The sequence below is a fragment of the Pipistrellus kuhlii genome, unplaced genomic scaffold, assembly GCF_014108245.1.
Source record: "Pipistrellus kuhlii isolate mPipKuh1 unplaced genomic scaffold, mPipKuh1.p scaffold_m20_p_4, whole genome shotgun sequence".
Lineage (NCBI taxonomy): Eukaryota > Metazoa > Chordata > Mammalia > Chiroptera > Vespertilionidae > Pipistrellus > Pipistrellus kuhlii.
The window spans coordinates 60921046-61065224 of record NW_023425540.1 but is presented as its reverse complement, the minus strand read 5'-3'; the positions used below and the strand labels follow the sequence as shown (position 1 = coordinate 61065224).

The window sequence follows — 144179 nt, the reverse complement described above, 5'->3', positions numbered from 1 at the left end:
ATGCTTGTGTTCCTAACCCTGTCACCACCTTCTGATATTAGTCCACTGATCCTACACCTTCACATCTTTATAAAGACACAAAAGAGATAGATACTATATATATATATATTCTTCTCCTTTTATACCCACTTGCTTCCTTTTCTGCTTGGTTCACATTACAATTACTGTTTTGTGAGCTCTCTTTTCTTGCCTTTTCCCTTTCATCAGCTTCATCTGGTGAAAACATGTGGATTTAGCTATAAGTCTATATCCACATATTTTGTGATTAGTCCTGAGATCTTCAAAGGTGTGGTAGATGCTGCAAAGGTACTGGAGGTTTACCTTAAACCCATCGCTGTACATCCCAAATAGGAACCCAGCACGCTTGGCAGGTTTATGATACTTTCCGAATGTGCTCACTTTTACACTCTGTGACCCCACCCCCTTAAATTTTATACATGGCCGTCTTAGCCTGAGTTCCCTAAAAGCTGTGCTTACCTGCAGGTAGTTTATATGGGATGTGATCCCAGGGGTCCAGAGAGAGAACCCGAGGAGTGAAATGGGAAAAGTGGGAAAGGCAAAGATGCATGACTGTGTTGGCTGCTCCTATGAGCAACGGGGGGTCAATCCCACGGGATCTTCTAAGGAATTTGGTGGGATGCTGCTCAGAGTTTTCTGCCCCAGGAATGAAACGGGTGGGCATTTATCCATAGATTTCTGTCTTCCATTGGTCAAGGGTAGCGCCTGGTGCTAACTCCCTTACACCTCCAGGCTGTGTCCCTGGAGGGACCCATGGGTTCTGAGGGCATCTGCACACTGGCTCAGGGAGGCCCTGGGCAGGCACTGGGATGTTATTGCTGAGCAGGGCTGTTTTGAAGCCTGTACTGAATGGGTTCCTGCAACAGCCATAAAGTAGGGAGTGAGGCTGAGAGGGCCCTTGTGCCTTCCTATCTGTCATGGACCCGTTAAGTCCAACTGAATTTTTATTCAATGCTGCAACCTCTGCCAGGATTTAAGCAAGAGAGTGAATGAAACAAGCTCAGGTCCCCCTGCCCAGGAGACCTGGAGGCCATAATTGATATTCATCATCTGTTTCTATCACCCAGTCTCCATTTTCCTCCCCCTCAGTCAGCACTTAGCTGGTGTAAGTTGATTGCTTTATGCAGCGACAAAGACATTTATTCCCCAAGAGGTCTGATCCTTAATGTCTTGCCCTTATTAGGTCATGGTTGCTAAATTGCCCATTTAGCAGAGTCATTGGAAAAGAAATTTCACTATAGATCCCCTGGGTTCAGACACAGACCCCTGCCCTCAAGGCCATGGAGGCCTCGCACAGTCCAGTCCTCATTTGATGGGGGCCTGGCATAGCATGGGGTATGAGGACATTGGCCTGAGTGGATGGTAAGAGATAAAAAGATTAAAGAGCTTAGAAGGTAAGAAGTCTCAAAAGTTTTAATAGGATTGAGAGGAGATGTAAAAGACTTTCTCCACCAACTTCATGAGAAGGGCCTGTCTTTTCTTAAGTACCTACTCTGTGTGGGCAGTTTAGTGACTTGATTTCATGTAAGAATGGCATTGTTACAAAAACATTCCCTGTTCTCATAAGGAGAAACTGAAGCTCAGATCAGGGAACTAACTTGCTGAGCCAGAGCACACCCCAGGACTGACTGCAAAGCCCCTCCTATCAGCAGACACCTCCACTCTGAGAGGTGACACCTAAGAACATTCCTTTCACAGCCGGCTGCCTGGAGACTCAACCTGATTAGGCCTGATTGGACATGTGTAACAGCAAACTCCCTGAGGCCTCTCTCCCCCAGCCTTCCTCCACTGTGGCTTTTGGCTTCTTTCTCACTCTTCTTTCAGAGTGGGGTCTGCTGGGAAGAGCAATAATGTGATTTCTCCAAATCCATCTACTAAATGCCTCTTTCTCCTTCCTCAAGTCACTCTCTTCCCACGAGCTTCCCTGTCCTCAACAGCCACGTGTGTCACCCTCAGCTGGTTGGATGAAGTCCTTGGGGTGATCAGCGAGTGCTGTGCCTCCTTCTGTGAGGAGCCCGGGTCTGTGCTGGGAGCAGCAACACCGCAGTGATGACAGCTGACAGCGTGTGGCTAGGAGCGGGCGGCGTGCAGGCCGGACCCAAACTAGAGACTCTCTCTCTCTCCAAGGAGAGGCAGAGACTGCAGCCAAGTCCAGAGTGTGCCAGTCCCACTCAAAAGTGCTGGGTGCCAGGGAGCAAGCAATCAGTGGGGGAATCCCTAACCCTGGGATGAGTGGGGAGACAGCAGCACAGCGCAGGGCAGGCAGGCAGGTCTGACCACTGTTCACTGGTCAGAACTCAGCCAGTCAGAGCTCAGCGCCTAGGTTTCCAGAGCGCCTGGGAGGGAAGCTGTGGTCTGAGAGAAGCATCCTGGAGCAGGTGGGCTGACCTCAGCGCCCTTCAGGGTCCCCACTGACCTTGCTTGTCCTGCCTGACCAGCGCCTCTCCTCACGTGTCACTGCTGCACTGTGCTGGCCCCCACGTGCTGGCAGCCAGAACACACCCTGAGTGGCTCGGACAGCCGGGAGGTATGGGAGTAAAGGCTCGGGCTCCACGTGTGCCTTTTCCGGCCAGGTGTGGGCCAGAAGCCCCCTTGTTTCACAAGGGGCTGGAGAGCACAGCCTCGGTGTGCCACCCTTTGTGGATCCCCTGCCTGGAGGCTTGGCTCTGCCACCTTTCCCACTTCCTGGCTGTGAGACAAGTCATTTAGCATCTCTCTGCCTCAGTTTCCTCCTCCACAAAAAGGGGGTGTGAGGGTGAGGGTGATATGACCTTCCTCCCAGGGTTGTGTGGATTAAAAGAGCAATATGTGTGGAGTTTCTCGAGAGTTGCAGAGCAGGTGAGTTTTGATTCATTCATTTACTCTTCAGAACAATGCGACTTGTCACATTTTACAGATGGGAAAATTGAGGCTCTTACTGGATGACATGCACAAAGCAGGAGCTACAATTTGAAACCCAAACGTTGTGACTCGAAAGCCTGTAGTCCTTTTGGTCTCCGCCAGAGGCACAGACAGGCAGGCAGGTAAACAGGCAAAGGGAACCCCAGTCATGGCTGGGCTGGCCCTGGGCCCTGGCCAGAAATGGGGATTCCAAGTGGTGCTACTTGGTTTTTACTTCTCCTCTGCCTCCTGGAAGCAGACCAGGGTGCAGAGCCAAGATTCCTCTGCAGAGTGACAGGCCTGCCTCCAAACCAGACGAGTGAGTGCAGGAACAGAGGTAAGGTGATCTCTCCAGCCCCACCCCCCCTCCTGCAGGCAGGGCCTGTGGTGCCCTGGCCACCTGCCAACCAGCCCTGGGCTCCTGAAAGGAAGGTGGGCTTCTGTGGAGCCTCCACTGAGGCAGGAATCAGTCTGGTTCAGAATCCCATCGAAGCCCTTCCCTTGGCCTTCTCGGGGCTCTGTTTCTGGACAGAAACCAAGTGAGAGGATGGAAGCCGTGGAGGATGTGCTCTGGGCAAAGTCTCCAACCAACCCCATTCTCCAAGCTCTCCCAGTCCTCGCCTTTCTCCTCAGTTTACTTCTGGCAGCCCCGTGCCAAGCATTCAATTAACCACGCTGCTTCTGCCTCCTTCCCAGCCAAATGGGTACCAGATGCATCGTGAGGACCTTGGACAAAGTGGGAAAGAAAAACTTTCCTCAGACAAACCAGCAGAGAAAACACAATTAGGTAAAGCAAACAGCGCTGAAGAGGCGGCAGGCCAGCCGAGCGTCCGGGAGCCCACCTGCAGCACATTCCCAGGGCCCTCCAGAGCCATCCCCCCGTTAATGCGGGCCACATGGATGCCTCTGCCGGGCGCAGGGAGGATCTGAGCACAGCAAATCAGACAGCCGCCCTGCCAGGGGCTGCGGGGTGGGACGAGGTGAGTTTGCTTGTGCTCCACCCTCTAGTCTCCAGGAAGGATGTAGGGTCTGTGGCTGCTGTAAAAACATGAGAGTGCGGTGCCAAGAAGTGACCAGAACATTGGCTCAGCTCCTTCCTTATACTGCAATCTAGACCGCCAGCCAGAGCCAGGAGTTGCAATCACTGGAAAAGGAGGGGTAAAGGGCCTTTCTCTGGGAGGCCTGCCCCAATCACTGAGGTAGAAATAGCAGCTGCCTCCCTCGGGGGCCAGGCGGGGGGGGGGGGGGGGGGCGCTCCCTGAGGTCTTGCCTGGAGCATCAGGCAGGCCTGGAGGGGCTTCTGCCTACAGCGCATGCCAGGAGCAACAGATCCCATGGCCCTGCCACTGAACGCAGTGCTCATCACCCTCTGCCAACGTCAGACTCTAAAGTGAGAGGTGAAGAGACGCCTCGTATACCTCACGGAGCACAGCCTTTCTGATCAGACAGGCATCGCCTCGATTCTCAGTTCTGCCGCTTACAAGAAACTGTACAACTTTTAGCAAGTTCCGGACCTCTCTGGGCTTGCTTTTCCTCTTGTAAAGTGGAGGTGTACGCCTCAAGTTACTAGGCAGATTAAGTGAGATATGTGCATCCACGGTGCTGACCACATACCTGGCACACAGCGGCACCCCATAAATGGCAACAGCTTGGTGCTGAGCTCATGAGGAGGACCTGCACACCTACAGGAACAGGAGGTGGGAGAGAGAAGAGGGGATATGAAGAAGAGATCTGGCGGAGAGGTGTGAGGAGATGAAAGAGCTACAGCTGAAAACACACAGAAAGTGTTGATGGAACTGCATCACCCACACCCTCTTGTAAAAAGAGGAGCCGACTCTGCCAGCTTATTAGCAGAGAAAGTGTTCTATTTTAAAAACCACCCCACCCCAAGCAGACATCAACTGCCCTGCCTCAAACATGGTGGGAATTATCACCAGCTCTGTGTCTTTTCCATCCACAACCTTGCGTGAGGCCGGAGCTGGCTCCCCACCCCTTTCCCAAGCCTCTCACCCCCAGAACGCCCTTTCCCCCTCCCTCCCTTTGTTACAGAAATGACACCAGATGTGAGTGGTGGATTCCACCTGGAAAGGAAAGTTCCCAGGGTCCTGCAGCGGCTCGGTGTCATGGCTCAGTCCCAGGAGCTGGTCTTGACAACACAGAGGTCTGGCTGACCTCCACGGCCACAGCCTCTGTCACGGGTCTGACAGCCCCAGACCCCTGGAGTGCAGCTGGCTTCTGCTGGGAACCCTTCCTTGGAGCTGACCAGGGCTGAGGACCGCAGAGCGCTCAGGGAGAGCTGGAGGGGCATGTGGCTGAAACCTGGGCACACCAGGCCACGAGCTGTCACTCACGGAGCTTGTGTTTTGTATCACTCACCCTAAGTGACTGCAGAAAGCATCGTGGGCTGCATTTTGGGCTGGCACGTCCTTAAGTTATGCCATTGCTCAAGGCAGAATGCTGCCAAACCTCTTATAAAGTCTGCCACCTGTTTCAGAACAATAGCTGATGAAGACAAGCTCCGTGATTTAATTCAACAATATAACAATGATCTTCATTCTGTCGCTCCTCACCAGTCTCCGTGCAGCTATAGGGTCCTGTGGGGGTCCCTGGGCAAGGGAATGAGTGGGCTGGCTAGGTGATGGACACCAGAGAGCAGCCTCTGAAGGGAAGAAAGGCAGCAAGAAGTCCAGCCTTTGTCCTCTGTGTCCAAGGACACATCTCTGGCCCGTTTTGAACGGCCTGTGAGCAGGGCCCTTCTCCACGGAGAACCAGCAAGCCTGAGTCTGGATTTGAGGCTAGCAGTGCTCTGTGTGGCCACAGGAATGGGATTTAATCTCTTTGACCTGTTCCCCACAGCTCAAGTAGCAGGGTTTCTGTGAGGATTACGTGCTATAAACTAAGTATATACAGGGTCTGGCTAGCAAATTCCCCTTCCCTTTGGTTTGGGTTCACAGAAGAAGCTTGCTGAGTCTGGCCAGACTTACTGGGCTGTACCTTCATCTCCCATGCCCCCATGCTCACAGACAGCCCCTGACTGCCCCATCCCCACCCCACACAGCCCCTGCTTCTGCCTGAAAATGCCTGTCTCCTGCTCCTCAGTCTCCACAGCAATGGGATGCCCAAACCACAATCCGGTGTTCAGTCTGACAGCATTTTTTTCTTCTTCATCTCATCTTGACTCACCCCAAAGCAGCTACTCAGGAGTTAGGATCAAAAGAATGTCGTCTGGGCAGCAGCAGAAAGGTCAGAGCTAAACTCTTTTCCTGTGAGAAACTGGGCAGGACAGTATGAAGGGGGAGCATGTCTGTTTTTCAGGACACACAGAGGATCAAAGTGCTCTGAGACCCAATTTGACGTCAGATTTACTGGACGGCAGCTTGGATTCACGGCGGGGGGGCCAGGGGGGAAGGATGATGATTAGATAAATCTGCAAGGAAATATAAGCTGGCTTTTCTAATGGACAATAACCCTGAAGCTCATACTTGTTTTCTACTTTTGCATGTCCCTCCCTGAGGCCGCGGCGAGCTCTCACCCTCCCAGGCGGAAGAGCCCTGCGTCGGGCACGCGCTGGGCCAGGATGACACTCAGATCCCAGAGCACTTCGGCCTCTGATCCCATGTCACTCGCCCGAGCCCGGATGAAGCACAGTCACATTTGTATTTGGGGCTGGCACCTCCTTCTAAGTCCCTATGTTACTCCAGTGCTCAAGGCAGAATTCTGCCAAACCTCTCGCAAAGCCTGCCGCCTGCCCCAGAAAACAGCCGAGGAAGCCGAGCGCCATGGCGGCAGGGAACTGTCTCGGCCGGGATTATTTCTCCAGCATCTGCCCCAATGCCTGGCACCTACTAGGTGCCCAGGGAGACTGAGCTCCTCTGGCCTGCTGTGGACCTGACTGTGAGTCACACAGCTCCAAGAAAAGAGATCTGCATCACAGGCAGACGTTTCCAACCCGGTCTTGTGGGGCCTCGAGCGCAGAGCTGTGCACAGGAAGGAATGGGAGACAGGGAATTGATGGAGTGTAAGGTGCAACGAGTGGAGAGGGGGAGGGAGGTCACTTGTTTAGGAAAGGAGAGACTCCTGGAAGCTTTAGAAAAACAAAAATAGTCATGCTTCAGCCCTGCTGGCGTGGCTGTGGTTGAGCTCCACCTATGAACCAGGAGGTCACAATTCAATGCTCAGTCAGGACACATGTCCTGGTTGTGGGGTCGACCCCCTCCCCCGAGTAGGGGACATGCAGGAGGCAGCCAAGCAATGATTCTTATCATTGGTGTTTCTGTCTCTCTCCCCCTCTCCCTTCCTCTCTGAAATCAATTAAAAAAAAATAGTCAAGCTTCAGACAATGGGTATTAGTTTTCCCCCCAGATATGACAGAGAGAGACAGAGAGAGAGAGGGAGGGAAGGATGAAAGAGTGATTTCAAATTTTGGAATTTGTAGTAAAATTACTTCTCAACCTCGCCTATCCCTGCCATTCTAATCCAGAAGCTAACAACAAAGAACAGCTGCTTGCCACCCCAATATTGCCCAGATGTACCCGCTTGGCACCAGCAAGGCAGGATACCAGACACTCCCATCCCACGGGGTGTGCGGCTTCCCTGCCCCTGTGGCAGAGATAAAGCTGAACTCCGAGGCCTGAGGCCAGGCTCACAGCCAGCTTCCCAACGAATTCTCTGCTGAACCCAAGTTAGCTGGGCTACCTACCTCTTAGTGAGAATTACCTGCACTAGGACATGCTTCAGGGAAATGCACCCCAACTAAACCTGATTGGAAGGCGAAATTCTTTGCTCTTGAAAGCTACAAAATGATAGCCAATTGGCTTGGGAGATCAACGCTTCCCAGTGATACCAACAACAAGAAAGGCTTAACAACAAGACTGCCCACCCATCCCACAAAGGGCTACACCAAGACTGTCCACCTCAGGTAACTGGGAGGCTGACTCACTGAACCATATAGGACACCTTAGCACACAAAGCCACCCTACCAACTCAGGGAAGCTGTGAAAATGCCAAGACAAGGAATTAGATCACAAACAAAAGAAATGGAGGAAAAGAAGAGACTGGATATAGAGTTCAAAAACACGCTTATAAGGTTTTTTAAGAATTTCCTAGAAAAGGTCGATAAGACCTATGAGGAGATGAAAAGGGATCAACAAGAACTAGTAAGGGATCAACAAGAACTAATAAGGGATCAACAAGAACTAATGAGGGATCAACAAGAAATAAAAAATACATTGTCTGAATTAAAAAATATTATACAGAGTCCTAAAAACAAAATGGAAGATTGCAAGAATCAAGTCAAAGATTTGGAACATAAAGAGCCATAAGATACTCCTCCACAGAAGCAAGAAGTCAAGAGAATCCAGAAAGTTGAAGATGATTTAAGAAACCTCTGGGATAACTTCAAGCGAACTAACATCAGAATTATGGGGGTCCCAGAAGATGAGAGAGAGCAAGATATCAAAAACATACTGAAAGAAATAGTGACAGAAAACTTCCCCCACCTGGTGAAAGAATTAGACTTACAAGTCCAGGAAGCGCACAGAACTCCAAACAAAAGGAATCCAAAGAAGACCACACCAAGACACATTACAATTAAAATTCCAAGAGCAAAAGACAAAGAGAGAATATTAAAAGCAGCAAGAGCAAAGCAGGTAGTTACCTATAAAGGAGCACCCATATGATTGTCAGCTGATTTCTCAACAGAAACCATGCAGGCCAGATGAGAATGGCAAGAAATATTCAAGTTAATGAATAGCAAGAACCTACAGCCAAAAATGATCTACCCAGCAAAGCTATCACTCAGAATCGAAGGCCAGATAAAGAGCTTCACTAATAAAAAAAAGCTAAAGGAATTCATCACCACCAAACCAGAATTATATGAATTGCTGAAGGGGGTTCTTTTAGAAGAGAAAGTAAATAAAGATAAAAACTATGAACAACAAATATGTAACTATCAACACGTGAATCTAAAAACCAAGGGAATTAAAAAAAAACCTTATGAACAATATTAACTGGTGAATATAATAGAATCAGAGGTATAGAAGGGGAGTGGACTGACGATTCTTGGGGAAAGGGGTGAGGGGGGTATAGGAAGAGACTGAACATAAACTGTGCACCTATGGATGAGGACAATGGGGGGGTGGGGAAAGGGCAGAGGGTGGGGTGGGAACCTGGTGGAGGGGGGAAAATGAACTTTTGTAATAATATGAACAATAAAGATTTATTAAAAAAAAAAAGAAAGAAAGCTACAAAATATCACCACCTGAACTTGAAAAGTAAAAGCAGAGGGCAGGTGATGAGGGAAGAAGCACTTAGGTGTCAAAAGCCAAGACATGAAGACCATATTTTGGCAATAAATGCTACAGGAAAAGTCCCTATCAAATCCCCCACATTCCTGCAGAGTGCACAGCTGCCCCCATGGGGCTAAAATGCAATTTATCGCACCCTTACTCCAACAGCGTGACATTTTCTATACATACCTTTTTCTAACCAGTGTAACAGCATACATTAGTGCTAATTTTAATCGTTAAGAAGTGAGTGAACATGGATACCTGTTGAGATTTTAGTAATAACTCATTGGTACAAATAAATGCTTTCTGACTAACATAAACTGCTCTTAACTCCTATTTTCCCTATCATTTCAGAAAACCTTTATTTTAAAACCCAGGTCTCTTGTTTCTCCATAGTCATCCACAGTAACTTGTGGCTTCGGTATTGAAAGTTCTATGTAGCTGTGGTTCAGCCGCTCCGCGACGACCCCCCCCCCCCCCCCCCCCCCGCAGTGAGTGTCACCTGCTCCCATTCCCTGGCTTCTGATCTGTTTGTGCAGCTTAGTTTTAATCGCCAACCTTCCCCTCAGACATGGTGCTCTCGTTTGCTTTTCAGTTTATAAAAGTGCCTCTCCATTGGCATCCTTTTAAGCACTGACTTTTGTCAATATTTTCCTTCTTTGATGCTCTGAGCATTGAAAAACAGGCATCTCATTATTATTATTTCTTTTCAAGCTGTGCTTATTGAGCTGTTGCTGTCTAATGAGCTGTGTGTGTGGACTCCTCTGTTCAGCGTGGCTTTGATCCTGCCTTTCTCTTCGTCAGTCTGTCCCATGGAAAGTTCAGCTTTTTGGTTGTGTGTCCCTTTCAGGGGAAAAAGCAGTCTTAGGATGCCGGAGCACTCAGTCCCCCCTAAACTGTGTTTTCTGATTAGGATGCAGTTACCTGCGTGACTGAGATACTAATTTCAGAGCTGCTATTCTTTTCCCTCTTTATGCTCCCGAATCTGTTCAACTTCCTCTCTTTATAACCAAAGAGGCTGAGTGATTGGCAGGATCCCAGCAGTTTTTTCCAAGCCCGTACAGTCTTCCACTTATGCTGCATGGGTTTTTAAACCTGTTATACTATTGAAGGTGACTCACATGGTCCATTTAAGAGCTGTTATGATCAAAGAACTACAGTCTAGCAACCAAAGCAGAATTTTCAAAATAACTCACTGTCCCTGCTTTCTTTCCTTCCTTTCTCAAACATTTCTTTCTCTACCGCTTCTTGAACATCTCGAAGACAATACACATTCGCAGGAACAATTCTTAAAATTCCACTTTCTCTTCCTTCGATTTCTCTCAGATATTCTATTTTCCCTTCTCCTTGAATTAAGCTTCCCAAATTCCACCCTATGGCTCACCTGCCTCTTCTAAAGCTCAGAGAATACCTCAAAAAATAGCAGAGACTTCCTCGGAGGACAAGGGAGAAGAAAATGGGGCAGAGGAAACTAAAAAGGTGCTCCGCAGTACCTTTCCTTCTACTCTGCTGGTGGGCAGGAGTGATAATGTGCAGTAGACCCTGCTGCTGGGCTGCAGGTGATGTAGCTGTGATGTAACCACAGCTACATAGAACTTTCAATACCGAAGCCACAAGTTACTGTGGATGACTATGGAGAAACAAGAGACCTGGGTTTTAAAATAAAGGTTTTCTGAAATGATAGGGAAAATAGGAGTTAAGAGCAGTTTATGTTAGTCAGAAAGCATTTATTTGTACCAATGAGTTATTACTAAAATCTCAAAAAACCAGGTTCCTCTTTGAAAGGAAATGGAAATGTTGGGAAATAGAAAAAAATAAATGCAAAGTATTTCTCAAGCTGTGCGTATTGAGCTGCTGCTGTCTAACGAGCTATGCGGACTCCTACTTGCTGCTGTTCCTCTGCTCAGCTTGGCTTTTGTCTTGTCACAAACCCAAGTGCACAGGGTTTTAATATGGTCAAGGTGCTCCGCAGTACCTTTCCTTCTACTCTGCTGGTGGGCAGGAGTGATAATGTGCAGTAGACCTGCTGCTGGGGCTGCAGGTGATGAGGACAATGAAGGGATCCAGTGTATTTTGTTGGCCTGGGCTCATCATGTTTTAAATTATACTCTTTGGAACACTGGACAACCTTCAAAGCCAGGGTTGCTGCTGATGTGAGAGCCAGGGCATGAATTTTGTGCATCAGACCTCTAATATTATATTTGGGGGCGGAGGGGAGGGGTGGGTGGGTGAGGAAGAGAAAGAAACTGTATGTTAAATAATTTTCTTTACTGCAGGATCACTCAGAAACTTTAATATAGTAACATAATTTACATATCCCTAAGAGGAAGAGACCATAAAATGTTTCTTTAATGTATTTGATCATGGAACTCTTCTCTTTCTGGAACCCATATTTTGTACATCTATACTAATAAAAGGATAATTGCTAATTAGACTGGGAGACCTTCCAGACAAAGCCATGGTGGCAGGGCTGAGGCAGAGGTGGTTAGAAGCGATCAGGCCAGGAGGGGAGGGCAGTTGGGGGTGATCAGGCTGGTGGGGGGAGGCAGTTCGGGGCAAGCAGGCTGACAGGGGGGGGCCAGTTGGGGGCGACCAGGCCCACAGGGGGCAGCAGTTGGAGGCAATCAGGCTGACAGGCGGGGCAGTTTGGGGTGATCAGGCTGGCAAAGGGGGGCAGTTAGGGGCAAGCAGGCTGGCTGGGGAGTAGTTGGGGGCAAGCAGGCCGGCAAGGGGAGGCAGTTGGGGGTGAGAAGGCCAGTGGGGGGTGACAGTTGGGGCAAGCAGACTGGCAGGCAGAGTAGTTAGGGGTGATCAGGCAGGCAGGCAGGCAGATGAGTGGTTTGGAGCCAACGGTCATGGATTGTGAGAGGGATGTCCTGAGGATACAGGCTGGGCTGCGGGACAACCCCCCATGTACAAATTTTGTGCACTGGGCCACTAGTAATTTAATAAGAGTGAATATATTTATATTTTTGCCTTTATTTTTCTAGAGGTTTTGCAGCTCCACATGTTTTATTTGGTAACAATGTATAGTGTGGTTTTGAGGAAACTACAATAGGATGCAAGGTATTTCTTTATGTTTAAGACTACACTACAGGCTTGGTGCACGAAATTTGTGCATGGGGGTAGAGGATCCCTTGGCCTGGCTTGCACCCACTCGCAATCTGGGACCCCTCAGGGGATGTCCAACTGCCAGTCCCCTCAGGGATGTCCCACAGGGATTAGGCCTAAACCGGCAGTTGGACATCCCTCTTGCAATCTGGGACTGCTGGCTCCTAACCGCTTGCCTGCCTGATGCCCCTAACTACTTGCCTACCTGCCCGATCACTGCTAACCACTCAGCCTCTCCCTGATCGCCATTAACTGCCTCTGTCTCAGCCCCCACTGCTGCAGCTTCGTCCAGAAGGTTGTTCGGCTGTCTTGTCTGATTAGCATATTACACTTTTATTATAGATATCGTCAACATTAGAATTCAATTTTTCTAAATAATCTTAAAGCTGACTTAAAAAAATACATGCTCATTATAGAAAATTTGTAAAATATATGTAATGATCAAGAAGATACTGACAGCCTGGTTGGTATAGCACAGTGATTGAGCATTAATTATAAATCAAGAGGTCACAGTTCAATTCCTGGTCAGAGCATATTCCCCAGGTTGCAGGCTTGGTCTCCAGTGTGGGGAGTGCAGGAGACAGCCAATCAATGATTCTCTCTCATCATTCATTTCTAGCTTTCTCTCCCTCTCCCTTCTCTCTGAAATCAATAAAAATATATATTTTTTAAAAAGAGTAGAACTATTTAGAGATTCTCTTTAGATATCACCAAATTGCTTTCAAGGAAGATTATTCTGATTGTATCATCAGAATTGTATAAAATAGCCTATCTCACAACAGATTGGTATGAATTTTCATGACATTTAAATTAAATTTAATTTATTTATTAAGCACTACTGTAGGTAATGCAAAATTTAAAAACATTTAAATGCAGTGAAATTTCTTTCACCCCTATCTTCCAGGGACACCCCCTCTCCCCAGAGGCAACCAATACTTGTGAATACTTTAAAGACATTTTGTGTACATGGTAGCAAATATATGTAAATATATTCTCTTTTTCACAATCCTGCTTACTTCAGTTGAAAATATTACATGGATTCATTCCCTGTTAGGACATAAAAGATGTCCTCATCTATTTTAACAGTTGGTTGGCATCCCATTGTATAAAATGTGTAATTTTTAAACCAATTCTCTATTAACAGACATTGTAATATTGCCAGAAAAAAATACATACTATTTCACATGTATGCAAAAAATATCTAGGCCATCTTCCTAGAAGTAGAATCGTTGCTTTACAAAGTGTGTGAGTCAGTAGCCTGGCTAGATATTAACAAGTGCTCTGTGGAGTCTGTGCTGCTTTATATTCAAAGCACTACTGTGAGGGGCCTGCCTCTGCACACTCTCGCCTGTCTGTGTACTGGCAAATGATTAACCAGCTTTCAGGGGAGTGAAAAACTTGATTTGTAGTGTTTGCCAATTTTCATGATATAAACACTTTCATCATGTCTGATTTCAAGCTATCAACATGAAGTCACTTTATTTGGTGTTGGGAATAGATGTCCACAATTGACTCTTACACTGCCCACACAGATTGCTGGGCATTTTAATCGTCACCTGACTGAAAAACGAAGTGCCCAAGATTGAGTATACTTTTCTCTATTTAAGAACATTTCTTTTCCCAGGCGCTGTTTATGTCCCTTGTTCATTTTCTATTGCGGTAGGGGTCCTTTTCTTATTTGTAGAGCACTTGGTTATCTGTTTCTTATATGATTGAAATAACAAATATTTTCCTTGGTTTATTTATATTTTTAATCTGCTTATGAAAGTTTTGCCATGAAGAAAATTTTTACTTTTATAATTGTATTCATCATTCTTTAAGCTACTTGAGTCACATATTATTTAGGTCTCTCTTTTCAAAGATTAAAAACATAATTCTCATGTGGTTTTTTTTCTCATACTTTTAAATTTTTATTTTTTTATACCCAATTTGGGGAACTGTTATTTACCCCGGGACCTCACTTCTCTGACAGATCTAAAAACTTGTTCATTCAATTTGTTCAATTTGTTGTTGTTGTTTGTTTGTTTTTAAATTATATTTAGGACTGAAAGATGATTCCCAAGCTCCATACATCTCTTTATCACTGGTTTGCAGCAATTTGATTATGATGTGTTATGGTGTGGTTTGGGGGATGTTTCTTCTGCTTGAAGTTTATTGAGCTTCTTGGAACTGTGGGGTTTAATATTTCTGTTAAATTTGAGAAAATTTTGGCCATTTCTTAATTTTTGTCTGCTTCACCCCACTCTTCCTCTGGGATTCCAATTATATGTGTGTTTGCCTGCTTCATATTGCCCCACAGCTCACAGATGCTCTGTTCATTATTTTAAAGTCTGTTTTCTCTGTTTCATTTTTGGGTTTTTCTACATTTGGATTTATATTTCTATAACTTATAGTGACTGATTTTTTTTTTCTTTTGCAGTGCCTAATCTGCTTTTAAACTTACTCAGTATATTTTTTATTTCAGATACTGTATTTCTCATTATCTGAAATTCTATTTAATACAGATTTCTTCCATTTCCCTCTTCATTACGTCCATGTTTTTTTAATTATTTTAACAAACAGAATATATTTATAGTAGCTGTTTTTAAAACACTGTTAATTTCATCATCTCACTTGCAGCATTATTTTTATTGATGTTTTTTCTCCCTGTTATGAATTTCATTTTTCTGATTCTTTGTAAAGGTAATAATTTTTACTGGTTACCCAGACATTGTTTAACATTGTTGGGTATTCAATTTTATTGCATTCTTTTAAATAGTGTTAAACATTTTCTGGAAGGTAGTGAAATTGCTTTCAACATTAATTTGAACCTTTTAAAATATTCTTTAAAGTTCTTTTTAGGAAGGCCTCGAGGAGCTCTTGGTCAGAACTATTTTGCCCCACTTTCAAGACTTGGCTCTTCTGAGATCTCTACCGAATGTCCTTCAACTTAACAAAATCTCTTCACTCATTCAAAGCAATTTCCAGTCCTTTATGAGGTGTGGAAATTATTTATTTTACAGTTTCCCTATAATTATTTTGCTTTGGAAGTTGTTTTTGCCCAACTTTGCAGGATGTTTTTCCATTGCTCTACTCCTTATGTTCATGCCTCCATTGAATTCTTTGAACAGAGCATGCACAGATTGGTAACCAATCAGAGACTCAAGGACCACCCATGCACACGTCTGTAGCAGTTAATCCCTTGCAGACAGAAGCAGAAGCAGCTCTATTTATGTTTAATGGAGATGGAAGGAGATGCAAAAATGTTGTATCATGTTCTTTACATTTCCCAAAACCAGCACATTTGTCTTAAAGATTTAGAACTTGTTCTTAAAAATAAGGCATGTGGGACCATATCTAAATTGCTTTATACCCAACATAAGTTTTCTGTCCTTTGCTTTATGTAAAGCAGGGAATACATGGTGCATGGGGTTAGTACTTGAGCACAATAAATGGCCCAGCTTCTTAAACTGATGTAAAACCCAATGTGCACTCTATGCCTTTGTAAATAGAGCTTAGACTTAAATCACTATAAGGCAGTTGGGACAGTTCCCACTAATCAATGACACTGAAAAAATTTAGAGGTAACAAAACAACACAAGAATATATTACTACAAAGACCTCAGACCGTATCTCCAAATGCTGCCAGCGTTATCCAATGCTTCTTATGTCAACAACCCAACACTCTTCTCTGACTTGTGAACAGCTCTGGTTAGGGCACTCTTCTCTCTCTCTCTCTCTCTCTCTCTCTCTCTCTCTCTCTCTCTCTCTCTCTCTCTCTCTCTCTTTTGAAAGAGAATCCACTGCGACTTACGCAGCAATTCTTACAGTTCTTTCCTCCAAAAAAACAGCACAGAGCTGAATCCTGATAGCATACCTGGTCCTGATTTCCTTTCTGCTGAAGATACGAAAATTGGGAAAACAGCATTTTCTGAGATGAAATGGTGGAAAGGAAATAGATTATACATAATCACTTTAAATGTTGGTATCAGCAGAGCTGGAAAAATCCCCGGGCTAAATCCCACCGTGAAAAGCCACTAATTTTGAGGGGATTAAGTCAACTGAATGATTTTGGATGGGCAGATAATAGAAGTAACTATTCTGACAGTTAAACTGCTCCAGGGAAGGAAACTTAATGTTTAAGTCTATGGCAATAATTGCAAATAGAACTTGGTATTTTTTAAGCTACACAATTGGAACTGTTTCTTCTGATACAATTTACATTTCCATAATCTTTGCATGCCAGTAGTGTTAACATTTTATTCAGATACAAATTCACAGTTCAACTATTACTGTCTGAATGCCATTAGATAGTAATCTCCCTATTTACCTTATCAAAAAAGGACCCAGGCATGATTGGACCTGGATGGTATAATAATTCCTACAAAAGATTTCCTTTCCCATTTTCAAAACAGTGGCCAATCTCTCAGAATGATACTGCGTTTAGCAGTGGCCTGTCATGTCAGTTTCAGGCTATGAGAAGCACAAAACTTTCTCATTTCTCTTGCTTACAACTTCCTGCCTGGTTGGCGTAAAGTTGGCAGAAGACACAGACAGGAAGGAGAAACAAAAGACCTCTCAGTGAACACATCACTAAAACTCTTCCCTTACAAAATGCCTGTGAGGTCCTCAAAAATGTGGAAGAAGCTGTGGTGGGAGGTTGGGAGCTCCTCTGGGACAGAGCTGTGTGCTCCATTTTATTCCTATGTCCTCAGGGCCTAACGTCCTGCTGGACTGAGCAGAAGCTCAACACGTGATACATGCCAGTGGGAGAGCCCAGGGGTCCCGTTCTGAGAAGGAATGTGCCTCTTACCCGGTACTTGCTGATGTGGGGGAGCAAAGGAAATGGACCAGATGGAGCTCACGCCTCCTCTTCTTGAAGACATGTGTTCCCTGATGGACTCATCCTTTATCTTTATGGCCAAAATGTGAAGTCTTATTGTGTTTCCCTATTCTGGTGTCTTGTTTGAGAATAAGGGTATTTCCAGCAGAGGGAATAGTAAGGAGGCATAAGATTGAATAGTGTGTTTAGAAATGGTTCGCTCTCCGTGTTTTTTTTTCTTTCTTCCTTAAGCTGTCCAGAGTGAGTTCAGAGGTTAGAGTGGATCATGTTCCTTTATCCATGGCATATTATCATAATGGGTCTGCTCAGGTTTCTTTGTTTTATTTACACATCTATTACTTTTTCTCATAGCTTGTATCCCACTAAGGTTCCCACTGATAACAGATAGCATAAATTTTTCTTTATAAAAAAAAATCCTTTATATGAAGACATCTGAGGGGATAACAAAGGCTGAGATTCTGGAGAGAGTTAAGAGAAGTGAACTCACCCTCTGTAGCTGTGTCTTCTCTGCAGGCATTTGTTATTTTGCCCAAAGTGCAAAAACCTGAGAATCAGGCATTCTGTCTGAGCACAGCAAAAGAAACCAGAAGATGTTTCTGGCAGTCTCACAGGGACGGAAACCTGATTGGCCACAATGCATCTCATTTTCCCCAGAGACACCTGTCCATTTCTGGAGCTATAAAAATTGTAAAAAGATATGTAGAAAGCTGTTGAAAAGCAGAAAGGCCTTTGGAGTAGTCTCAGAAATGATGAAACAAAGAATAGAGTTCAGGGCTTACCATGATGGGGGACCCAAGGACCATGCCAGGAAGATTTGGAAGACAATCCCCTAAGAGGAGGAATGAATGTAAACTTAGCCCAAGTCTATAACTGATCCAGAGGTAGACTGGACTTAACATGTGTACCAGTTAATAATGGTGGATTTTGTAATAAAAGAAAACACGATAATTTCAAGAGAGACATCAAAAGTGCTTTATTCAAAGTAATGTCCATCGCTAGCTACACAGTTCCCCCATCTTTCAGGTAATTTGTGGATACTGTCCCTATAGAACTTTTCTTGTTTTGAGGCAAACCATTCAGAGACCCAATATCCCACTTCTTCATATGTTTTGAAGTGCTGCTCAGAAGGTGCGTGTGCCATCGATCAGAACAAGTGGTTATCTGAAGAAGCAAGGTCTGGTGAATATGGCGGGAGGGTTAATACTTCCCAGGCAAGATCTTTTAATGTGTCTTTAACTGGGTTTAAAGTGTGTGATGATGCGTTATCATGAAGCAAAATTACTTTGCGCGTGTCTTTTGGCACATTCTGGTAATTTCACGATCAAACCATGGTTCAAATTGATTACTTGTTGTTGGTAGCCATCAGTATTAATGGTTTCACCTGGTTTTAGAAGTTCATAATACACCACACCTTCCTGATCCCATCAAATGCAGAGCATTGTCTTCTTTCTGAAGCAATTTGGCATTGCAGTCAATCTTGATGGTTGACCTGAATCAACCCATGATTTTGTGCATATGGGATTCTCAAAATAAATCCACTTTTCATCAACAGTCACAATTCAGTGTAAATAAGACTTTCACGCCATTGAAGCAAAATTTTACTGATGACTTTTCAGTTTTCCATTTGTCTTTTGTTCAGTTGATGTGGCACCTATTTTTCTTCCTTTAAAATCTTTCCTATTGCTTGTAAACGATCGAAAATTGTTTGCTGAGCAACATTTAATCTTTCTGCAAGTTACTTTTTAGTTTGACATGCATCTTCATCCAATAATGTTTGTAATTGTTGGTCTTCAAACTTTTTCGGTTGACCTGGACGTTCTTTGCCTTTCACATGGAAATCATCATTTTTAAAGTGTTTAAGCCAGCATTTACAAGTATCTTGAGATGGAGCATGTTCACCATAAGCTTCCCGAAGTAAACAATAACTTTTTCTTCAAAATAAAGTAATGAATTAAAACTTTCTGCAAATGCTCTTTTTTTGGCATGAAATTCGAGATTTTTAAGCATAAAAATATCTATGATGTTATCACCTTGACCAAATTTGACATGAAGTTTTGAAACTTGCTATCAATACAACAAAATAGCATAAATATCAAATCACAAATATATCAACATATATGTAATTCCATCTATTGAAAAAAAAATCTGCATTATCAACTGGTCACCTAGTACAAAAGTGACATATAAGCATTTTCTTAGCCCAGATCCTGATTGGATTAAGCAATCAGCTCCTACTCTGTAAGCCTGATAAAGAAAATGGTGAATCAATTCTAGTGAAAGATAACATCTTTAAAATTTTTAAATCTACAATGTTTAGCATATAATAAAACAAAACTAGAGTTAAGAAACAGGAAAGTGACTGATAATCAAGAGATAAAATGGTTAATAGAAATGGATGAGAAACGAACTATATGCTCAGGTTTACAGGTAAGCATTTCAAAATAAATAAGATTAATATACAAATAAAAGAAAAGAAACTACTGAAAAAAAATGAAACATTATAACAAATAACTTGAATATACATATAGATAGTTGTTAATCCTCAACCAAGGGGCATTTTTCCCATTGATTATTTTTTTAGAGAGAGTGGAAAGGAGTGGAGAGAGAGAGTGAGAGAGAGAGAGAGACATTGATGTGAGAGAGACACATGGATTGGTTGCCTCCCGTACAACTCTGGCTGGGGTTGGAGATGAAACCTGAAACCCAGATAAGTGCTCTTGACTGGGAATCAAATCCATGACGCTTCAGTGTATGGGCCAACTCTCTAACCACTGAGAAATACTAGCCAGGGCTTGAATTCATATTTTAAAGAGTCATATTGATATTCTAAAAATTGTGACATAAGTATCACAGAGGCTCTATCTTCAGTTTTAGAAGGACTAATGAACATATTCTTCAAATAATAGCTATAAACCCTGAAAAAATACAAAACAAAGGGGGAAAAATCTATCTGAAGATTCTGGAAACTGAAAAACACAGCTGGTTATAGAAAGAAATTGAAACTTAGAAAAATGATCAGCACAAAATAAATTCCCTGTTCTTGTCCTTTACCCCAAGGTAAATAAATGTGGTGGCAACAATGTAAAGTTCCTAAAACTCCAATAAGAAAACCCATTAACTTATTGTCCAGAGTTAGCAGGGACAGGAGCATGGGACAACCCTGGAAAGGAGTGAGCCAGAAAGAATTGTACCCTAATTCTGCATGTAAACATAGCCCAGGTTTATAACTGATCAATGCATCATGCATTCTGGGTAGAATTAGAATGAACTTGAAGCTAAAATAGAGAACTAAATTGAGAACCAAGCTGCCACCCACCTCAGGCATGACAGTATGCAGTCTGAGTAATTATTAATATAAAAATCTAATATGCTAATTGTCCCTCAGACCATTCAACCAGTCACTATGATATGCACTGACCACCAGGGGGCAGACACTCCGACTAGTAGTTAGTTTGCTGCTGGGGTAACCTGATCAGGACTGGGATGAGCTGGACATGGCCTGGAGCCCTCCCTCAGTCCTTCCCCAGCCAGGGTGGGGTCCCAGATTGCAAGAGGGCGCAGGCCTGCCCGAGGGACCCCACTAGTGCATGAATCTGGGCCTCTAGTTATTAATAGGTATGATCCTGCATGTCCCAGCTTTTGAGGACAGAATGGGCTCAAATATATTTTTAGTTGTTAAATCATCTATCATTTCCCAAACCCCTCCTACGTTTCACAACAATCTGGTTCTCTGTCCTTACCAACATGCCAGTCACTTACCTTAGCAGTTTATACATATGCTGGCCTGGGGTCCTAGAGAAAACTATTTGCATTCTAGTTTCTGGACTGTGGCGGTGATATCCCAGAGTCTTGGGACAGGCACCAAGCTTCGTGTGCTGCCATGTTCTCAGTAGCTAGCACAGTGCCTGGCCCAAAGTAAGTGGTTGCTTAATAAATATTTGTTGAACTGAGTTAAATTTATTTGAAGCCTTTGGAGAAAAATTCAGTAATGTTACGCCAATCCTCCAAAAACATACTTTTCCTGCGACCTATCACCTGTAATGGGTAAAACCTGTCATTACTGGTTGGCAGTCCTGCAGGCTTATGTAGATGGACAGTGACTATGTGGCTAAAGGGCCTTTATATACTTTACACATGTAAAGTAGGAGCTCTAATTGTTTTTAATCCTTGTGCAAGATTTAAATTCCCACTGGAATCATTATACAATGTATTTCTGGAATCATCATACACCATAACCACTGCTGAACAAATACTTTCCCTACAACTCATTAGTTTCTAGGCATTTTCACAAGAGAAATGAAAGCATGTGCCCTCCCAAAGACATATACAATTGTTCACAGTAGTTTTACTCTTAATTGCCCCAAAGTGAAAATAAACCAAAATCATATCAACAGATAAACATTTTGTGGCACATCCATACAATGGAATACTCTTCAGCAATAAAAAGGATCAAACTTTGAATAGATATAACAAAATAGATAGAAAAAAATATGCTAAACAAAGGAAGCCAGACACAAAAGAATACATATCATATACTTTTCATTTACATGAAATTCTATGGTTAGGCAAAACTAACCTGTAATGGCAGAAAACAAATCAGGGATAGAAGAAATTGGCTGCCAATGAGTAAATGGGAGCTTTTGGGATGACGAAACTTTTCTATATCCTTTTTTAAAATGTATTTTTATTGATTTCAGAGAGGAAGGGAGGAGAGAGATAGAAACATCAATGAGGAGAGAAAATCATTGATCTGCAGCCTCCTGCACCCAGGAGCTTGCAACCCAGGCATGTGCCCTTGATGGAAATCTAACTGGGGACCCTTCAGTCCACATTCTATCCATTGAGCCAAACAGAAAGGGCAATGTTCTATATCGTGACTGCAATGGAGATTTTTATGGATCTGTGTATACATCTGTGAAAACGTATTAAATTGCAAAATTAAAATGAGTACATTTTATTGTATGCAAATTGAATCTCAACAAAATTGACAAAAAAAAATAATTTCTAGTGTTTACATTTAGTTTTCAGACTGTCAGCTGATCTCAAGTCCAGGATGATGTACCACAGTGGAGCAAGCTATGCCATTCTAAGGCCTGAGCTGTTGCCAGTGGCTGGACTAGAGCCTTGGAACTGACTTCCTCTTGAACTCAATGACATCCCAGGACTAAAAGTCCACTATTCTGAATGTTTCTATTTACAAAATTCTCTCCTAGATGTTAGGAGACAATGGTGAGGTCTTGGCTAACAAAGAAGTCCCGTGAAGACCTGTTGAATTCCCAGAGTTTGGCACAGTGTCCTTTGAATGAATGAATAAGACAAAAGTAAAAGAAGAGTATCCCCAGAGGAAACCTTAGATCTCTAGAATACCACATATGCAAGGACTGAGAGAGTCCGGGTGGAGAGGGAGAAAAGCAGTGGCTGTGAAGAAAACCATCAGGCCAGGAAGTGCCTCAGTACTGGCTCTCAGAGCAAGCCCAGGGTATGAAGTGCATTTGCAAATCCTGGCAGCGTCATTCCTCACTGATTTCAGTGGGCCAGGTGAATAGAGCAGCTTTCCTACTGAGGGAAATCTTACTTCCCATGTACCTGCACCTCCCGAAAGATGCACCTTCAGCCAGGGCCAGCCTGTGAAGTGTAACTCTGATTTCACTAACATTCCTTGTGGAGCATCTGGCCTCTCCCAGGATGTTCTCGGGCAGTCTCTTTTCTCTGGACCCATGTGTCTCTTGCTTCCCACCACAGAGGTGTGTGCACATCCTGAGTCAATTAATCAGCATGAGTTCCTTCTCAATGACAGCCAACAAAGGCATTCTAAACATGGTCTGACGTAGCTAGCGCAGCCTTTGGCTCATATGCCTCCCATCTGTTGATGAAAAGTAATGACACACTGTATGTCACATATGCCCATATGTTCATTGTAGAATGCAAACTAGAAGTCATGCTTTGGGGAAGCTTCAGAAGAGTGTGTGGAGCAGGCTCTGTTGGCTCTCCCCTCTTAAAAGGTTCCATGCTTTTGGCTCCCAGGAAAAACATCTGATCGGACATCACAAAATGTCCTACCAAGTAAACCTACATAATAAAGGAAATTCATTAGTATGATTAAGCTGCAGATGTTGGAAGGCTTATGAGGAGACCTTATGTGGGGGTGTAGGACCACCTCAGAGAAACCAGTAATGCTTTGAGGAGGGTAGGAAAGCGATGCTGTGGACTAACAGGTGGCCAATTATCTTGAGGGATGTATTTACTAATATCTGACAGACTGCTAGTTGCTTTCCCAAAGGTAATAGTACTGGCAGGGGAATTTCTTGGATCCTCCAAAGAAAGACTTTTGAACTACTAGGTAAGGAATAACCATGGTTTGGGGTGTTCCTCCCACTTGATGGCAGTTTGAATCACCACCCCTTCTCATCCCACTTGAAGAATCACTGGTATGATTTGGACTGAGGGTCAGGAGATCTGTCTTCTACTCCTGGCTCTACCAAGGAGGGGCCACATGACCTTAGATAACTCATATCTTTTCTGAGCCTCACTTATGGTTAGATCATTTATATTACCCTAGTTCCTTCTGGGTCTTTCCAGGTTATTTTAATTTTGTCTTCCAGAATGTTCCTTTAACTTGTCCTCTAGCACTATTCATTTACCTTGTCCCCAGTGGAGGACTAATGCTGCCGTTTTACCTGCTGGTGGGGCAAATGCTACTGATCCCATTTGGCATTTGATTAATTTTAATAAATAAATGAACAGATTACCCTATGCATAGATAAATTTCTAACTTCTTCCTACATGCCAGTTCTTTCTGTGGGCTGCTATTGCTTCCCATCAAACAGGAATATTAAAATTAACTTAAACTTGCTCAGTCAACCAGTTTACTCAGAACCTCTATGTAGCAGGCATCAAAGAAGGCAGATACATGAAATGATCAAAGACATATGACAACATCCCTTCCCTAAGAAACTTTAACTGTTTCCTTAATATAGCCTGTGACTATACTGAGATTTAAATAAGAGAAGTTTAACATAAAGAATTATTAAGTTACTAGTGGCCGGGTGCACAACATTCATGCACTGCAGGGGGGCGGGGAGGATGCTCCTCAGCCTGGCCTGTACCCTCTCCAATCTGGGACCCCTCAAAGGATGTCCTACTGCTAGTTTACAGGTATCAGGCCTAAACTGGCAGTCAGACATCCCTCTCACAATCTGGGACTGCTGCCTATAGCTGCTCACCTGCCTACCTGCCTGCCTGCCTGCCTGCCTGATTGCCCCTAACCATTCTGCCTGCTGGCCTGCTCGCCCTCCAAAAGCCCCCCCCCCCCACCAGACTGATTGCCCCCAACTCCCCCCCCTCTTGCTGGCCTGCTCGCCCCCAACGTCCCCCTGCTGACCTGATCACTCCAATCTACCTCCCCCACCCCCCATTGACAACATGCTCACTCCCAACTGGCCCCCCTGCTGGTCTGTTTACTCCCAGCGGCCCCTGCCTTTCCATCCTGGCCTGATCACCCCCCAGCGACCCAAGGTCCCAGCCTTTCCTTTTTTTCTTTTTCTTTTTTTTTTTCTTCAGCATCTCCTTGAGCAGAGGCCAAGGCTGGCTGGAAACAAGTACCTAGGCTTTATTTATCTTCTATAATTGAAACTTTGTAGCCTTGAGTGGAGGCCAGGGCCGGCCAGGGGGAGCAGGAAGCTTGGCTTCCTTCATCACCAGGGGCAACCCAAGTCTCCTGCTTGCTCCAGCTCCATAACTGCTGCCATTTTTGTTAGGATTTATTTATCTTCTATAATTGAAACTTTGTAGCCTTGAGCAGAGGCCAGGGCCGGTCAGGGTGGATGGGAAGCTTGGCTTCCTCCATTGCCAGGGCAACCCAAGCCTCCTGCTTGCTCCAGTTCCATGGCCGGCCACCATCTTGGTTGAGTTGATTTGCATACTCGCTCCTGATTTGCTGGTAGGTGTGGTTTGGCATAGCAGAGTGATGATTAATTTGCATGCTTCTCTTTTATTAGTGTAGATGATAAAACACTAACTATAATACATAAGAGAACTTCATACGGTCTCATGGGTTTGAGAGAGTGCCCAAAGAGGAATAAACTTGGAAAAGGTACCCCCTCCTCAAAGCTGGGGTTCATACCTCATTGGAAAAGGTATAGTTGAAATACTAATATACTGAATGGAAGACAGGTTGGTTGGTTTGCCCAGGCCAGAGCTGGTCTACAGTCTCTGGGAGAGCAGGAACCAACCCTCTGGGAAGTAGGCAAGTCACAGTTGGTAACCAGAGAATGCCACTGTTTGTAGAATGCTTGGCACACTCAGTGTCCATTGTCAGGATTGCAAACCTGAGGGGCAGGGAAAGTGAGCAGAGGGAAGCAGGGCACAGGTGAGTCACAGTTGGTGAGGAGGAAAGTGGGTACCAGAGAGGCTGGAGATATTGCCCTGGGCAAGAGGCCTAGAGTATGCAGTATCTGTGGAGAGGGCCACAGGAAAGAGCTCACCAAATTAGGCCAGGGCTGCCAAGTAGACAAAGGACTATGTGTTTTGGAACCAAAGCTGGGGCAGAGCACCACCAGATGGCCTCACATTCACAGTGGTGACTGACATTTTCTTTCCAGTGCCCTCTACTGAGAAAGCTTACCATGGTGCTCACCATAAAGAAGAACTTAAAGGAATTACAATCATTATTACAGAGCAGGTATTAAAGGTGACATTCAGAGCTGAGGCAAAAAAGTTGATATTAAAAGAGCCCTAGCCCAGCCAGTGTGGCTCAGTAGTTGAACAACGACCATGAAATAAAAGGTCACTGGTTTGATTCCCAGTCAGGGCACATGTCCAGGTTTCAGGCTCGATCCCCAGTAGGGGTGTGATCGAGGCAGCCGATTGATGATGTTTCTCTCTTATAGATGTTTCTGTCTCTCTATCCCTCTCCTTTCCTCTCTCTCTAAAAATTAATAAAAAAAATATTTTAAAAAAATAAACAAAGAGGCTCTCTCTAAGGAGGAGGGGGATCCTTTTCCAATTTTATTCCTCTGGGGGCACTCTCTCAGCCCTATGGGCCCATATTAAATTCTTTTATGTCTTCCAGTTAGTATTTTATCTTAACTTAATAATTCTGTATTGTATTAAAGCATTACTTTCTTTTTTAAGAACCCTAGACTAAGGCTCAGAAATTCTGAGTATATCTGTGTGATCTTGGCAAGTGACTTGTCTCAGTTTGTTTATTCATTTATAAAATAGAAATGACACTTGTCCAGTTTACCAAACAAGAATATTGTGAGGATCAAATACTATTAGGAGTATGAAAGGACTTTGTAAACTGTAAAGTGCTGTACATTTCCAATGGGTCATTGCTATGTTAGTTGTATTCAGTATATTACACCTGCTGTTAGTCAAGCTGGGTGATGTTCTACCTAGTATTAAGGCCACAGAGATGAGACCCTGTCTTTTTCTTTTCAATTCCTGGCACCTAAAACATTAGCTGGCATGAAGCAGACAGTCTGTTACCAGAATTATGCTGTTTTACTCATTTATTGATAGTCTTATTAACTGAGACACTGAAGCTAAAGGTAATGCTGTGCCTGAACAGGGACAACCATAGCGCCTCAGAGGTGGCCCACCCCAAGGTGGCACATCTTCCCTACCACCACTAGCTGCTTGAAGAGTCACCAGGGTGAGCCTCTCTGCCCCCTGATCAGCCTCCTCCTGAGGTCCTGGGGCAATACCTTTATTGCAGATCCTGATACTCAAGCAGAATAAAAAAGCTCACTTGTTGGTCTATTAGATAGTTAATCTACATTAATAAAAGAGAGAAAGATGCAAATTGACTGTACCTCTGTGACACCCACCAGCCAATCAGGAGTGTGTATGCAAATTAACACAATAAAGCTAGCGGGTTAATTTGCATACACAGGCATGGAGCAAAGACTGAAGGCTCTGCCCAAGTGAAGACTGAAGACTGAAAACAACTAAAGACCAAAGAGGCCTGGCTTCTCCACTGTGGCTGGAACAAAGGCCTGTGTTCCAGGTGCCAGAGGAAAACCAGTGCTGGCAGCCAGGGGAAGGAAGGCCTACTGTACAAATCTTCGTGCAATGGGCCTCTAGTGAATAAATAAATAAATAAATAAATAAATGAGTGAATGAATAAACAGAATTGTCAAATTAAGGTCTTGCCTGGCATCCTGTCTGGGTATGATAATCATAAGACTACCAAAATGCATTTCTCTTAACTATAATACTATAATCACTACACACACACACACACACACACACACACACACACACCTTTGTCCATTTCTTTCTCTACTATTCCCTTCCTTTCTTTTTCTTTAATACCCAATAAAATTAAGAAATCAAGGTATATATGCAAAGCAACTGCTGATTAATTAACTCATTTATTGTATTTCTACAACTGAAATTATTCACAGTAGAATACAGCAGGGCTCTGTCTGGGCATCTTGGGCACTACCGTTGAAGGTCTCAAGCTGTCTGATTTCTGAAGAATCTGTCTTAGCATGAAGGGCAAGTTCCTGGTGGTCTGGGCTCTCACTGTGACCAGCCTGGGAATGCTGCTGATTGACGTAGGGAGGAAGCTGGAAACCTGCTGCGGCTGGAGGGGCAAAACTGGAGACATGCTGCTGGGTCTGGGAGAGGAACCTCTGCCACATAGCTCTCCTCCCCCACAACAGCAGTGGTGAAGGAGAAGCCAAGAAAAGACAAGCAAATTTACTCTGAAGCATATCCTGGGATATTTCAGAGCTCCCTGCAGGGGGCTGAACAGCTCTTTAAAGCTAAACATCACATATAATTAGAGAAAATAGCTTTGTCCAGCCTATAACACATTTTGTGGTGAAGTTCATCCAACAAGCACACAGATTTGGGCATGGTTGTGGTTAATTGTTTGAGGCAGAAACAACTTGGCATTGCAGAATCTGTTTGCTCTGCTTTTGATACACACTGGGATGGGTTAGCTATTTCAGGGATGAAACCAACACATGGAAGAAGTCTTTCTTTCATTCATTTCCATCTGAAACAAATCCTGAGGGTTTCATTTGATGTGTCAGCCCCACTTGAAGATCACACAACACACTTAGAAAAGGAGGCACAAAAGTAGCCCTAAAGTGGCTTGGACATCTGTTACTGGAGCATTTAAGGGTAACTTGATCAGTCAGTTAATCTCATCCTCCTTTTTCTGATTCCTACTTAGCTGTATTTGCCTGGTAAATGCTGAGTCTGAAAAGGGAGGAGCTTCCTTCCACAAATTCAGCAAATGGTCGACAGAATCCTGTCAAACTACCAGAAGGCACATTCATACCTCCGTAGAGTGCTAGAGAGTTAGAGGGAAAAGTTCAAGTTCCTGCTCAGAAATGTACAGGAAGATGAATGAGGTCACTTTCCATCCTGGCAAAAAACTGGTCTCACTGGTCTATTGTAGCAGGTGAGTAGCCAATGAGCCTTTGAAATTGACTCAACTGTGTCTCCCCTCTGTTCTCAGAGAAGTGGATATTTTGCTTATTTAGAAAGGATGTTTAGAAGTGTCAAGTTGATCTTCTTCAGAGGGAGTGGGACTCATTGATTTTAAAGTCCTCTTTTCTTATTCAATGCCCCCTTGAGAGTTAAAAGGTATGAATGATGCCTTTGATATTTTTGTCCATAGCCCACTGCACGCTTACCACTGAAAAAATAAGAGATTTGCTAAGAAGAGCTCTAAGGGACACGAGGGAAATTGTGATTGCATTTAATGGCACTTGACTAGAGAACCTCCAAATGCCCAAATTCTGTCCTGCCAATCATTCTTCAACCCTTGATATTCCCAAAGGAGCTGCACACAGAAAGATTAATAGCAAATGAGAAACAAAGTGATACTTTCAGAGCTTGAAACTTTACTTAAAGCTAGGTTTAGAGCACATGGTTCACTCTCGGGGCCAATGACAGACCCTTCTCCCCTCCTCCCCTCCATACCTCAGCTTCAGCTCAAATTAACTAGTTCCCTCCAGCCACAGGGCCCAAAACTAAAGCAATGATACAATACTGCAGCAGAGAAAGATGGCTAGGCCCCGTGAGATCCCTAGTTCTATTGGCAATTCCAAACCATGAAGTATCACAGAGGATCACCAAGAGCAGACATGGTCTTTTCAGAGTACTCCCTCTACCAGTAATCATGGCCAAACAGAATAGCAAGTCATTATCCCTTAAGATAAAGAGAAATAAGAAAGTAGGCAAAAACCAGAAGAATCCCTTTCTCTATAAAACATTTACCCTCTCCCCACAAAAAATGTTCTGTTTCAAACCCTATACAGATAAGCTTATGAAACAGAGATGGCTTCTATAGTAAAACTTAAAATACATATTTAGTCTTAGAAAGCTGATGAGATAAGTAGTAATTATTTAATCATAAGAGATTTTTTTTATTTTTATTTTTTTTAACTTCTCAAGATATGATTCTATAGAAAGAAAATTTGACTTTGTGAGGTCTTACCTTTTCAGGCAAACACTTTTAAGTCCTGGAACCCTCAGCATATGCAGTTGGGGGAATAGCATTAACCAAGGAAAATGACCCAGGAAGAAGCAGAGCTGAAGGATGGTTTCCAGAAGCCAGTAGAGGAGAACTAAAGTACTATGAAATCAGCATGTTTAGGCAAATTCTCATTTAGTGATGAAGGGATAACCCTGCAGATGGTGGTCACACTCCATGGGTCTGGCAGGTCAGGGAAACTACTGACACATCTGAGCCCACCCAGAAGAACTTTATAAGACCTCCCTTTACGAGGGAGGCTAATGGCAACTATGGCCACTCCCAAAGTCCCTCAAGCATGCTCTGGGTAATTTGCAAGTCCAGAAAGCCAATGTACACAAACTTGCTGACTTTTTATTACTACTCCAGTCAGTTTAGATCACACAGGTAAAGTACAGAACATACTTTCAATATGAAACACCAAAATTCTGACAAAGAGGGCCTTTTCTCCCACAAGGTAGAAAGGTGTTATAGTCATTCTATCAAGAAGAAACTGATCCCTCGTATTGGACTCTATACTGCAGGTGCAAGGAACGCCTGGCCCAAGGGCCATGTAAGCCCAAGAAATCATTTGGTCTGGCCCTAGCATGAGGGGTGAGTTAGTTAAATGTTTGACCAAATATAGCAGGCTAGTTTTTAAGTTGATAATTTTGTATGGCCAAAGAAAGATGTATAAACATCCAAAATCGCCCTTGGCAGAAAAAGGGCTCCCACCCCTGATTTAAAGGCATGAACTTGGTTGCATAGGGAACATTTTAAGTAAAATGACACTGAACAGCTGTCTGCCTGGCTCTCTGCATTTTGCTCACATTCTGCATTATCTGTGTGAGCTTGTTCAGATTCTTCTCCAGCCTAGATGTTTTTGATACCTTGGAACCATCTTGTAAGGGAAGACTTCTTTCTAAAACTTTGTCATTGAATTGCCCACATCAGTGAGGAAAGCCTCTTTGTAGTCAGTGTATATATGTGAGTGCTTTTAGTCAAGACATACTGCTTTCTACAGGAAATTAAAATCTGGGTAATGAGCTCACAAAATCTATACATATTTAACATAATCACAATATAAGGACATACTGAGATGTCTTTCTGGAGCACTTCATTTGACCCTATCACATAAGTCACCTGAGTTTGGTAGGAACGCAGCTGTTTTGCAGTCTTTCAACATTAGCACAGAACATGCCTAGGCCAACTTCATGACTATGGTAAATCTCACAGCAGTGAGAATTTGCTCTAGCATTCTGGACAAGTAAAGTACAGAACATACTTTGTTACCAGACTTTCATTCTCCTCCTGTATATCTCTTGCTCCATGAATGAAAATATCAACAACTTCAGGAGATACTCCACAGATATGGCTACTCCCTAGTGGAATTACCAATGTATTTAACTAAAGCTGTATGAAAACTACTCTTGTAAATCTGAGGTTTATGATGGCATGGTCTGTTTCCTAGAATTCAGATGGTACTGTGCAAATAAGAGAGGAAGAGGGAGGAAAAACTACTTATGTACTCCACTAGTTCACTTAGGCAGTATTTCCTAAGTACCTTGATGTTCACAGGACTACTTACATCAGCATGCAATAGAGCAGTGGTTCTCAACCTTTCTAATGTCGTGACCCTTTAATATACTTCCTCATGTTCTGGTGACCCCCACAAAATTATTTTTGTTGCTACTTAATGACTGTAATTTTGCTACTGTTAATGAATCGTAACGCAATGTAAATAAAAAAGCACAGATATTTATATTATGATTCATAACAGTAGAAAATTATAGTCATGAAATAGCAATGAAAATAATTGTATGGTTGGGGATCACCACAACATGAGGAACTGTATTAAAGGGTCGCGGCATTAGAAAGGTTGAGAACCACTGCAATAGAGTGAGAGGCTGGATTATAAAGTTGAGCACATGGTTTGGGCTGTGTGAGTCACTACTTTCTCTGATCATTTGGAAAATTACTGTGCTCTGCTGCCAAAACATAACACATTCCTGGACAGGAAGGGATGCTGAAGCTTCCAATGCTAAAGTGTTAGAGCAGCCTGTTTTGGGGGACAGCTTTCTGCTTTGTTAATGAGTATCCTGGCTGAACCTGTAGGAAGAATCTGAAATATGAATTAGAAATAGCACAAAAGAAATCTTGGAATCTCAGAAGAAAGGAGACATGGGAAAAGACCTTGAGAAATCACTGAGCTCCATGCCTCACAGCACATCTACATTTATTATAGATGAGAAAAACCTTACTGGCTTTTCCTTAAAAAATTCAGCTAGGATGTATTGTATTCTTTAAAATGCAGTTTCAGAAATAAATGCAACTATTAAATTTACTATTAACTGCTTTTCCCTTCTTTCCCTTACTTAGATTCCTTTGAAGAAATATTTAAAAAAAATAAGTATTTTATAAAATGAGATACACAAATTCTCATTAAAAGATGCTAAAAATGACTGAACTCTGGTTTTACAAAGGGGACATTATTATATATTCATTATTTGTCCTGCCTTAGAGATTTAAAACCTTTTCTCTAATCCTGTAGCATCCTTTCCTCACATATTGATAGACTGGCCCCGCTTCAACTTTCTTGTCTTTGCAGACTATTTCTTTTGAAACAAAAACTAACGACTTTCCATTTCCAATAAAACAAACAAAGCAGGCTATGAAAACTACCAGCATTTCAATCTGAATCGTGGGCTACCAGTCAGCTAGCACAACCTTACAAGTCAGAGAAAAGCAAGAGACATTTTTAAAGATTCGAGGAGAGGGGGAGTGCACAGTGGCAAGGAAGCAATGATAAAATCTTGAAATTCTCCAAATTTATATATGCCATTAAACTTTACTATAAAACCCCTCAAATAAATGTGTTTCTAATATTAGCATTAAAGGAAGCTGGTGTATTGAATAGAACTATTTGCATAATAATGACAAAGTTTCAGGGAAGCAAAATAGACTCAACTAAACTTAAATTCTAATTCCTGAGCAGCTTCTAAGTAATGAGCCTGAACAAGTCAGAATTGTCCTGGCCCTCTTCTTCAACAGTGGAAAAGGGATTATGTAAAGATTTTTTTTTTTTTTTCCTGAGAAATTTACAATGTAACCTATGGTTTCTCAAAGTTTTCCTTCCATGGAACCACACTGGGGAAGTAGGGTGAATATATCCTCCCAGTAGCTGAGAATTTAGCCTGAAGTTGCCCATTTCTCTTTAACATTCATATATATTTGAACTGTATGACATAAAATATTTATCTCACTGTAAAAATATAAATGCTCTAAATTACTGGCCACTTAAAATCATGTTATCCCATATTAGTTAGGCTATGCGCTAAACTGCTATATTAAGATTCCAAATATACTTGTTAGAACAAGATATTTTATTTATCATGTTAACAGGCTGGAGATAGTTCGTTAAGTTTATCAGCAAGATTGCTCCATAAGGACATCATGGACCCAGCTTCCTTCCATGTTGTTGCTCCCTACCTTTAAGGAATAATCTGCTCAGTCAAAGCTCACTCATCTCCAAATTTATGTTTCAGATTTGGAGATACAGAAAAGTGAAGATGATTATCATTTCCACTTACATTTCACGGGTGAGACCTAGTCATATGGCTGCAGTAGCTGCAAAAGATGGGAAACATAATTTCCAGTTTCCATGTGGCTGGCAAAAATTAAAGTAAAAGTGATGCTACAGAAATAAATACCACCTATATGGATATATGGATAGAAAAAAAACTTCCATAAAATCTATTGAAATTTCACTAATTGCCATTTCTGAATTATGTGATTCTATAAATTTAGGTTACTTATAATTTTTGGTATCTCCTAATTAAAAATAAACTTATTTTATAATTGAAGAATTATATGTATTATTTGTAATAGGTATAGAAATAGTACATTAGTTCCTTTTTAACAAGTAATTCTACTTTTATTCAATCCTCATGTCAAACACTCATGCAAGGCATATTTATTTGTTAAGATAGTATGTTCAAGTCCCTACTTATCCTCTCACCCATATTATTTCTATTAAAAAATAACATGCAGTTAATACTTTTGGGGAATGATATCTTCTTTAACTTGTATATCAAAACAAAAGTGGTGCCTTATGGAAGAAAATGACCTGCAATTAAATATATTTCAGGAAAACATATGTTCTTAGTTGGAATTAGACCTTCTATAATATTTGTCCTTTCTTCAATGCCTGTGATCAGACTTCCTTGAACTATTTACTATATATTTGTTTAGGTTTAGATATACACTTTGAAACTATAAAACCAGCTCTTTTCGGGGGCATAAAATGAGCTACCATTAGAAAATTCATTTTGAACTGTCACATTTAATTTAGATACCTACATTAGGAGTTAAGTTGGTCATGAAACCAATGAAAACTTCTACCTATCCATATGGTCAGGAAGGCCTAACAAATTCAACTTGAGATGATATATGTTTATTTGTACATAAGAAGTCTAAAAATATATTTATCAAAATATTTATAGTAGGAAGTTCTCTCTGTGGTCTGGCAGAACAGCGTATAAACAAATAAGACAGATCTATCCCACAAAATACCTATGGAGACAAATCTCATTATATTAAAAATATGTCTTCCAGATATCCTGTCAATGGAAGTTTGAGTTTAAAAACTTTTAAAATCAATCAACTATGGACAGCAACTACAACATTTATTTTCTGAAATACTGAAATAATCCAAACTGCCAATTCTTATAAGCAACAACATAAAAGCACAAATATAAATCAGGAAATAAATTATATCTATTGAATATTTATTTGGGAGACATTTAACACTTGTATTACTCAGATACCTCATATAAAGAATGTAATTTAATATCAATGGCTCTTTGTTTAGGACATTTCTGAAATAAAATTCCTTCACGTGAAGAAAAGGCATTTTGAATCTCTCTCTCTCTTTCTTTCTCCTAATCCCTCTCTGACTTTCTGAAAACAATAAATTCAATCGATATCTTTTACAGACAGACATGCTCATATTTATATATATTCATAGCATAAAGTATTGTGCACTTTAGTTCAACTACTTCTGAGACAAACATTTTATTGAATGAAATGAATTAACATATTTACAAAAAGAGAACGTAAAAGCTATGTTTGAAATTTTAAGGATAATCCTACAGCACTCATTACAATTCTTTTTCTTCATGATTTGAATCTGTCTCCCATATTATGAAATGAATCATTATTAATCTGCAGTAGAAAGAAAAGCATACCAAACCCTGAACTGTTATTAAATCATTAAACTCAGAAAAAAGTAAGAATGTGCAGAGAAGCTCACACTGGAATCACTGGATAGCTACTACCAGCTCTATTTTTAATTTCTTTCCTATATTATTTCCAAAGCAAAGTATACTCATTATATTCAGGAAAATATACTGTAATGTGTTTGAATGCATGGGGCTGCTTTCTTATTTTAATCAATGTAATTGTTAAGTTCTGTATTCTACCGTTCTCAGTGTACCTTATATCCATGGACTTTCCTTGATACCTAAAGGTATCATCAAGTATGTAAAAAATGCATCTAGGCAATAGAGCAAAAATATGACAGTGAAAGCAATATGGTGTTCACTTTTGTTTTTTTGAAAGCAAAAGTATTCTTAACAATTGCTTGCTTGCTGTTGGCTCACGGAACTAGAGAATGTATATGAGAATCTTAGTCCTCAGAAAATATTTCCCTTAGCTACTATTTGTCTTAGAAGTGATAAACCATATAATTTACAAGAAGAAAACTACTGAATCCTTCAGAAAACACAACCTGGCAGTCTGTCTTCAAAGCAAAATGATGAGGTGGCAGGTGTGTGATGCAGAAAGTGGTCTTCAGGAACATCAGGTAAGAGAATCCAGCTGTGCCTGGATGGTCTCTAGCTATTTACAAAGACAAAAAGACAGAGAGAGAGAGCTGGTAAAGAAAGAGAAATTTATATGAAGTGCTGTTTAGAAACATGCAAGTAGAAGGGAAAGAATGACACTGGAAATTATGATTATTAAATCCATTCACAGCAATAAATACACCGCTTACTTTTTTTCTTTTTTTGTGATATTAGAATTAGTGCTTGCTAAATTTTCAAATTTGTAAAAGAGGATTTCTAAATACTACTGTTTTAAGTACACCCAGCTGTTTCATTTAAATGCTCATTATATATGACTTTTAAAGGTGTGTATGTGGAGGAATTTCCTGGATTGCAAAATCAGTATTTGGAAAGAATCATCAAAAATACTCTAAGATAAATCTTTAAGGCCTGGCAACTTCCTTTTTTTTGCAAAAAGAAATTAAAATATTTAACATTACTTTATATCTAATGTGCCAGTGTGGCTAGGTACCACACAAGTCATTACTTATTGTTTACAGGAATACTCCTATTGCTTTAATTAAAACCATTTCTATTTTCTTCCTGATTTAGTCTGTCAGATTCTCATCTCAGCAATGCTTCCTACTGTGAAACATAAGGTGTTTACAAGTCAAGTTAAAGAACTTAGTTCCATAATAGGGAATATAAAAATAAGAATTCATAAATAAAGGAAACATTAGGAAAAAAAAAAAACCCACTTCTTAGAAATTACTTTTAAAATACTAACCTTGTTATAGAAATCAAACAACTCCTTGTGATTGAATTCCACAAGAACTTTCTCCAGACTCTATAAGAAAGAAAAAGAAAAAAGAATTTAGTTGTACACAATTTATAGTTTTTTCCTATCCAGCTAGTACCCAAATATGCCATCTTATTCTGAGGAGGTTTAAAAGAAATACAACATAAATGTTACCTGCTCTACTTAATATCATTGTTCCTAAAACTCAAAACGCACTTAATAACACTCCACATTAGCAAGAGGTTTCAACTCTATAGAGACATCTGTTCTTTAGTTGAAACGGCAAAGTTTAATAAAATAGATGCCAGCAAGAGAACAATTTCATTATCTATCTTTTCAAGACAGAGATAATACATGAGATTATATTTCATCTTTCTCAGCAGTCCATTTGAAATCTGGTAAATGCCATTACATAAAGACACCGGGGGCGGCATATCTGATTGGATCCATCCAGCCATTAATGCCTCACATCAGCACTGCTGCTGTCTCTAAGCAGCTAACAGTTATGATCTTAACATGCTGAGATTGCTACCTTTTTTAATGTACAGACTCAGCAAAAGTTAACAATTAACACAACAGCTACAGAGCTGGGACTTAAACACATTCCTTCCTTTTAACCCACAATGACTTAGAGAAGTCCTCAAGAATAAGGGAGGAGGCAGCCAACCAATGACTTTCTCTCACCATTGGTGTTTCTATTTGCTCTCCCTCTCCCTGAAATCAATAAAAACATGTTAAAATTCGCCGAAACCGGTTTGGCTCAGTGGTAGAGCGTCGGTTTGCGGACTGAAAGGTCCCAGGTTTGATTCCGGTCAAAGGCATGTACATTGGTTGCGGACACATCCCCGGTAAGGGGTGTGCAAGAGGCAGCTGGTCGATGTTTCTCTCTCATCGACGTTTCTAGCTCTCTATCTCTCTCCCTTCCACCTCTCTGTAAAAATATCAATAAAATATATATTTTTTAAAAAGTTAAAATTCTAAAAAAGAGAATAAGGGAGAATATAAAAGTGGTTTTAAGTGTTTCATGTCTATATGCAAAGAGATTATCTTTAGAATATGAGAATTTATGTTTATCCTTGGAGTGGCCAAGAACAATTGTTCTTTAGGAAGGTAGCAATGGAGCCTAAGTTAAGGCTAAAAATGAAAGGCTAAAAATGAAAGGGGAGCTGGCCTGTGCCCCACATTGCCATGTTCTGGCATGAAACCCCAAAGAGTCTAAAATTTTAAATTCAAATCTGGCCTTCTAGGACATTATTAAGGTATTATTATCAAGAAAGGAGTAAGACCAATTTCATTTAACAGGTTGGTAGCTTTATTTATGATTCTAAATTGAGACATACAGTAGGTCCTCGGGTTACATCAGAGATCTGTTCCTACAGCATGACGTAACAACTTTCACCGAAAGTCGGAACCCACCTACATAAGCACCTACGTCACTCACCTGGAGCACACACACAGCAGTAATGAAGTGAAACAGTAAAAAAAAAAAAAAAAAAAATTAAAAGAAAGATAAATTCCTGACCTTTACTTGTGGTAAATAAATAATAAAAAACATAAAGCTCATATGTATATACATCTAAATGATGAAACTTTTTTTAATAAATAAATGGGAGATGGTGGCGTAACCCTGGAAGGATGTATGTCGTAACCCAAGGACTATCTGTATAGTCCATGGCTCCATTTTTACTTTTGCTTCAGGCCTGAAAATATTAGGAATGGTCCTGATAAAAAAACTTTTCCATGACATTTTAAGGAGGAAAATACTCCTAGCTTCCCTTTTATAAAATCTGTGATATTTTACCAACCTTTCAATCCTTGAGAATATAATTATTGTAGAAAGTCACAAATTTGCTTATTAGCAAACCAGAATCAACTCTCTAATTTTATTGTTTATTCCTTCAAAAATTTTTGGAAGGGTCTGTCCATTAAGGAAGTTATGTTTTCAAACAACTTCTTTTCAGTTTACTGTCAGGACACAAAGCAATGGTAATCTAGACCCAACAAGAATGTAAGAAAAGCATTATGTTTGATGAGAGTTCAATTGTTTGTATTTAAGGGGTGCGTCTCTTTGGTTGTCTAGCTCTACATATATCTTCCAACACTTTATATTGCCCTGGACTTTAAACCAAATTCAGGTTCATTAGTATCTTTGTTAAGGGAAGAAGAGGAGTAAATATATTAGAATCCAAACCCTCCATATCTCAGCTATCAGTAACAACTCTAATAGCAGGTTTTCTGGAAGAAGACGTAGACAATCCTGGCTGAAATCATTTTATAGGCTGAATTTGACAATGGATTTAATTATTCACTTGCTTCCTGTCTATCAGTGTCATTAGATAATGAGACTTGACTAGTTGGTCCTACCCCATCTTCCCACCTCAAAAAAGTCAGAAAGATCATCTGGATAATAAGATGTAGCCTACCTTATATAAAAAAGGCTAATATGCAAATCAACTGAACAGCAGAACAACCAGTCACTATGATGCACACTGACCACCAGGGGGTAGACGCTCAATGCAGGAGCTGCCCCCTGGTGGTTACTGCACTCCCTCAGGAGTAGCGCTGATCAGCCAGAAGCTGGGATCATGGCTGGCGAGTGCAGCAGTGGTGGCGAAGCACTAAGGATGTCCAACTGCCAGCTTCTGCGGGGAGCAGGCCTAAGCTATCAGTTGGACATCCCTCAAGGGCTCGTGGACTTCAAGAGGGTGCAGGCTGGGCTGAGGAACCCCACCCCTAACCCCAAGTGCACAAATTTCGTGTACTGGGCCTGTAATTATATAATACTAAGAGAAATATCTTAGTGGCATAAAACTATATTTGAAAGTTATCAAATATATCATCAATTTGTCAACCATATAAAACCACGTTTAAACTAAACAACTCTAATCTTACTTGGTGAAACCAATTAAATATAAATATTTTAATATATGTACATATAACATATATCGATATATCTAGATATATGTACATACACACCTTTAGATAATATGGTTCTTTTTTTAAAAAATATATTTTTATTTTTTTGTAATATATTTTTATTGATTTAAGAGAGGAAGGTAAAGGGAAATAGAAACATCAATGATGAGAAAGAATCATTGATTGGCTACCTCCTGCAGGTTCCACACTGAAGATTGTGCCCTGACAGGGAATCAAACCATGATCTACTACCCGGTAATCGAACCATGACACTCAACCACTGAGCTATGCCAGCTGGGCAGTATTTCACTTTTTTACATAGTCAAGTGTTTAAGAAAAAAGTTTACAAGAACATTACATCCTCATTCTTCCAGTAACCAGGTAAAAGGATATGTTCATACAAGGAAAATTGTATTTTAAGTAAAAACATGTTAGAGAAAGAACAAAGAGTTTATAATATCTTCCAAAGGAATATAATGACTAGATAATTAATAAAAAGTATTTCTGGGGGGAAAAAAAGTATTTCTGGGAGGGCTTTTAGTTGCTAGTTTATTCAACAGAATTATCAGTGGATACTGCTATTATTTAAAAACTTACTAGATTTGTGTTGTTTTTTTTAATTTGTTTTAAAATATATATTTTTTATTTGATTTTTTTTAACAGAGAGGAAGGGAGAGGGATAGAGAATTAGAAACATTGGTGAGAGAGAAATATCAATCAGCTGCCTTCTGCACAAGCCCACTGGGGATGTGTCTACAACCGAGGTACATGCCCTTCACCAGAATCGAACCTGGGACCCTTCAGTCCACAGGCCGATGCTCTATCCATTGAACCAAACCAGTTAGGGCTAGATTTGTGTGTGTGTTTAAAAAAAGAAGTAATTTTATAATATCTAACTAGGCCAAGATATTGTTATACATGCCCTCCAACAACAGCCGAAACCGGTTTGGCTCAGTGGTAGAACGTCGGTCTGCGGACTGAAAGGTCCCAGGTTCGATTCCGGTCAAGGGCATGTACATTGGTTGCGGGCACATCCCAGGTAGGGGGTGTGCAGGAGGCAGCTGGTCGATGTTTCTCTCTCATCAACGTTTCGAACTCTCTCTCCCTTCCTCTCTGTAAAAAATCAATAAAATATATATTTTAAAAAATAAATAAATAAAAACAACAACAAAAACTTTTAGAGAAAAATACTTAGGTGTTAAAACTATAGAGTAAAGCAACTACAATACTATTAGAACAACGACTTTCCCTGCCAAAGTAATGCCAGTAGTGTTAGAGAAGTGTGGAAACTTCAGATTTGATTTAGAGGTAGAAGAGATAGCACTTAGTAACAGACTTGAGGTGGGGTGGAGGGGTTGAAGGAATATAAAAAGTCAAGAATGACTCTCAGGTTTCTGGCAAGAGAAACTGGATAGATGTAACTAAGACAGGAAACTCTAGAAGAGAAGATTGGAAGGGGGAATCAAAAGTGCAGTTTCAGACTGCATAATTAGCTTGGTGTCTATGAGATTTCTCTGAAAACAAGTTAAGTAATTCTGAAAAGCCAGAAAAGAGACTTGGGTAAGAGATAAACATTTGAGGGTTAATGACACATTGATATTTAAAATTTTAATTGTGGATGAAATTGCCTTAGAAAAGAATGCACTATGAGAAGAGAGTGTAACCTGGGGCTGAACCTTCTTTAGGAATGCCAATATTTAGTGTAGGTATATGTTCCATAAATGATGAGTATCACTAGATTATCATGTGTTTTCTATCTGGTATGTGGTAATATATGGTGGGCATTTATTACATGGATCAAAGTAGTTTAGTATGTTAGTATACAGGCAACAAAACTGGTGGCTTATTTTTAAATATGCCTTCAGTCTTCCATATTCCAGTAAAACCCATTATAATCACTAACACTGTTAACTAAACATACACAGACTAGAAGACTTACTCTCTTTCTTCTGCCTTATACATATAAGATTACGACTCAGAAGCCATTTAGGAAATTAATTACTTAAATTGTCTAAGCTGGTCTCATACATTAATAATAATACCAAACTTAAACTTCTGCACCCTATCTGAAAACACTGCAAAGTAAAAATGAAAATGCAAAGATTAATATCCTGCCAATTTCTTAAAAGAGAAGATGTATTGTTCACCCATTCCTTTTCATCTTTAATTTGTAATCCTGTCTACAATTCCTGGATAATGTTGCACATAGCCACTAGCAAAATTTCCATGGAAACAGTCTAGTGAGGTCTTCAGAGGGGTCTAACTTGATGAAAGCTGACGGTAAAAATGTCCTTTGCTTTCCCATTAGTTAGGAATTAAGAACACACACATTTTCCAAGAGAGAAATGTATTAGTTTCTCCATAAATTATCTAAGCTGAAATAGCCTCTAAATAATACAGATATAAACCAGATAAGAATTAAACCAAATTTACATTGCTTAGCTTTTAAACTTAAATTGGATATCATGATTAGAAATGAAACAATTATCTTTTCACCTAGAAAATTATGAGTGGAGGATACTAGTAAAAGAAAAAACACTACTACCTTACAAGTAGGAAGTGAATGAAATAAAGAATCTCCCTGAGGATTTTCTACTGTGAAAAAAAAAAAAATGTAAAACTTTGCATGAAATACACTCACTAAGTGTGTAATCAGAGTATCTATTTCAGCTGTTAAAACATTTAACCCGTTATCAGTATATGCCCTTTTCATTCTTGCTAAAATATTACTTTGTTTTTGTATAGACAATACAATGTGATTGGCAGTCATATCATCACCATTTTCTGTCCTCTTAAAAATTACAATATCCTATGCATGAGTAGATCACAAACTTGGAGCCAATAAAAATGCACCTCATATTGTACTCATTAATTGTAATTTATTCTGTGTATGCTGATATGTTATTATGATTTTCAGTTTTGGCACTGAAATATTTAGCTATGGTTGCTGAATATAATCAGCAAGATAAAAGGTTTTGAATATGATTACATGAAGCTCTTTATATATAGTGAGAAATTATATTAAGATTAGCACTGAGAACTATGAAATGGAGCTTTTTCCTATAAAAAATATTATAGGTGATGCTATCTTTTTTTTGGAAATTATACTTTATTCTAATTATAAGTACTTATCTGATTACTGAAGTATTATCATTACAGATTTAGAAGAGCTGCATTACTTAACTTTTCAAAATGTGTATTAGAATCCTAGCTGAGGAATTCCAGATACAAAACAGAAACCATATTATGTTTCCAGAATATAGTTTTAAAGACTATGAGTTCAATGCCATTTGTTCATCAAATCACTTTATTGTCTTCATACACATAAATTTAGATGAGGTGTGTGTACTTTCAAGAGCTACAGTGTGTATTTTGCATCCTAAATTAAATAACCTAATATAATTTGCAGTGTTAATAAAAAGTAATTAAAAACATATGTTGGTTTAATTTTTTTCTATTTTGTGCTTTCGTGTCAGTGTTCAAGGAAAAGAGGACCAATATGTGCACCTAAATTAGTATTAATTTCAATTTAATTACAATTTATGTCTCTTCTAAGCTAACTGAAAGCTCTATTTCTGCAAAATGAAAAGGATAATTTCAGCATTTGCTTCATGTTATGAAAGGTACTGAATTTATCATATAGGAGGACACCTGAAAATCCACTGTTAACCTTAATATAATAATGAGACACCCTCTATCTTACCCTCAACACACTGGGCCCAAAGTCTGAAAAACAGGCACACATAGTAACTCATTTAATTCTGGGATCAATAAAGGCAGTAACTGTTTAGAAGAAATTGTTAACTTATAATCATGTTGTTCCATTATAGATTTTTAACTGGTAATGGTGACAGATGAAGACTAAGCTCATTTTTTCATCCAAATTAATTTCCTGCTAACCTAATTAACACATTACAATTTGCAAAACTCTTTTGGAATCATCAAATGAACTAACAATGCATTTTCTAAAAACCGAAATGGTTCTAAATACATTGATATTTTTTATAATACTGAGTGTATCAGGCGCTCATAAATAAAGTTTCTATTTTACATTTGATATATAGTGTTTGGAGAATATCACTATGAATTCAACACAAATAGAATTATTGGCAGATAGTTCAGTCTGTACTTGAGTAAATGGTGGAGCATGGGTTTCATTTTTAATTTTTGGAAAATAATAAGATTGGAGAGAGAATTTAACTTATAATTTTTAAAACATATTTATGGAAATACTGATTCATCATACAGTTTACCCATTTTAAGTAAATAATTCAGCAGTTTTTAGTGTATTTATAGAATTATACAACTATCACTACAATTAATTTTAGAGTATTTTTATCGACCCAAAAAGAAACCCCATACCCTTTAGCTATCACCTACCAACACTCCTAACTATCCTTGCCTCCCCCCTCCACTCCCTGCTGTTCTAGGCAACCAGCAATATACTTTTTGTGCCTATAAATTTGTCTCTTCTAGAAATAATATAAATTTTAAATAGATCCCTGAAGTACCCCATTATTTAATAAAGGAGCTATAAAAAAAGTGGAGCTCTGAAGACACAAAAATTGAGGAATGCCTTGAGAGGTAGGATAAAAACTAGAAACATGCTATCATGGACCCTAAGGAAAGACAGGGTTTTAAATAGGAAAGGGTTATTTAAGTATCAAAGGCTCCCAAGAATCAACAGAGAAAAGAACTAATACATTTTAGATTCAATGACAAGGAGAATGTTACTGACACTGGCAGAAATATTTTTGGTGAATTGGTGAGGAGAAGCTAATCCCAGTTGACTAGAGGTTAGTGAGGAAGTCAATTAAATGTAGACCAGGAGTTGGTCAACTCTAGTCCACAGGCAAATTCTGGCTAGCTGTCAGCTTTTGTAAATAAAGGTTCATTGGAACACAGATATACTCATTGGTTTGTATATTTATTGTCTACTAGAGGCCCAGTGCACAAAATTTGTGCACAAGTAGGGTCCCTAGGCCTGGCCAGTGATCAGGGCCTATTGAGGCCTTCCAACTGCCAGCTGGGGCCTTCCTTCCCCCGCTGCCAGCCAGAGCTTTCCTTTGTTCCACACCGCCTCCTGTACATCATAGTGAGCAACAGAACTCCTGGTCTCCCAGTCGAACTCCTGTGGAGACACTTTGCATACTAACCTTTTATATATATAGACTAGAGGCCCAGAGCACAAAATTCGTGCATGGGAAGGGGGTGTCCCTCAGCCCAGCCTGCACCCTCTCCAATCTGGGACCCCTTGAGGGATGTCTGGACATCCCTCTCACAATCCAGGACTGCTGGCTCCCAACCACTTGCCTACCTGATTGCCCATAACTGCTTCTGCCTGCCAGCCTGATCATCCCCTAATGACTTCCCTGCCAGCCTGATGGACACCTAACTGCTCCCCTGCTGGCCCAATCGCCCCTAAATGCCTTCCCCTGCTGGCCTGGTCAACTCTTACTGCCCTCCCCTGCAGGCCTGGTCATCCCCAACTGCCCTCCCCTGTAGCCCAGTCACCCCTAACTGCCCTACCTTGCTTGCCTGCTTGCCCCTAAATGCCCTCCCCTGCTGGCCTAGTCGCCCCTAACTGCCCCCCTTGAGGGTGCTTGCCCCTAACTGCCCTCCCCTGCCAGCCTGATTGCCCCCAACTGCCCTCCTCTGCAGGCCTGATCACCCACAACTGCCCTCCCCTGCAGGCCTGGTCACCCCTAACTTCCCTCCCTGCTGGCCATCTTGTGGCAGCCAATGTTGTGTCCACATGAGGGCAGCCATCTTGTGTTGGAGTGATAGTCAATTTGCATTTTACCTCTTTATTATATAGGATGGCTGCTTTCCTGTTACCATAGCAGTGTTGTATTGCATGCAAGCTTAAAATACAATAGTTACTATTTGCCCCTTTGTAGAAAAATGTTTGCCAACCCCTACTGTAGACAAATGTCTTAAATTATTAGTTCTATTTACCAAAAGTGACCTAATAAACAACCATATTCCACATTATGTTCACTACTGCCAATTAAAAAAGATCTGTCTACATGTAAGTGGAAGTAAGTAAAATAGGCTGTGTTGAATACAGCATAATTACTCATCTCAAGACTGAAATTTCAGGCCCTCTTCACTACCATGTGATGCACTCTTATTTTATAGGAAAGGCTGGTGACAGCTACAGAGGCTGTTAGACCATATTTTTGCAATAAACAGGATGCATAACTTAGCAGCTCTTATTTATATAAATTTTCAAACATTAGTAAATCTTACATCATGCAAATCTTAAGAGAACACAAATGTAATTTAAAAATTGATATTAAAACATAAATTTTGTCTCAAGCTTTATCTCTTTCTAACGTTCATTAATAATAAGTGCTTTTTAAAGGATTGATCCCAATTATTTTATTTTAATCAGTCATGTATTCATATAAAATTCATAAAACTTTTGTTGGTCAGTTTTAAAACTACATTTTATTAACGTTAAGAAGAAGCCAAAGGTTTGAGTCAAACATTAAAACTGGACTGTTCAGCTTTTGCAGTCGGACATCCCCCAAGGGGTCACAGACTGAGAGAAGGTGCAGGCCAGGCTGAGAGACCCACTGTTCCCATGCACGAATTTCATGAACCTGGCCTCTAATAGACAGCCTCAGCCACCAAACGACAGGTTGACCGGTTGCTATGATGTACACTGACCACCAGAGGGCAGACGCTCAATGCAGGAAATCAGAGACAATGAACAACAGACTTAAAAATGTAAAAATATAGCCGAAACCGGTTTGGCTCAGTGGTAGAGCGTTGGTCTGTGGACTGAAAGGACCCAGGTTCAATTCCGGTCAGGGGCATGTACGTTGGTTGCAGGCACAACCCCGGTGGGGGTGTGTGCAGGAGGCAGCTGGTTAATTTTTCTCTCTCATCGACGTTTCTAGCTCTCTGTCTCTCTCCCTTCCTCTCTGTAAAAAATCAATAAAATATCTATTTTTAAAAATAAAATAAATAAAAATGTAAAAATATAATTATTAACTACATCAAGTTTAGAATAATAATTTTTAAATGCTACCCATTTACTAATCTTAGACTGGAATATTGAAAGCAAAAAAATAACAATGAAATGGCAGTTAATAACCTCTTTTACCTTCATATTGTTCCATGCACCAAAAAGTTAAGGGTTTGATTCCCAGCCAGGGCACATACCTAGGTTGTGAATTTGATGCCTTGTTGGGGTGTGTACAGGAGGCAACCCCTGATTTATCTTTCTCACATCAATGTTTTCCTCCCTCCTTTCCTTTCTAAGAATAATAAAAACATGTTCTGGGTGAGGATTTAAAAAATAATAATGTATATGTGTACAAACCAAGATGTGTTACAATCTAAGAAATCAAAATAGTTGACAAAAATAGTTTCTCAACATATAACTACATTCATGGAAAAGTTGCAGAGAGGTGCTTAAGAAGAGGCTAAAATACCTGGGGGAAAAACAGTATAGTACTTAAATAGTATTTTTAGAAAAAAAGATGAAATAACCCTAAAAACTGAAAATATATAATTTAGTATATAAAACCATGAAAATACCTGAAAAAAGGTATGAGGCAAAAATATGGCTCAGACTAATCCAAGTTTTTCTAACTTAAACTGAGTAAGATTTTAAAAATTTTATTTACTGCCTGAAATCCAAAGGTCAACATAGTCTATGAATTAAATGTGAAAGTTAGAAGGAGAAATCACAGTCTGCATAATGACTTCAGTATAATTTGGTTCACAAATTGGGTCAGCGAATCAGAGGTTTGGTGCATGGCCCAAGGTTTCTCCAAGTGCATTAGCTTTCCTCCAACAGACTTGGTAGGAAATCTTTCCTCTAGAAATACTATGTTCAGAGAAGACTATTTCAGTGCTTCAAGATATTCACATGTAATCATTTACATCACAGTAAAAATAAACTTTTGTTGTCAGTACACTCTCTTTAATGTTCTACTTTAAATATTGACAGGTTATATACATCAAGAAATTTAAATTAAAGAATGTAATAGAGGTAGTTCTTTAGAAGGTAGGTTTATTTTGTTGTAAGAACTAAGACCTATTTAGTTCAGCTATAGATAATGTCTTCTAAGATTAGATATAAAAACAACATCAAAATCTGTAAAATATTTTATATCTTTATAAGAAAGCAATATTAATTCTTAGGACCTTGACCAAATTCCAGTAATTGCTTTCCATTGAATTTTTCTCCTACAGTTAAAAAAAGAAAAATGTAACAACTCAATTTTAAAATAATATATGATTTGGATTTATAATTTACTAATACCACAAAAATGATGTAAAGTTTCCAATTTTAAATGAAAACATATGCATTATATTGAAGGATCTGTGTAAGCACACACAAAAAAAATTTTTTTGAGAAGAGGGAAGGGGAGAGAGAGAAAAACATTGATCAGCTGCTCCCTGTACATGCCCGGCCAGGGATCGAACTGCAGCCTTTCGGCGTACAGGATGATACTCCAACTAACCGAACCACCTGGCCGGGGCAGCACAAAGATTTTTTTTCCCCCCCATGTATTCAAATTAACTTTGGCCATCCTAGTTTCATTTAGAGTAAAATATATTTTAAATATTTGATGCAATTCCTAAATATGTTCTGCCCAAAGTTTTTTAAAGTCTTGGGGTCACTCTTCTCTTCCCTCTTTAATCCATCCAACTCTGATGGATGTTTAGAATTTAGGCCTTTCAAGGGTTCTTCATGTCTGGCAGAAATTCACATACCTTAGGTTGCCACTTCAATCCTTCTACAATTCAAGTTGAATTCTCTTCTCCCTACTACTTCTCCAAGGATGCTATGCTATATAAATTACTAATTTTGCCAATTTCTACTCTTGAGCACTTACTAGTATGTATTTTCTCAAAGCAGTGCCTTTGTTCCCACGGCGTCCTTCAATGATAATATACTCCTCTAACTTCCACATGGCAAAATTCTGCCATTCTGCAAGGGCTCAGCTAAAACCTTCTTCCGTGAGGCCTTCCCCCATCTCCCAGCAGGAATGCATCTCTCCTGAGCCAGTAGTGCAACATCTAATACAACCTACCTTGTGTTGTATTTCCCCCCTGAATATATCATCACTTTTCTAGAACAGCAATTTTCAACCTTTTCATCTCATGGTACTAGTTAGTTACTAAACTAATTACTAACCTAATTACTAAAATTCTGTGGCACACCAAAAAAAAAAAGTACTTGCTAATCTGACAAAAAAATAGATATAATTTTAATTCATTCACAAGAGATGGCTATTGTTGTGTTGGCTGTTGTCATTTTTTAATTTGAAAATCTAAGGAAAAGAGGTCATTGCCCCTGAATACATAATCAAGTATTGCATGTTTTAAAAATTCTTGTGGCACACCAGTTAAAAATAGCTACCCAGTAGGATGAAATTTTCTATAGGGTAAAATCTTGTCTTCATTTTAGTTTAGCACAGTGTTATTAAGACTGTGAACTCTGGTGTCAAACTGCTTGTGTTTTAAACTTTTCACAAGTCACTGTCTTGAGTAAATTGAAATGTGCCAGCCTCAGTTTCCTCATTTGTAACATAGGGATAATAACAGCACCTACTTGACAGGAAAATGAGGACTAAATAAATGTTGCCTGTAGAAGCACTTGGACTAGTGGCCTGGTCTAGTATTCAGTAAGTAACCAATGACTGCAAGCATTTGCAATCATTATCATCATCATTTTAATGCTCCACATGTATGTAGCCTAGATATCCGACTATAATAAATGTTTAATAAATGCTTGCTAAGTAGAATAGATGCTTTTTGGCTTTTCAAATTGAATGGAAAATAAAGCCACATATATAATGCTGAGAGTGAAAATAAAAACGCTCTCCAATGTAATGTTTTAAATAAACAATCTTACCTAATAATATACAAACTGTAAAATTGACCGTACCTCCACTACACACACAGCCAATCAGAGAAAGTATGCAAATTAACCCAACGAAGATGGCAGTTAATTTGCATATGTAGGCACCCAGAGGCCTCCATCTGGGAATGTCCTTTTACCCAGGTCACTCCAAGGTAGGCCCCGCATGGGCCCTGAGCAGCCAGGGAAGGGCCTGAGCCAGGGGGCTCCTGGGCAGAGCCGAGCTTGCTATTGGAGCTGAGGGGCACCCTGCCCAAACCTAAAGCCTTGGTTAGAGGCTTTAGGTCTGGGCAGGGGCAGAGCTGGCCATCAGAGGGAGCTGCGATCAGAGGGAGAAAGCCAGTGATGGGAGGGAGAGGGAGCCAACCATTTGAGGGAGAGGGAGCCAGCAATAGGAGGGAGCTGGGGCGCCCCTGCCCAGGCCTAAATCCTAAGCCACAGGCTTTAGGCCTGGGCAGGGGCAGAGTCCAAGATAGGTGTGAAAGAGAGGAAATACCTTTTCTAACCACTCATTGGCTAAACTCCCTGTATGCCACTGGTAATATTCTTAATTACTTGGGTAACAAGAATCCAAAAAGGTGATCTAGGGTTTTTCCACCACACTCCTGGAGAAAAAAACGAAGGTCCGCTGCTGGAGGGCTAAGAAATGTCATATCCTGTCGTGGCCGGTTTGGCTCAGTGGATAATGCCTCGGCCTGCTGACAGCAGGGTTTGGGTTCAATTCTGATCAAGGCCATGAACCTAGGTTGCAGGCTCCTCCCTGGCCGGGGTCCAGCTCAGGGCTCATGCAAAAGACAACCAATCAAAGTGTTCCTCTCACTCTGATATTTCTCTCTGTCTCTCCCTTTTTCTTCCACAATCTCTAAAAGTCAATGGAAACATATCCTCAGGTGAAGATAAAAAAATAAAAGTCATATATCCTATGAAAGACACATCTTGAAAATGCCTAAAGAAAGTTGTCATTTTTTCATGGTGAAGGAACTGGAGTCCGTGTTGATGGAAACACTTTGGTGGTTGTGGTGCCTGGCAGTGGGTGCAACAGCAGGGTGATGGGGCTGGCCCTAATCAGCCCGGTCACCTCCCACAAAGGGAGCAGGCCTAAGCCATCAGTAGGACATCCCCTGAGGGCTCCCAGGATGTGAGAGGGGGCAGGTGAATTTCATGCACCAGGCCCCTAGTAAGTAGATAAACGATTATATCCATGGAATTATGTAAATGTTGTCTAAATAAATTGCTTTCTGGAAAGGATATAACATTATTGTTTAGATATAGCTTAAATATGACCACAATTCTGAAAGCTATTTTCATACTAATATAGATAGTATGAGAGGCCCTTTATATATATATATAATGAAGGTGGATTTCAATTGTATCAGAACAGCCTGAAAAATCCTGACTTTCAGGAAGAGTAAAATAAAAAAGCCAGTATGCAGAATATTATGTTCTAGACCAGTGGTCAGCAAACATTAGTCAACAGAGTCAAATATCAATAGTACAATGATTGAAATTTCTTTTGAGAGCTAAATTTTTTAAACTTAAACTTCTTCTTATGCCATAGACTCTCCCAGACCATGGTATTTTGTGGAAGAGCCACACTCAAGGGGCCAAAGAGCTGCATGTGGCTCGCAAGCTGCAGTTTGCTGACCATGGTTCTAGGCAGAGAGCATGCAGAGGGCTGGATTCTTTTCTCACATGACATTGCTTCTTTTTTTTTTTTTTTTTTTTTTTTTTTTTTTTTTTATTAAGATATATATTTTATTGATATTTCACAGAGAGGAGGAAGGGAGAGTGATAGAGAGCTAGAAACGTCGATGAGAGAGAAGCATCGACCAGCTGCCTCTTGCACACCCCCCACCGGGGATGTGCCCGCAACCAATGTACATGCCCTTGACCGGAATCGAACCTGGGACCTTTCAGTCCGCAGACCGACGCTCTACCACTGAGCCAAACCGGCTTCGGCCATTGCTTCTTATTAAAACAGCAACTCCCAGATATTTTAGATATACTGACTTTTGAAGACAGACCACCAAATAATGCAACTGTTTTGTGAAGCAGATAAAATGTATTTAATAGAATAAGTCTTTGAAGTTTATTTTCAATTGTGACTTAATCTAGAAATTAAGCCTTAATATTTTTATCAGAAATATTTTCACTACTCTTTTGCATGAACATGTGAAAACAAAATGAAATGCCAACTACTCTGAATATAGTCAGTATCAGATTTTCAGGACATGAACTTATTCATGGTAAGCATTATATTTCATTTACATAATATAGATTTCCTTTAAAGAAGTACAAATTATCAAGGCAAAACCTAAAGGAACTGACCAAACACTGCATTTAAATGACACCTAATATTAAAAGGGGCTCAAGACATTTTGCAAAACCTGACAGAAATGGTATCTCCTTCCACCAAGCTCCAAACTAGGAAAAATCCATGCTAAGAAGAGCAATTGAGAAATTAGCAATATGATGCAGAAATCATGCCCAACAATCATAAAGGGAATTATAATGTGTGTCTGTTATGTCAACAGTTGGGCCTCAAAACTATAGGCTTCTATTTTCAAATTAAGCCTTGATTTGTCTGTGACACCGCACTGTAGTTAATGCCCCCATCTTCTGATAAGAGAGGGGACTGAGAATACGAAGGTGGAGGTATCAGTGATATTAAATGCTATGAAATGAAGTGTAAAATGACAGAGCTAGATTTTAGTGCAGGGATATCCTGACTAGCTGAACTTTCACTAAGCAGTAATTTTTGTACCTATTGAAGGGAATGAACTAGAATATTAAACAGAACTGTGGCTGCATACATACATTCAAAATTAGACATGAATTATAGTTGAACAAACCTGTCAAATAAAATCTTTTTCTTCTCCCAACACTATGTTCTGCACTTTAAGATTCATTGAAGGAAAATGTATACCTCTCTGAGAAAGTAGAGCTAGATGGATCCTATATAGCAAAATGTAGTTGAAACCTGGAACAGACTTGATTTAGGGGCCACGCTATTAGTTAGTTCTGAAGCTCTGGCATTTTTAAATGCCAGCTTTCTCTAACTCTTATCTTCCAAGGAAGTATGGTTTGCTGCAATTTAAATACATCTTAATGTTTAACATGTTTGAGAAACAAGTCCTTGAAGAGCAAAATAAAAACCATTTATTTAAAAAAATGTGTAAGAGTGTATAAATAAAACTGCTATAAAACCACAGAATTTTTAGTCATGACAACTAATTATCTTACCTCATTTGAAGTTTTTTCATTACTAGATTAACTGTTCTATTGCAAAGACTAAAGAGACCATTTCCAAAGGACTGTTTTCAAATTTTATACTCATTTTTAAAAAGGAAACAATGGTGCCTGATAATACAATGTCCATTTTAAAATGCAGGATTTAAAAATATTTAATGTAGAAATGTGGTCAAATATTGTAAAAATAAGCCAAACTATATCAAATTATTTTGAAAATGAATAACAATGTTAATAATAAAATTTTCATTTTGCTAGTACAAAATACAAAAAACAAAATACATAGGCATTTATTCCTTAGTTCACTTCAGAGTAAAAGACTTGAAAATGCAGGAGAACAAAGCTGAAGGAATCCTCTACCTGATATCAAACTATTCTACAAGGCCATAGAAGTCAAAACAGTATAGTGCTAGCATAAAAACAGATACATAGATCAATGGGACAGAATAGAGAGTCCAGAAATAAACCCATATCTTTATGGTCAATTAATATTTGACAAAGGAGGCAAGAACATACAATGGGTAAAAACAGTCTATATTAATAAATGGTGTTGAGAAAATTGGACAGCTACTTGGAAAAAAATGATACTAGAGCACCTTCTTACAGTACACAAACAATAAACTTAAAATGGATTAAAGACTTAAGTGTTAAGACTCCAAACTATAAAAATCCTAGAGAAAACACAAAAACACATAGGCAGGAAAATCTCAAACATTTCTCATAGCAATATTTTTTCTGTTGTATTTCTCCAGCAAGGGAAATAAAATAAAAATAAGCAAATAGGACTATATCAAAACTTAAAAATGTTTGCCCAGCAAAGAAAACCATCAAAAACATGAAAAGAAAACTCACTGAATGAGAAAACATTTGCCAATGACACATCCAATAAGGGGTATATATCCAAAATTTATAAAGAACTTACACACTCAGAAAAAAAACAATCCTATTAAAAATGGGAAAAGGACATGAATAGACACTTTTCCAGAGAGGACATATAGATAGCCAACAGACATGAAAAGATAAATTCACAATGACCTATTACCTCACATATGTCAGAATGGCCATCATTAGTAAATCAACAAACAACAAATGTTGGTGAGGATGTGAAGAAAAAGGGAACCCTTGTGCACTGTTGGTGCAAATGCAGATTGGTGCAGCCATTGCAGCATGAATGGACCTGGAGAGTATTGTGCTAAGTGAAACAAGCCAGCCAGAGAAAGACAAATAACATTTGATTTTACTTACATGTGGAAGCTAATGAATAAAGTAAACTAACAAACAAAATGCGAACAGACTCATAGATACAGAAAACAGGCTGACAGCTATCAGAGGAGAGGAGGCTTGGAAAACTGGGTGAGAAAGGCAAAGGGAATTAAACAAGATAAAAAAACAAAACAAAAAACAACAACTTATAGACACAGATAACCAATATGGTGATCATCAGAGGGTAAAGGGGAAATAAGTGGTGATGAAAGGAGACTTGACTTTGGATGGTCAATACACACAATACAATATACAAATGATGAGTTATAAAACACAGAATTGTACACTTGAAATCATCATAATTTTGGTAACCAATGTTACCTCAGTAAATCCAATAAATTTTTTTAAATAAAATGCAGAGACTAGAACTTGGCACTAATACTTATATAATAATCCATTTTATAATATGTAAAGTTATACATTTTCAAATAATTAACATTGAAAACACTGGCCCTAAGTTCAGTCTTCAACTCAAAGAAAATCAAACTTCTGATCATGATGAAATCCAGGCACTGTATCTTACTAGAGGCCAGAGGGGTGGCCTGTGGGGATCAGCCCACTGTGGGAGCACCACTCATCCCAGTCAGCCAAGTGGCTGTGGACCCGCCCTCTGAGTGGCTGCTCCTGCTGTGAGCTGATCTGTGGGAGCACACTGACCACCAGGGGGTAGCTCTTGGATTTAGCGTCTGCCCCCTGGTGGTCAGTGAGCATCATAGCGAGTGGTCGACGGGTCGTTCTGGTCATTCTGCCATTCGGTCACTGGGCTTTTATTATATAGGATTACATTATTGGTGATTAAAAAAATGAGAATTACGAATAAAATAAAAAATATATAGGTATGTATGTCACCTCTAAATTCTCTTAGGTCTAAATTTGAACCTGGTAATGATTGCTCTACTTAAATGTAATTTTAAAGGGCAACAAGAATAAATTTGTCCATAACATTTATTAAACTTTCACTCTGCTGAGAATTACATTAACTGACACCTGGACAGGTTTTAGGAAGGTAAAAATTTTAATGTAATAGGAAAATGTGGGCCAAGTCCTAAAATATAAAAACCCAGGGTCCATAACATCCAAAACTACCGAAGGCCGAAACCGGTTTGGCTCAGTGGATAGCGCGTCGGCCTGCGGACTGAAAGGTCCCAGGTTCAATTCCGGTCAAGGGCATGCACCTTGGTTGCGGGCACATCCCCAGTAGGGAGTGTGCAAGAGGCAGCTGGTTGATGTCTCTCTCTCTCCTCTCCCTTCCTCTCTGTAAAAAAATCAATAAAATAAAAAAATAAAAAAAATAAAAAACTACCGAAGGCTTAACTGAACGCCAGGCTCAGCTGAGGGAGCAGCTGAGGGAGCAGCAGGTGAACACTCAGTGGCAGCAGTGACTGGTGAGTGGCCGGAAGACAGATCTCTTGATCCCCCATCCTGGCCCTCAGACTCTAATCAATTGGTGACATAGGTAGGGCGGAACTGAGGACTGGCTCCCTTAGTAGTCCTGCAGGGACAATCTCAAGAGGACAGGCCAGGCACCAACAGACCAGCACTGCCAGCCGGCATGATCCCAACAGTGCTGCCGGCCTCCTGGACCTCGGCCTCAGGCACTGTGGCCGCTTCCCCTCCCTAGATGCTCCACAAGGAAGAAAAGATGATTAATTGCCAGCAGCGCCAGGGGTGACCAGAGGTGACTAGTCTCTCCATGCTTCCTCCAGGTCACTCAAGCCCACCCCGCTCCAGATGAAGTGTGATCACTGCACACAAAAGAAATGTAGTAAAAAAATAAAAACAGATGACCAAGCGACCAGAGGGACAACCAAACACCAGGCGCACCACGTCCACTTACATAGCGTTAGGCACTTGAATGTGAGCAGTCAGAAGGAAAAAAGACCAAGGCCTGTCAGCGCCCCACGGAGGGTTTGCACTTAAAACCAAGTGCGTGACATCAGAATTACCCAAGCGCGCCCCCACCCCCTTCACCTGCCCAGACGCCCAATGCGTGGTGACAACACGCAACTCCGCGCCATGCCGGAGCAGGACCCACGGCCGGGCTCCTGCAAACCGCCCTCGAAGGCTTCAGGTCCCATCTCAGCATCCAGCCCCAGGCTCTGGGCAAATGGACCCACCTCTCGGCCAACCAGCCAGGGATCCGGGTGGTGCCGGCTCTGGGCGGAGACACCCTAAGGTGCCTCCCTCCCGTCCCTCCTTCAAGGCAGCGCAGCATGGGCTCCCTGAGTGTGGGGATACGATAGGGTGCACGTTTGATGGGGGAAGGTGTTAAGGGTTTGTAGGGGTAGGGTGGTGGGCCGGGGTAGGTTTGGAGTGTGCTGGGGAAGCAAGAATAAGGTCTGATTGGAAAACAGCTCAGCACAGTACCTTTCTTATTGCGAACCAAGACAGCGCAGCCGCCCAGGGGCCATCGCATCCCCCCCTGGCAAATAAATCTCTGCTCAGTGGAGCCTCTCTCACATGCCGGGCTCTCCTGAGGGCGCCCATGCAACATCGCCCTCAGTCCTTGTTGACCAGTTGACCAGTTGAGACATGCACTGACCACCAGGGGGCAGACAGCAAGTAGGTTAGCTTGCTGCTGGGCTGCTGGGGACTGGCCATCAGAACCAGAGGGGCCATACATGCCCTGGAGCCCTCCTGAGGTCCCTCCCCGGCCCCAATAGTGCACCGTGGGATTCTTCGGCCTGGCCTATGCCTTCTCCCAATCTGGGCTGAGGGACCCTCCCACCAACCTTAGTTAAAAGAAAAAGAAAAAGAAAAGGAAAATCGCCCCACTCCCACCCTCCCCAGTGCAAATCAAGGAAATCCTCCAAATACTTGTAGAAGAACTACTTACTATTATCGTACCAAAATTAGTGAAACCTTAAAAGGAAAAAGCAATTGTCACATCAAGATTTTCATATTCACTATCTCCATGGGTACACCTTTGATTTCTGATTGCACCCAACTTTTCTGTTCAATAAACAGTTTTGAACATTATAATCAACTTCTTTTTAATCAAAACTAGTCATACTGGGAAATTAGGTAGTACTGAGAAATGTATTTCATTACAGTAGTTTTCTTTTTAAGTATGTTTTTAATCAGTTTTGGATGCAGGTGCATCTGAAAAGAAAAGCAACAAATTTCCATGGGATACTAATGTCTCTAAAGTAGGAACTGGTTTTGCCAGAAAAAAGTAAAAAACAAAAATGAAATCAAATTTTGTAAGTCTCACCTGGCCTGTGTGGCTTAATGTTGAACATCAACCTATGAACCCGGAGGTCATGATTTATTCCCAATCAGGGCACATGCTCAAGTAGCAGGCTCAATCCCTGGGGGGATGAGAGGGCAGGGGAGTACAGGAGGCAGACCATCTATGATTCTCTCTCACTACTGATATTTCTATCTCTCCCTTTCCCTTCCTCTCTGAAATATAATATAATATATATATATATATATATATATATATATATATATATATATTAAAATATATTTTATTGATTTTGTACAGAGAGGAAGGGAGAGAGATAGTCAGAAACATCGATGAGAGAGAGTCATCGATCAGCTGCCTACTGCACACTCCCCATTGGGGATGTGCCCGCAACCAAGGTACATGCCCTTGACCGGAATCGAACCTGGGACCCTTCAGTCCCCAAGCCGATGCTCTATCCATTGAGCCAAACCGGTTTCGGCAATAAAAATATATTTTAAAAAATTTTTGTAAGTCTCCATGAGGTAGTTCATGTGCAAAACAATTATACTGATTTGTTAATAATTACTAACTTTTACAAAGAGAATACGTTGTTTCACATCTTCCTATTTTTTAATAATTTAATGAGTAATCCATAATACTTACATAATAAATAAACCAGAACTATGTAAACTATTTCCTTATTCTCTTCTAAATATTTATTAGTAAGCTTTGTTGAAAAAAATTATGAAAAATAAATAAAATTATGAAAAATATGACAAATTCAAGCCTGAGGTCAATTTTAAATTAATTCATTTTCCAAAAATGTAATTAATTAAAATGAGATTATAAGCAAATCAATCTGTCCACTTTAGCAGATACTAATTTACTTGTACAAATGTCTATTGCTTTGCATGACTATTAATATGATACCTGATTTTCTCTTCTTATTGAATCTTGTCTATAATAAGACATTGAAGTTCTTATAACCCTTGTTTACTTCTTTTAATATTCATTATAAAACTGAACAATCAAAATGTTGACATGTCATGTTACTTTTTGAAAATAACATGTCATGTTACTTTTTGAAAAAAAAAATAAAAAAAAAATAGGTCAATGCTGTCTGACCAGCCTACCTGAGTGGTTAAGTGCTAACTTATGAACCAGGAGCTCATGGTTCTATTCCCAGTCAGGGCACATGCCTGGATTGTGGGTTCAATCCCTTTTAAATAAATTTGTTTTTCTCTATATGTACCCATATTTGTATATCAATAACTCCTTACTGGTGTGTAAACATCACCATTATACTGTTCCTGGAGCTGCTCAACCCTTTTTAAAACTAATTGGACAAAAATTATTATATATCGCCTTGAATGTCCTATATGGCAGAGAACCAAATAATGACATCAGGTATACAAAACTGTGCCTCAAAAGCTTCAGTGTTAATTCTTAGAGAACTTTACCTTGAAGTTAAATTATATAAAAACAGTCCATATTTGAGAATCTTCAAATTATATACTGCTAATATTATAATTGAATTATCTTGACCCACAATAATCTTTTTGTTCAGTAAATAAGCTTGATGTCTTATTTTTCTTGATGAAAAATTTTGAAAAGAGCTGTAGTCACAAAAACACACACAAAATTCTAAACCAGCTCCATGATTTCAGGTAGAGGACCCACTGCTAAGAATGCTCACAGAAATTAATTTTAAGGGTCTAAATGGAGCCTACAATTTATAATGTACTCATTAAGAGCAAACCAAGGGGCTGCTTTGTCCTCACTGTTTTGCTAAAAATGCCTTCTGGTGCATTTTCCTTGTATAAATTTCAGATAAAAATAAATGTTTCTATAGCATAGGGCATCTGGAAATGGATAGCCTAGAAGTTTAAAGTATTAAACAGATGAAAAAGAAAAGTTTATCTTTTTACTCAATAAACAGCAGGCTACATATTTTAAATGTCTATAAAGGATCTCTGCAAGACCTAGAAACACATGTTTGTATCTTGCTTGAAATATCAAAGTGAAAGGGAAAAAAAATACAGCTTTATGAAATATAAATCCAAGAACCATTAATCAAGACTCTTTGGCCTTAGCTGGTTTGGCTCAGTACAAAGCATCAGCCTGTGGACTGAAGGGTCCCAGGTTTGATTCCAGTCAAGGGCACATGCCTGGGTTGCGGGTTTGATGTGCAGGAGGCAGCCAATCAATGGTTCTCTCTCATCATTGATGTTTCTATCTTTCTTTCCCTCTCCCTTTCTTTCTGAAATCAATAAAGATATATATATATAAAGACTCTTCATATCTCAAACTGTCACATGAATGCATGGGAATGGCAATTTCTATAGTACCCCAAATATGAAATATAGAATCTATTACAGATTAAAACCAACAATACCCAAATTTACTTCAGCATAATTATGTCCATGCATAATGACCTTTAGGAACTGGTCTTCACCTACTCATTAACTCCCAAACAAATAAAAGTTGGAAATTTTACTCCTTAAAGTTTCTACTAGTCTACAAGGTCAGTCTCATTCAGTGATACAGATCATTTTGGACTTCACTACAGTGTAGTTAATTTCATTACATTTAGATTCTTTCTTCTAACCACAGAAGCCAGACATGTTTCTGTGGTCAGAAGCCAGGCACAGCAGTTGAATGAAGTAAAATCTGGACTTGGGATATTTTTCAAATGCTTTTGGAAATTTTATAGGAGGTAATTCCAGTCATGAATATTTGAGGTAATTTATTTAGCTGAGAATAAACACAAAATAGCTCCATATACATATCCATGATAAATTAAGGAAATGAAAAAAAAAAAGATTGAGTTCTAATTACAATTTTTCTGACTATTATAATCACTTTACTAAATATTTTTAAAACAAGAAATATGTTCTTCCACTTAATGAGATCCACCTTTCTCAATGTTTTAATAAAGCATAACAACTCTATGGGCAAAAAAGATACAACTCAAGAGACTAAATAAATCTGACTTTGCTGTTAGCATATATGTATACTATTTTATTTATTTATTTATTATATTTATTTTTAATATATTTTTATTGATTTTGTACAGAGAGGAAGGGAGAGAGACAGAGAGTTAGAAACATCGATGAGAGAGAGTCATCGATTGGCTGCCTCTTGCACACCCCCTACTGGGGATATGCCCGCAACCAAAGTACATGCCCTTGACCGGAATCGAACCTGGGACCCTTCAGTCCCCAAGCCGACGCTCTATCCATTGAGCCAAACCGGTCTTGGCTATGTATACTACTTTAAATATCAATATTATCTTATACCATTATTAAATTCAAACTAAGATTATAAAATGCAAATTCTATTTGTTCCTAAATCATATCCCACCAATATATTAGCAAATGAAAATATCTTTAAAAAAAAAAAAAAGTAGTTTCTGGTAGATTTCTAAGATTGGACTGCCAATAGTGAATTACTCTTGAAAATATAGTTGTTTTCAATTTGTGAAAAACCTGTACAATGGGGAGCAAATACTTAAGGTACAATAAAAATAAGAATTAAAACTCTACAAAAAAATAAGCATTTGTAGTAATATAAGGGCTTTAAAAATAATGCACAAGCATAATAATGAAAATAGGTTTCATCCATCTTCTTGCCTGCTTGGTAGCATTAACTAGGAGCTCTGTGCACACAGGAAGGCTTGGACACAGGCAAGCTTCAATTTAGGCAGCAGCTGTAGCAAGCAGGTAGGAAGCAAGCTGTCAGGCTGCAACCCCTCAAAGGCCAGAATAATGTAGGCTTATTTGTGAGTGCCAGGATGTACAACAGAAACCTTACCTTTTCCCATATGGTTCATTCTTTTTCTTCTGAGACGAGGCTCTGGTTTCTAGGCTGGGGGTGTAGAAGGAGGTAAGGGAGCCAATTGTCCTAGTTTCATGTAAGAAATTTAATTCATCCTCCTGTTTTCAGCTCTACATCTTCTTCCTGCCCCTAATATTTACGGTTCTCAGCACAGAAGCTCTTTTTGGTTCAGGCAGGCTGAGCCATTTCCTCTCACTTCTTCTGCAGCTTCCTTGCAGCCTGCTTCATCAGTCAGCTCATTCCCATCTTTCCTTCTCCCAGTAATTTCTTGACAACTTCCAAATACTAATGAATCTCTCTGATTTTCTTTGTTGCGTAGATTATTTTTTACTGTGGTCCTATGCTTCTATTTTCATGAGGTCTCAGAGAACATGTATGCTCAGGCCTCCATCTTTTACCAAGTAAGACTATTATTGAAAATTTAATCAGACTACATCTATTTAGTCCCTGTAACTGTATAAAAAAATCATATCTGCTCATTTGTAGAACAGCTAACCTTTCTAAGATCTAAACAAATTTTAAAACTCCATAGCATTTCAAGGTAATATAAATTGTCTATGGATGGGAAATCAGTTATTTTCACATCTGAAGGATAGCAAATTTTTATAATTATCTATACCCAATGCTTCATTAAGAAAACCTAATCCAACTAGTGATCTCAGAAAAGTTCGGTTTCTGTTTCCAGTTCAAAGACTTCCTCACAAACTAAAGGATAAAATGCTTTTTCCAATGATTTCAGTAGTTGAGTTGAATAATTATCAATTAGTTGCAAGATAATGAAAGCTAGATGTCTGAAAGTAATTTTTTTTCTTATTTTCCCCAAAGAAGGCAATGAGTGAAAAGAATCAACTAAAATAGTATATGGAAGTTTGAAAGATTATAAATTATCATTATTCATAAAATCCAATTTGAAAAATAACAATATAACCCTTAAAAATTAGAAAACAGATGTCAATTTTATGACAAATATACCACTGACTTACAAATATGACTGTTAAAGTGGTTTCTGTGAATCATAATTAATGAGATAATTATGTCAATTTTTTACTTTACTGTCATTGTCTCACTCTTGGTTCATAAAATCAGATGTAGAACAGATCTCTAGCAAGAATTTCCAAAGATACAGAAATATAGCAAGAAGCACAAGCTATATAAAGATAGCTTAATTACAATATATACTGATTATATACTCTTTTTAATATTTAAATTAGCCATAAAATAGAAAAACATTTTTAAAATTATAAAATAATATTATTTTATATAAACCCATTGAACATCTCAGCCATATTGGCATCATCTTTTAATCTTTGAGAATTTTATGTACTGGAAGAGGAGGGCCATGGTAGAAGCAGGGAGAGGATTTAAATTGACCTCAACTATCTCTTCTCATTTCTAAATTCTCTAGTCAACTACACATTCTCAATTCTTTTTTGTTGTTGTTAGCCCTCATATGAGGATATTTTTCCATTGATTTTCAAAGAGAGTAAAAAGGAGGGAGATGGAGAGAGAGGCATTCCTTGACCAAAATTAAACCCATGACCCTTCACAGGCTGACACTATCCACTGAACCTAACAGGCTAAGATGCTTTTAAAAAAAAAAAACAAACGATTTTTAGAGAGAGGAAAAGAGAGAGAGAAACAGCAACTGGTTGCCTCCCACACACACCCTGACCGACACTGAACAGGCAATGCAGGTATGTGCCTCGACCAGAAACTAAACCTGCCACCTTTTGGTTTATAGGATGGCATGCCAACCAATGAAACCATACTAGCCAGGGCATCGATTCTTTATTTATTAATAATTTAATACTTTATTACTGTTACAAATACATTACTTTTAATTTAATATCACTGTGATTTCAAAATCAGATATTAGACAACTGTGTTTAGAATTAAAATCCTACATTAAGACAAATGTACACCAGAAAATCAGCGTATGTGGTCTGCCATGCTCAGATCATCTGATTTGTCCAGATGTCTGACAGAGGAGAGCTCCAAATGATAATCCACTATAATAACTGGAATAATGCTTGGGAACCTCCCTAATTTGTCATAAGACAAAAAATAAATAATTTTAAAATAAAAAATAAGTTCTTGCAATCATTTATATATTTGAAATAGCCCTAACCACAGGGGTTCTAAATATATACCAAGGTAAAAAGAATATGTAGCTAAGTTTTGATTTTAAAGGAAGAGTATAACTGATAACCATGCTTTGAAGTGAATTAACAAAATAATATTTTTTCTTTCACTATAAACAATAAAAATTGCTAAAACAATATTAACGATATTTATTACAACATAAAATTGTAATAATGGGTATTGTATTATTTTGTGTTTTTATTTTAGTGTTGTTTTTAAACATGGGTAGGAAAGTAAAGAAAAATAAGATTATCTGCACAGCCAGTCCACAGTAGTTTTCAACTTTGGCTCTAACAGAACCAATAGAAACTTCTATTAAAATTTTTCTACGATCAGGGCCACTCCCAAATATTCTATAAATCTTTAGGCCAGGACAGATTACTATTTAATAAATATTCTAATGCCAGAAAGAGATGATAGAAAGTACAAGAAAAAAATACTTAAGTTTTGATCCTTTATGCATTTAAGAAAAACAATACACAACAAACAGCATGGGTTTCTGGTGAAAAGCAGTGCAAGTGAATTAAAGGCATATCGACTTCAATACCAAAGATATGTTGGTTTGTAACTCAGGAATCTGAGGGAAAAATACTTTGATGATCTATTGTATCTCTTGGTCAAAAGCAATCTCAGTGATAAAGAAGACTTTATAACGATTACAGGGATCTATCGTAGTGGCCTCACAAGCTATCCCCTCCTTTGGATTTATTTGATTATGTGACCTAGAATTTGTTAGCTGTATTGTGGTTCAGTTTGAAATTCATGTCTCCAATCTCTTTTACATTTTGAACATTTAAAAAAATACTTATAATGCTTTCCAATAGACTCTATTTTACTTTAATAATTTCTAATTTCCATATCAATTAGTAAGCTCATATGCATATCACAATAATTACTTCTGGTCTTATGACGCTAACATAAGTAATTTACCAACCTTCAAACTACATATGCATATTAATGAAATTCTTTATACTTTAGAAATTGCTCTGATTACAATAAATTGTATATCTGACATTTGCCTTAGTTTTTCACTCTTCATATATAAATCTGAAACTTTATATACTAGCTCAAAAGCATCAAAATAGCATCTCATCAGAAATTCATTTTTCTGATAACTATGTGATCACCTTAAAAAAACTAATAACTACACAGTAGAAGCTATTGGAAGACAAAATACTTAAATAATTCCAGGAAACCTATCTCCTTCTTGATTGTTTTGAGACCTAATTAATACTATAATAGTCTTTCATTTTTTTTCTTTTTATCTTACTTCATATACAGATTTTTTCAAAGTTCATAGGATTTTATTTTTGATGCAGGAGGAATACTATAACATTAAAGGCATAATAACTTAAGAACCAGAAAAAAAATTATTTTCTATTTTTTTGCTAAAGATCTAAATTAAATTGTCTGAGATCTGAATAGATTAGAAAGTCAAATAAACAGACAAATCTGAGTTTGTTTTAAGCTAAGAGAATATTTCTTTTAAAATATGTCAATTCCTGGAGAAAGTATCTAGATTATATAAATGTGCTTTTATTTCAAAACATCATTTGTAAATGGTCTAAGATGGGGACTGCTAATCCCATATATAAGAAGCTTTATGACAGGGAGAGAAAGAGTTGGCTTAGTTACTAAAGTTATCATAAACCACAAACTTATGTATTGAAAAAAAGAATGATTCTTTTTTTAAAGAAGTCTTCGCTCAGCTATTAAAAAAGGAAGAGAGAAATGTGCAGTTTTTTTTCCTTAATTTTCCATAGTTAGTCCAAGCCTTTTGACTAAGCTAATCTTATAAAAGAAACTCTTTAGACAAATATATAATGTATAATATACATTTATTTATTTATTTATTTTAAAATATATTTTATTGATTTTGTACAGAGAGGAAGGGAGAGAAATAGCGAGTTAGAAACATCGATGGGAGAGTCATCGATCAGCTGCCTCTTGCACACCCCCTACTGGGAATATGTCCGCAACCAAGGTACATGCCCTTGACCGGAATCAAACCCAGGACCCTTCAGTCCCCAAGCCGATGCTCTATCCATTGAGCCAAACTGGTCTCGGCTATAGTGTACATTTAAAGAATTGTTTAAGATACATATTAAAGTCACTACTTCTGAACTGAACAACACTACTTTGTACTACAATACATGCAAGGCAGAGAGGTTGTCTAGAATCAGTTGTATTAAACTGTCAAGATAAAGAACCACTTCATAATTAACTGAATTTTATATGGGAGCTAAAGAGCCACAAACTTCACTGCCAAATTCTGAAGGTCAAAACCTTGTTTCTGACACTAACTAGTAGCATGTCAGGATTACAAGTGTATTTATTTCAGAAATCTAGGTTATGTTTGCATATTTGCTTTGTTACCAGCAGTAAGTAACCTGCCTTTTGTGATCTATCCCTTGGCATTCTGGTGTGAATCAAACCAGTTGATCAGAAATGGATGGCTTTGAGACGTTACAAGTGAGGACCCAAAGAAGATATATATAATACTGTAGACGTGCAAGTTAAAATATATAGTTTGTCTGAAGTTATGGAGCAGGCTGAAAATATAGTGAATTCTAATTTCCTAAACTGGACAGAAAATGTCTCACTGATAAGGTGACATTTGAGTAAAGATTGAAAAGAAGTAAAGGGATAAACCATACAAATATCTGAAAATATTCCAGACAGAGAAACCAGCAAGTGCAAAGTCCCTGAGGAGAAAGTGTACAGGGTATCTTTCAAGAAACAACAAGAATACAGTGTGAGTGGAACAGAAAGGTATTAGGGGGGATTTAATAGGAAGCCTTTTGGATAGGAAGCCATTTGAGGGATTTGCACAGAAAACCAAAACTTCAAAGTATTTTGGGCTTTAAGGGTTCTAGAAGAATCTTTGGTGACTGGAAAAGTGAAGTTTTGCATAAACAGAAGAGGCAAAGAGTAATAAACAAAACTAGGATCACAATCAATAAAGTTAACAGCAGTGTAAAAGGTACTAAGAAGCAGCTATACTTTTCACTGGTATTGTGGTTGGAAAGACTGGAGTCTGAATCAACTTCTACTATGGAAGCCAGGTGACAGTGAGGCAGAAGTAACCAAGGAAGGTAGGAAAAATTGCAGCAGAATCCCAGTAATATAATGGATTGCTCAAACAATACTCACAGGGAAAGACAGAGATTGTCATTGGAGAGCTTGCCAATCAATTAGGATAGTTTTGCTAACCAATAAACATTTACGGCAGACATCTGAAACACTGCCTGTTTTAGAAACAAAGAAAAAGTACTGGATAGCACTGAAAGGGAAACAATTTCAATTTTGTAATAATTGTTAAAACAAGGTCACAAGAACAGGTAAGAGATCCATAGTTTACATATAAATCCTCATGGTAGTAATAATCCAATGCATATTGCTTTGAGATGGGTAAAATTATTAATTTAATACAGTAAAATGTATGACAGTAAAAGGGATGATATAATTGCTTATACAAATATATTTTAAATGAAGTAAAATTCAGTGTTCAACTGGAGAGGCTATTGAAGTATCCAGTAATGGTGTATTTAAATAAGGCAATTTGGCTAGAACTACATTTATCTGTAAATAATTTACACAGAGTTATGAACTAGCTAAAAAAAAATAGTCTGGGCTCTAAAAACATACCCAATGGAATAATTTTGAGTCTAAGCCTAAAGAGCGCTGATTTTAAAAGGGTCTCAGAGTCCCTTTTGTGAAGAGATCCCTTAAAATATAAATGGCTGGCAAAGCACAGGGAGCAAATGACTTGAAGCCTTCGCAGAGCGGGAGAGAAGGGAGAGGGTAGGGCAACAGCTCCACTAACCAGCCACTCAAAAAAGTTTTGGAGTCAGAGCAGTCGCTGAAGGGTCTGAGGCTTTTCCTTTGCTGGAAAACTCTCATCGCCTCTATCCTACCAATGAATTTCAACCATCAGGGGTGTTATTTGTAAGAGGACATAGAAATGAATCATTTGTATGCTACCATTTCAGATTCGTGTTTTTCTACATATTTTGTCATTTATTTTTCCATTTGTGAAATGTGCCAGAATCTACCCATCTACTTTATTTGTTTACTAGAGGACCAATGACTGAATTTTGTGCAAGAGTAGGCCTTCCTTTCCCCAGCTGCTGGCACTGGCTTCCCTCTGGCACCTGAGAACCAAACCTCCCTCCAGCACCTGGGACCCGGGCTTCCCTCGCAGCCCTGGCTTTATCCAGAAGGTTGTCTAGAAGGACGTCCAATCTAATGAGCAAATTACACTTTTATTATAGATTTACTTGTTTTCTACATATCTACTTAACACACACACACACACTCACAAACACAAAGAACACAATTAAGAAAAGATAGTGTCGTCTAATAACAGGAAACTCAAATTAAAAACATAAATTAACTGGAGAACAGGCTGATAAGGAATATCTGCTCCTTTCTTTAAGGAATCGTTTTGGTCCTTCAAGAATCAAGATGATCAAAGATTCCTTTTGGCTGCTAACTGTAGGACTGCTGCTTGTTTTAGATTTGGAGTTCCAGTATGAATTAGTTACCTTCTTGGATAGCTGCAAAGCTGTCACTTACATATTTCAGGTATTTCACTTTCCTTAGATTCACTATTTTTTTGCTCTCACCTCTTTATCTATGGTGATTTTACTGGAGATGCATTTTCAGAGTTCTTCATGTCTGCATTACCTTTGCTTGATCTTACATTTCATGGTAGAGAGTTTGGCTGGGTATGGAAGCTTCTAGTTTCAAAATCATTCTCCTACAGAACCCTAATGACATTTTCTCCATTGTGCCTTAGAATTCAGGGTTGCTGATGAGAAGTATAATACCAGATTCATTATTTTGTTGGTAACCACTTTCTTCTCCCTCTTTGTAATCTCTTAGGGTTTTCTTCTTTATGTTTGATGAACTGAAACTCCAAGAGTATGTATTTGCATGGCAGTAGTTTACTCATTCATTCTGCTTAATACTTGCTCAGCCCTTCCATTTAAAAATAATAACATTCTTCAGATCTGGTGATTTTTTAAATTCTTTCTTTAACTTCTCCTCTGTAGTGCACATACATTATTTGTGTCCATCCATTATCTTTGAACAGCCTTCTATGTTTTCACACATTATGTCTTTAAGAGTAAGAACATTATTTTGTTTGTTAGAAAGTGATAGTTGCTATTGCAAATGAGAATGAGAAAGTAGAGCAGTGTAAGGAAGTTCAGATGCTGGGGTGTGGTGGGAGAGAGTACAGGTTGTGATTTTTTAAGAGAATAATCTAGGTAGACCTCACTGAGAAGCTAACATGTGAGCACTGAGAAAAGTCTATGTGGCTATGTGTGAAGAACATTTCAGGTAGAAATACTAGCACAAAGACCCTAAAGCAGAAAGCCCATGGCATGTATCAGGAGCAGTAAGAATGTAAGTGTGATAAAACATACATGGTGTCAAAACAAGCCAAAGGAAAATCGTTTGGGCAAAAAATGAAAAACGATCACAAGTCAAATTTATAGAAAAGATTCCTTTATTAACTTTTGGTTGAGAATATGTTTGTATATTTTCAGAAAACAACTCTGAGACCATGTGGATTCCTGCAAAGAGAGGAATTGACAGGAGTGCTCCAGCCATGAAGACAGAAGAGAAACAGTCCAGAGATGGAAGACGGTGACGATACCTTGCCATACTAACAGTCATCAGCTGTGCATCACTGCAGGTTGTCCAGAACCAAACCAGAGAGGGTCGGACTTGCATTACCACCATTTGTCCACCATCCAGAACTGAAATATCATTGCTGACATGTACACATAAGGAAGTGTTTGACATAGAAATTGGGACTCAAAAGAACTGTTGACCCAGAAAGAAACTCACTACAGACTGACTCATTTGCCTCTCAGCATAACCATTATTGCTTGTCTCATTTTCAGTTCTTATAAGTATATTTCTAGTATCACATGAGCTCACTCATCTAGGGGAAATGATGAACAGCATAGGTTGATGAACAAGAACAGCATCGATTAGACTGTCGGACCTCAGAGGGAAGGTAGGGGAGAGTGGGGGTAAAGGGGAGAGAGATCAACCAAAGGACTTGTATGCATGCATATGAGCCTACCCGCTGGTCACAGACAGCAGGGGGATAGGGGCATGAGTGGGGTGGGGTTTGGGATGGGAATGGGGGGGATGAGGACAAATATGTGATACCTTAATCAATAAGGTAATTTTTTAAAAAAGAATGTAAATGTGGTTGAAGTAAACTGAGTAAGGGAGAGAGAGTAGTTTAAAATAAGATCAGAGAGGAGACCTCGAGGATTTAGGACTTTGCAGGCTAATGTTGAGATTTCTCAGTCTGAATGTCATCTCACACCTGTCAGAATGACTATCATGAACAAATCAACAAACAACAAGTGCTGGAGAGGATGTGGAAAAAAAGGAACCTTGTGCACTGCTGGTGGGAATGCAGACTGGTGCAGCCACCATGGAGAACAGGATAGAGTTTCCTCACAAAACTACATATGGAACTCCCATTCGACCCAGTGATCCTACTTCTAGGAATATATTCCAAGAAACTAGAAACACCATAAGAAAGGATATGTGCACCCCCATATTCATAGCAGCACAATTTATAATAACTAAGATTTGGAAAGAACCTAAGTGCCCATCAGCAGATGAATGGATTTAAAAACTGTGTTACATCTACACAATGAAATACTATGCTGTGGTAAAAAAGAAGGAATTCTTACCATTTGCAGCAGCATGAATGGACCTGGAGAGCATTATGCTAAGTGAAATAAGCCAGTCAGAGAAAGATAAATATCACATGATCTCACTCATTTGTGGAATATAATGAATAACATAAACTGATGAACAAAAACAGATTCAAAGACAGAAAAGCATTGATGAGACCATCAAACCTCAGAGAGAAGGTAGGGAAGGGTGGAAGTAAGGGGAGAGATCAACCAAAGGACTTGTTTGCATACATATAAGCCTAACCAATGAACATAGACACCAGGGGATGAGGGCATGAGTTGAGGGGGGGCGGGGGGGGGGCAATTGAAGGGATAAGAATACAAAGGTAATACCTTAATCAATAAAGAAAAAATAATAATAAAATAGACTTAATGTTCTAGTTATGAAAATTACATAATTTATTTCTATCATATGCTCAGAAATTGTAGAAAAAACCACAATACTACAACATTAGGTAAAATGTTTGTGTTACTGAAAAAAATTATATACAAAATTGGTAAGTTGAAATATTCTTAGAAAATATTTCAATTGGACAATACTACAACATGCAGGTAAAATGTTTGTATTACTGAAAAAAATTATATACAAGATTGGTAAGTTGAAATATTCTTAGAAAATATTTCAATTGGTTACATTTATTAAAGAAAAAATGTAATAAACACTTTTTACATTTCTTGCAAGCCAACAATGTTGTAAGTCTTACATCTCCAGATTTGTACTGATACCATCAACTCCTTTTGAGCAGAGTTAGGATTACAATAGAAACCTTGAGAAAGATTAAATGACAGCTAAGCTAAAGGGTCAGAATATAATATCATAGTTGCTTCAAAGCAATTTTGTTAGTTGTAATCAAAGCAAATTTAATAAGACTAAAAAAAAATCGGCTCCTAGAATGTTACAATCTCCTGTTTTTGAATAAATTCATGTTATCAGGAAATCAATATGGCTCATGTTGCATACAAACAAATCTGAAAATAGAAGCACCCAGAGCTCCAACAGGATGCCATATCCTTGAACTTTTAAGACCAATATGAAAGGCTATTTCCTGGAAGAAATGATGATTCTGAGCAAGACATTTCTTAAAATACTATTTCCAGAATTACTTGTTATCACTCTAATAAAGCATTATCAGGAAATAATCAGCCTGATTATTCACAGCATTAATGACATAGAACAACTGCTCATATTTACTGGACAAAAGTAAGAATAGGACATTTTTATTATTAATAGGTTAAACCTATATAATAGGTTTATTATTAATAGGCAGGAGTTTCCAATGAACCTAGATTGAGCAACTTTCAAATGTTCGATGACTGTCCTGACCACTTTCAATGGATTTAATGTAGTTTTAAAATGTTTCCCTAAATGTTGCATCTGTTAATAGTTAGGAACCATCTTAAATTCACATTAAGTTTTATTCAACAAACCTCAAGGTTTGTCTCTGAGAACCTCATAAGCATGTACCCTCTATGTTATAACAGGATAATAGTGTATTTCAGCATTAATCTAACAGTTGGTTTTGAAAAAATTTTTTAATGTGTAATCTCCCCAGGAATTCACCTTTAATTGAACAACAACTCTACATGAGTCATAAAAATCCATTTCTACTGGCTATACTATGAACACTCACACCTATATCCCTTAAATGGGGCAAATCTCCAGGGAATGAGCCCAACAAAGCACTGGACTTTGAGGAGGACTAAGTTTGATAAAGCAGCGTTTTTCAACCGCTGTTCCGCGGCACACTAGTGTGCCGCGAGATGTTGCCTGGTGTGCCATAGGTGCAGACAAAACAAGAATTTTATAATTTTTCACTATTTTGTTTACTTAAGATTTCATAATAAAGTAATTATAAAATACTTTCTTTGTGTTTATTTGATTCCTATTCAAGAGAATTACTTTATATATAGTCAATATAGGCACAGAGTTAAATTTTTTAACATTTTCTAATGGTGGTGTGCCTCGTGATTTTTTTCATGAAACAAGTGTGCCTTTGCCCAAAAAAGGTTGAAAAACACTGTGATAAAGAACCACTGTACGTATACCATTAATCATTTCTGTCACTTATCAACATAGATCAGTTTAAGGCCTTCAGTTGTTTAGACTAACCAGTTGATGATGCTAAACTGCTTTGAAGCCTTTGCATTTAGCTTTCCAAGCTTTTGTTTTGCTTTAAGCTTAAAGTAATTCTAGCATACTTTAGCAGCAACATAGTGCATCAACAAGTTGATTATTTTAAAATATCTTCTATTAAACATATGAATGTTTTTAACTGTTATCTGTTTAATTAAAGTGAACAGCAAAGCTTGTTAAGTGTCAATCACAAATTTATACTCAATTTAAATTATGGATTTCAACCAAGAATGCTATATTAACATAACTCTTTTCACAGAAGGATCTTAGTAGATTTTTTACGCACTCTCAGGTAACTAACAATCCTAACAAGATTTAAGAACAACTTTTTAAAAAATAAACCTCGCCTGGCCAGAGTGTCTCAGTGTTTGAGTGTTGACTTATGAACCAGGAGCTCATGGTTCGATTCCCAGTGAGGGCACATGCCTAGGTTTCAGGCTCGACCCCAGTGGGGGGCGTGCAGGAGGCAGCTGATAAATTATCCTCTATCATCACTGATGTTTCTATCTCTCCCTCTCCATTCCTCTCTGAAATCAATAAAAGTATTTTTAAAGAATCTCCATTTCTTCCATTAAAGTCTTATTTCCCTTTTATTTTATTTTTCATAGAAATGAGTACAAAGAAGAATAGGAAGATAACTGGAGACCACTATATGAGGCTAGAGGTATGTCTTCTTTTAGATTCAATAAAGGGAAGACAGAATAGCAAGTGAAAAGGGTACATAATTATGAGCACGGAAGTGAATACAGGTAAATGCAGAAAATATGAAAAGAAATGGAAGAGGTTAACATGGGGAAAGGAAGACAGATAAGTGGAGACAGAAATAAGGGGAAAAGGGGGAAACATTAGGAGGGCAAATTAAAACAGAATGGAGAAGAGAAAAAAATGAAAAGCTTTCAAAGAAGTATATCTGAGACAGACCTTGACAAACATAAAATAGATGGATCCTGAGAATATCATGCTAAGTGAAATAAGACAGAAAAAGTTAAGAACCATTTGATTTCACTCATATGTGGGATATAAAGCAACAAATAACAAACAAGACAAATAGATAATACATAGACACTGACAATGTATGGTGGTTGCCAGAAGGAAAGTGGGGTGGATGTGTAGAAAAGTATAAAGGGGGTCAAACACATGGCGACGGAAGGAGATCTAACTTGGGTGGTGAAACACAATGCAATATACAGGTGATGTATTATAGAAGTGTACACTTGAAACCTATATAGCTTTATTAACCAATGGCACCCCAATACATTTAATAAAATTTTTTAAATTAAGTTGAGAGGAATTTCTCTGGAGCCACATTAATAAAATAGCTTAAATTTTAAATAATTAAAATGTTTCCTTTAATTTTCATATTTAAGTTTATAAAATAATGCTCTGAACAAGAACTAAGGACACAAACTGAAGTGATGTATGGCTCAAGAAATATTCCTAATGGAAAAATAGGAAGAAAAAAAACTTACCATATTTTTAAATTATGGTAAATACTGACCACACTGTGACTACAGAAAAGTGCAGTTGTAAGTTACTACATTTTGCAACATAAAACATCCTAGATATGATTTCAGTACTTTTAAGACTATCAGACTATAGTTAGAAAAAAGCCAAAACCAGACCATCTCAATTTGCAACTAAAACAGATGTTCAAGGAAAAGCATAGCTATCAAAAACAAAAACTTCAAACTTCACTCTTTTAAATTGAGCTGAAGAATTTCTTGTATTCACTGCCAGGAAATACTACCCTACAGAAGTAAAAAAATAATACCTTAATTACTGAATGACTTTGAAAAAAATAGTTCAAAATAATAAACTGTAAGAATTCCTACTTGTAGATAGAGCATGATTCTCCAAATATCCTGATGTTTCAGCACATAAAAAATATAGTTTGGCCCAAAATAAACTAGCTGAAATTACAAAGCTCTACTATGTAAACCAGCAACACCAAAAATTCCAGATTAATTTATTAACTGGGTTAATGTTGGGATGGCTATTTATTTATTTATTTATTTATTTATTTTTTGTCACACACACACACACACACACACACACACACACACAAAAAGAAGATAAGTGTTGAGGAGGATGTGGAAAAATTAGAATTTTGTACATTGTTGGTGGGAATATAAAATGGTGTAACTGCTTTGGAAATCCGTATGGAGGCTCCTCAAAATATAAAAAATAGCTCTGGGTGGTCTACAGCCATACCACCTTGAATGCGCCCGATCTCGTCTAAAAATAGCTCTGGGTGGTGTGGTTCAATGGGTGAGTATCGTCTCATGCACCAAGAGGTTGCCAATTCGATTCCCAATGATGGCACATGCCCAGGTTTTGGGCTTGATCCCCAATACGAGGCGTGCAGAAGGCAGTCAATTGATGCTTCTCTCTCATGGATGTTTCTATCTCTTTCTCTCCCTCTCCTTTCCTCTCACTCAAAAATCAATAAAAACATATTTTAAAAAGAATCAGCCAATGAATGCATAAATAAATGGAACAACAAATCAATATCTTTCTCTTTTCTCTATCTCCCTTATTCTCTCACTCTCTAAAATTAATTTAAAAATAAAATACCATATGATTATGCAATCACACTTCTGGGCTTTTATCTAAAAGATTTGAAATCAGGATCTTGAAGTGATATTTGTATTAATGTTCACTGTATCATCATTCACAATAGCCACAATTTAGAAGCAACCTAAAGTGTCCATCAACAGAAGAACGGATAACAAAAATGTGATATACATATATAATGAATATTATTCATCCTTTAAAAATAGAGAAGGAAATCCTGCCATATTCAATAATATGGATGAGCTTTGAGGACATTATGTTAAGTGACCTGAGTCAGTCACAGAAGAACAGATACTACATGATTCTTCTTACATGAGATTTCTGAAATAGTCAAACACATAGATGCAGAGAATAGAATGGTGGCTACCAGGAGTTAGGAAGAGGAGAAATGTAAGTATAAAGTTTTAGTTATGCAAGATAAAGAAATTCTTGAGATATGCTGTACAACACTGTCCCTACAGTTGACAGTGTTTTATTTAGAGAGTAGAAATCATGCTAATTGTTCTTAGTACAATTTAAAAAAAGGAGAAAAGAAACTCCTGGACCATTACCACTTAGCAAACAATGGAGAAACAAATAACAAAACAAACAACAGATGTACTGAGACTGTTGTACTTCATGGCCTCTTCTCACAAAGCTAAGTAGATAACTACGCTCTTTGAAATCCACTTTCTAATAAATGCAGTTCAGAATACCTAGACATGGGGAAAACAAACTGTACTTAGAATACATAGGAGACTGTCTGCATAATCCAGTTAATGACTCTAGGATATTAAAGGCAAGGAAAGGATATTGGATAAAATTTAATAAAATATATACTCAATGGACAGAAATATATACTCAATGGACTGAGCCATAAAGGTATTCTTGAATTAATTTGGTGTCTCAGATACTGAAGTGATAATGTATTTAATTGGGTTTAGAATAGGCTAAAGGATATTTTAAATAAACATCTTTTAAACTACTTTTGTGTGCTTTTTCATTTAATATAACCCCAAATCTTGAATAACCCTCACAGAATGTTACTTTATGTCACCACACAGAATTTTACGTCATTCACATATGTCTTTTCACTTGATGGACAAATAACTGTGCTTACATTTTGTTGCAAAACAAACCCATACTTGATTATATATTGTCATATTTTGTTTTCTATTAATAGTTGTTTCACATATGAATCATTTGCCTCCTCAATTAGATGATAAGCTTCTTTAGGGCAAATAATAATGTCTTATCCCTTTCATCATTAGTAGCTAACACAATGTTGAACTATAGATCTACTCAATAAATGCATACTGAATTGAGCAATACCCTTAGTCATTGCCATTTCTTTTCTCTGAAGTACAGTTGAATAGATTTAATGCTGTAGCACTGTCAGCTTTTATACTTCATCCTGTTTCTGTGACCACACTGCTAGAAGAAGGCAAATCTTTATATTCATTCAATGCTGCTCCTGCCAAGACTATCAGCAATGATGACAATCCCCCAATGCCAGTTCAAGTGGTAAGTTTTATTATATACTAATACCTGTCACCTAGAGATTGCACCCAAAATATCTATATCAGACTTAATCATTTTTATCTTCACTTGACTCAAAACAAATGATCAATCTTGAATATAAGTTCACTGTCTGAATCTTTCATTCTATAAGTGAAAAATTTTTTAAAAATGTCAAAATGGAAAATAGTAAAAAAAATACATTTTTAATTACAGAAACCTATTAATTTATTAATCAATGTCACCCAAATACATTCAATAAAATTTTAAAAAAGAAAGATTAGCCAATTTGGCTCAGTGGATAGAGTGTCAGCCTGCAGACTGAAGGGTCCTGGATTCAATTCTGGTCAAGGTCATGTACCTTGGTTGCCAGTCCTGGATGAAGTAAAAATTACTTTGAAAGTAGATAAGTTGTAAATGTTCTCTATATACTGGCATTAATATGCCCAAATGTGAAGGTAAATTAATTTCTTCTAAAGTGAAATTCTTCTACTTTAAATTATAATGTCTATAGGCAGATATTTATTTTACACTACTTTATAAGAAGATAAAATAATCTTTCTTAATCCTATCACAAGCTGGGAGTCAAAATAAAAAATATAATTATCATAGTAAGTTAATTTTCCAATTATAAAACTATGTCTCAATGCTTATTTAATGAAATTTTATTTTATTTTTCAGAAATATTTAACTGAATTAAGATGTAGTTAAAAGTTCCTTAATCAGGGCTAAGTTATAACATGAAACTAATAGAGAGTCACAGTGATCCTAAAAGGTCCTATTTTAATAAGCTTGAAAGGAAAAGGATCAGAATTCTGACTAAATTGTCACTTACAACAGAAATTCATGAAAAACTACAACTCATGCAACCATTAAAACATTTATTTAAAATCATAGCAGGACTATATTATCTCTTCAGTTTTAATTGAAACTTTGAAGGGAAAAAAAAGCAATGACCTATCAAAGGTTCTTTGATAAATCTATTTTATTACACATTTTATATCTTTATTTTTCTTGATATAAAAATTACCATATATGAACATAATAAGTTATTTTTCTTTCTTTAATTACTTTGCTATATGAATTAAAATTAAAACTTTGTGTCATGCAAAATAAAAAATAATGAAAAAAAATTTTAATTTTATAACTTGGCCAAAAATATAAATGATGTTAGTATCAAAATTGTGGTTTTGTGGTTCACACTACACTTTTTTCATTTCTCCTAACCTCATGTTTTAAAGGTGAATTAGAAGTGTATTTTAAAATCAAACCACTACAATGGCTTTTATCTTTTGGTTGAAAAACTCTTATTTGTACCAACCTCCAATGGCAAAATTGAAATTTTTTTTCTAATTTAAGAAAAGCAGGGAAAAGGCCAAAATGAACACCTAAGAAAGTTATAATGATAGTAACTATATTCACTACAATAATAATAATAAAAAAAAACCCCTGCTAATCCTGATTCCTATAAAAAAAAAAATTTAAGCTCCATTGAAATGTAAGCATATGTGCATTATTCTGATGACATTTTATTCCCTCTCTTGCCTTGTTGACATTTATAACATGACCCAGTTCAGCTAAAATTACCATAGTAAAAAAGTAGCTGCACTCTGATAAGTGATTTTACCCAGACATGCTGTCTGGTTCCCACTGGTATACACATGCTGACATCCCTGAGTGAGAGAGATTAATTCCTTCTACTTGTCTTTTTCATGATAAAAGGCATTGATAGTGACTTTTTGAAAATTCCTTGCTTCTAAACTGAGAAACTGAAAAGCTGTGAATGGTAGGCTTCACCAATCAAGTAAGAAAACTAAACCTTGTAACAACATAAGCTAAAGAAAATATTCTGAAGTTGATATCTTGGGAAGTGAAGATAATAGAAATAAATCACCTAAATTGGTGGTCTCAGTATTTCTGGCCATGTTCTCTTATTTCCCACAGGTAGTAGTGGACTGGCACTTGGAAGGCATATGGACAAAACATAAAAGTAGAATTTCAAAGTTAATACTATTCCATGTTAAATGATCAGGCAGTATGAATTAAATTTTAAAAATTGCAGGTAGATTAAAGATATAAAATAAAGGATCTTTCAAGGTAGTGTGAGATAGAAAAAAAAATACCTACAAATGAACTGATGGAGAATTTATCAGAAAGTTATTGAATTTATTGGTAGCAATAAAAATGTCTTCTCAAATAAATCCATGTTGATTGAAAATCTAAGGCTTCATAAACAAAAATACTAGGTAAGAGGCTCAGGGTTCTGAAATAAAGAGAAATAATTTCTCTCAACAGGCAGAATCCAGTACTTAAGTAGTGATATTTTTTAAAGTGATCAACTCAAACTTATGCCAAGGATAGTGGCATCAACCAGGCTGGCAGGGGAGTGGTCAGGGAGTGAGCAGGCTGGCAGGCAGAAGCAGTTAGGGGCAATCAGGAAGGCAGGCAGGTGAGCAGTTGGGAGCCAGCAGTCCTGAATTGTGAGGGACATCTGACTGCCCATTTAGGCCCGATCCTACTGGGGTGGGGCCTAAATAGACAGTCAGACATCCCTAGGGGGGTCCCGGATTCGAGAGGGTGCAGGCTGGGCTGAGGGACACCCCTCTGCCCCTGAGGCACAAATTTCGTGCAATGGGCCTCTAGTGAGATTATAACAGAGCTGAAATTTTTCTATTGCCTAGTGACATTGTAGTGCAAGGTATTTCTCATGTGTTGGTGGTAACAAACCTATTGCATTACCAGTCATATAAAAGTATAGCACATATAATTTAGTAGTTGGCTATACTACATAGGTTTGTGTAGGTAAACTAAGTTTAGGAACAAGGAAAGAATGTACCTTCCAATCACTTCTATTCTACATTGTATGGGTAATTCTAAAATCCTATCCATTAAAAATCTAATATGTTACGTGGCTAGTCATCTGTTCAACCAATCAAAGTGTAATATGCTAATGATATGCTCAGGCCACTCAACTCCTCACTATGATGTGCACTGACCACCAGGGGGCAGACATTCTGACTGGTAGATTAGCTTGCTGCTGGGTTCAGCCAATCAGGACTGAGCAAGATGGACCAGGCATGCCCTGGAGCCCTTCTGCAGTCCCTTCCCAAATGGCCAACTTCCTGCGTCCATCCCTGGCCCTGATCATGCATCGATGGGGTCCCTTAAAGAGAGCCGATTTTGGCCCGGTCCCATAGGCCAGGCTGAGGGACCCCCTGGTGGATGAATTCATGCACTGGGCCTCTAGTGTATAATAAGGTATTAAAAAAAAAAAAAAACAATAAAAAACAAAGATATTTGAAATATAGAATTAAAATATATTATTAGACAACAGGATACTGTATACAAAAATTTTTAAGAAATTAAAAGAAAAACTACTAAAACTACTAAATATACTTAGTAAAATTAAAGGTTATTACCAACAATTTGAAAGAGAAATTAAGAAAATAATTCTACTCATAAGAGTTTTAAAAATAATAAAATCCTTAGCAACAAAGTACAAAACCTAATTACTGAAAACTATCAAATATCACTAAGAGAATTTAAAGAAAATGTAAGCAAATGGTGCCACATTCCATGTTTATAAATTATCTGACTATTATTAAGATAAAAAATTTTCTAACTTCATGTAAAGATAAAATGTAATTTGCATAAAAATCCCAGAATTTGTGGAAATTGATAAACTAATCCTAATTTTTATACTAATATTAAGAATGCAAAGTAGGCAAAATAATTTTGAGAAAGAAAAAACTAGAAGAAATTATAAAACTCAAGATAAAAATCCTGTTATAAAGGTGTAATAATCAAGACAGTGTAGTATTGGTCTAAAAATGGCCATCCATATCAATGTAGCAGAATAGAAACCCAAAAAATAAATATTTCCATTTATGAAAAATTAATTTTAGACAAAGGTACCACTATGGAATTATATGGAAGAAAGTATAGCCCATGTGGCTATCCAATTGCCCAGTACGGTGTGTTGAAAGACTAATCTTTCCTCTATAAAACTGTAAAACTTCTGGAAGAAAATAAAGGAAAAAATGTTGGGCTAGCAAAGATTTCCTATCTATGACACTAAAAGCGTAATCGAAAAAGAAAAATTTGATCAACTGGAACATAAAAATTAAATCTTTTATTCTTGAAGACAGCATAAGAAAATAAAGATATGTCACTGGCTCAGAGAAAACATTTGCAAATCTGATTTCACCACAGAAGATATAAGAGAACTAATCACATGAAAATACACCCAATATCATTAAGGAAATGAAAATTTAGAAGTATAATAAGATACCACAACACATCTATTAGAATGGATATAATATTAAAAACTGTTACTGAGGAAGAAAAACCTAGTTTCCTACTTTGCTGGAGGGAAGGTAAAATGGCATAGCCACACTGAAAGAGATCAGCAATTTCTTAAAAAGTTAAAAATAAATTTACCATATGTCCCACCAATTCTACTCTTATGTGTTACCATAACAGAAATGAAAACATGTGCCCATACAAGGATTTGTGCATGAATGTTACAGTATTAGACTGGAAAAAAATCTGAATGCCCCCCGATTGTAAAATGAATAAACAAAATAGGATATACTTATATAATGGAATATTATTAAACAATAAAAAGTAACCAACTGTTGATATATTCTTCAACATTAAGGAACCTCAAAAATAGTATGCTAAGTAAAAGTGTTCAAACACAAAAGACCATATAATACATGATTCAGCATATAACTGCTTTATCTGATTCCCAATCTATATTAATAAAAGGGTAAAATTCTAATAAGACCATGAGACCTTCCAGAAGTCCTTCTGGACAAAGCCATTGTGGCGAGGCCGAGGCAGAGGCGGTTAGGGGTGATCAGGCCAGGAGGGGAAGGCAGTTGGAGATGATCAGGCCAGGTGGGGAGGGAAGTTGGAGATGTTCATGCTGGGGGGCGGGGGGTAGGAGGGCAGTTGGGGGTGAGCAGGACTGCACAAGAATGCAGTTGGGGGCAATCAGGCCAGCAGGCAGAGTGGTTAGGGGTGATCAAGCAGGCAGGCAGGCGAGCAGTTAGGAGCCAGCAGTCCCAGATTGCAAGGGGGTTGTCCAACTGCCAGTTTAGGCCTGATTCCACAGGGGTCTCAGATTGGAGAGGATGCAGTCCACGCTGAGAGATGTACACACCCCTGTGCACGAATTTCGTACACTGGGCCACTAGTATAAGTATAAAACTTCATGAACAATCCAATTCTTATTCCTTTTATTCTTCAGTACATGTCTCCTTAATATCAAACTCATACTAATTTCAAAAGGAGTCTCATAAACTAAAGATCCACATTTAGATTCCTTTTTTTTCCTTTTCTAATCCTCACCCAAGAATGTGCTTAGCGGGAGAGAGGGAGGGAGGGGGGCAGGAGGAGAAAGGAAGAGAGAAACAGAGAGAGATTCATGTGAATCCTTACAATCCCTGATTGGAAACTGAACTTGCAACCCAGTTATGTGCCCTGACCGGAAATTGAACCTGCAACCTTCCTGCGCACAGGATGATGCCCAAATAACTAAGAAACTCCAGCAGGACTCGCATATAGATTCTTAATTGATATATAATACAAAATGTTAAAATAATATTCTCATCTATCCTATATTTAAATTTAAAAGGTTACTCAAATCATACTGTAATACTTATTCAACCTTAGCCCTAGATTTTACCATAGACCATGGAATTACCAAATACGCAACAGGACTTAAAAAATAAAATTTAGTATTAATTAAATCAACAAATATTTATAGAACATCAATTATATATCTGGCATTAGCTGGGCACTGGAGATACAATAATGAGTGAAAACAGAGATGGTTCCCCCCTACATGTAGGTTTCCTAATCCTAATAAACAAACATAAAGCAATTTCCCTAACAAAGTCATCTATTTGAGCAGCAAGATTTATGAACTATTTCTCAATGAAAACATATTGGTTCAAGTTACAAAAAAGAGTTAAACTTCCAAACTATCTTAGAGAACAGAAACTATCACAATTAAGTGAACAAATCTGGAAATTGAAGTTTAAAATGCTTTGTTCTTAAAAATATATATATATATACTACAAAAGATAAGAGTAATAGATAAAACCATTTCATGTTCTTGTAATGTTGCTTCTATGATTTCCTTTTAAAAATATGTAAAATAAATTCAGCACTTAGAAACATAAAAATGCTTTTAAGCAATTAGTCAAGGAGCACCAATTAGAATACCTTCATTCTTAAGGATAGATTGACTACTTATTTTAATCTGCTGATTTCAAGTGTTGCCTTTTAAATCATTCCAGTCTGGCTTCACCTCACCTCACTACCTCCATTCCAATCATTAGGAACATCTTTCAGAGATCCCCACAATATGTTACAGTCTCATCAGGATTCTTGAACATACTACTCCCACTGCCTAAATAACAGGGCTTCTCTCTGGCTCTGACCGGGCTTACATTTCTGCTCATGTCTCAGCTTAGATCTTTCCTAAGGTCCCCTAGAACAGGCTAACGCTCCCTGGACCATGCTCTGAATACACCGTGAGCTTCCCCTTCCTCGAATTTCTAAAATTTCTAATTATAAGTGTAATGTCTGATTCAACAATATGTGTGTAAGTACTATCTTCCTGGAGCACCTAGTTTGAAACTCAATAAATATTTGTTGAATAAATGATGTTCAGGTAAAATATGAATAAACATACTTATTATTTCTTGCTGCACATATTACAGTGCAGTGAAAAATCTTTTCTCTAATTAAAGAGCAGGAAATCATGCTGTCATTTTGTCTGCCCTGATTGCTGTGAAACGTCCTGTTATTTTTGTTTTCCCAAGAACTGAATGAAGACTTAAGTCTGATACTGCAGAGAAGAATGTGCCTTGCATACGAGTGACCTGAAACACCCAGCTAACAATTGTCTGGGTTAATCTGACATTTTAAGGAGAATCTGGCAGTAGTTCACATATCTACATCAAAAATGTCCATGTTTTGAAAATTTTCTTTTTATTTTTGCCTTTGAAAGACTGAATATCTTCATATTATGGCTAAAAAATTATTTTTTGACTTTTTTTCTTTATTTTCTTTATTTTCCTATTACCATTTATCCCCTCCATACTTTCTTCCAATCCCACCCTGCAATCACCACACTATTTATCTATGTCCATGAGTTTTCTCTTTATTTCTTTTTTGCTCAATTCCTCCACCCAATCCCAACACCAGTCCTCCCACCAGAGCTGTCTGCCTGCTATCTATCTATGAGTCTGTCTCTATTCTGCTTGTTAGTTCAGTTCATTAAATTCCACATGTGAGTGAAATTATATGGTACTTGTATTTTTCTGACTGGCTTATTTCACTTAGGTACATCCATTAATTTGTGACATTTAAAAAAAAAGAAAAATCTTTTATCTAGCTTATATCTTATATAATAAATGCATAATATGCAAATCAACCAAATGGGAACGACCAGTTGCTATGACATGCACTGTCCACCAGGAGGGAGATGGACATTCCCCAAGAGGTCCCAGATTGCGAGTGGGCGCAGGCCAACCTGAGGGACCACCCCCTGCCTCCAGTCCACCAGGCTTTGTACTTTTCTCTAGCATATATATATATTACACCTCTCATCACTGAATAAATAAAAATCCACTGATGTTTCTGAAGTAATTCTAAGACTTAATTTCCTCATATATTTTCCAGGCTTTTTTCTTTTTAAGAAAAATATCACTTAATATAGAATATATCTGATTCCTGTATAGACTTGCAATGCATAGATGGACAGCAAAAATATGTGAAAGATGTCAACTTGAAAGAAATAAACACAGAAAAATAAAACTAAAATAACACAAAATACTATTAAATATTTTATATAGTCTAATCAACAGCAATCTGCAGATATCAATAAATTAAAATAACCATAATGTAAAAAAAAAAAGTCTAAATGTTATTTTCTTTTGAATTCTAGTTTCTTTTGTGAACAAAAGGTCAAAATCAATAACCGAGATAATTTCTTGTAAGATTATCTTTCTGACCAGCCTCATGTTCCTGAATAGAATATTAAATTCACTCAAAAAACACTGTGTGAACTTTGTGTCTACAAAGAGATTCTATCCTCCTTCTAAAAGCACATTTCCATTCAACTAGATGAATCAATGAGTCAACTTAATATTATTTGGAATATAAGAGTTTGATAACCTAATGGGTATAGAAACTGTAATTAGCCAAAATAATTCTAACCCATATTACTACAAGTTTCTACGTTTTTAAAAAGAGAGATTTCAGGATGAGTAGATTTCCAAATTAAACTATTAAAATTTAATCCCAACAGTCAAAACTAACTTTTCTTAAGATCCACATGAAGTGTCTTACTATTTATCCTTTTCAACTTTGGTAATATTTTCAGGAGACTAGAGTAATAGGATTAAATCGGACTTAACTATCACTAGAGAGGAAGACATTGCAAATTCTTTTTAATTGTGCTGTGTCCTCCCTCTACTCTACTCTTTAATATCACAGGAAGCATTAACATTTTCCCTCCTTTCATCACCTCTTTACTTGGACTATAGCACAAATAGTATCAATGCTGGTGCACCGAGGCATACAGATCGATACATGCAGTCCCTAGCTGCCACATAAGTTTTATTTTTCTGGTGGAATTATCTGTCTCTTTTCCTATCTATCTATCTATCTATCTATCTATCTATCTATCTATCTATCTATCTAGTTTTCCTTACTCTGGTAAGAAAAAAAAAATCTGAAAAAATAAAGGCCCAGCTTGCATGGCTCAACAGTTGAGCATTGACCTCCTGGTTCAATTCTCTGTCAGGGCACATATCTGGGTTGCGGTCTCGATCCCCAGTGTGGGGCATGCCGAGGGGCAGTCTATCAATGATTCTCTCTCATCACTGATGTTTCTATCTCTCTATCCCTCTCTTCCTCTCTGAAGTCAATAAGAATCTATTTTTTTTTAAAGAAAAGAAACAAGGACTCCAAACCACCCTTATTTTCTTCCTGACTTACTACCTGTTTAAACAAAGAATGGTGACTAGAACTAAAACATAACATCCAAAAACAATCAGTGGGGTCACCTCGAAAATAGATCACTAAACTGAAAGTACAAAAAATTTAATTCAAAAACAATTTTATAAAAATAGGAGCTATCTTATAACTTTCAAAAAGCAATATAATTTTCAATCTATGCAGGGCTCATAGTCAAGTGATGCAGTTATCTCTACTTTGTCAAAGTTAAACACCAATAATTTAGTTGTATAGCCTACCATACATCTAGGCTATATGGTATAGTCTATTGATCCTAGGCTATAAACTTGAACAGCATATTACTGTACTGAACACTATAGGTGATTGTAACTTGATGAGTTATGATATTATGATGGCTACAATGTCACTAGGCAAAAAGAATTTTTTAGTTCTATTGTAATCTTATGTGACCACCATGGTATATGAGGTATGTTATTGACCAAAACAATGTCATCTAGTGTGTATTTCAATCAACCTCTAGCCCTGTGGTCGGCAAACTGCGGCTCTTAAGCCATATGTGGCTCTTTGGCCTCTTGAGTGTGGCTCTTGCACAAAATACCACGGTCTGGGTGAGTCTATTTTGAAGAAGTGGCATTAGAAGAAGTTTAAAATATTTGGCTCTCAAAAGAAATTTCAATCATTGTACTGCTGATATTTGGCTCTGTTGACTAATGAGTTTGCCAACCACTGCTCTAGCCCAATGATTGCTGTTTAATAAGCACAAAGGGAGGTTTAGGAAATCTATTTCACTTACTTTTTCATAGGATTATAAAATATAATCATATTTCTTCTAAACATTATGATAAAAGCTTGCTAACAGGGTGGCACATATTTGCATTTCCATGTTACATGGATTAAGGTCTGGGGTCTTGAGGCCATAATTTAACCATAGGAAAATTATGGGGACATGAAAATACTAAAAAAAAAAAAAAAAAGAAAGAAAAGAATTAGAAATTCATAGATAGTGCAATTCAATTTAACAAATACTGAAGAATACTGAAGACTTATTATAGCTTGCTTTTAAAGGTCCAAGAATACCTTGAACAAAGGATTCTGTGTTACAAGTACCCACTAGAGGCCTGGTGCATGAAATTCGTGCACAGGGGATGGGGGTGTCCCTCAGCTTAGCTTGCACCCTCTCCAATCCAGTACTGTTGGTTCCCAACTGCCTGCCTGCCTGCCTTCCTACCTGATTGCCCCTAACTGCTTCTGCCTACCAGTCTGATCACCCCCTAACCACTTCCCTGCCAACCTGATCCATGCCTAACTGCTCCCCTGCTGACCCGATTGCCCCTAACTGCCCTCCCCTGCCAGCCTGGTGACCCCTAACTGCCCTCCCCTGCCAGCCTGGCTGCCTCTGTTCTCCTCTGCAGGCCTCATCACCCCCAACTGCCCTTCCCTGCTGGCCCGGTCACCCCTAACTGCCCTCCCCTGCAGGCCTGGTCCCTACCAACTGCCTTCCCCTGAAGGCCTGGTCCCTACCAACTGCCCTCCTCTGTAGGCCTGGTCACTCCCAACTGTCCTCCCCTGCTGGCCATCTTGTGGTAGTCATCTTGTGTCAATATGGAGGCAGCCATCTTTGACCACATGGGGATAGCCATCTTGTGTGTTGGAGTGACGGTCAATTTGCATATTACCTCTTTAATATATATGATATCAAAATTTCGTACATATGCAAAAATCAAATGAGTGATAGTAAAAGTGCCTGCAACAGGTAAATACCCAACAAATGGCTGTTAATTCTAGTCTCTTTATTAATATAACCAATGTGCTTCCTTTCTTTAGTGACAATTTTTCTTGTTTTCAAAATTTAATTCCTAAATCAGCTAAATAGCAACACGTTTGTTCATTAATGTAGATGGTAAATTAAATAACTGTGGGTACTGAAGTTTTAGAATTATTCATTTCTAATCCCAAAATATTAATGTTAGATTTTAAATATTTCTAATTCTTCTCTTGCTCATTTTCAACTCTCTCTATGGATCTGCTTTCTATGAAATTTGCTTTCCTTAGGCAACACAAAGGTCCAGGAAGCAATATCTAAAACTTTAAAGATGAAGTGTGATTCTATCAGTTCAAACAGAATATTCACATACACTCACAATAACCACCGTTTAGTCTGTACTGTACTGTTATTTTCTGTATGATAAGGTCTTATTTCTATAGAATGAGTTAAGGTTATGTATTTCCATAAAAGCAGGTATTTTCTGAATATGAAAACTTTAAATTCAATCCAAAATTTGCTTTAAAATACTTTATTTAATAAAAAGAGATGCACGTAAAATATGAGAAATTGGTTCTTTGCCTCTTTAATAATGAATTCAGGTATATAAATAATAAAACTACCTAAAGCATCATTCATGTCTTATCAATCATATTCATTCAGTGGCACTGCACTGCAATAAAATATTAATTCACATAAAAAATACCACTGTATTATGAAAAGGCCACAAATTTTCTAGACTGTAAAATTAAAATAAGACTGATAAACATGCAGGACATCTTTATTCCTCTAGAGTAGAGGTGTCGAACTCAATCAGAAAAGGGGCCAAAATCTAAAATCCAGCCTAAATCGCGGGCCGAATGGTTTACTGAACAGTCATAAACTGTCATTGTGATGGAAACGCAGCGGAGTGCAGTGATGACAGCGCGGTGCGGGCCACATTGCAAGGCCTGGCGGGACGGATTTGGCCCGCGGGCCTTGTGTTTGACACTTGTCCCGCCAGGCCTTGCAATGTGGCCCGCACCGCGCTGTCATCACTGCACTCCGCTGCGTTTCCATCACAATGACAGTTTATGACTGTTCAGTAAACCATTCGGCCCGCGATTTAGGCTGGATTTTAGATTTTGGCCCCTTCTCTGATTGAGTTCGACACCCCTACTCTAGAGGTATATACTGTATATCAAGAAAATAAGATGGCAAATGTTTAGTCAACATAAAAAGACTTCTAAGGAGGTTATGAATATATTGGTCCTTAACTTTTTTGGGTTACAGACTTGATTTTACTCATAAATGGTATAGTAGACATTAGGAAAAACATATGTATGTACATACATATAAAATGTAGCAGACAATCTTAAAATCTTCATAGCCTTCTGAAGACAGAACCCACACAGGTTAAGAATCTTTATGTAGACCCTCAATATTGAGTGACTATTTTCACTGTGACCCCGGGTCCAAGGCCAGTGATAATTTATTTTGTTGAGGCACACATTTGAATCATACTAAAATAAAGCTGAAAGACTAACATAAACTAGCAAATCACCCAGCTAGTGAGGGAACCTGCCGTTCACATCTCAGTTTGATTTTGGTATCTTTGCAATTCATCATTTAGTAGAATAATTGTCAAGACATGCTTTAGCGGTAATCATTAGTATATTCAGGTCTTTGAACTTCTCATAATGAAAAGGGTCTACTGCATGCATAGACTAAGGCTCCCTGGCAAGTTATATCATGATGATTCTCTAAAAGAAACTAGGCTTATAAAAGATAACTAATAAGAGAAATAAAGTACATTATTTCTATAAATAGTCATTTATTAACATATTAAGTCCTTATTTTATAGAAGGTACTTCCTAGCCATTGTGTAGTTCACAGAGATAAAAGATACACTCATTTTTCTTAAAACATTCAATATTATTATGCACCACGTTTATTTCTGAAAATATTGACTGCAAAAAAATACATGACCAAAGTTTTATTACAGTCACTCTTCAAAAAGTAGTTATGTATCAGGTATCTGTAATAATAAAAGGTAAATATGCTAATTAGACCAGATGTTCTTCCTGATGAAGCCGGGGCCGGAGGGAAGCCAGCCTGGGTCCCAGGTGCTGGAGAAAAGCCAGTGACAACAGCAAGGGGAAGGAAGGCCTACTCTTGCACGAGTAGGGCCTCAAGTCCTATATAATAAAAGGCTAATATGCAAAATGACCGAATAGTGGAACGACTGGTTGCTATGATATGCACCGACCACCGGAGGCAGACACTCAATGCAGGAGCTGCCCTCTGGTGGTTGGTGCACTCCCACAGGGGGAGTGCCGCTCAACCAGAAGCCAAGCTCATGGCTGGTAAGCGCAGCAGCGGTGGCAGGAGCCTGTCCTGATTCATTCCGTGTTAAATATAACTGTAGTTCTTATATTCTCACTACGTATTATTTCACTTATGATAATATTACAATTTATCCATTCTACTGTCCATGGGCACTTATATAGTTTCTACATTGGGGCATCCATAAATAGTATTTCTATAAACATTTTTGTCCATGTCTTTTGGTAAACAAAGATATCTGCATTTCAGGTCGGTATATTTCTGGAAGTATAATTTCTGGATTATATGGTACATGCATGTTCAATTTTAGTAGATATTGACAAGTAGTTTTCCAAAGTAGGGTATTAAAGCCTAATTTTTGTATTCATTTATTTTCTAAAAAATTTGTTAAGCAAAAATGTGTAACATTGGTGAAAATGGTTGACATTGGTGAAAACAGCCACCCCAGAATTCCTTTATAGCCACAGAAAACATGTCTTTCTACTTTCATTTTCCCAAATACCCAAGGTGTACCAGGCATTGTTCTACAATTAGAGACCATCAGATTAATCAGGAAGACAAAATCCTCACCCTCATGATTCTCATATTCTAGTGAGATGGAATTCAGTGTTGTAGCAAAATAAAAAAACACTGAGAATAATAGGAAGCAAACATATAACTGAGAATACAAAGAAAACTAAGTAAAAATCAAATAAGTATTTTTTAAGTGTCTAAACAAATTAAGTCCTTACGTTTTCTTAATATCTATAATATAAAGATGTAAAATTGGCTTAACAACTTAATTTCTTAAAAGAAGCTTTTTGACCTTATTTTTTCATGATTTTATATTTTTCCAAGGATCTTTTTGGCCTTATTTTTTCATGATTTTATATTTTTCCAAGGATCTTTTTGGCCTTATTTTTTCATGATTTTATATTTTTCCAAGGCCTGGAGTAGAAAGGAACATATATGTATATAAACACATATTTGCATATATGAATACACATATATTCACATATGTATGTATATAATACATATATATATTTAAAACTTAATCATGTAACTGAATACATATACTTTTCTTCAACAAATCATGTAACTGAAAGAAAGACTAGAAAAATTACCTAATGAAATAGAATGCTGGAATTTTTTCTCCCAGGTAAGGAATGATTACTGCACTGTTTTTAAATGCCAGAAAAAAATTCAGTTTCACCAGATGCTACTATAGGTAGTATGGCTAATTAAGATTTAATGTACTTTACTGCTTCAAAAATTAAATGGGAAAGACTGCAGGGAACTGTTCCATATTGCTAGGAAATTATATATGGTCAGAAAAATGAAAAGCAAATGTGCATGAAAATTTATGTTTTCTTTCATTTGTTAAAACAATGTTTTCACTTATGAGGAATGCTCCTCCCTTTCATTAGGAATTTAAAATTTATGTTGTATTTTTTTTTTTTTTTTTAAATATATTTTATTGATTTTTGTACAGAGAGGAAGGGAGAGAGACAGAGAGTTAGAAACATCGATGAGAGAGAGTCATCGATCAGTTGCCTCTTGCACACCCCCCACCGGGGATATGCCCGCAACCAAGGTACATGCCCTTGACCGGAATCGAACCCGGGTCCCTTCAGTCCCCAAGCCGACGCTCTATCCACTGAGCTAAACCGGTCCCGGCTATGTTGTATTTTATAGAGCATTCAGTGTAAGAAGGTTTTGGATACAGCAAATATATGTCCATCTAGGAAATCAATGTTTAATTTGGAATAAAAGAAAGGCTGCTGGATCATGGCAATCATTTTATTACCGTCTGATTTAATAGCATCTAACAGAGATGGAAAGTTTTATCATGCACCTTTAACTACTAAATTCACAAAACAAACAGAAGGCTTATCATGGGAGGCAGAGAGTGATCAGACTATATCCTCTAGTTACTCTTCCAGTAAACAGCATGTGTTGTTTAAAATTGCTATGGGAACCTGGGAGCTCATGAGGAAATTCGAGTTTTAGTTGAATGTCTTCTTTAATATCCTACCCTACAACCTTCAGAGTAAATAAAAAGTTTATGTGCAGACACCCATTATTAGAAAAATCAAATATTAACATTAGAATGGGGTACAATGATATTAAACTTTGTAATTTAATCATGGTTCTGAATTCTTATTAAGCATATAAGTAGATTGATCATATGATATTTGTTTGCATAGAATTGATTTTAACATATTCTGTAAATTCAAGTGAATAAAAGAGAAGACAGATTTGTGCTGCAGTTCTCCTTCTGCCTACAGTATAGAGAAAGAAGGTTATATTAGTAGATATTTTCTCTTAAAAAATGGCAAGAGTTCTTCTAAATATTCAGCACAATCAGGAACCGGATCCAAAAAGGAAGTTAATAAAGAATTACTACTGAAAAGGGCGGAAGAGAAAAACACCTAAATTAATATGATATAACAGAAATAATAACTTAAACCTCGTTGTAACATTTCTCTATATGAGCCATCCTTAATACTTTTCAGAAAAGTGGAACTTAGTGCAATAGAAAGAGAATTTGATTAAGAGTCCAAATATTATGTTCTAGTTCCCCCCTGTGTTATTTACAACTGTGCAACTTTGAGTAAATAAAAAACCTTCCTGGAATTTGCTTTATAGACTTAAAAACAAAGAGCAATTTCTTATTCTCTTCATTTAATGCAGCAGTGTAATCAGGGTTCCTTTATGAAATTAAAATTATTTCCACAGTAACTAACTGATATAATACAGTTTTAGGAATTCTTCACTGTATCAGTCAGAGGCAAGAGACTAGCTTTTAAAGATGAAAATCAAGTAAAAGCATCCACCTATAATATATAGGAAGGAGAAAAACAAAATGTAATTGAAAATTAAACTGCTCCTTCTAGGTTTTCTTTTCTCTCTCCAGCTGTGAGTAATATTAAACTTTTCTCTTTAAGGGTAACAAAGGACATTTCTGAGGATAACTTCACTCAAGGTTATAAAAATGAAGTGTTTAAAAATGTGTGTGAAGTGTGTGTATATGTGATAGAAAAAATATCAAAACAACCAATACTATGTGTACAGGATATAAGAGGAAAGGAGAAGAGGGAAACGGAAGGGAGGGGAGGATAGATAAATAAGATATGACATGAGGTAAGTATACCTTTGGTTGTTAAGCTTCCCTTAACAATCACAAGGAAAGCATCCCTGGCTTTATACTGAATTGACCTGAGAATCAGGGTCTTGTACTTCAATTCTACCTCTACTACTAACTCTACATTTAACCTAGGTAGGGCATGTAATCTCTCTGTGCTTCTGTATCTGAACTGATTCTACTCAAAGGGTAACTGGTGATTCCACGGAACCCATATAGTAATTTGCATTTTATTGCACTTTCAGAGAGAAAAAGTAGCAGGTCCTTCCATAAATTTTGTAAAACTCTCCTTATAATTCTTATTGGCAAGAAAGATTTTTAAAAACTGTTTACTTGAAATACAATGACATTTTAGCAATTAAAAAATGTTGCCTAGGGTGTTACTTTCATATTAAATCTGCAAAGCACATTACCATCAGATGGATGAGGGCGGGGAGGGGGAATGAATGAAGTAATCTTTACAGTCTTCCAAAACTAAAGATTCTATGATTGTGAACTAGCCTGAGAAATGTGAAAGAACCCCAACACTTAAAAATGGCAAGTGTTTATTGCATGAAATATAAAAAATGAAAATGATAGATATTTGTTTGCCAAAAACAATAATCCTTTCTTGATATGGGGTGGGGCAAAAGTAGGTTTACAGTTGTTCATGTGGAAAATAATATAATTAGTAAATGAATAATATAAACAAACTGTTTCATGTACTCACAACTCTAAATCTACTTTGCCCCTGTATTCTTATGTAAATTACTGACAGTATATAAAAAGAAAACAGTTATCATCTAGATGTTATTTTTAAGTAAGCACATAATGAGAGACAGGGACACAGGTATAGCAATGTTCCCAGACTTTATTTAGAAGATCATCTGTCACACTGAAACAATATCCATTATTTTTGAGGTTTTGTTTAGTGTGATGTTTTTTTGATAAATGTGAAAATTAGTAATATGCCATCCTTTATATATGAAGATACAAATCCATCATGCAGAATATATTATATTAGCTATTTTTCCAATTGTATTATATCATGTCATCATCCATATGCACATATTTAATATTCCTGTGACTAATCATAGAATGGGAATGCTTTCATGTAAGCATGCCACACATAATAGTCATAAATAATAAACTTTATTTCTTAAAAGTAAGCCAGTCCGATACCAATGTCATAACACTGACTCTTTAATATCATGTAATAATTACCTACATTAACCAAAGAAGGCATGAGTGTTGACAGATTTGACCATTACATTGTTTTATAGTAGACAGTCATTATTATAACTTTTATGTCTAAGACTGTTCATCCATGAACTAATTCTCATTGATATAAAAACAGTTAAAGAGGAAATAATTTTTGCTACTATGTTAAGTACAATTATTCTAATTCTCTGAATATGAAAAGGCTTTAAAATATTCATCTGTACTATATATTATTGATAAAGCAATGGGCAACAGACTCACTTGACCACCCACTGTGTAGCTGTGTACATCCATCCTGGCATATTTGTATAATTTACATTGAGATCGGTTTTCATAAAATGAATAATCTCAAGTTCAGGAGAATTCTTTGTATGCTTACCATAACCACATTTCCTCATATTGAGTCAATCAGCTCACCACTGTAAAAGGCTGTAAGTTGTAACAAGACTGTTAGAGTGAAATCTTAAACATTTGCTTTTCTTAAATATAAAAACAAAATGAAAAAGCTTGAAATTTCATTTGTAGTTTAATTAGGCTTCAAGTTAAACAGTTCCCAAAACAAGCCAATGATCATGGTACAACTTATAACAGTCAGCAGCCTGAGAATATACAGTATTTTATTCTGTTAGGAAAGACTTCTATCATTGTATTAAATGAGTTCTGATTGTTACTTACTTGATTGCCTGGCCCTCATTAAAGGAACTAGATATAATAGAAAAGCAAAGAGAGACAAATTCCACTAAAGAATGAGTTATGTTACAAAAATAAATTTTATTCAAGTTGAAAACAATTTCCCAAATAGAACCAAAGATATGAACAGCAATTAGACTTCCTGGCTCATTTGTAAAAGTTGATGTGAGCCTTAATTTAGTTGAACTACATAACTGTTTTAAAACTTCTACTCTCAGGTACTAGGGACCATTTGGGAACAGCGGTGGCAAGGAGTAGTGTTCATTATTACTGTTATTAAAGTGGGAATAATATCAGCTATCGCTTACTGAGCACCCACTATGTGCTAGGCATTGTGATAAATGCTTTAAATGTTTTACCTCATTTAATTTTCATAACCACTTTATGAGGTAGGTATTATTTTAATCTTACAGGTTATAAAATCACTTTGAAAAAATTAAGTGACTTTCTAAGGTCATGTCGTCGCTGGGAAGTGGTTAAGGCATATCCAGTTCATATGACTTCCAAAGTTATGCTCTCTATCACTACTAAATTGCCAACCTTCAAAATACTTACTACTTTCCTTTTCACAGCCCAAATTCCCAATTCTTCAATACAGGTGATCCCAGCTACATATTAGAAAAAAAAACATTTTGATCTAATTTAGACTGGATATAAATAACTAAATCTCAGCAAAAGTAGTAGGATTATGACTTTTAAAAAGGCAACAACTTCAATCGGGGAAAAAGGAGACATATGTAATACTTTAAACAATGAATGAATGAATGAATGAATGAATGAATAAATAAATAAGAAAAAAAATTAAAAGGCAACAACTTAACTGAATCCAAGAATGGTATATTAACGTGGTGAAACAAAAGTAAACAGAACAGCTTGTAAAGCAAAGTAGATCAGCCCTACCAAAAAAGACATCTATACTTGTCTGGCATCTTTTCTTTTTTGGAAATATCTCTACTCCATTCAGTGTGAATCTGATATAGCTATCAATCATGTGGTCTTCCTACTCCAATCCCTGGTGGCCATGAGAACCAAGTAGGACCAATATTCCCTTTTCCTCCTTGAGATTTTCAACTCACTGGGAAAATAAAGTCACACTTATCTGAAATCTAGTACTATGAGAATGATGTATATCTGGAGACAAGCAGGCCATGGAGAGAACCTATCAGAAAATAAACTCAACACAGTCAGAGGAAAGCAGAATTGAAGGATGAGGAGCCAAAGCTGTAGTGAAAGTGCTTGACCCCTTGAATCCTGCCATGACTAAAGCTAGAGATTCACCTCATTTCGTAGTACCTTTTGGACCAGTAAATCATGACTAAGTTAATTTGTTAGGTCTCTGTCACTAGCACCCAAAAGAATCCTTACTAACTTTGGTTCCAAAGAGTTTGCTCTTGAGGTCATCTTCCCTCAGGAGAATTTTCATTAGTTCCTTTCTTCATCCAGTTAAATACCCAAGAATATGGTAAGAAGAAAATGCAAATCAATTTCAAATCAAGGGTGACTAGTAGAAGGTACCAGTAAATATAGGAATATAGAATGAGGTTGGGGCAGTTAAAAGCAATATTAGTAAGAATATTTTCCTACTTAAAATATCTATATAAAAAAATCTGGAAATAAAATGATTCTCACTTATAAATTCATTTTCAGTCATGGTATTTAATTTTAAAAAAGCACAATTTTACAATGTCAATATTGTAGGAAGTTATATAATAAGGCAACAATAGAGTATAAAATGTAGGATTGTGCTTATTATAAATCAAATATATCCAATGAGTATTTGTAATATGTTTGGTTTTTTGTTTTTGTTTTTTTACTTTTTAAACACATTTTTACATGATTTAAATATTATTTTTAAGTTTTTGTTTCCCAACTTGTATTTTGTATATTTAAATCATATAGAAAGTAAAAATATAGTTTATCTGAAAGTTTTATAAAATTTAGGTTTGCATTTTCATGCTTTTCTCTTTTTGGATTAGTATACTTCACTTGCAAGTATTAGTTGCTTTTCCTTTTTAATATTTCAAATACAATAACTTAGAAAATATAGTAAGTTAATCCTAAAATATGTGGTAGCAATATATCATTATGCCAATTCAAGATGATTTGGCACTTACAGTCTGAAGAAACTAGAGCTCTTGGTTGCCAGTGACAGAAAACCTAACCCAAACTGGCATACACACAAAGGTAATGTATTGTCTCATAGAATTAAAAAGTGTAAGAGTAGGGATAACTTCTGACATAGTTGTATTTTGGCATCAAAATATATAATCAGGTCTCAGTTTCTCTCTCTCTACCCTCCTCTCAGTTTTACTGTCTGACATGTTGGTCTCCTTCTTGGGGTCCATGTGATATGTGAAGCTGCTAGAGCCATCTTTCAAAGTATACTAAGATATACTTGCCCAATATAAACCAATCAGTAAATCTATGGAGATACAATATGCAGACTGCTTAGGTGTAGGGGACATACACCATATCTGAGAAAAGGGAAGAGATGAATTCTTCAAAGGAAAACCAAGGGATGTTTTTCAGAATATAGGAATACAAGGCCAATACAAATTATATTCTTTTATAATAAAGACTATGTAAATAAACAACTTCTACAAAAACTGCTTTAAGTTTTTTAGTTTGCTGAAAAATATAAACAATCTCTTAAAAATAGTACTCTTCATTAGATTTTTATTGTTTCTTTCTGATAGCAATAATTAATTACTTAAGTATTGATAATAATTTTCTTTCAAATTCCTTTTATGTAACTGAAACTGAGGTTTTGACAGCTGTAGCTATCAAAAAAATGGAATATATTTTCAAACAGCTAGAGATTAATACATTTTTTTTGCCAAATATAATTGCACTAATCAGAGTTCTTGGTTGCAAAGAGCAGAAGCAATCTCTGCTAGGCAGAATAGAACTTGGGTAACACACAAAAATGATGCTGAAGAAACAGACTTGACAAACGAGCTGGAATTAAAGAAGTCTAGGAAGCTAGAATTGCAACCGAAACCACGCTGGAGAAAAAAAAAATCAGCTTAGGCAGCCTCTACTGAGAATGCTGGAATCCCAACCATTACTGGCACCAATACTTCCACTGCATGCTACTACAGCAGCTAGATGAGTGGATTCTTCACTGTTCCCATTTCTTTGCATCGTTTTTCTTTTGGATGCAGAGATTTCTAAAAAGTTGAGTATAAGTCATGTGTCCCAAACTCTAGCTATATCAAGAGCCATGAGGGACTATCTGCCCACTTTGGCTTTCACAGTAGGAGGCCTCAAGCACTTAGAATAAACCCTAACATATAATGAGGCCTTACTAAATATAATTTATTATTCTCATAAAAGCATAGCTTAAGGAATTATATGGCAAATACTATTGCACCATGACACTATAATGATGATAGCATCATCATCATTAAAAAGAAGCACAACAGTCCTGGCCAGGTAGCTAGGTGGGTTGGATCATTATCCTATGTACCAAAAGGTTGTGGGTTCGATTCCAGTCAGGGCACATCTAGGTTGTGGGTATCCAATGGGGGCACGTGAGGGAGGCAGCCAATCGATGTTTTTCTCTCACATCTATGTTTCTCTTTCTCTCTTTCTCTTTCCCTTTCTCTATCTCTAAAATGAATAAACATGTCATTAGGTGAGGGTAAAAGAAAAAGAAATACAATAAAAATAGTTCCAAAATCACACAATTATTGGTAGAAAACAGGCAAAAACTGCTTACTATGAATCAACTATTTTGGCTCTAATTCCAACAGACAGAATTCCTTAAAAATAAACTCTATCCTAAAAATAAAATTTCATTCTGCACTGGACAGGTGGCTTGGTAGGTTGGGGCATCATCCCATATACAAAACAAACAAACAAACAAACAAACAAACAAACAAACAGCTGCAGATTCAATCCCTGGTTGGGACATTTAAGGGGGGCAACTGATGGCTGTTTCTCTCTCACATAAATGTCCTCTCTCTCTCTTTCTCTCTCCCTCTCTCTCTCTCTCTCTCACTCTCTCTCTCTCTCTCTTTTTCTCTCTCTCTCTCTCTCTCTCCCTTTATCCCTCTCTAAAAATCAGTATAAACATATCCTTGGATGAGGACTATAAATAATAATAATAAAAATAAATACATAAACTCCATTCCCTATCCCCAAATGTATCCTGCCTGTACAACATACTTGAAGTCAAGTGGATTTAATAAGGCAATAAATAATCCTGGGAGGCAATCCAAATTTGACATTCTGTGGTAGATTATGTCAGGTCATGAACAAATTACTTCTTTCACCATGAAGTAATTTGTTGGATAATTGGTCAAGTAAATTCAGTCACTTACTGCAAAGTATATACTAATATCTATCTAGGTTAGTTTCCATTATAGCTATTGGAAATTAATAGCGTCAACCTTTTACTGCAAACTAACAGAATGATGTGTTAGCTTAGTCCTAAAGATTTTGTCCAAGCTATGGATCTATATTCGTGGAAGGGAAAAGCTGTTATTTGGCTCCTACATTACCAAAGTGCTTTAGTGACTGCAAGGCAAAGGTCCATTATTATTCTCTTAGAATTTTGCCCAAGTCACAGAGCAATAGTCTAAAGAAAATAAAGTAAAAAAATAAAAGGAAGTATTTAAGATGAAAATTTGCCTTAAAACATACAGTTATTGTTTTAATTAAAGTACAAGTACTTATAAGCCAGCAATTTTATTTATTAAAAAGTTTGTGTTTTTTAAAAGACAAAATTTAATTATTACAATATGTTTTCTTGACCCAGTTAAATACAAACTACATTCATTTCTACATTTCCGTTGGGAGCATGAATTAGAACATGTTGGAATACATTTACATGTAAATGTTAATACATGAAGTAATTAAGAGAGCCTTTAATCTAATCTATTTGCAGTGCTAGCCCATATTCTGTCACTCTTCTTTGTCATATCCATATGTTAAATCAGTTTATGGAGATTGTTTTTACATTAATAACGTAGCTTGCAAATAAAGTAAGGTTACTTTTAAACACTAAAATATTTTCAGAATTCATCCAACATTATTTAGCAAGCCACAAAATATGGTAGCAATCTCTGTGCATATGTGCAGCATTAGATTGTATTTAAATGAACATATTATTATTATTTTATGTATAAATGAAAATTTCACAGAACAAGTACACTGTCATTGGTGTCTGCTCCTTTATATTGTAGATTCATTAATTTATCTTATTTTTAGCTGTAGTTTTAGTTATTAAACCTTTATTATAAAGGTTTTATAATATTTTATGCCTAAGCCGGTTGGGCTCAGTGGTAGAGCGTCGGTCTGCGGACTGAAAGGTCCCAGGTTCGATTCCGGTAAGGGCATGTACATTAGTTGCGGGCACAACCCCGGTAGGGGGTGTGCAAGAGGCAGCCGGTCAATGTTTCCCAGTCATCTCTCTCTCTCTCCCTTCCTCTCTGTAAAAAAAATCAATAAAATATATTTAAAAAAAGGTTTTATTCGATATAATATTTTATTTACTATATCATTAGGAACTGATACCTAATATATTTATTAGGTAGAAAAGTGAAAATATAATTTATGGAGCTTGTTTTAAATAAATGTATTCCTACACTATTTTTAAAGTATATTTTAAAAAGAAATTTGAGTCATTTATCTACATTTAAATTTTTCATTTACGGGCATATACTCAATAAAAATGTGATTTAGTTCAAAATGCCATAAGAAATAAAATACTCAACTTCCTAAGAAAAAATTTAGAATTATTACATATTATATTTTACAGATTTTTTTAAAAGTAAAAAGCAGAGACAGTAAGAAAAAACAATATGCTATGCAGCTATTATTCAGTATTAACAATAATAACTCTAGCAGAGGAACTCATAATTTCACCTCCACTTAAAATTTATTATACTTTCAACGAAAAGAAGTTCTTAGAAGGTTAAAGATATAACTGAACTAGAGAGAATAAAGTTGTTCACTTATTCAGTCATTTCTTCAACAAATATTTATTGAGCTTTTTAAAAATATCAGGTCGAATGGACAATGAGATCTCTACTCTCTGGAAATTAACATTAAAAGACATGAGAAGAAAGACATTAAATTATTACAAACGTGGTAAGTGCTATGAGGGGGGTGTAAATTAGAAAGACTAAGCCAAGTCAGGTCAGGTGAGGGGAAATCTCTCTCAAGGATGACATAGATAAATTGACTGAAGAGTGGGGACTTTGAGGAGAGTGTTTTCCAAGTATAAGAAACAGAACTTGTCAAAACCCAAAAAGGCAAAAAAAAAAAAAAAAAAAAAAAAGTATATTTTCTAAAATGATGGGAGTGTGTATGAATATTGCGGAACAGTACAATAGTATGAATAAAAGGCCAAGGATGCAAGAAAGTTGTTAAACATTAAGCAAGGAAGTGAAATAAATTTACAAAGGCAGTTTGAGTTATAGGAGAAACCATATTACAGTCTGCAGACCATGAAATAAACAATTTGTTTAAAAGTTTGTAAGAAGATGAGAGAGAGAATTATACCTCAAATGACAGATGAATTGGTTGGCTACTTTGATTTGATGCTTGGATTTATTTGAGCATGTTTAAATGCTGATAGCAAGAGGCCTAGAGAGAGATTTTCCTAGGCCTAGAGAGAGGCCTAGTAAAGATGGAGGAGAGAAAAATCACTGATAAACTGAAAGGAATGGAACTCAGAGCTCAAGAAATTATGGACAACTAATAAGCCCAGTGTGTTATTTTCTCCAACAATACTTCATGACAGATGAAGTCAGGCAGATTCATTCAAAGCAAGAGTTCTTGCTGGTGGGAATAGGGTAGACTAATGGGGAAAATGCCTCAAGACCCTGAAAAGATTCATCAAATGATGAATCAGAGTCTAGGAATAATACAGGAGAAAATGAAAATAGGGTCAACTAAAGAGATCTCAATAAAACAAAATAGAAGAACATAATCAGAGGAAAGATGCCTGTTTATTATTCCAAAGTTGGAAACTTTTTGATGATGGTTCAATATGTGCCTTTGTGTAGATAGAGATCAGTGCTAGGGCTAAGCAGTTATCACCATGGCCAGTCATGCTCAGGGCTCAAAGCTGTTCTTCTACTATGTCAGAAAGGTCTCAGTCCTTCATTCTGGTGAAAGTTCCTATGTTCTACTGTTGTTCAACTTAGCTATTTGACTCAGCATTTTAGAACAGTCAGTAAGTGTGAAATAAAAATACTGCAGTAGCCACAGACACATTCATTAAAAATATAATAACAATTGAAGGTCTACCATTTGCCAGGAACTGTTTTAGGTATATCCCATTCTCCTGGAGTTTACATTCTAGGAGAGGGAAACAAAAATTAAACAAATAAACATACTAATACATAGTATGTTAAAGGATGATATTTCTCTGGAGAAAAATAAAATAAGTTAAGACGGATAAGAAGTCAAAGTTTTTGTGGCAGTTATTTATAATGTATTCAGGGAAAGCTTTTCTTTGATGAGTTATTTGACCTAATGGAGAGAAAGTAGCAATTCATGTGGATATGAAGGGAAGATGCATTCGAGAAGAGGATGCAAAGGCCATGAAGAAGAAGTATGTTTCCAGGAATAACAAGGTGAATTCCATGGTTAAAGAACAGTGAGCGGGGATGGGGGTCAGGGAAGGTGATAGCTTGGTGAGGGTGGAGGGTGAGGTCAGGTAACAGATGAGTTAAACAGGCAGCACAGGTTTTATATCTCATAGGATCTCATATGCTATGTTAAGGCCTTTGGGTTTCAGTTTGAATTATAAGGGAAACTCTTAAAGTATACTGAGTAGAGAAATAACATAATCTGAATTATGTCTAAAACTATGACTATTGTGTAAGCTACAGAGAACAAAGGTAGAAGCAGGGAGATTAAAAGAACAGATGAAAATTTCATGTAAATGATTAGCCACAAGAGAAATAAAATTTCCTGGACTTAATTAATGAACATGGTGACCTAGACCCTCTATTCCCTGTGACAAGATTGCAAAGATGTTAGCACCTGTTACCTGTCAAACACAACAAATTTGTTTGCCAACAAATAATCAGACCTCAGGAAAAACAACACTGTCTGCATAATAAATGAAACTCATTTACAAAAGTCTTTTCATAACGTACATTAATTCTTAAAGCTTTAAATGGATATCCCTAAATCTGTCAGATTCATGAAAATCAAAACTACAAACACAGAGATAAATTATTCCACTTCCAGGAATAGCACACTAACACAAACTCTCCTACTAAAGATCAACTAGAAAAACTTGACAATAATTAAAAACAAACATGAAAACATATTTGTTTGAAGGCAATGGGGTCATGTAGACTCTCACAGGCTCATAACAAAGTAATGATTTGTAGTTCAGGATCCAGGAGCAGCTTTTGAGAAACTTGGCCTTTGGAGGCATTCCTGACTTCCTCCTTAAAAACAGTAAATATTTAAATGGTCTTTTTTTTTTTTTTAAGATAAAATAATTCATCTTATTAGCAATTAAGAAAATAAATATTAAAACTGCAATAAAATACCACTGGACACTCATCAAAATAGCTAAAACTAAAAAGACATTACTAAGTTCTGGTAACAACGTGAAACAATCACAACTTTTATATACTTGGTGTGTGTAAACTATACAATTGCTTTAAAATTAAACGTATACATAATATAGGTTTATATGTATTTTTTTAATAGAAGGTAAAAGTGACTTCAATTCTCCACCTTTTATGAAAGACATTACCTCTGAAATGACTCAGTAGCATCTTCCATCAATAATTAGGAGCTATTTCCATACTCCTTGAATCTAGCCTATTCTTTTTTTTTTTTTTTCTTTCAATTTTTAAAAGCTTTCTTCCCTTAAGCACCCGGAGAGCATTATTTACAGAACCCACATTTAAATTCACAGCAAACATTGTTCTAGAACTTATCATTAAACTACATTCCTACCCTCTACTCCCCCACCCCCTCCAATGTCTGAGCTAAACATCTTCACGGCCCCAGCGACTTCAGGTCCTTATCTTCTTGACACCCGTGTCATGTGGCCTGTTCTTTGACTTACTCTGGCCAACAGAATGTGGTGAAAACAACAGTGTGCCAGTTCTGCACCTCAGCCTAAAGAAGCCTGTGTCATTTCATGCTCCCTCTGAACCACGTGAATAAGCCTAGGCTGACCTGCAAAATGGTAAGAAATATGAAGCCCAGTCACCCCAGAGCCACAGTGAATAAAACCATCCTAAGCACGCCTGCCCCAGGAAACTGCTAACACATGAGCAAACTCAGCTGTGATCAGACCAGACCAGACCAGACCAGCCAGTAAACTACTTTACCCACTCACAGACTCAAGAAGAAGAATAAACGCTTATTGTTTTAAACCACTGAATTTTGGGGTGGTTTGTTACATAGCAATAGCAAACTGATGGTACCAGAAGTGAGAAACTGTCATCATTCTAAAAATAAAATATGTGGTATTGGCTTTGGAACCAATGGCCTAAGACTTGAAAAACGATGAGCAAACTATTTGGAAAAGCTGTAAAAGGGTAAGAAAATTTTCATTGGAGGATGAAAAAACAGGAACTGTGTGTTTTGTAATAACAAAACAAATGACAAAATTAAGCTGTCAACTGTAACTCAGAGATGAAAAAGTTACTTAATAACCATTTGGATTTGCCTGAGATCTCTAGACAAATATTGACAGTCAGCTGGTTGTTCCTACCTATCTATAATAATAAAAACATAATGTACAAATCAACCAAACGATCAAACAGCAGAACGAATGTCCAGACAACCTTCTAGACAACCATGCTATGACACGCACTGGCACCAGGCCAGCCACGGCAGGTGCAATGCGATTGGTCAGGAAGCCCGCCATCGCTCCACAATCGCCCCACAGAGGGAGGCCCAGGCTAGCCTCTGTAGGGCAATAGATGGGGGGGGCTTCGCAATCAATTGCCCCAAAAAAAGAAGGCCCAGGCCACCAGCCAGTGGGGCGATCAATGGGGGGCTGAGGAGGGGCTCCACGATCACCCTGCAGAGAAAGGCCCAGGCCACCCTCTGTGCAGCAATGGATCACAGAGCCCCAGCCAGGTGGGCAGGGCCTCCATCTGCTGGGCAATGGATCATAGAACCCCACACTCAATCACCCCAAAGAGGGAGGCCCAGGCCACCCAGCCGGCAGCCACAGAAGAAGGCCCAGGCCAGCTGGCTGGCTATGCTGCGGTGGATGGGTGGGACCTCCCTCTGTAGGGTGATGGATATGGGGGCCCAGAGAGGGAGGCCCAGGCCACCAGCCAGCAACACTGTGGCGGGTATGTGGGGCAAGCCAGCTATCACCCTGCTATGGGAGGCTCAGGTCAGCCAAGCGATTGTACCCCATGCCTGTCACCAGCAGAGGGAGGCAGCCTGTGGTGGTGGGACGGGGGAGGGGGGAGTGGTGGTGGTAGTGGTACACAGATGGTAAACAGTGGCAGCGGTGAGGGTGGGGCCAGCTGCTGGCAGCCAGGGGAAGGAAAGCCTCAATAGGCCCTGATCTCAGGCCAGGCCTAGGAACCCTACACAAGGGGTCCCAAATTGTGAGATGGCGCAGGCCAAGCTGAGAGACACACCCTCTCCCCCCATGCATAAATTTTGTGCACTGGGCCTCTAGTCTATGATAAGGTAATATGGCATAAAAAAGAAGAGCTAACAAAAAACTAATTATTAGTTTACAAGTAAAGTGTAGTAGGAATTAAGAGGGGCCAGGACTTGCCAGGACTTGGAATATATAACTGTTTCTCATCTCTAGTCTTTCAGCTGGCAAAACATTCCCCAAATATAATATACTAGAGGCCCGATGCACGAAATTCGTGCACAGGGTGGGGGGATGTCCTTCAGCTCAGCCTGCACCCTCTCCAATGTGGGACCCCTTGAGGGATGTTAAACTGCCCATAAACAGGCAGTTGGACATTCCTCTCACAATCCAGGACTGCTGCCTCCCAAATGCTCGCCTGCCTGCCTTCCTCTAACTGCTTCTGCCTGCCAGCCTGAATACCTCTTAACCACTCCCATGCCAGCCTGATCACCTCTTAACCACTCCCATGCCAGCCTGATTACCTCTTAACCACTACCATGCCAGCCTGATCACCTCTTAGCCACTTCCATGCCAGCTTGATTGATATCTAACTGCTCCCTTGCCAGCCTGTTTGCCCACAACTTCCCTCCTCTGCTGGCGTGGCCACCCCTAACTGCCCTCCCTTGCAGGCTTGATTGCCTCCAACTGCCCTCCCTTATAGACCTGATCCCTCTCAACTGCCCTCCCTTGCAGGCCTGGTGCCTCCCAACTGCCCTCCCCTGCTGGCCATCTTGTGGTGGCCATCTTTGTCCACATGGAGGCAGGATCTTTGACCACATGGGGGCAATTATTGTGTGTTGGAGTGATGGTCAATCTGCATAATACTCTTTTATTAGATAGGATAGAGGCCTGGTGCATGGGTGGGGGCCAGCTGGTTTGCCCTGAAGGGTGTCCTGGATCAGGGTGGGGATCCCTTGGGGCATGGGGCGGCCTGAGCAAGGGGCCTGTGGTGGTTTGCAGGCTGGCCCAGCGACCTAAGCAGAAGCCCTGGTATCTGGAATTTATTTACCCTCTACAATTGAAATTTTGTTGCCTGGTGTGGAGCCAAGCCTCTTGCTCACTCTGTGGCTACTGCCATTTCTGTTTGGTTTTATGTATCTTCTATTTGAAACTTTATATCCTTGAGTGGAGGCCAGGCTGGCCAGGGTGTGTGGAAAGTTTGGCTTCCTCTATTGGAACCCAAGCCTCTCAACTGCTCTATGTGGCTGCAGCCATCTTGGTTGGGGTTAATTTGCATGCTCGCTCTGATTAGCTGGTGGGCGTGGCTTGGGCGTGGCTGGGGGCACTGCTTGAGCTGAGTGATGGTTATTTTGTACATTACTCTTTTATTAGGTAGGATTAGTGGCCCATTTATAGATTTGTGCACATTGAAAGGAAATTAATTAGAAGGTGGCCAGCAGGGCGAGACTGGGGCAAGATGGCTGGACATGCCCTGGAGCTAATTGACCATGGCTCCTCCCCAGCTAGCCATACCTGGGACGGCGCCCTGGCTCAAAGGGTGTCTGCAGTCACTGCAGCTCAGCATAAACCAGATTCAGGCTGACAGTGCCCCAGCAACAACATAACCCACAGCCAAAGGGGAAATTGTGCTGCCCCACAATGAATCAGGCTCCCTCCTCTCTGGTTCAAGGGTGCACCAACCAAGAACTGTTGCTGCCAAGTCACCGCAGCTAGGCAGCTCCTGCGTTGAGCGTCTGCCCCTTGGTGGTCATTGCGTATCATAACTACTGGCTGGTCAGACGATCACTTAGCCTTTTATATATATAGAATAGATTCTGGGACCTTAGATCAAATAAAGGGAATATATGAAAACTCTTAGATAATGCCACTAAAAGAAATATGGAGGGACCTGCTAGACCTTCTCATTTAAATAAAAGGCCTTTTACAGCCTTAAAGGAATTGCCTCACAGCAATCTGACACACACACAGTCTGTCTAGAGAAAGAGGTACATCTCAAAATGTTTTAAGCATGGCATTTGGCATAATGTGATACCCAGTAATTCCACTCTCAGGCAGACACCCAATAGGAATAGGTAATCATCTGTAGCAAGATGCATGTAGAAGAATGTGCTCATGTTAGTTAAAAACTGGAAACAATTCCAATGCCTATCAACATTATTATGAATAAATGTGATCTGATTATATAATAAAATACTACAGAGTCATAAAAATGGACAAACTATAATTAAACATAATAAGGATGAGTGTCACAAATAAAATTTTGAAGAAACCAGAAACCTAAGAATATAATCAATAGGATTCCTTTTAAAATACGGTTAAAAATAAAAGTCAAAACTAAAATGTAGTGATTAGCAATGTAAGACTTAGGGTAAAAATATAAGAAAAACAAGAAAATATTACCATAGAAAGCAGATTGCGTGAGAGGGAAGGGACGGGAAAGTTATTTAGAAGAAGCCATGGAGACTTCTGGCATTCTGGTAATATTTTACATCTTGAGCTGGGTGGTAGTTACACAGATGTTGGTTTTGTGGTTAACTGATCTGTGTTTTGTGTACTTTTCTGTATATACATAATTTAGCATGTGAAAGAGATGTGAATAAGTGAGACCACAGGTCAGACAAAGAACTAAATATGTCCAGATTCATAAGCACTTTGTAATAAATATTTTTCTTTAAAATGACTGTGCTGAGATTTTGTTCAAAGAATGTAATCAAAACAATTCTGATTTATTCTGCTAGCCTGTTTAAGAGAGATAAAAATAATTTCCTTTTTGTTATAAAAAGGAATATAAAATTTTTATAAAAATATAAAAATAATTTCCTTTTTATTAGATTTAATAAGATCTAGCAGGTACTTTATTATGAAATGAACTGCCACTGTCTCTCATTAGGGGCAATAAAAATTAAGATGTGTGTTCAATAGCATCCAAAAAGTCCTGATAAAATATTCCTCCATCATTTATCTTGTTGCTCTTCAGAAATCAAAATTTTACTGTGATGGGAAACATTTAAGTAGAATTCCCTCCTGGCCCCACTATAGCTGAAAGCAGAAGACCTAGTCCCTTTCTGCAGGGAAACCCCAAAGCGAAGAGCTCACAAATCTGAGCTCTCTCAAGGCTTCAGTACTGTATCCCGCTGACTACCAACTTGATATATGTGGTAAGAGACATGCATACACAAGGTGACCATATGCTATACCACCTTGCTTCCTTTAGAACTTTCTCTTTTAAGAAAAGATACCACTATAAAATAAATGCTGAAAAATCATCACTAAGATAACTCGTATTTGTCCATTTTTTCATATTCTACTGCTACAGGTTTTACAATCTATAACACAAAGCATAAAAGTGGTACAGATTGATTCAGTTAAGAGAACACTTTTCTTTAAAACTGTAAACTCATTTGCCCAGGCCATTGTGGCTCAGTGGTTGAGTGTCATCCCATGCACCAAAAGGTCGCCAGTTTGATTCCTGAACAGGACAAGTACCCAGGTTGTGGGCTTGATCCTGGGTAGAGGTGAGAGTGGGAGGTGATTGATGTTTCTCTCTCACATAGACATGTCACTCTCTCTTCCTTTCCCTCTCCCTTCCTTTCTCTAAAAATCAATTTTTAAAAAACATAATAATAAAACTGTAAACATATTAAATAAGGGAAAAAAATTGAGCTTGAATTAGCACATAACAACTTCACTTAAATTTAGAATGTATCAGTGAGCAGATGTTAGTACTGGATATACTATAAGACTATAATAATAAAAGAGTAATATGCTAATTAGACCAAAGATCCTTCCAGGCATCATTTCAGATGTCCTTCCGGATGAAGCCAGGGCCAGAGCGAAGCAGCCCCGGTCCCAAGTGCCTGCAGGCAGGGGCCGGAGGGAAGCAGCTCGGGTCCTAGGTGCCTGCCAGCAGCGGCCAGAGAGAAGCCCAGGTCCAGGTGCCGGAGGGAAGCCGGTGCCGGCAGCCAGGGGAAAGAAGGCCTACTCTTGCATGAATTTTCGTGCACTGGGCCTCTAGATATAAATAAAACTATAAATTTTTCTATGAATCTATAACTGTGAAAATGAGCTACAGATTAGCAGCATTATATTTTGAAAGGGATTACAAAGCAGACAAAGTGCAATTTTAAAATACAAGGCAAAATGTTGAAGACCGTGGCATAGGTAATTCTCCAAGTATAAACATTATCTTTTATCCCACACACCCCTCTTACAATATGAATTTAACATTTCTCCACTGAAAAGTGGGATCAAGAACCTTCCCCCTTGAACCTGGCAGACCTTTGTGATTGCTCCACCCAATAGAAAACAACAAAAAGTATGCTGTGGGACTTCTGAGGCTAGGACATAAAACTGCCATGCACTTCTGTCTTAGGATGCTCATTCTTAGAATTTAGATGCCATTGGCATTAGAACCAGGTGTAGACTACTAGTTAAAACCCTAAAGGGCATTGAGGATAGTGTTGGTAGAAGCCTATGAGGCCCAGGAAGGAGTTGGTGAGGGTTTAAAAGAAAGTAAGGAAATGTGATTGGAAGCTGCAGGAAAGGGGATCCTTGTTTTATTTTGGGAGGACACTTTGAAACACTGATACTGGCAGAAAAATTTTAAATAGAAAATGTTCCCAATGAAATCATTGACCAAAAGTGTCATTGGGTTTCTTTTGGCTGCGTAAGATAACATGAGAGGAAACATATGAGCTAAAGGACGAACTGTTAAATCTCAAGAACTAAGGACTTGCTGGGTTAAACAATAACAATGTGAAGTAACAAGCACCTCCAGATGACAAAATTATTCTCAAATAACAAGTGGTTTCCAGGTAAAAATCAAATCCAGAGATCTTAAGAACATATGTTAAGACTTCAAAAAATCGAACAGAATTTCATAGAAATGTTTAGATTAACAAAAGGTCTTATAAAGTATATTAGTTCTTAACTGCTACATAAACCATTACCACAAACCTGGTGCCTTACAACATCCAATTATTAGTTCAGAGTTCTGTAAGTCAGGAGTTCCGACAGGCCTGGCTGGCCTCTCTGCTTTGGGACTCACAGGAGTACAATCAGGTGTCAGTCAGGCTGGGCTCTTATATGCAGGCTCTGGGAAAGAGCTGCTAGGAGGTGGGTGGCAGATTCTGATTCCTGCCTCTCGTGATCTGTTTCCTTGCTGTCAACATGAGCCACGCTCTGTTCCTGGGGTTGCCCTCATTCTTTCTCACCAGTTTTTCCATCTTCAAACCAGAAGCATATGGAGTCCTTGGCACATTTTGAATCTTTCTCACTTTTTCTTCCGCTACCATCAGGGAATACCTTTTGCTTTTAAAGATCACACCTGATTGAGCCTGGCCCACCCAGATAACTCTCCATAGTTTAAGCCAACTGACTTGGGACTTTAATTTTATCTCTTTAAATGATAATTATCTGCTTAAACAAAAATAATGATATAGTGTGGCATTTATAAAATATATAAGACAATGTATAAAAACAACAGCAAAAGGCATGGAGGAGAGAAATGGAAATACATTATTGTAAAGCTCTTATCAGTTCCTGGACCTGGAGGCAAAAGGAAAAATGGGTGCCCCTGTTCACATGTTTCATGTATATTTAGTGATTAATATTTTTCAGAACATACATTGAAAATTTAAAACTCACAACACTTTAAGTTTAAATATTTACTTAAATCTACAAAAGAACTTGTTATAATTTTACTTACCTGGCTTTAATGAAAGCAAAGACATCAATAATGTTTTAAAAATCCAATTAGTTGCTTATGTTATTTTCAACTGAGGTAAATGCCACATTAAATGCTTTTCTTGACCAAGTGACAATTGTAATTTCAAATTAGGTTCAGTTTACTGACACTTCTTTCACAAGACCCCACTGTGACTGGTATTACTTTTTTTTTAATGTTTTCAAGGTCACTTACACATTTGGATAAAATTGCAGTAAGCAAATTTCATGAACTGCTTTTAGATCATGATATCATGCTGACTTTATATTGAAATTATTGATTCTGCATGCTGATAAAACAATCCAGAGGAAATTTCTACAGAACTTAGTCCAAATATTTAAGAATAAAGTCAGTGACTATTTTTGGTAAGTAGATATATTCTTAAAAGTACCTTTGGTTAAAACTTGAAAATCTGAAGATATTTCAATTAATTTTTCATATCTTCATTAGAAATGTTAAATTAGAATGTCTAAAATCTCCCTAATTTTCTATACACTTTTCCCAGAATTAAAACTCTTATCATATATTTTAATGTAATGTTTTAAATTTTATTTCTTATTTTGTATTGAATTTATTGGGGTGACAAACTATCTAATAAAAGAATAATATGTGAATTGACCATACCTCCACTACACCCACAAGCCACGCCCACCAGCCAATCAGGAGTGAGTGTGGAAATTAACCCCAATCAAGATGGCTATAGTCACGGAGCGAGTAGGAGGCTTGGGTTTCCCTGGCAATGGAGGAAGCCAACCTTTCTATCTGCCCTGGCTGGCCCAGGCCTCCACTTAAGGCTACAAAGTTTCAATTATAGGAGATAAATATATCCCAATAAAAATGGTGGCAGCCATGGAGCTGGAGAGAGCAGGAGGCTTGAGTTGCCCCTCTGGCAATGGAGGAAGCTAAGCTTCTGCAGCCCTGGCCTGCCTTGGCCTCCACTCAAGGCTACAAAGTTTCAATTATAGAAGATAAATAAATCCCAGATACCATGGCCTCCGCTTGGGTTGCCAGGCGGTGTGGCCGGCCTGCAAACAATCACAGACTCTTCACCCAGGCTCTTCACCCCACACCCCAAGGGAACCCCCACCCTGATCCGGGACACCCTTCAAGGCAAACCAGGCAGCCCCTACCCATGCACCAGGCCTCTATCCTATCTAATCCTATCTACTAAAAGAATAATATGCAAATTGACCATCACTCCAACACACAAGATGGTTGCCCCATGTAGTAAAAGATGAATGCTCCTATCTGGATACAAGATGGACGCCACAAGATGGTCAGCAGGAAACACAGTTGGGAGGGACCAGGTCTGCAAGGAAAGGCAGTTGTGGGCAATCAGGCCTGCAAGGGAAGACAGTTGGGAGTGATCAAGCCTGCAGGGGAGGGCAGTTAGGGGTGACCAGATAGCAGAGGAGGGAAATTAGGGATGACTGGGCCTGCAGGGAAGGGCAGTGGGGGGAACCAGGCCTGCAGGGGAGAGCAGTTGGGGGGACCAGGCCTGCAAGGGAGGGCAGTTAGGGGTTGTCAGGCCTGCAGGGGAGGGCAGCTAGGGGCAGACAGATAGGGGAGCAGTTAGGCATCAATCAGGCTGGCAGGGGTGTGGTTAGGGGGTAATCAGGCTAGCAGGAAGAAGTGGTTAGGGGCAATCAGAAAGGCAGGCAGGTGAGCAGTTGGGAGCCAGCAGTCCTGGATTGTGAGAAGGATGTCCCAGATTGGAGAGGGTGCAAGCTGGATTGAGGGAGGGACACAAACACACACACCCATGCATGAATTTTGTGCACTGGGCCTCTAGATCACATGTGTCAAACACAAGGCCCGCGGGCCAAATCCGTCCCGCCAGGCCTTGCAATGTGGCCCGCACCGCGCTGTCATCACTGCACTCCGCTGCGTTTCCATCACAATGACAGTTTATGACTGTTCAGTAAACCATTCGGCCCGCGATTTAGGCTGGATTTTAGATTTTGGCCCCTTGGCCCCTTCTCTGATTGAGTTCGACACCCCTACTCTAGATGGTTAATAAAGCTGTACATATTTCTGTACCAAAGGTCCCTGATGGGTGCAGCCAACAGACCTTTCTGCAGGACTTGAGCTTGGCAGGTGGTGTTGTCAGTGGGTGGTGGACCAGGTTCATACACTCCTAGGCTGGTGCTATAAGAATAAGAGTGCTCAGTCCTGAGAAGATGGTGCCTGAGGGTGGTGTGAGATAAGAACTCAGCATAGGGACCTCCGTGGCTGACCCTCCAGATCTCTTCTCAGGGCCACACCACCCAGATCTTCAGCTTATCACTCCCATATGCCCTAAGTCACCTTCCTTCTCCTAGAGCCCTGGGTGAGTATCTGAGAGCAAGATCCTGTGCTTTGACCATTTAAGAGAGCACTTGGGTTTCTAGCAGGCTCCCTCCTCTTCCAGATGGCAGAATCCCCATTGATTTTCACTGCTACTGTGTTTCCCCAAAAATAAGACATCCTCCGAAAATAAGACCTAGCGCATGGAAAGATAAGACATCCCCTGAAAATAAGACCTAGCGCAAATTTGGGAGAAAAAATTAATATAAGACACTGTCTTATTTTCGGGGAAACTGGGTAGATACTATATAGGCTCTTCTTCCCAGCTCTAGTGCTCTGGTTTGGTGATCCTGGTGTGGGGTTGAGATCCTACGTTCCTCAAGTGGCACTTTTTTGCAGCCAACATATCCCTCTGGCTTCTCAGCCATGCAAATGGGTAGGGGACCAGCTCATTTCACATCTCTGCCCTTCCTTCCAGTTTCTATGTGGCTTCTGTAAATCCATGGTTGCAATATTCCTGTTCAGCTATAATTCAGTTAGTTATTCAGAATATTGCTCTGTAATTTAGTTGTAAATCCTGTTTGGCTCCAGAGGAGTGTAGTTTCCACCTATTCCACAGCCATCTTGGAATCTATCAACTTTTTAATTTTAAACTTGAGAAGGAATATTTATAACTCTAGCAAAAGCTTTACATTCATCAAACATTCCAAGTTTCTCCCATTTGTTATTATTAAATGGATAGGCTTTCTATAAAGTGTACAGCTTTTTATTTGGTGATTTTTTTTATTGTAGAGCTTTGCTAACTTTTCAAACAGCCACTAAAAGTCCAAAATTGTTACCCCCCACCGAAACCGGTTTGGCTCAGTAGATAGAGCATTGGCCTGCGGACTGAAAGGTCCCAGGTTTGATTCCATGTACCTTGGTTGCAGGCACGTCCCCAGTGGGGGGTGTGCAAGAGGCAGTTGACCGATGTCTCTCTCTCGATGTTTCTAACTCTCTATCCCTCTCTCTTCCTCTCTGTAAAAGATCAATGAAATATATTTAAAAAAACCAAAAAACAAAATTGTTACCCCAACCCCAGAGACAAGTTAAAATTTTGTGATCCTATCGAAAAATAACAAAATAATTCTAAGGCCAAATACCACTAGTATGCCTAATCCACCAAGAATGTACCTAACAAATTGGTATACATAAAGCAATGCATAATTACCCAATATACTCAGTTCAAGGTCGCATGCAAACCACATTATAATTAAATATTCAATAGTTTAAAAAGATACCTCCTTTAAAAACAAGAATTGCCACAAATTCAAGAGAATCTACTACATTAAGATTTCCTACCATTGCCCTGGCCTAGTGGCTCAGGTGGTTGGAACATACAACAAAAGGTAGCAAGTTCAACTCCCTGTCAAGGCACAAACCTAGGTTGTGGGTTCAATCCCTGGTCAGGGCGCATATGGGATGCACAAACCTATCAATGTTTCTTTCTCACATCAATATTTCTTTTTCTCCTTTCTTCTCTCCTTTCTTCTCTCTCTAAAATCAATAGAAACACACCCTCAGGTAAGGAATTAAAAGAGAGAGAGATTTGCTACCATTATGGTGCTAACAGAAAACTCTGACAAATTCAGTCTTTTATTATTTGTGTTTGAGTGAACCATTTCCTCAAAAATGTTCTAAAAGTCCTTTTTTTATATTTCTAAATATAACTTTTCTTTAATTGTTAAAAATATTACATATATTCCAGTACCCCTAAAATTGACATAATTTCTAACGATGTACATAGTTGTTGAATGACTAGTGTAAAGTCGTTCAAAAAATAAAAAATTTTGATTCAACATTTTGACTGAATACTTACTTAGTATTCTCTTCTGATTCAAGTTCAAATGCTTGAGGAAAAGGTCACTAGCACCAATAAACAAATTTTAGTAAAATCTTTTGACAGACCTAATAATCCCCTAAATATTTTCTTTCAATTGCTGTCAAGTAACAATTTATCATAGATATTATAGAGACTATAAAAAACAGAAGGAACTGTCTTCCATTTGTCTTTTATGTTAACAGCTAGTTTCACATTTTGCAAAACTCAATAATGATCTTATAAAGAGTTGGGCATTTCCATTCTCCTGGTCTAACCTGGAAAGACTACTTTTAAAAATTATCAATGATCTAAAAGTGTGCTATAATAGGCACTTTTACATTTTCTGTCATATTTAATTCTCAGAAAAACTCTGACATAGCTGTTATTCTCCAAATTTCCAGATCAGAATTTGAAACTACCAGATAAGTAACCTGCTTGAGCTTCTACACCTAAGTGACAAACAGTAGAATTCCAAGGCCTGTGTTGTCTTTACTATGTGATGCTATGCTCAAAGTCATTCACCTAATTCTCTATTATCTATCTGTCAAAATGTAATATGAGATTTTTTTTTTTAGCTCGATGACAGAAATGACTTAATTCAATCCCTTTATTTTGTACACGAAAGCACTAAGATCAGAAAGATTAAATGCTTTGTCCCAGGATACATAACTACTTAGTAACAAAGTCTAAACCCTTTCTACAACAATATTAATATGGAGGGGGGAAAGAAAACCATGGTAATCTTCAGCCAGATCTTTTAAAGTATAATAAATTAAATGTTAGAGTTGTTCTAAAAAAATTTAGAGCCTTAATTTGTTAAGATAATTTTTATAACTTCTCTTATATTAATGAACATTATGTTTTAATAACCTAAAATGGAGAAAAATTAATAGATGAGTAATACTGCTAATATAAATAAAGGCAAACTCCTACCATATAAAACAGTATAAGTAGAGCCTACAAGAATGACAACCATGGGAGATCTTGAGGATAGGTGGCTGACTGGGGACTCCAGTTTCCCCAACACAGTTTGTTTGCCCCAAGGGCTTAAGATGTCAACCAATATCTCAGCTGACCTATTGCATATTCACACTTCAGTTGAGTACTCTCTTAAAAAATACAGTACAGACTCTTTTCTACTACCAGAAATTCTCTGATTCTGCAGGACTATAATTACTTCAACACTTAGCCGCACCAGGAAAAATAAACAAACAAACAAGAACAATTCTCAGTCCAATCTTCTATCAAGCTCATGCTCTCACTCCTCACATCTAGAAAACTGAAATAAATCACTTACCCTCAAGAGAGTTTCACAGCCATCAAAACAAAATGTTTAAGAGCAAGATAAAACCATATAGGTTGTGAGAATAGGGTTTACTGGACTAGCCATGGACCTCAATGAAGACCAATGGCAAAGAACTCGCTGTGAAAGCATCATGGCTACTTTATTAAATTGTACCTAATTTTCAGCCCTCTGAGACAATAAAAAATGTGACTCACTGCTTATTAATTTCAAGCGTCCAATGAGACAAAGCATAAAAGTACATAAAATAATACCTGGCACATAATAAGTGGTCAATAAATGTTATATATATATCATCGTATCTTCTTGATGGTTTGAATGTGATTCTATCAGGTATAGTGGTTACTGTTTGTCCACTGCAACTATTGAGAAACTCAGCTTTGATAAGCTCCACCCATCCAGCCTGACTAGAATTCAGGAAAAGGTGGCAGCACTTACATAGACACAATAAGGTCTCTCAATCACCTACAAATTTTATATAATACTATGAAGGACTTAGACATTCCTTCAGCCTCCAAATATAAAGACAAGTTACAGGTTTACTTCTTAGCATAAGCAAAATTTTATGAGAAATGGGTATCTATTTTTCTGAATTACTATTAATTAGGCCCCAGTTTTAATTGTATTCTTAGATTTTTCTGTATCTTAACCTATTCAATGTCTCCCCATCTCCAAAGATCACCACCTATAAGAAAGAGCAAAATATATAGGATTAGGTAGTACTTTATTCTTAAAGGACATGTAAATCATCAAAGAGAAGCATAAATACACTATTATGTAGCAGCAGTCTTATTATTAAATAGTCGTTAGCATGCCAACCTAAAATATTGGAGGAAGTGACTTTTATGTAACTTTTGCATAAATGAATACCCAATATCCATTCTCAAAGCCAAGAAATCTATAAATCCTTTTATGTATCTATATATAGCAACAAAAAAAAGCTTGATAAATTTAAATCAAACCAGTCTAGATGCATGCTTACAATTTTCATATTTGCTTGTACTTTAGCATCAAAATAAGTCAATGTACATTATTACAATCAGTCGAAAAGTAGAGCAAATAACCAAATTAAAATAGGGTTGAAAATTTGAGCATTATTCACATGAGGCAGAACTTTCTGTTTCTCAATTTAAAATGAGACCCTCTTATAATTACAACTTATTAGACTATTTCTTCTCACATTATAGCATTAACAATTAAATAATACTGTTTTCCTCCTCTCTTAACAAAAAGAATGATTATAGTGTTCCTGCCTCAAAGGACTCAATATTTGTAAAGAGTTTTAGGCTCTGTAGCTGAAAGCTATCATGTAAATACTAAGTACTGTAATTGAGAATAATGATATAAATGAAATATGGTTTAATATAATAGAAAAATACATTTATAATTGGCACACTGCCATACTACCCCTGTGGATTTGTTCTTTCAGAGCACATACTCTACGAAAGGTCACTGTGGGTAGGGAAAAAAATCACATAGAGAGTTCAAGTAGCCTACAATAAAATACTAGTAATTAAGGATGTGGTATTTTTCCTCCATATTCATTTAGGAATCATCTCTACTAATTAAGAGGAAATGAACAATGATTTGTTCAAAATGATGTCTAAGACAATTCAATCTCAATTCTAATAGCCTGGCTACAAAGTAGAATACTATAACACTGAATACAAACTATTGTACAAGCCATCAAGTCAGTATTCAACTACCTTCCAAGATAATACATTCCTAAAAATATCTTCCTCAGTAATTTATGTTCCTAACAAAATGTTAAATTACAACATTACAAATTCAAATTCAATTAAGTGTCTACTATGCGAGAATTGTAATAATCATTTTACAGACATGATATCATTTAATTCTATCAATAAACCTAAGAGGCAGGGATTTTGTCAAGTTAGGAAATTTTCCACAGAAAGATTCAGATTCTTGAACACAATCTATGAATTTAAAATCAGTATTCTCTCTTTAAATCTAATGTTCCCCTCACTGTGGAAAATTAAGGTATCTCTGACTGTGCTAATTAATAATCAACTAACAAATCACTTAACTTCTCTGAGCCTAAATTTTCTCATCTCCAAACTTAGAGGGTTGAAATATATAAGGTTGCATATATTCTTCCAAATTAGTGTTGCCCCAAAATTAGTAATAGCCCCAAAAGGGGAACTGCTGGGTCATAAGGCAGTTTCATTTTTAATTTTTTTGAGGTAGCTTCATACTGTTTTCCACAGTGACTGCACCAATCTGCATCACCACCAACAGTGCACAATGCAGATAATGGACTAGCCATGGACCTCAATGAATAACAATGGCAAAGAACTCACTGTGAAAGCATGATGGCTACTATATACAATATCACATCATCTGCGTCACCTTTTCTCCACATCCTGGACACTTGATGGTTGATTTATTGATAACAGCCATTCTGACAGGTGTAAGGTGATATCTCATTGTGGTTTTAATTTGTATTTCTCTGATAATTAGTGACATTGAGCATCTTTTCATATGACTATTAGTCACCTGTATGTCCTCTTTGGAAAACTGTCTGTTCAGTTCCTTTACCTATTTTGTAATTGGATTGTTTGGGGGGGTATTGAATTGTATAAATTCTTTATAAATTGTGGATATTAAACCTTCTCAGATGTATTATTAGGCAAATATGTTCTCCCATTCAATGGGTTGTCTTTCATTTTGTTGATGTTTTCCTTTGTTGTGCAAAAACTTTTTAAATTGACGTAGTCCTATTTGTTTATTTTTTCCTTTGTTTCCCCTTGCCTGAGACAGACAGATGAGAAATAATATTGCTATGAGAAATATCTGCGATTTTACTGCCTATGTTTTCTTTTAGTATATTTTTGGTTTTAAGTATACCATTTAAGTCTTTAATCCATTTTGATTTTTTCTTGTGTGTGGTTTAAGAAGTTGGTCTGGTTTCAGTGTTTTGCACATATCTGTACAATTTTCCCAACACTATTTACTGAATAGACCATAGTATTTTTATCCCATTGTATGTTCTTGTCTCTTTTGTCAAATATTAACTGACCATAAAGGTATGGGTTTATTTCTGGGCTCTCTATTCTGTTCCTTTGATCTATCTGCTTGTTTTTATGCCAGTACCATGCTGTTGATTACTATGGCCTTGTAGTAAAGTTTGTTATCAGGTAGTATGATTCCTCCAAGATTTGTTCTTTCTCAAGATTGCTGTGGATATTCTGGATCTTTTGTGGTTCCATGTATATTTTTCAAGTATTTGTTCTAGGTCTATGAAATATGTCATTGGTGTCTTAAATAGGAACTGCATTGACTCTAAAGATTGTTTTGGGTAGTATGGACATTTTAACCATGTTAATACTTCTATCCCATGAACACAGAATAGACTGCCACTTATTTTTATCTTCTTCAATTTCTTTCTTCAGTATCTTTTAATTTTCCGAGTACAGGTCTTTTACATCCTTAGTCAAATTTATTCCTAGGAATTGTGTTTTTTGAAGCAATTGTAAATGGGGTTGTTTTCTTAGTTTCCCTTTCTGATAGTTCATTATTGATGTATATAAATACAACTGATTTCTGGATATTTATTTTGTACTGAATTCATTTATCAATTTTAATAGTTTTTTGGTGGAATCTTTAGGGTTTTCTACATACAATATCACATCATCTGCAAGAAAACATTTTTCAAAACTTAATATATAACATTTTAAAAAGTTGTTTATAGTTTGTTACTTCATTAATTAGATTTGGGATCAATATTTTTTGGAACAATAAGTTACCAGGGTTTGTAAAAATTAGATTATATTAATTCTGTATGTCTGATATTATGTTAGTAGCAAGGAGTGGGATAAGTGGTAAAATAAATAATATTGCTTCACTAATCCTATTTCTACCCCTCTGCTCATCTATGATCCTAGTTATGATATGTTCCCACTGCCTAAGGGTATCATTCTCCATTATATGATAACGTGACTGAAATACACTATTCTTTGTACTGACTAAATAGCTACCTTCAGACCCTCAAATATATATCCAAATACAGAACAAAAGCACAGAAGTGATAATGCTGAGCTGATCCTAAATACAAACAAGAAAATAGCCAAACCAGATTCACAATCCTTAGGAATATTAGGATGGCTACAATTCCAAATACAGGCAATCCCCGGGTTACGTCAGACTTGATGTACGTCATTTCGTGGATCTCCCATTTATTTATTTTTTAAAAAGTTCTGTCATTTTGATGTATGTACGACATATGTACATATGTGCTTTATGGTTTTTATTATTAATTTACTAAAAGTAAAGGTTAGGAATTGTTATCTTCTTTTATATTTTTTAAATATATATTTTATTGATTTTTTACAGAGAGGAAGAGAGAGGGATAAAGTTAGAAACATCAGTGAGAGAGAAACATCAATCAGTTGCCTCTTGCACACCCCCCACTGGGGATGTGCCCACAACTAAGGTACAATATATGTCCTTCACTGGAATCAAACCTGGGACCCTTCAATCCGCAGGCTGATGCTCTATCCATTGAGCCAAACTGGTCAGGGCTTAAATTTTTTTACTGTTTCACTTCATTATTGCTATGTATGTACTCCATGTAGGTGCTTATGTAGGTAGGTTCCGACTTACAGGGAAAGTCACATTACATCGTGCCATAGGAACAGATCTCTGACGTAACCCAAGAACCTACTGTAATAAGCCAGATGATGTAAGATGTGAAGATCTGATTAAGCCCTTTAAACCTTTTATATAGAGACATAAGATTTTTGTAAAAGAATACATCATTTGGGGTCATTAAAATTAAAGACAGTTGAAAAGCTCAAAAAAAGGAAAAAGAAAAAGAACATGACATAAAGAAAAGATTTTGTGTTGAACTTGTTACCAAAATATTAACTTTTACTAATACTATAAAACAGCAAACAGTGTCCAATAACCTGTTCTAAGAAGAGAAATATATTATACAGTAAAAGTGATTCCTCCTCTTCATGTATGTTTAATTTCCTCTAAATATTTTTCATATAAAGGAAAGAAAAAATGTAAAATAAGCATAATTTGCACAATATGTTAAAGACATATTTAAACATTTATATGGTATCTAACATCAAACATGCTCAAAATCTCATTTAAACTAGGCCAGGAAGGAAAAGTTTGTCAATTCCCTTTGGTCAAATTTTTAAGATTGAATTCAATATTGAACAATGCAATTTATTCATGAGAAAACTTAACCTAACCTGTATTCTTCCTTTTTTCCTATTAAAACAAATTATATGTTCCCACTCCCATAAAAAATCCAACCCTTCCATTTATGCTCTGGACCTCATTATCTTCTCACTTTCTCATGAAACTTAATCTCTCTCTGTCCTGCATCAATTTCTCCTCCAATGGATTTGAGGTATCAGCATACAAACCTCCTCTACTATCTCATCACTGAAGTCACATTCTGCTACATTGACTATCCTATTTCTTTTCTTCTTGAAAGAGTTATTATATGGTTGCTTTTCCTTTATCTACTTAAATTCTTTATTTAGTTTAATCAGTCAGGTTTTTTCTTTCACTCAATTGTAACTGAAGTTACTATTTGTCAAGGTCATTAGAGAAGTCAATCTACCAAACCCAACAATCACATGTCTCTCTTTGACTTAGAGTGTAAAATTGTTTCAACTTAATCAAATAAAGAAAAATAGATTCCATATAACTGTAATTTCATAATGAAGAAAAACAGTAAGGTAATCATTGCATTTTAGAACAATTTTAACGCTTTGAAACATATACATATATTATAGGATCAAGTGCTAAATTATTAAATAAGCATAATTTAGTGTCCTAGCAATGAATATAGCATAGAGGACTCTAAAGTAAAATTGTCTAGTTACAAATCCTAGTTCTGCTGTTTATTAGCTGTATAACATAATACAATAAGCTCTATGTTTTTCATTTATCTATAAAGCAAGAATATTAAGTATTCATATCTGATAGAGATGGTGGAGGTAAAACTATGTCTAGCACGAAGTAACCACAAATAAAAAGGGCTTCCCTTCACTCCTTCTTCTCACTCAGATAGAATCTATCATAAATTTTGAAAATAAAAATAAAGAACTTTAAAAAAAAAAAGTGGTCTTGAAAGTCCTAACTTCATAATTTTGACATCATAATTACCCATCCATAAAGTGCTTTCTGTAACCTGAGCAGAAATCAATTCAACATTAATAAAAATGAAAGTTCTTATCAAGATGATTTCATCCCAGTTGAAGAAACAAAAAGTATAACACAGGACTTTCTTAAATGATCTACCATAAAAAATTTAGAATCACTTATTAACAAAACATAATTGTTATGAACAGCAAATTTACTGGGGAAAATGCAATAAAGCGAAAATAATACAAAATTTAAATATTTCAGTGTTTTTTTGGATATTCAAAGTTAAAAATTTTGATGCCATTCAAAATTACCAATATTTGTTACATATAATACTGCTATTCTCTATAAATCAGGAAATTTCAATTATCTATGATTAGCCTAGAATTAATTATACAATAACTTAATACAGCCATTGAACTATCTTGTGGGTTTTGAGAGTCCTTTGTCATAAAGAAATTAATACAAGTGAAAGAATGTAACAAAAAAAGTCCACAGTGTAGAAGGCTTTTAATATAGTTCATCTTGACAAATGATCACATACAAATTAAACACTGAAATCATGATGATTTAATTTATTTGTTCTGTACAATATCTGATTAATAGGCATTAATTTTGTTTATGGAAACAAGCAAATTCTATTGTTATATACAATTTAGAAATGTAAACACACACATTTCCCACAACTACTGACTTCACAAATTATTTTGAATGTTATTTCAAATAATAATGTGACTACCAGAAGTTAGGAAGGCAAAGAGCTCTACTGCCCCCTAATGAAATAGACAAAAATTAAATAAAATAAAAAACAAAAAAACAAAACGAAAACGTAAACAAAAGAACACCCCAGAAAACTTCTTTTGAGATATCTGTGAAACAAAAAAATAATCCTACTTTGCTAAATGCAATAGACAAACACTAAGACAATTAACTGAAAACAACTAGAATATATATCAAGTACTGTAGGAAAAATTACAATCACCCAGTTTCCATGATAAAATTAGTAGCAAAACAGGAAAGCCTTGAGACAGAAATGTTCTAAGAGAAAGGAGAGCAGTACAAACAATGTTATCAACTATGATAGCAATTAAAGTTTCACTGTAGGCTGCACTTTTCATGTGTATGTTGGGAGGAAAAGTTTGTCAGAATGAGAAGAAAGAGATTCTTAGAAATCACACTCTTCAGTGAACTACAGTAAGTTTTCAGTTAAGCAGCTCAAAAGTAAGTACCATCAAAATATTCTTTCAAATTTATATTGACTATAATCATCTCAGAATAATTTTGTTATATGCATATTTTCAAGATACCTATCCTATAAAATATACCTTTAAAATAACTTTACTTACTGCTTCCTGTTTTAAATAAATGCCAATTTCATAAGTATAACAAGTTTGTACTTTATGGTACTTTGCTACATAAATTAACCAGGATTAACTTAATTTTCCTATTAATAACAGCTTCCCTTCCTTTAACAAAGTTGTTTTTTAAAACATCACCCAGGCTCATAATCCTTATATCTAACATTCCAACTTGTCAAGAATTCTGGCATTCTCATTTCAGAAAAGAACAAGAGTTTAGGGAAAAGTAGTGTGTGGTCCTTAATATCAGGAGTTACATAACAATTAACATCCAGTTACCAGATATAATAAGAGTACAAAGACTAGAACTCTAGAACATAAAAACGGAGAATGTTAAACAAACAACAATAAAAAAAAGTAAAAATCCCAGGCAGGTTTCACTAAGGAGAACAGAAGTGTAGAAGTTAACTGTTCTTTATGAGAAGGCACACCACTTCACCTGGAGATGGCATGTTTCTGTCCAGGTTTATAGGGGTTGTGCACTCCCTCACATGTATATTGTTTAGCAGATGTGAGAAACAGGGACTAATTCCGCACAATGCTATAGGGAACACAGGCAATACGAAGAAAGAGGTTTACTTAAATCTTCTCACAGAATGAAAATAACCTTTACATTTCGTGCTGCTCTTTTTCCCTGAAAGTTCATTTATTAATGAAAATGCTTCTTTATCTCTGCAAGTTATGAGTCCATTCAAAATTTCAGAAAAGCAATACAAATAATTACAAAACCTCTATGTATTCAAACCTACGTATATCACAAATGAATTAGATCTCACATCTGTATAGACTTCCTGAATAATATGAATTAAAAACATGACTCTTGGACTAGAAGCATTACTCGTTTATTCCTTCTACCTAAAATATTACAAAGACATACCGTATTTTCCAGCATATAAGACGACCCCCTAATTTTACAGTTAAAACATAGGTTTAGGCCTATATTCGCTGTATAAGACTACCCCCCACTTCCGAGGCAACACCAGTTCTTTTTTTAATAGACCGCCTCTCTGACTCTGGCTAATCTGAGCAGGCTTTTTTTCCGTTTCAAAAGTCGTCTTATACGCCGGAAAATACGGGTAGACATATTTTGAAGACCTCAAAAGTTGCTGGAAGGACTTAAGCATCCCAAAGTCAAGCATTGCTAAAGTCATGATGCCTAAAGCATCCAATATATGGTCAAATAGTATCCTTCCAACCTATAAATTGCATTTAGCTACCTACACTTAACACATGGTAGTAAAGAGAAATACAATAGTGAAGGAAAGCCGAAACCAGTTTGGCTCAGTGGTGGAGCGTCGGTCTGCGGACTGAAGGGTCCCAGGTTCAATTCCGGTCGGGGGCATGTACATTGGTTGCGGGCACATCCCCGGTAGGGGGTGTGCAGGAGGCAGCTGGTCAATGTTTCTCTCTCATCGACGTTTCTAGCTCCCTATCCCTCTCTCCTCCTCTCTGTAAAAAATCAATAAAATATATTTTTATACCTTCACTATTTTTTAAAAAATAGTGAAGGTATATAGCTACTCAGAGAATGAATGCATGTATGTATGTACATACTGTATTTTCCGGCGTATAAGACGACTTTTGAAATGGAAAAAAAGTCAACCGGGCTTTTTCAGTGGTCTGAATTCAGGTCTCAGCAGAGGGAACAGAGAAAAGAGGACAGATAGAAAGCACCTCACTAGGAAATCTAGGATGGCACTATACCACCACCCTAGCAGGCTTTTTACTAGAACACAGTGTAGCTTTGGGTACAGAACATGTATAATTTGCATGCATAAAAAGCCTGCTTGGATTGGCCAGAGTCAGAGAGGCGGTCTATTAAAAAAAGAACTGGTATTGCCTCGGAAGTGGGGGGTAATCTTATAAAGCGAATATAAGCCTAAACCTATGTTTTAACTGTAAAAATTAGGGGGTCGTCTTATACGCCGGAAAATACAGTATGTGTGTGTTTTCACTCATAAAATAGTTCCAGTCTACACCAGTGAGTTTCAGATTATTATCCTAACCTAAAGAAATGCCTTCCCTAGTGTACGAGAGATAAAAAAGACTTCCCACTTGTCCTTTGTCTCAATTCCCAGTAGGAATATAAAAAATATGATTAAGTAGTAAAAAAAAAAGAATGAATAAAAAGGGGGGGGGGAGACAAAAGGTTAATTTAATCAGAAATGACAGCTTTGGTTTAAAACAGAAATATTTATTTATTAGCCCAATAAAGTTTTATTGATGATGATGATGATGACGGAGATGGCAGAAGCCAGAATTTATAAAAACTCAGTGAAACAGGTAATATTATGATCATTTACAGATGAAGAAACAAGACACTCAAAAAGATTAAATATTGATAACTTGCTGAAGGTTACACTGCTACTACATTGCAGGATACCAGTCAGTTTGACTCTTAACCACTAAGTTTATATTATTTTACAATGAAAATGTATGAAATGAAATGATACTTTTGAAACACTGCAATATACTGTATATCCCAACTCAATTTGAGATCCAAGATGGTGGCAGATTAGGTGGATGTTACACTCACATCCTCCCAGTACCAAACTGGAATTACAACAAAGTATTAAAAAATCAACCTGAATAACCCCCTGAAGGCCAGCTGAACAGAAGTCTTATAATCAAGGATTTACAGAAGCCACATCAAGATTGTTAGGAAGGTCAGACACAGGAAAAAGGGAGGGCACTGCTTCCACTGGCAGCGGCTGAGATTCCGACGGTCATCCTGAGAACTGCAGGGTCTTAACCACAGGCCCCGCTCCCAGCCCAGAGTGCCAGAGCCAGGAAGAGGTGCCCACTTAACATCTGGCTGTGAAAATCAGCAGGGATTCTGTCTGTCAGGGACAGAATTCTGCCAGAGACACAGGCACTATCCTAAAGCAGTGGTCGCCAAACTGGTTGTGGACCACTGGTGGTCCATGAGGTATGAAAGGTTGGCAACTGCTGGTTTAAGGAAACCTTTGGAATAGCAGTCACCAACCAATGGTCCACGGACCACGGACCACTAGTGGTCCATGAGGTTCAAAAGGTTGGCGACAGCTGTCCTAAAGAACCAAAACACAAAATCCCACTCATTTGCAGCGACTCATCCAGCAAAGGAAGGGCAGAGACAACTGGAGTCTCATGAATAGACTGGGATTGTGGCTCTGGGGAAAGCACTAGGAAACAGCCACCAAGACCCCTGTGCTATGTCACTCTAAAGCACTGCAGACGCCATCTATCTTGGGTGGAGCACGCCCCTCCATAGGGCATCAGCATAGGGAAATGTAATTGCCACACCCTTTGAACTCCCTGTCACCCTACCACGTGGAGCTTGCACCCTGCTGAGGAGTCAATGCAGGTGTCAATGACTGAGCGGTATGCTTTGGGGTGGGAGCCATTCCTCCCCACAAACACTTTCTCATGAAACTGATTGGCCCCTCTTCTTCAAGAGATTCTCAAGTCCCGTCCTCTGGGCAACAGGTGGCTCCACCCTCTTGATTCCTGGCGGCACCACTATGTTAGGTTTGGGCAGAATCCATGAAAGACTGAGCGGTATAGGACTAGGACAGGGGCCACTCCTGCCATCTTTCCCAAGGCTGACTGCCACTTCTCCTTCACAGATGATCCACTAGCCCACCCTCCAAATTTCCAGAAATCTCACCCTGTTGAGCTCGAGCTCCTTGCAGAAACTTGGGCAGAATGAGTTGTATGGCTCTAGAGTAGGGGCCAGTTTTCCCTCACACACCCAATAAATGCAGAGCCCTCCCTTCACACAGCCAAATCTTGGTCTATTTGAGCCTTAAACTCTGGTGGTCTGACCCTGATAACTACCTAAGACCCTGCCCCAACACAAGAGTTCTGCGAGCACCTGGCAGGTAGCAGCTAGACTTAATATAACCTGGGACAAATGCTGATTGGCCTCAGACCAGGCAATGGCACTGAGTTTGAACCTGTATCACTCCCCCTTACATGGTAACTCACTGAGAACCTACCTTATGTAATTTGAGTACTGCTAGAGGCTCTTTCAGTGACTAAGCCTATGAGGCAGCCAGCAGGCTGAGTCAGTTGGAGGCAGATCTCAGGGTGCATTGGGATTTTTGCTGACCTGATCCAGAGCCTGGTGCTGGTAAAAAACTGGTCTCAGTGCACAGTTTTCTCCTTCCCATAAACATCCAGGCCCAGCAGAGGCAGCCACAAACCGTGGATTGCTTTGTCACTCCAAATAGGTTGCCCAGGGTCAGTCATAGGCAGCATCCAACATTAGCCTGCATCTGAGTTCCTCCAAAGATGCACCAGAACAAACACACAAAGTGGACAGCTTCAGATAACATCAGAACAGGATCCAATTAGCATCACAAGTCACATATCCAAAGGGAGAACTCGGAATATCCAAAGGGAGACCTCCTGAGGCAAATTAAGCTTCATGTGGTCAGCACCTGCACAGCAGCCTGTACTCTGTGGTAGGGGTCAATCCTCAGTCAGCCAGCCTGAGGGTCAATCCTAGACACAAATGGGCCAACAGAAATCAAGACTCAAGTACAAAAGGTAGAATTATGTAAACCACACAAGGGACCTTCCTAAAACACCCAGATCAGGTAATCAGGAGACTGCACCACTGGACTCCACAGGACACTTACTATATAAGGCCATCCTACCATGACTAGTAACATATAATAACAGATCTACCTAGTACCTAGAAACCAACAGAGAAAGGCAGTCAAAATAGGGAGACAAAGAAATAGATTCCAAATTAAAGAACAAGATAAATCTCCAGAAAAAGAGTTAAATAAAATGGAAGCAAGCAATTTATCAGATACTAGTGGCCCAGTGCATGAAATTCATGCACGTTAAAGGAAATTAGAGGAAATATTTTAATATTGCTATTTGCCCTTTATAATAGAAGTAACAGAAATGAAAGAAAATTAGTAAAATGTATATGAAAATCATTCTCCAGTCAAGAGTCTGGGGCACGCTGCGGGACCCAGAGTCAAGTCCCCCCCCCCCCCCCCCCCCCCCCCCCCGCTCGCATGTGCCTCAAAATCACGCAAGATCCAGACCAGGCTGGTCCCACCCTTACTGGGTGAGATCCAGACCCAGCCAGCCCCAAGCACCACCAGGTGGGAGGCACAGCTTCAGGTCCCCCGGTTTGTCACTGGAAAGGGTTGCAGTCTCAGGTCCCCAATTAAGCCCCGTCGGGTAGGAGTTGCAGCCTCAGGTCCCCTGGCGCATGCTGGGTGGGGGGTGCAGCCTCAGGTTGTGCCTTGAGGTCCCTTGTCAAGTCAGGGCCAATCGGGGCCATTGTGCCCAGTCCCAACTGAGGAGAATGGGGGCTGGCCGGCTCGGGGGGACCACAGGAAGGCTCCAGAGCATGTCCAGCCCATCTCGCCCAGTCCCCATTGGCTGGACCCCAGCCGCAAACTAACCTACCAGTCAGAACATATGCCCCCCTGGTGGTCATAGCGACTGGTTGAGCCAGACACTTAGCATGACCAAACAACCATTCGACTGTTCACTATGACGCACACTGATCACCAGGGAGCAGATGCTCAATGAAGGACTGCCCCTAGTGGTCAGTGTGCTCCCACAGCAGGAGTGCTGCTCAGCTGACCAATGGTTGCCAGACACAGGGCTCACAGCTAGTGAACGCTGCTGCGGCAGCACAAGCCTCTCCCAATAGGGACTGACTGTGTGCAAACCTGTGGCAGGCACAGCGGGGCCAGGATGAGTGGCAGCAGCAGGCAGGCGCAACAGGTAGCATAGGACTGCCAGTTTCAGCCCAATCCCCACAGGGCACACTGGAGGACCCCACCAGTGCACATATCCATGCACCAGGCCTCTAGCATAGATACAGTTCAAAATAATGGTTACAATGATACTCAATATCATGAAGAAGGACAAAGAAACCATGAAAAACTTCTAACACTAATTCAAAAGAATTTAAGCATCCCTATGTTCATTGCAGTGTTATTTACAACAGACAAGATTCAGAAGTAGCCCAAGTATCCATCAATGGATGAGTGGATAAAAAAGCTGTGGTACATTTACATAATGGGATACTACTATGTCAAAAAAAAAAAAGAAGAAAAAAAAAGAAGGAAATCTTACCCTTTTCAGCAGCATTGATGGACTGGAGAGCATTATGCTAAGTGAAATAAGCCAGTCAGAGAAAGACAAGTACCATATGATTTCACTCATATGTGGAATCCAAGTAACAAAATAAACTGATGAACGGATTGGATCCAGAGATTCGGAGCATTAAACAGAGTGCAGAATCTCAGAGGGAAGGCTGGAGAGGGTGGGTAGGTGGGAGGTAATTAACCAAAAACCTTGTATGTATATATGCATAACCCATGAACACAGACAATAGGGTGCTGAAGACCTGGGCTGGGGAGGGAAGGCTAGGGGCGGGCTGAAGGAGGTCAATGGAAGGAAAATGCAGACACATGTAATGCTTTCAACAATAAATAATAATTTAAAAAACTAAAATAAATATTCCCATCCTTTAATATCTTTCAAATGTTCTAAACAATAATGTTTCTTTAGTTATTCTCTGATCACATGCAGCGATATTAATCTCTCCTTCCTCAGTTCTTCCTACCTCATTCTCACCTCTATTTTATGTCTTAACATGAGACAACATATCATTTGTTTGGGGGTGAAAGTGAAGGTCACTCCTTCCTATTTTAAAAAGATAATTATAATTTAAAAATATAAAAACAGTTCTTATTGTATCTGAAATATGCATTTCTCTCTATTCTATAGTAAGAAAAATTATTCCATAAAACTCTTTAACCTCTGAAAACATACCCAAGTTTTCTGAAACAAATATTAAAGAAGAAATCACCATGCAGTACAAAACTAATCCGAAATTCTATTTTGCAAAAGTTGAAATCTAAAAATATGCACACACCTACTACAAAAACACAAACATAACGCAGATCATCTTCATATTCCAGTATTGGCTGAACAACAATATTCCCTCTGTCATATGTATTCAGCCTAAACCTCAAAACACCCAGGAATATCCACAAATACCCAAGATGTTAAAATTATAATTTTAAATGGCTACTACCAATTTTTTTCCACTGCAGATTTTAAGACATTAAGAAATGTTCTTGCAAGAAAGGCACCTTACAAGATAAACTATTTCTTCAAATAAATAACAAAGTGATATGTGTAAATATGATATCAAAACCTGTCACAAATAAGGATCAGATGACTTGTTAAAACTTGTTTAATTTTCATTGAATTGTGTTTAAATTTTCAACCCAGAGAACAAAAACCGTGCTAAAGTACAAGCCCTAGTTTAAAAAAAAAAAATCATTTCAGTGTGCTACCATTTCTTACCTTTGAATCTTCATTGCTCACTCCTAGCTGTAATACAGCTTGAGGAGATTTTAGTTTTGCTTGAGCAGAGTGAGCCATCTGAAGGTTAAGCTGCCATCCAACTGTCTCTAGCTATAAAAGAGAAGTGAAGATTAGATTCAGATGATACAGAAGGAAAAAAAACACACAACTTTAAGCAAATCTCCACTTAGCAGGAATGAATACAGATAGCCTGGACTTCATGGAAAGTCAGCTCCAGAGCGCCTTTAACCTGCATACTCTGCAAATTCTTCCTTCGGGCTCATTATATTGGCCTCATGCCATGCCTGTCAAATTCAACAGTAAAACTGGTCTTTAAATACAATCTGTTCTAAAAATAAAAATTCCAAGATTAGCAATAAAGCACCCTAAGAGAGTAAATGATTTTTAAATAGTGCATTACTATTTTAAAATAGTATATTTCAAAGCCAATGATTTTTAAGTAGTTATGAATTTTAACTAATAAATAGTATATGCTGGTCATAATCACTTAAATGACCTTCCTTTATCTTTCAAAACTCCTTGTATTAGGTAGAACACAAGGAAGAGGGTTTCTCCTTAATTTAGAGGGAAACTGAAGTACCCAGATGGTAAGAAGTTCACACATTTAGACACAGTTAGTGAGACTGGAATAGAGCCAGGCAAAGAATTGCTATCTACTAGTGAGCAGGTGTTTCCCAATAGATTATCATGCTTTCTAAAGTACTCTAACTTAGCATGGTTCCCAGTTATGACACAAACTAATTAGAATATTTCCTTTGAATTTATTAATTAGCACAACAGCAAAAGTTAATCAAGTAAGGCAAACATAGTAAAGACAGGTTAAAGCAGCACAAATGTGGCTTTATTGAACTTGACAGATTATTGGTTTCTCCAACCTCAGAACTATGAGTATAAAATTTCCAGTAAAACTCAAGTACCATTATTTAGGGAAGTATTATAAAATGCAATTGTCACATGCCTCTGACAACCTGACTCCAATTCAGTCAACTACCTTAGCTGCATTGGTAAGAATGGCAGCCTCAGAAGAATTTTTACCTAACTGGAATACTAATTGCTAACTTGAAAGCCTGTTCAACAGTTAGAATCACAGCAGTGACTCAAAGCCAAATTGGAAAGAGAGCAATGAAAGTATTATCTATTCGAGAGAGGATGTGATGTGAAAATAAAGATACAGTTCTGTTCTCTCTGGCACTGAACCTTTTAGAAGTTATGGGAAAGATGTTGCAGAAACACAATCCATAATGCCACAAGTAAAATATCAATTTAATAGTGCATGTTAAATAAGGATCCTTAATGCATTGAACTTTAACACTGATTACTGTCTCTAATACCAGCCCACCACTGTTTTCAATAGTTACATACAACAGAGCCTACAATAAAACAGGAGAAAAAACACGACATAACCACTCTCATATATACAGTACAAGCATATATACGTGTCATCTTCTAGGAATTCTTATGAACCTAGAAGACACTGCTTTGGTCTAATTTAACTGACTCTATCCCTGTCACGTAAGCACTTAAGATAAATGACAAAGATAAATATTGCTTTAAGTGAACAGCATACCCCACTGTGGTCAGATTTTGCATAAATTAATATGTGCTTAGTCACTGCATAGAGGTATATGGGGGAATTAAAAAGAACTTAAAGCTTATACTTTGGTTCATGCTTAAGCTGCACTCATAAGCTACCTAACCCTGGTTAAATCACAATCTTATAAACTCTCTATTTACTCATATGAAATAGAAAATTTTCAAAAAGAATAGGCACTTTATATATAAACTAAAGGCCTGGTGCACAAATTCATGTACGGGTGGGGTCCCTTGGCCTGGCCAGTGATGGGGGCCTATCGGGACTATCTTGCCCAGTCCGGGAGGAGGGACCACGGGAGGTTGGGCCAGCCAGAGTGGAGGGACCACTGGAGTCTGGCTGGCCAGCCAGGGGGAGGAACTGCAAGAGGTTGGCCGCCACAGAAGGTTGGCTGTGGAAGCACACTGACCACAGGGAGCAGCTCCTGCATTGAGCATCTGCCCCCTGGTGGTCAGTGCATATCATAGTTACCAGCCAGTAAACTGGTCATTTGGTCAACCGTTCATAACGGTCACTTAGGCTTTCACATATATGTAGATTGAATTGAATTGAAATGAGTCAAAGAACACTCACAAGAAAAGGTAATTTTTTAAAAGTCATGACTGAAAAGAGTTTTGTGGATTGACTTTCTTTAATTTTATAGCCTTTCTATTGAGTTTTATGATTTAAAAAATAATTGTCCCAAGATCACATGAAAGATTCATTTGAAAAGAAAAATAACACTGCTAAGCTCAAATGTAGGTATATGCATATATACAGACCCACACAAAAATTTACAGAAAATGACCAGTATTCAGAAACCTTAAGTGAAGAAATATAGAAAGAATAACTAGAGTTATGAAAGAACACTTTACGGTTATACAGAACAGTAAGAAAAACAAAACAAACTCTTTTCAGTGAAAGTAGGAGACAAAATCAATAAGAGACCTATTCTTTTTTTTTAAAATATTTTTTTTATTGAGTTTTTACAGAGAGGAAGGGAGAGAGATAGAGAGCTAGAAACGTCGATGAGAGAGAAACACAGACCAGCTGCCTCCTGCACACCCCCCACCGGGGATGTGCCCGCAACCAAGGTACATGCCCTTGACCGAAATCGAACCTGGGACCTTTCAGTCCGCAGACCGACGCTCTACCACTGAGCCAAACTGGTTTCGGCAAGAGAGCTATTCTTATTATCACCATTTAACAGATTAATAAGGTAAAATATAAAAACTTAGTGAATTGGCCCAGCCAGTGTGGCTCAGTGCTGAGCATCAACCTATGAACCAGGAAGTCACGGTTCGATTCCCAATCAGGGCACATTCCAGGGTTGCAGGCTTAATCTCCAGCGTAGGGCATGCAGGAGGCAGCTGATCAATGATTTTCTCTCATATTGATGTTTTTCTCTCTCTCTCCCTCTCCCTTCCTTTCTGAAATCAATAGATAGATAGATAGATAGATAGATAGATTTTTTTTTTAAATTAGTGGATTAGAGTACAGAATACAGGGTATCCCCCCCAAAATGTATACACACTTTAATTCTTAATTCCAATGGGTTAAATCTGAAAAGAAACATTGGAATTAATAACTATTCAAAGTGTGCCTACACATATGAAAACATGCTCAAAATCACTAATCATCTGAGAGATGTAAATCAAAACAACAATGAGATACATCTCACACCTGTCAGAATGGCGATCATCAACAAATCAACAACGACAAGTGCTGGCGAGGATGTGGAGAAAAGGAACCCTAGTGCACTGCTGGTGGGAATGCAGATTGGTGCAGCCACTGTGGAGAACAGTATGGAGTTTCCTCAAAAAACTAAAAATGGAACTCCCATTCGACTCAGTGATCCCACTTCTAGGAATGTATCCCAAGAAACTAGAAACACCAATTAGAAGGGATATAGGCACCCCTATGTTCATAGCAGCACAATTTACAATTGCTAAGATTTGGAAACAGCCTAAGTGCCCATCAGCAGATGAGTGAATTAAAAAACTGTGTTATATCTATACAATGGAATACTATACTGTGGTAAAAAAAAAAAAAAAACAGACAGTTTTTACCATTATGCTAAGTGAAAGAAGCCAGTCAGAGAAAGAAAATATCACATGATCTCACTCATTTATGGAATATAATGAACAACATAAACTGATGAACAAAAACAGATCCAGAGACATAGAAACATTGATCATACCATCAAACCTCAGAAGGAAAGTAGGAAAATGTGGGCGTTAGGGGAAGAGATCAACCAAAGGACTTGTATGAATGCATATAAGCCTAACCAATGGACATAGACTCCAGGGGGGTGAGGGCATGAGTGGGAGAGATGGGGAGAGGGAGCAGTAATGGGAGTATAAGGACACATATGTAACACCTTAATCAATAAAGAAATTTTTAAAAAATGAAAACAAGACAACATAATATCAGGTACTGTATCAACTAAAAAGTAAATAGAAACATTTCATATCATTGTTACTCAGGAAAACTAATCAAAATCCTATAGCTACCAAAAAAAAAAAAAAATGAAGTATGCCTACATATTTTGGGGACACTCTATATATGGAAGTTCCTTATATTATTATTGCAACGTTTCTCTAATTTTGAAATTATATCAAAATCAAAAAAGTTTTTAAGAAACTGATCCAAGTAAGAATCAGCAAAGGATACTAAATATAAGTGGTGAAGGTTTGATGTGGAATGCAGAGTCACAAGGTATCTACCCACAAAGGTTTCTTAGTTATAAAAGAAAAAGTAAGGATGCAATGGGAAAAACAAATAGCATCTTCACCAAAAGATCAAAATTAAGATCACCAAAAAGTGGCAAATGAGTACGTCACAATGCAAAATTTAGAGGTTGTGGAAACAAGAAGTAGCAAATGCGACTAAACGCAGCAGCCAGAAAGGAGAAAAACCATTAAGAGTATGAACCTAACTTTTTTAGATGCTGGGGACATCAAAATCAATAAACTTATCATCTCTGACCCAAAAGCTCCAAGTCTAGTAATGAAGACAAAACATGTATAAAACAATTGTGATATAATATATAAAAAAATGAGGAGACATATACCATGTTCATGAATTTAAAGTCTCAGTATTGTTAAGATGTCAATTCTTTCAAAAGTGACTTACAGATTTAGGGCAATCCAATTAAATTCCCAGCAGGCACTTTTTATAGAAACTGATAAGCTGGTTCTGTAATTTAAATGGAAATGCAAATGACCTAGAAAAGCCAAAGCAATTTTTTTTTTTTTTAAGTTGGAGAAGCTACACTACACTCTAAGATTTATTATAAAACTACAGCAATAAAGACAATGTGGCACTGGCGACAGGATAGACATTTATACCCATCAATTGATTCCTGGTGAAGATGCCAAGGAAAATGATGCTGGAGCTAGCTACTAGCATCTAGTAACTAGATGCTTACATGGAAACAAAATGAATAGCAACCCTACCTAACACCAAACAAAAATGAACTCAAAATGGACATAGACTAAATGTTGGTACTAAAATCTTCAAACTTCTAGAAGAAAACACAAAAGACAATTTTTGTGGTCTTGAGATAAGTATTAGCTAGAACACATGTGTCAAACACAAGGCCCTCGGGCCAAATCCATCCCGCCAGGCCTTGCAATGTGGCCCGCACCGCGCTGTCATCACTGCACTCCGCTGCGTTTCCATCACAATGACAGTTTATGACTGTTCAGTAAACCATTCGGCCCGCGATTTAGGCTGGATTTTAGATTTTGGCCCCTTCTCTGATTGAGTTCAACACCCCTAAGCTAGAATATTAAAATAATAAACTATAAAAAATGTATAAATTGGATGTCATCAAAATTAAAAATTCTGTTCTTCAAAAATCACTACTAAAAAAAGAAGAGGTAAGCCAGTGAATGATAAAATATTCACAATACTTATACCTGACAAAGAACTTATATCTAAGCTATATAAAGAGTGCTTATAACTCAATAAGAAGACAAAGAAATATACACAAAAAATGGGAAAGCATTTGAACAGATAAAAAAGCTCTTGAGTATAAAAATCTATGCCATATATTACTAAAAATATCTTTGGTGTAACATAACCTATACCTTATGGGGAGCGAGAATCCTCTGCCTGAATTTTTCGACTGTTTCTTGACCCATGGAAGACCAAGTACTGACAAATGCTTCTGCTTTGTCTTGTGCAAGATGAATGTTCTCTAACTGCTGCTGCAAAGCTGCAGGCTTCACATTGTGATATACTGCCTATTAAAGAGAAAATAAATTACATATATCTCTAATATTCATACAGAGATCTTGATCTATAATCAAATACAAAATTAATAATTTAAAGTAAAGGAAAAGAATATTTTATATTTCTATTACAGATTTTTTTTTTTAAATTTTACAAACAATATACCATTACAAGGTCTGAAAGATTTAAGATTAAATGCTTAAATTATTCAGGCTAAACTTTTTCAATTTTGCCTGAGGTTTAAGTATTCCATTTAATGGGAAAACTTCTTTGCCTTAATTAATGGTGCCCTAATTATTCATTTCTGGGTTCTCCCACTATCCCATCATGGTGCAAGCAGGGAATGGCCAGGCAGTTCAGGTTCTCAAAGGCTCTCGGCTCCCCACCCAATTGCCATGATGCCCAAGAGGAAGATCAGCTCCACTGAGGATGAAGCAAAGGAGGAACCCAAGAGGAGATCAGTGAGGTTGTCAGCTAAACTTGCTCTGTAAAAGTGGAAATAAAGCCAAAAATGGCAACAGGAAAGAATAAATATGCAGACAAAAAAAAATGCAAATGAAAGGGAAAAGGAAAGCAAAGGGGAAACAGATCAAAAGGCTGACCAGGAACCTAAATAAGAACTACCGGTGGAAATGGAGAAACTAAAAATAAGGAGAGCCCTAGTCAGTTTGGCTCAGTGGATAGAAAGTCAGCCAGCAAACTGAAGGGTCCCAGATTCTATTCTGATCAAGGGCACATACCTTGGCTGCAGGCTCCATTTCTGGCTCTGGTTGGGGCAAGTGCCAGGAAGCAACCAATTGATGTGTCTTTCTCACAACGATGTTTCTCTCTCTCTTCTCTTCCCTCTCCATTCTACTCTCTCTAAAATCCAATGGAAAAATATCCTCGGGTGAGGATTAACAACAACAAAAAAAAGTAAAAATTAGGACAGACCAGATTCAAATGAAGCAGGAGAAAAAGAAGCCAAGTCTAATTAATATCGTATATCATGTCTTATCAGTGGTATTGATCTCCCTTTTTGTACAATCCAGAGAGTAATTTTACCAACTATTTTGTAAATGCCCATTTCTTAGTAGCTTTAGAAACATTTCTTAAAATGAGGGAATTCAACCACATCCCGTTTTTTTAAATGTAAGTAATTTTTAAAAAAATATATTTTATTGATTTTCTACAGAGAGGAAGGGAGAGGGACAAAGAGCTAGAAACAACGATGAGAAAGAAACATTGACCAGCTGCCCCCTGCACACACCCCCACCGGGGATGTGCCTGCAACCATGGTACATGACCCTTAACAGGAATCGAATCTGGGACCCTTCAGTCTACAAACCAACACTCTATCCACTGAACCAAACCGGCTTAAGTGTAAGTGATTTTTTAAGAGGTGAAATCATTTGCTGATTGCTTGTTTTTTGATACAACCAAAACATAGTGGTATATTAAACATGAGAGGCTTTGATTATCTTGGGTGTCAACATTTCATAGATGTGGGTAGTTTTTCTATTCTTTGATACAAAGCATATTAAAGTGGCAATTTGAAGTTAGTCATACATTTACTATGTCCTGAACATTTTAAATTACTTTTATTCTCATTGTCATTTCTGGTAAAATTGTTTCCTAAAGAAAAACACTTCTTGATCTTGGCTCTCCCTGTCAGAATTTTGTGCGCTCTGGAACATCTTTGGTGTGGAAGTCCAGTTTTCTTAGTAAGTGTGTTAACGCGCCATGAAAGATTGAAAATTTGATTCTGCAGCATGGGACTTTGATGTATCAACATTTGAAGATATTGGTTCTTAATATTCTATTAAGGAAAATTAGCCTCCAAATTTTAAGCTTGGAAGTCACTGGAATAACTGTTTAGAAAATAATCACAATTACATGACTTTAGGTTTTTGGTATATATGTTAAGAATTCTGTACAAACTGAAATGTTTGTGTACTTCTCCTCAAAACAGCTAATTAAATCTCAATTATGAAAGGAAAAAATTCATTTTCTTATTTCACCTAATTATTTCAAAGAATTGTACAATGGTTTTGTTTCCCAACTAACAAAAATTTCTAAGAAGCACTTTCTCTAAACTGCCCTCCCTCTCCCAACTTCCTAGATAATATATAATAAAATATTGTAAAAATTTTAACAGTGATATCTGTCCTATTACTTACATTATTCTGGAACAACTTTCTCATAAGCCCCCTGATGCTCTGTCTTACTTGATTATCTTTTTCATCTACTGAAGGCTCACCAAGGATAGTCATCGTTATGATCTGTAATTTGTATAAAGCTGTATGTGTAGATGCCTGGCAGCTTGTCCTTTTAATAGTATCTGTTACTAGAATGTTCATGAGGCTACAGTACTATTTAAAATTTAATTCCATAACATTCTGTTTAATCAATCAACAGGAATTTATAGAGGATCTACGGTAAGCCTAGGAATGTGCTAGGTTTATATAAGATGCACACACAAGATCTTGGCCTCCCACAAATTTAAAACTTAGTGAAGAGGATATCACTGACACCCATGAAATAATGAAAGACTAACAAAGTGGTCTACTATGATAAGCTAAAGATAAAAGGAACCCAAATAAGAGGAAGGGTGCAAGTATAAGGGGTCAAGGCTACAATGAAATGAGATGTGAGAAGATATACAGGCAGAAGGGCAGCTCAGTAGGAAGAAATAATATGACTAAAAGTCCTTTAACAAATACTTCTTTTCTAAATATTTTATTTACCATCTTAGTCAAAGAAATTCCCCAAAATCATTTATTAAAATTTTTAAATGAAGTGTGTTAATTTTTCCAAATTATTATAACAAGTAACAATGAATTAAAATCTTTTATAACTGTCTCAAGTCAATAAAGTCTTGATTCATATTGTCAAATACTTACACTACTCAACATTAAGACTGTTTTTGCAAAATGCAATACCCTGTGGGGGGGAAAAATCATACATTCAAATGTTGTTGTTTTTTTACTACATTGAAATTCTTAATTAAAATATATTCACAGCTTCCCTTTGCACACTTAAGGAAAAAAATGTTACACCTATCATAGCAATACAAACATGTACCAGACACCAATGATTAGGAACAATAAAAATACCTGTTCTAAAATGAATGATATTGTTTCAAGAACTAAGTGAAGATCTTTTTTCTCTAGAGAAAATGCAGCTTGAAGTTTTTCTTCCTCTTCTTCACTGAAACTGTTCTCAGCCTACAATACAAAAAGCAATCTACTAGCACATATTCAGGTATTCAAAACTCAGATCCTCAAAGGAAGATCCATTCGGTCAGATAAGGAGTGAGAAATTAAAAGAGTAAATCCATGGTAAAATAAACAAACAAACACAAAAACTTGTGTGTTTGAAAGTTCAGTATCTCAAAATCAACACAGTTCAATATCTGAATCTTGCTATGAGTCTCTGCCTTAAAAGCTTAGGGATTATGCACAACCACAAGTTCTAGTGCTCTAGTGTGACTGGAGCACTTCCAAAGTGGGGAGAATTCAGGTTGTGGCCATAATATATTATTATAATATAATGTTAAGGATTTTGAACTTTTTCCCATAGGACAATGGAAAAATCACTGATGGTTTTGATATAATCAATTCTTTTTTAGGAAAAGAAATATTTGGAGAGATAAATGAAAAACAATATGAAAGACTAGAGGGAAACACTAGAGGTCTCAAGATAGAAGTTTGAAGGTAATCATTGCATTCATAGAAGAGATAAGAATCTGAACTAGGACTATATGAAGAACTTGGATTTGAGACAGTTCAGAGGAAGGAAGGGCTTTGGGGCTGGCTCCTGGCTGGTGAAAGGGTAGGGGGGAGAGAAGGAATGAGTCTAAGTTCTTATTTAACAGGAATGCCTGGTAACAGGCAGAACAGTTAGTGTACTCCATAAACATGTGATGGATGGAATTAAATGTTTTATAACGTGATAAAAAAAAGTTAACTTAGATTGGTGAGCAAGCAGTAAAATACTAAACATCAATATGTCAAAAATATCACATCCTTGGGGGGGAAAAAAAGTGAATGATTTAAATGAAAGATTAAATATATAATTTGATAGCAATGCCACAGAATTATTTTTAAAAGGAAGAATTAAGTCATAAAATTGGAATTTTCCCAATGCATATTCCACAGAACCCTGGTCTCAAAATATATGCCATCATAAAACAGTTCCAAGGCCAAAAACATTTGGAAAATTATGCACAGCTTTAAATATTTACTATAAACGCTACTATATATTCTGAAAAGTTCCATAATAAAAAAAGTTCCATAATTAACATTAATGAAGTCAGAGCTTCCAAAACTTTTGGTCATGGAACATTATCAAATTTTCATGAACAGACTGTTGAACCTCAGAGGGAAGACAAGGGAGGTTGGGTGAGAAGAGATCAACCAATGAATGTGTATGCATATATGCTTAACCAGTGGACACAGACAATAGGGTGGTGGGGGCTTGGTGGAGAGGAGGGGGGCAGAGGGGGGACAGGAGCTGGCTGGAAGAGGTTAATGGGGGGGAAAGGAAGTTCTATGTAATACTTTCAACAATAAAGATTTTTTTAAAATATATTTTATTGATTTTTTTTTTTACAGAGAGGAAGAAAGAGGGATAGAGAGCTAGAAACATCGATGAGAGAGAAAACATTGATCAGCTGTCTCCTGCACACCTCCTACTGGGGATGTGCCCGCAACCAAGGTACATGCCCTTGACCTGAATCGAACCTGGGACCCCTGAGTCCACAGGCCGATGCTCTATCAATGAGCCAAACCGGTTTGGGCTCAACATTAAAGATTTTTAAAAAGAAAATGTTAACCAGGAAAATATTTTTCTAGAGACCTGGTGTTCTCAAAGACACACTTCGAAACATTATCCTTCACAAAAAGTTCTTTAAGTAGAAACAGTTTCAGTGGAATCACGACAAAGTATTTTAAGTTATAGGAATGCAAACATACAAACCTTCAGGTGAAGTTTTTGAAGAATTCGGGTGAGCAATCGTGGAAATCTTCCTATATCTATTGCATTTATCAGCGACACTGCTTTTTTCATGCTAAATAAATTAGTAAAACAAAGTTTTTAAGTGAGCTTTCCAAGTGGAATTGTACTTGTTATAAGTACAGTTGTCTATAACTGCAGTTGTCTGTAAATTTTCATTTCAACAACTCTAATTGCTATAAGGTAAGTCTGAGTGAAACAAACAAAAAAAAACCTAGATGATGGCCAACAAAAATGACAGGGCATTACCAAACACCCCCCTCCCCTCACAGTCCTCCCCCCCACACACATCCATTCAACTATTGTTGAAAAGGTCTATTTGGCAAGTTTTCGCCTTCTTTTGGGCAAGGCAAACTACGAGGAAAGTTTGTGCCCTGTGGGGAATGGCATTAATGTAGAAGTACAGTATCCACTTAACCCAAAAAGGCAATTCCAAAATGAAAAGAGTGGAAGGAAGGGGCTAATACACCATAAATATAAAGAATAGGATGCTGTGTGGTAGATATTAAAAAAAAAAAAAAAAATACTACATACAAAAATCATTCGGGGGGGTCACTAAGTACACAGTTGTTTTAAAACCCTGCTTCAACAGTAATAAAGGCCAAAAAGTCAGTTCGGCTCAGTGGATAGAGCATCGGCCTGTGGACTGAAGAGTCCCGGGTTCGTTCAGGTCAAGGGCATGTACCTTGGTTGCGGGCACATCCCCAGTAGGAGGTGTGCAGGATGTTTTTCTCTCATTGATGTTTTTAACTATCTATACCCCTTCCTCTCTGTAAAAAAATATCATAAAATATATTTTTTAAAATAGTAATAAAGAACTTTAAGTGATGTGATAAAAAAAACAACCCTGTCGCACCGTGTTACTGTGGTTGACAGACGTGGTGTCATGTTAACCAGACGTTGGTGTCAGGCAAGTTCCTGGCTCTCAGAATTCAAAGACTCCAGGAAGAAGGAAAAGCTTTTAAATGGCAACGACTGTGTTCTTTCACATTCCTGCCCAATTCGGGCACAAAGAAGTTATTTTCCACCTGCGGCGACTTGCCTATGTATTTCAGCACTTCTCCCACATCCACACACCGCCACTGCACTAGGACTTAATGACTTCTCGTTGCATGAAGTCATTCTCACCTAACTATATTACCACCATGGACAGCCGAGCTCACCGACCATAAACAGAAATTAACTAAAAAGAAATCAATGAAAGCCACAGCCACGTTCCCACATCCTGACTGCTAAGCTGAGCAGCCCTGACCCGGTCCGGGTCTAACCAGCCGGGTGGGGGGATGCTGACACGGGTGAGGCTCGCAGACCCCCCGGCTCCGGCGGGCGCCTCTCTCGGGGTCCGGAAGAGCACGGGGCGGAGCGGACCTGCCCCGGCTTCTGCACGGGACTCCCCCACGGAAATGACCCACCGGAGGCGAGGCGCCCGCCGTGCCGGGCCGCCCGCGGGACCGCCCCGCGCCCCCGCCCCGGCCGGCCCCGCGGGCACCGAGGCGACAGACGCAGGACGACCACCCTGGCCGCCGCCGCCAGTGCCGGGCCGGGCGGCTACCTGGGGCTCTCCCGCAGGATCAGCGCCGCGGACGCCGCCATCCTCCAGGCTCCCTCGCCCGCCGCTCGCTGTCAGCTGCTCGCGGCCCAGCCAATGGCGACGCGCGGACGGGAACCCGGAAGGGCCATGCCGCGCCGCCCTCGGGCTCCGGCAGCCGCGTCCCGTCCTGCGGTCCCGAGAGCCAGGGAGGTGCCACTGTCCTCCCTGCCTCTCCAACTTGTTCGGAGTTAGGGCTGTACCCGAACACATCTATTTATATTCGTATATGTACTATTTATATATACCTGCATATGGATGTGTGTGGGTTTTTTCTGTTTTTTTATTATTATTATTGATTATGGTATCACATAATTGTCCTCATCCCCCAATCTGATCCCAAACTTCTCCCTATATATGACCTCCCCCCGTTGTCCATGGCCACTGGCCAGGCCCATATGCATGCACACAAGTCCTTTGGTTGATCTCTTCCCCTTTGTGTTTTTATGTGTCCTGTATGTCGTATGTTTGTATAAGCATATGCATTAGGCGTGTGTACATATGCATGTTACCTATGCTCTCTGCAGGGCGCCACGTGATGCTGCGCAGTAGTGCCTTTGGTCGCTCAGCAGGAATCCCAGGCGCTGTACTGGGCTCTTGGGATACAAAAGAAGAAATGTCTGCCCTCTTGCTCTCCCCGCAGTACAAATGGATGGGTATTTGTTGCTCCCTCTTTGGGGTCCCACACTGAATTAGGGACTGCATAGTGGGAGCGATGCAACGCTGCAGAAAATGCTATGAAGGATCTCACCAGAGAGTAAGTAGGGCAACAACGCGTGTTCACAAATACCTTGGTTTATCTCAGAAAAACGTGTACTGCAAGAAGGGGATTCAAAGGTGCGAACAGTGATGAGGCATCGGAGGTAGGATCAGGAAAGATTCCCAGGGCAGGTGACATGAAGAAGCCTGGAATGATGGGCTGTGGCAGGTGCACTTGATCTGGTGAAAATGTTTACAAGCAAAGGAATTCTTGTGATGAGAGCTGGGTTTGGGGATGGGGAGGGATTGCTTTAAAATTACTGTCAGCGGAATGATGAGTGATTGGAAAGGGGTAAACGAAAAAAAGCCAGATTGGAAATTTGCAATAATCTATGGAAAGCAATAAAATCCTATGGTAGGAAAATGGCATTGGTGAAGAAAAAGAGAGTAGATGGATTAGAGTTACATTTCAGCTGTAGAATCTTCCAGAGAGCTGGCAAGAGGTTGAATTTCATTTTCCTACCTAATTATGTTTTACTTAAATTATTATTTAAATTAGTTGGCACTCCTACAGCAGCCCAAAAACATCTTAACTGAAAGGCAAAGCCAGATTGCAAATTAAAAGTCAATAATCCCCACATGGATAATTGAGTCAATTATACAGTGTACTGAACACATACATACAAATACATTTAGTTCCACAGCACTCCAAATACTCCCCCAACTGATGCAATATGTAAAAAAAGGTGTATCTGAATCTACATAAATTATAGGTTCTGATATAAACACATTACCC

The 144179-nt window shown here is 38.1% G+C and overlaps 1 protein-coding gene across 3 annotated transcripts; it reads right to left on the bottom strand.

The window, feature by feature from the left end:
• Nucleotides 1-34650: 34650 nt before the first annotated feature.
• Nucleotides 34651-142792, bottom strand: COMMD10 (COMM domain containing 10). Of its 3 annotated transcripts, XM_036410286.2 has the most exons (7): nucleotides 142649-142792; nucleotides 141061-141151; nucleotides 139197-139307; nucleotides 135957-136112; nucleotides 130272-130382; nucleotides 36203-36262; nucleotides 34651-35491 (listed from the first exon to the last, which is right to left on the bottom strand). In XM_036410286.2, the coding sequence occupies exons 1-7, from the start codon at nucleotides 142687-142689 to the stop codon at nucleotides 35453-35455; spliced, it is 609 nt and encodes a 202-aa protein (XP_036266179.1). In that variant the 5' UTR covers nucleotides 142690-142792; the 3' UTR covers nucleotides 34651-35452. The 3 variants fall into 3 exon arrangements, with proteins under 3 accessions (XP_036266179.1, XP_036266180.1, XP_036266181.1); XM_036410287.2 differs by lacking the exons at nucleotides 34651-35491; nucleotides 36203-36262 and adding an exon at nucleotides 123424-123477; XM_036410288.2 differs by lacking the exons at nucleotides 34651-35491; nucleotides 36203-36262 and adding an exon at nucleotides 127404-127424.
• Between the last annotated feature and the right edge of the window lie 1387 nt (nucleotides 142793-144179).

Excerpts from the sequence above, each read along its gene's own strand:
- COMMD10 (XM_036410286.2), bottom strand. The coding sequence starts at position 142,689 with ATGGCGGCGTCCGCGGCGCTGATCCTGCGGGAGAGCCCCAG. Across the intron at positions 141,152-142,648 it reads ATCCTGCGGGAGAGCCCCAG|CATGAAAAAAGCAGTGTCGC; the intron begins GTAGCCGCCCGG and ends TAATTTATTTAG. Across the intron at positions 35,492-36,202 it reads TGTTTGATTTCTATAACAAG|CTAGAGACCATCCAGGCACA; the intron begins GTTAGTATTTTA and ends CTTTGTAAATAG.